The 143,731-nt window shown below is 48.1% G+C and overlaps 2 protein-coding genes across 4 annotated transcripts; both read left to right on the top strand.

Annotated features, from left to right (window-relative positions):
* Window positions 1–101,426: 101,426 nt before the first annotated feature.
* On the top strand, window positions 101,427–105,295 carry SRSF6 (serine and arginine rich splicing factor 6). The gene is made up of 6 exons (XM_008158538.3): window positions 101,427–101,670; window positions 101,889–102,037; window positions 103,340–103,464; window positions 103,606–103,814; window positions 104,060–104,143; window positions 104,242–105,295. The coding sequence occupies exons 1-6, from the start codon at window positions 101,564–101,566 to the stop codon at window positions 104,600–104,602; spliced, it is 1,035 nt and encodes a 344-aa protein (XP_008156760.1). The 5' UTR covers window positions 101,427–101,563; the 3' UTR covers window positions 104,603–105,295.
* Window positions 105,296–122,282: 16,987 nt separating this feature from the next.
* On the top strand, window positions 122,283–140,706 carry L3MBTL1 (L3MBTL histone methyl-lysine binding protein 1). Of its 3 annotated transcripts, XM_054723960.1 has the most exons (20): window positions 122,283–122,418; window positions 122,589–122,827; window positions 123,167–123,308; window positions 123,576–123,726; window positions 123,864–123,993; window positions 124,676–124,760; window positions 125,235–125,323; window positions 125,839–125,943; window positions 126,888–127,023; window positions 127,349–127,440; window positions 128,788–128,939; window positions 129,662–129,738; window positions 130,283–130,368; window positions 130,562–130,672; window positions 131,164–131,278; window positions 132,101–132,200; window positions 132,365–132,562; window positions 132,653–132,702; window positions 135,698–135,855; window positions 140,555–140,706. In XM_054723960.1, the coding sequence occupies exons 1-20, from the start codon at window positions 122,283–122,285 to the stop codon at window positions 140,687–140,689; spliced, it is 2,487 nt and encodes an 828-aa protein (XP_054579935.1). In that variant the 3' UTR covers window positions 140,690–140,706. The 3 variants fall into 3 exon arrangements, with proteins under 3 accessions (XP_054579935.1, XP_054579937.1, XP_054579936.1); XM_054723962.1 differs by lacking the exons at window positions 122,283–122,418; window positions 122,589–122,827 and adding an exon at window positions 136,274–136,336 and having other exon boundaries at window positions 123,182–123,308; XM_054723961.1 differs by lacking the exons at window positions 122,283–122,418; window positions 122,589–122,827 and adding an exon at window positions 136,274–136,336 and having other exon boundaries at window positions 123,182–123,308; window positions 132,338–132,562.
* The last annotated feature ends 3,025 nt before the right edge of the window (window positions 140,707–143,731 follow it).

The following is a 143,731-nucleotide window of genomic DNA, read 5'->3' as shown; positions in this document are numbered from 1 at the left end:
ACGGAGGCTCTAAGAGCCGAGGTTCATGTAGCAGTTGTCTCATGCCAAATTCAGGGCTCCTTCCCTCGTGGCACCCGGCAGCTAGTCCCGGTTCAGGCCTTAGCTCTTTGTGGAACTCAGGGGAAGTCACTCCCCTCTCTGGGCCTCAGTTTTCCCATGTGCAGAATGAGAACTCTGTCCTGGATGGTGACATGGGGCACTTTGAGGCAAGTCCTACTGCTGCCTGCAGCCCAAATGCATCGTCCATAGTGACCTCATACAGAGCCACCATCACAGTCCTTGGGTCACTGAGTAGTTAGTTACAAAAGAGGGTCAAAACTTTTTTCCCCCAAAAGAGTCATTCCAGTTGCTTATATCATCCTCTACATTTAGAATGTCTTTACAGTAACCATGGCGACCACAGCATATGTGCAGTTCAAACTTTGTTCTAAATCTGCTGATGAGGATTTTTAAAAATGGCTCCTGGTGTGGACCTTGGAGGGCCTGGCGCGGTCCTGTTCCCTCCTCTGTGGGGTCGGCTTGGCTGATGGCCAAGAAGAGCCAAGAGCAGAAAGGGAAGGGCTTCCCTGACAGAGGGGACCAATAGCTGAGCTGAATTTTGCCAGATTAACTAGGGTTTTCCAGGCATAGGAGAGAGAGGGAACTCTTGGTGGGAGACAGAGCATGTGCAAAAAAGGGGGTGAAATAGCTTGCTGTGCCCAGGAAACAAGAAGATGGGCATTTCTAGGAGAAAGTGTGGGAGGGGGGACAGTGTCAGGTGAGGAGGCTGGGGAGGGAGAGCAGAGGTAACTGAGGTGAGTGTAAGAGAGGCGCCACGTACAAAGAGGAGCAGGGTGGAGGAAATAGTGCTCCAGACCTGAAACAGTGGCACCCCTCCCACCACGGCCTGGGGAAGGAAGCTGTGGCAGAATCCCAGAGCTGGGGAGAGCCCCGCCTTCAGGAAGGACGCAGCCAACAACCAGTGACTTGGGGGAGTAAATACCCCAGCTGCATCTTTCGCATGCACTCCCTCCGGTCTCCAGCCAGGCCCCCACGGGCCCAGACCAACCTGAAGGCAGAAAACAGAAAGGCCATGGGATGGAGTCTGCAGTGATCAGCCTCCAGGGTGCAGAGAAGGGTGCAGGAAGGGAGCGTATGGATCTGGAGAGGTGAACAGAAGGTGTCCAGCACACCTGCTGGGCACTGGCTCCACCTTGTAAGACGGGGAGATGTAAGTCTGTGTGATTATTTAAAGTCTGTCTGTCCCGCCCAGCCCTGTGGCTTAGTGTTCAAGGATCGACCTATGAACCAGGAGGTCACAGTTCAATTCCCGATCAGGGCACATGCCTTGGTTGCAGGCTCAGTCCCCAGGAGGGAGTGTGCAGGAGGCAGCTGATCAATGATTCTCTCTCATCATTGATGTTTCTATCTCTCTCTCCCTCTCCCTTCCTCTCTAAAATCAATAAACAAACAAACAAACAAATAAATAAATAAATAAAGCTTGTCTGTCCCATTCCACCTTGAACTCCATGAGGGCAGGGACTGGGTTGCCACTTTATTCTTAGCAGCTAGCATAGCACTTGCACATAGAAGGCACCCACTAAATATTTATGTGAATAAATGAATGAATGAATGGAATGAATAAACGAATAAAATGGTTGAATAAATTAACATACTCTCAGTATTGAAGAGCAGACACTCACAGAGGGAAGGCTTCAGGATTCCTCAGGACTAGCCATTCCTCTTCCAGACCCAGAAAGCGGAGGAATGGTCATTATTGAGCATCAGCCATGACCTTCAGCCCCTTGTCATATAGCCCTGTCCAGGGCAGGAATGGATGCCCTGACATACTCTATCTCCCCTCATTGACTCATAGCTGGACCCCACTGCCCATACCCCCTGACTCAGTGTGGGACCACAGGGAACCCCAGCTCTGCTGTCCACCAAATCCTCCAGGAGGTCTGGCCCAACCCTCACCACATCTAAGCCCTGCATGTGAACACCAGCCTGATTGCCCTGGGGTCACAGTGCCTCCTCCACTAGTGTGGTTAGGATCATGAACTGCCCACCACTCAGTCCTGTGGGCAGATTACACCCCATCCCACGTGGCCTCACCTAGCCCAGTCCCACTGCCTTCCCTCTCAGCTACTGGCAAAGTGCCAGCATTCCCGCTAGCAACATCCAACCCATCAAGGGGACTGGGGGATATCCAGGATGTGTAGGCTTTGATCCTGAGACAAGCTTCAGGCTCTGCTTTCCTGTCACCTCGCCTCATGGTGAAGGATACCAAGTCTGCTGTGTATGGCTGTAAAAGCTGCTCACTGCACAGAGGTGCCTGCTGAGTCACACAGTGAGGGTTGAAATACAGCCCATATTGTACTGGCCAAGCTGTGCACCTGGCATGAGCTGGGGCTTCCCAAAGGAAGGGGTGGCTTTTTCTAATGTGAACAAAGATGCCTATGGGCTAGGAGGCTATGCTGGTGTCATCCTACACACAATCTGGGCAAAAGAGCTATAGCCCACACAACTGGGGCCTGGAATATCCTATGTCTGAATTTCAGGAAATCAGATGGCTTCAAGGCCAGTCCTTCCTGTGGAAACTCATTACACACCAAAGAAGGACCTTCTGGAGCAACAAAAGATATCACTGCAATTACATTTATCAAAAAAGCATGGCAATCAATGTCTCATGCACAGACTGCATTTCAAATGCTCTTAATCAATGGCTGTGCTAATTACACATTTATTGCAATTAATTTCATTTCAATTATGCCTTAATTACTAACCTTGAGTGAGCTTGGGCAGCTCAGAGAATTCATGTCACCACACAGCTAGGACCCAGAGATAAGTTGCTGTCCTTCGATTGAAAGATGCTGCTCCATTAAAAGTTGGTTTATTGGCTCAAGGCCTTTTTGGAGAGGAGGGGGTTGGCTTCTCCAGGGAGGCCATTCATAATGTGAGTCTGAAATTGAATGCAGGAAGGCAGGCAGCTGTGCTTACTGATTAACTGGAGCTGGTGTTTCATTTACTCCTTATTGACGCCGATTCCTCGCTGCTTCATTAGCTGTGGTCAGAGTCTAAATGCCTTCAGAGTTCCTGCTTTTGGGATGTCCTCAGCCTCTGGCTCAGTCCCACTGGTTCCTTATCTTCCCTGGAACGAGGGCTTTTTCTTAGCCCCTCCTCACGTCCCAACGTGTCCGCTTTGCGTTCCTCCGGCAGGGCCTGGGCCCCTTGGCATCCATGGCCTGCCCATCGAGACTCCCCAGGGGACTGCCATTTCAACAGCCCAGATGGGGGTCGGGAAAGAAACTGCCCGGTGCCAGAGCAAGAGCAGCGTGTACAGCAGACAGAACTCAGGCTCTGGAACCCCTCAGTCCTGGACTCAAGTCCCAGGTCTGACACTTCCTCGCAGCGTGGTCTTGGGGGAAGCCATTTAATCTTCCCGAGTCCGGTAAGAGAAAAGCAGAAGTGCCCAACTCTGGTAGGAGCTTAAAACAGCATCAAGGGCTTTCCACAATAAACCCTTCTCTCTGGCTTACAGCAAGTCTGCCTCCGGGAGGCTTCCTTATTTATAGGAGAGCAGATCTTAATGCAAAACAGTTTTTTAACTGGCTCAGGAGAAAGCGACTGTAGAAATCTGCCACTCCAGGCCTTTGTCTTAAAGATGGGGAAACTGAGGCCAAGAACGGGGAAGCCTGAAGTCACATCATGAGTTGGTGCCAGAATTAGACTAGAACTGAGTCGCCTGAGTCCCAACTCTTTCCTGCCACATCACAAGGCAGCCTTTTAGAAAGCCATTTGTCAATATCTGGTAAAGACTGAAGGCATAGAAATATCCCGCGTATGTGCACAAGGAGAGAAGTACATTTACTGCAGAACTATTAGTCATCAGAAGAAAGGTATTAACAACCTAAGTATCCCTCACTAGACAGACACAGAGGCAAACTCTGATGGATTTATAGGCCGGAATACTATACAGCAGTTAAAATGGATGCCCTTGATCAATATTATCAGCCTGGATAAATTTCTGAACTTCACTGTTTGAATTTCAAAAAGCAAGCTGCTGAATATTCACAGCATGATATCACTTATGTTAATTTCTTAAATTCACATAGGCAAAGAGAGATTATAAATACAGCCATATGTATATGAGGTATTAAAACATGGGCAGGAAGAATATATCAATTGAGTGACTACTTGGAGGAAGGGAGAATAGGATTGAGGAGGTGCACAAAGAGTCACAGTAGTAAGTGTAGCATTTTACTTATTTTTTCAAGAAATTTTTAAAGCAAATATGATTAAATATTTATGTGTTTGTTTTGGGTGTTAGATACTTGGCTTTCTTACTTTCCAAATTCCTTGTTCTGTTTAAAATGTTTCATCATTACAATGAAAGAGCACAACAGTTAAGCCTGATCATCACCATTGACTAAGAACAGGGACATTAACGTTGAGATCATTCCAAGTTAACACTCAGTGCCACCAGAGAGAGGGTGACCACACACCCCAGCTTACCAGACCTAAAGCAGAGCTTGTAGGACATTAGAATATACTCAGTAAATATTTATTCAATGAGTTGATTAAAGAATTAAAATATAGGGGATATTCAATAAATGCATTTTCTCTCCTTTGCATATATTCACAGGAACATCAATGAAATGGGGCAGAGTGAGATGCAGAGACCAATGACGAGCCCGTTGTAGTTGTCAAGGTCCTAGACTCTGGGAGATGGTGGCTGGGACTAGGGTGATGGTAGTGGAAGTGGAGAGAAATGGACATTATTTCAAATACAATTAGGAGATGAAATTGGTAAGCTGTGCTGATTTGGAGACTGAGGAAGAAGATCAGGCTAAGATCCTGGCGTCCCTGTTCTCTGGGAGAAGACCAGGCTGGAGGAGAGTCTTGAGCTCCATCTTGGACACAAGGCATTTAAGGTGCAGCACAACCTTCAAAGGGGAACAAGCACCTTTCAGTGCCCCCTCCGGTGCCAATAACACCTCCTCCTGGGGCTCTGTGTGGTGGGCTCGGCCCTCCAACCAGGACAGTGGGCCCCGGAGGGCTCCAGCTTCCATTCCCAGGGTTTTCAGTAATTCCGATGTTAGTTTGAAGGCTGTCAAGTGGGTGTTGGAGCAGTAGTTTGGGCTGCGCCCAGCAAGACAGCCTTTCCCTCTCACCTTTACATTGTCAAATTTCTGATGATTAAAATGATCCAGGTAAGGAGAAACCAAGATGGCAGCATAGGTAAACACCTAAACTGCTGCCTCACACAACAATTTCAAAACTACAACTAAAAGACAAAATGTCTATCACCCAGAACCATGGGAAAGCTGGCTGAGTGGAAGTTCTACAACTAGAAGGAAAGAGAAAAGAGCATTGAGACGTGCACAAGCGCTGAAAAGCTGAGGTACGGAGGTGCGCGAATCAGGCTGGTGGCGGGCGATTGGATGTGCTGCTTTTTTTCAACCCGAAGGGAGACAAGCTCCCGATTACTCTGAAATCCAGTTTCTGGGGAGACGCTAGACTGTCGGCCATCGGGTCGGAAAGTGAGGGTGACTTTCTTGCAGAGATGCGCCCAGCAATCATTGTTTACTGCGGTGCGGGACGCGGGGACTTGGAAACACAGAAATGCAGAGAAGGCTGACTGGCAGCCATCACTGTTTGCCATGCCCTAGCCTAGTGACGCCCTGAGACCCCGCCCCGCACAATCTACAAACATACCCAAGCTTCACGCAGTGACTTTTGCATATAAGTGGCCTGCCCTATCGCAGATTAACCAAACCAAACAAACTGCAACTCCAGTCAGACAGCTCCAAAACCTCCAAACCCCAAGCAAAGAGGAGAAAACTGTAGTTCCTGCTGTAGCTCCTGCTGGGTGGCCTCAGACAGTAGCTGACCTGCACCCCATTGGAGATCCAGAAGCTAGTGTATCTAGTGGTCTGTGTGAGACGACACCAGATTTCAACTACTCTCATAAGGGACACATTCAAGAGGCAGACTCAGTGAGCACCAAAGCCCCACTGAAACAAGTCCTGCCCAATAAGCATGTCTCCAGCACAGCAATTCTTCCATTATAGACATAACGGGTCCTCACAGCCAATTGGCCTGGAGGTCAATTCCTCCCAGTGACACCAACAACAATCAAGACTTAACTACAACAAGGCTGTCACACAGTTCACAAGGGGGTGCACCAAGAGTGTCCACCTCAGGTAACTGGGAGGCCGACCCACTGAGTCATATAGGACACCTAGCACACAAAGCCACCCTACCAACTCAGGGAAGCAGCGAAAATGAGGAGACAAGAAAACAGATCACAAACGAAAGAAATGGAGGAAAACAAACAACTGGATATAGAGTTCAAAACCACGGTTATAAGGTTTTTCAAGAATTTCCTAGAAAAGGCCGATAAATTTAATGAGACTCTCGAGGATATGAAAAAGGACCAACTAGAAATTAAACATACACTGACTGAAATAAAGAATATTATACAGAGACCCAACAACAGACTAGAGGAACGCAAGAATCAAGTCAAAGATCTGAAATACAAAGAAGCAACAAACACTCAACTGGAAAAGCAAAAAGAAAAAAGAATCCAAAAAGTTGAAGATAGTGTAAGAAGCCTCTGGGACAACTTCAAGCATACCAACATCAGAATTATGGGGATGCCAGAAGAAGAGAGAGAGCAAGATACTGAAAACATATTTGAAGAAATAATGACCAAAAACATCCCCCACCCGGTGAAAGAAATAGACCTACAAGCACACAGAACTCCAAACAAAAGGAATCCAAAGAGGACCACCCCAAGACACATCATAATTAAAATGCCAAGGGCAAAAGACAAGGAGAGAATATTAAAAGCAGCAAGAGAAAAACAGTTAATTACCTACAAGGGAGCACCCATACGATTGTCAGCTGATTTCTCAACAGAAACTATGCAAGCCAGATGGGAGTGGCAAGAAATATTCAAAGTGATGAATACCACTTCACTACAACCAAGACTACTCTACCCAGCAAAGTTATCATTCAGAATTGAAGGTCAGATAAAGAGCTTCACAGATAAGAAAAAGCTAAAGGAGTTCATCACCACCAAACCAGTATTATATGAAATGCTGGAAGGCATTCTTTAAGAAGAGGAAGAAGAAGAAAAAAGTAAAGATAAAAATTATGAACAACAAATACATATCTATCAACAAGTGAATCTAAAAATCAAATGAATTAAAAATCTGAGGAACAGAATAAACTGGTGAGTATAATAGAATCAGGCACATAGAATGGGAGGGGATTGATAATTCTCAGGGGGAAAGGGGTGTGGGGAGTGCAGGAAGACACTGGACAAAAATCGTACACCTATGGATGAGGACATTGGGGGGGGGGAGGTAAGGGCAGAGGGTGGAGTGGGAACCGAGTGGAGGGGAGCTATGGGGGGAAAAAGGAGAAAAAATTGTAATAATCTGAACAATAAAGATTTATTAAATTAAAAAAATTTTTTTTAAATAAAATGATCCAGGTAAGAGTATTCCCCAACCCCACAGCTATGCTTCCATCCCAACTGGATCCCGAAGGGGACCCATGCCTAGAGGCTGTCCACCACCTGGGGACAGGGCTCGGGCTAGTTACATAGAAATATGGAAAGGTTTCTGGCCCCAAGTTCCTGGGGAAATGCTTTGTTTTGATCGAGTGTTGGCATGCGTCCAACCGTCAATGTCTGCCTTCATATCCCTTAAAAGGAAACACGGAGAAAAACCATTCTGTGAGTGGAAGATTTTACAGTGCCAGTGAAAATTATGCAAAAGAAATCATGAACCTAATCAAAATCTTGGTGGGTCATGTTGGAAAGGCCTTTTCTTAAAACATTAGTCTTGCTCTTGGGTCTCGTTCATTTTTTTCTGACCTGAATAGTGTGGAAATTTTGGCTTTTTCCAGATGGACTCAGTGACTCTGGGAGGCTGCAAATGGATTTCCCAAAGGCTGTGCACAGTTGGTTTTCTTTCAGCTTTTCTTAATTTTCATTTATTTTTCTTCCATCTTCCCCCTGGCCTTGGGCCAGTGCTTTTGGGTTGAATAAATTTAAATGTCATTACTGATAATGGGAAAGCCAAGCCCAATTTTGAGCCATATCACACAATGTAACTTATGCAAACGGGGCAGGAGGGGAGGATTAAAGGCCATCAATAGCCCAATCACACTCCAAAAATCCTTCAGGCACCAGTGCATCAAGTCCCAGTTCAAGTTCAAGTTCTGGGAAACTCTAGGATACCTCCAATTATCTCAATGACTCTTGCAAACTTCTCGAAAATTTCTCAAAACAAATCAAATTTTCATTCAGTGCCCAATTAAATGTAAGTACATATTAGGCAAGACTTTGAAGCAGGACTTCTTAACTTAGGTTCTGCAAGTCCTTGGATAGAATTCAGTGATCTATTAACTTCAGCAGGAAAAAGTTACATCCTTTTTTCACTCTGACTGATATTTAGCATCTGCTTCCACTATGAATAGGGCAGCAAACTATAGTAGAATTGGCAGGGCCTTGTCTTTTACCAATAAAATCCATAGATATTTTCTTATCACCTAACAGTTGCTGTGTGTTTCACATATTTTGAAATATTTATAGTCAACACTGTTTTGAAATCATATTATTTATAAAACCCTCCACTAGGTTGATAGTGTTAACAAAGAAGTATCTTTATCCTGGAAGACAGCCTCCAAAACGCTGAAATTTCCTGATAGGAGTGAGAAATTGGAGGTGGTGTGTCATACAGCAGTAGCTGACGGATATACCTCTAGACACCAGTACTCACCCCACTTGACTGAACTTCCTGTTTTCCCATTTTCTCTAAGCCAGTTACCCCAGAACCTAGCCCATGTCAGGGGCAAACCTTGTGCCAATTCCCAACTCTCCCCCCTCCATCTTCTCGGTTCCTATTTTGCTTCTCATTAGCCCTGTAGTCTTAGAGGGTGAGGGAATATTTAACTTCTCTGGCCTTACTTCTTTAAGGTTGTTGGGAATATTGGATTTTTATAAATATTGGTGTTTATAAACTCTCTGGGATAATTCTAGGCCTATGGAAGATGTTCAGTAAATCAGCCATTCCAGACTGATACCTGAGAAACAGTACAGACATTACTCCATTGAAGTGTGAGAAAAAGAACCAAAAGCTAAGATGGATGGATGGATGGATGGATGGATGGATGGATGGATGTAAGAATTTGTGTGACTGATTAGGTGTATGGATAAAAGGATGAATGAGGATGTCTGTACCTTTGGAAGGATAGATAAATAGATGGTTGGGTCATTTATAAATAGATGAATGGAGTCCCTCATCCCTAGGGATGCCTAACTGCCTCATACTTACTTCTTTTTCTCTACCTTCTAGCGCCCACTCATTCCTCTCCTTTACAATCACCTTCTGGGTTTATTTTAAGTTCTTTTAAACAAATCACAAAACTCAAATTGGCTGGTTGAGAGTTTCTAGCATTCTAATTGTGAAGCATGCTCCTGACTGACTCGGGAGCTGATGGGATGTTGAAAAAAAGCCCAAGATGCTGAGAGAAAATGAGAAACATGACATTTTGAAAAGGAAGCCAATTTTCTTTAAAAACTATTGCCTCTGTAAACCGTATTGTAAATCCAATAAATTCACATAATATGATGGCAAGGCCCTCAAAAAAGAGAGAAGGGAGAGGCGAGGAAGAAAAAGAAAAAAGGACAAGAAAAATCTTGCAGAGACTTCTGAAATCATTCTTCCCTTTAAAAGCAACTGCTTTGACCCTTATGACAATTATTAAAAGCCAGACTACTTGGATTCAAATACAGACTCCACCACTTCCAAGTGGAGTAACACTGGGCAAATCATTTAACCTCTCCATGCCTCAATTCCTTCTCAATAAAATGAGGGTGTTAATGATACCTACTTCATTGGGTAGTTGTGAGGATTACTGAGATAGTATTGGTAAATCTCTTAAGAAATCTTCCAGGTATATGGTAAGTGCATGGTAAATGTGAGCAAGTACTATTACTATTACTCCCCCACACACTCACTAGGTGAAGAACACAGTACCAGGACCCAGATGACCTAGGGAGTGTGAACAGGTTTAGCACTGCTCTGAAGACTCTCATCATCCTCTACAGCCTCCCATATTGATATTCTCTCCCCTGATTACCCCCAAGGATGCTGGCAGTGACTGCTCACAAATTCAATCCCAAACATCATGTAACCCAGATATGGAAGTGCACCACATCGTCCAGTCTCAACACAGTGTTATACTGAAAGAAACAGTCCAGCAACCAAAAAGTAACTTGAAGTACTTCAAATATTTACTCAATCTCTCAAAGAATTTCAAAGAGAAAAGTACATTCTTAATACACAACAAACATCTTCAAAATCTCCCCTATCACTACTGCTTCCAATATCCCACACATAGCATTTACCCAAAACTCTCTCTCTCCTTCACTTACTCTCAATCTCCAAGACCATGAGGCTTTTCTATTTCTCACCCCTTATATACATTTCAACATTAGTTCTTCATTGGATAGATCAACTGAACCTTCTGAGGGTTTTAGTGCTTTTTCTCCATTTCATACTTTACCTGGATTCTGTATAAGAAAGGTGAACTTAGGAGGTGACCAAGTAGGCCAGAAATATTCCTCATAGAATCAGGGGAAAAGTTAAAAATACTCATTCACAATTGCTATACCAAGTTCTCTGATATCTCCTTGCCTTTGCTCAAGCTATTTCCTCTGCCTAGAATGCACTTCACTTCTTTTGAGCAGCTCTTGATTGCACTGGCATCTCTGTTCTAAGAGTTGGAAGTGAAGCTGGGAGGGGAAAGAAGGATAGAGGGTTAGAAATGTGAGGTCTAGTTTAGGCAGTCTGACTCACCTCCAATCTGGTTTGGAAATGTAGAATGTGTTCCCACATAAATGGATTACCTGTGGCCTAGCATGTGGTCTGGATGCCATAATGGCTAGTAAACAGTTGGATTAGCTGACCCAAAAAAACTCAGATCCTGTGGCATTTAAAACAGAAGAGTCCCATGTGGGTGAGGGAACAGACTGATGTTCATCCTCAATAGTCATAGCCACAAACTGCCACCCACTGGTCCCTATAAAGCAAAAACCACAGACTTAGAAGGCAGTACACGGTCCTCCAGACCAGCATGTCCATCGCGGCATCTCTGCATTTTTCTTCCACCTCCTAATGTGGAACCTGGAACCCCTAGACCAGACCTTTGAGAAAACACCTTAGGCATTTTATATTTTACAAAACACTTGACAGTTTTCAATGGACTTTCACCTATGTGCTCACAACCCCATGAGACCAACGGGAGCCGAATCCCAGCTCTGACCACAACTCCGTGTGACTTTGAGCATGTCACTGTCCCTTTCTGGGGCTCAGTTTTCTTAGCTACAAAATGGGAGTATATTAGTCAGGATAAACTAAGCTATACTACATACCAAGCTCCAAGTCAGTGCCCTGACACCACAAAAATATATTTCTTGCTCACAGTAAATATCCACAAAGAGCCCATGAGGGGCACTGCTCTGCAGAGTCACCACCATCGCATAGCTGCACCATCCGGAAAACAAGGCCGCCATGTTCACACGGCAAGGGGAGAACTAAGTCAGAGTTGACATACAGGACTCCCACTCGTATTTTATTGGCCAGAAGCAGTCACCTGGCCCTGCCTAACTCCAAAGGAGCCAAGAAATATAAGAAAACAAATGGAATATTTGGTGAGCAATACTGTCTCTGCCACAAGATGTGATAATAACACCTCCTATATTGGTGACTATAAGGATTAGGTGAACAATTCTATTTCAAGAAGATCTAACATTCAACCCTCATCCTACCTAATAATAGACAAATATGCAAATTGACCACACCTTCGCTACGCCCAAGCCACGCCCACCCACCAAGCCACGCCCACCAGCCAATCAGGATGAGTATGCAAATTACCCCAACAAAGATGGCGGCTAATTTGCATATCAAGACAGCTTAGAAAGAAGCCAAGAGATGCTGAAGGGAGCAAAGCTGCGGAGAAGCAAGCAAGCCGGGGGGGAGGGAGGAGCGGGCCGGGGGAGAAGGAAGGAGAGCGGGGCCGGCTGGCGGAGAATGCGGGCCAGGGGACAAGGGAGGAGAGCAGGCAGGGCGGGGTAGAGTGCAGCAGGAAACCCTATTGCAGGATTTTTCCTGCAACGGGAATGCTAGTTAAAATATAACTAAGACTTCCCTGAGTTAAAATCTGAAGGATGAACAGGTATCAAGGAAATGAGCATTAAAGAGAAGGTGGTGCAAAGAGCATTGTTGGAGAGGAAACAATATAGACAAAGGCCCAGTGGCAGGAAAACCCCAGCATATTTGAGGAGATGAGAAAAAAAGTCCAGGAGACCCAAGTAAGAGACCAAAGGGCAGCTGGGACTGAAAGGGGTCGCTGAGCTCAGCAGGGGACAAATCTTGCAGGCTGCAACAGGATTTTTTTTTTGTCCTTTATCACCAGAGCAAACCCATGTAACAGTTACTGTGGTCATCATTCCCACTTTGCAGAAGTAGAAACTCATGCTCAGAGAGGCCAGGAGACCATTTAGAGTTCCACAGACAGCAGATGAGCTAGGATCCTGATTCAAGCCCTCACGGCTATGTAGTCACCCTCAAAAGCCTCAGAGCAATTCAGGACTAAAAAAAATATCCATCTTCATGAGAAGAACCATTCCCTTCCTGGAAGAACCATGCCACCTCCCAGCCCATGATGGGTGCAGAAAGTGTAGGCTTTCTCTGAGCGGGGCCAATCCCATGGGTTAGAGCTAGCACAGACTGTAGCAAAAGAGCTCAGGAAAGAGATTAGAGACCCCAAGCACTTCCTTCCCATCTCAGCTGAGCCATTGTTTTAGCATGTGACTTTGGGCTAGCAATGTCCCCTTTCAGCTCTCATTTTCCCCATCCCTGAAATGAAGGCTTGAACCAGATGGTCTCTGGGGTCCCTTTCAGCGACAGGAGTCCTAGGTGTGTTTTCCAGCTGAGTAATGAGGGGGAAAGGGAGTAGACGCCAAACCAGTCTTTATCTGGAGAACCGCAATTTGCCAAACGAGAAAATCAAAGGGAAATTGCAAAGATGATGAGGGATGGACCTTTTTTAGGAACAACAATCTAATCACAAGTCACTGCTAGAGAAGAAATGTCACAAAAACCTTGATTTGCAGCTTTAGGGAGAAACATGCCATGGGCAACAGGCAATTAACAATGTGAGGAGCTTCACGGAGGCACAGATGAATCATGGAAGGCAGCATCTACAGGCTGGAAAGGAGGCCAGACAGCACGTGATCAAAATCCTAGTCTGATTCATGAAGTCCTTGTGGAGCTGCCCCACCAAGAATTCAGTCTTCCTCTTGCTGGCCCCCACTTGTGATGGGGAGCTTCGTACCTGTTCCCATTTTGAATGGCCAGCACAGCATGGCACATAGCAAGAGCTTGACCCATATTTTTTAATGAATGAATGAATGCATGCATGCATGCATGAATGGCTCTGGTGCTGCTCCAAGAATTCTCCTGATACTTTCACCATGGGTCCTAATGTCTGAAGCACTCTTGGTGTTGACTGCCTATCTTAGGAAGGGATTCCCAAAACCCTGATCCCAAGACGGTGATCTGGGAGGTGCTTTTAGGAACCCTTAGTTAGGGAATCAGAAACTGAGACAGGGAAAGGAAGGAAGCTAATGCGGGGGTGGGAGAAGAGGCATTAATAAGCATGCTACCACTGTGAGCAATTGTAGCTTAATCCCTCTGGGGACATCTAAGATGATATAGAACTGTGCTGGCCAATACAGCTGTCACTAGCCACCAGGGGCTATTAAGTACTTGAAGCTTTGGCTAATTCAAATTGAGAAGTAGAGTAAAGCAAAATACATTCCAGATTCTGAAGATTGTATTTTTTTTAAAAAGTAAACTTTTTCGTTAATGATTTTTATATTGATTATGTATTAAAATGACAATATTTTTATATATTGAGTTAAAATACAGTATTAAAATTGATTTCACCTGTTTCTTTTTAACATTAATGTAAAAGTACATATGTGACTCATAGTTATGGCCCACATTATATTTCTATTGTTCAGTGCTGTTCCAGAACATCCTTGGGTTATCCCACCCAAGGGGTGAGGAGGCTGAGGTTCCACCCACCCATTTCCATAGAGCATTGGTTGAGTGTTGCTCCCTGGGGTATAAATTCCCCAGTATTCCAATCTGCCCATGCTACAGTGAGCTCCTGCCCTCAGGGCAGCCAGAGAAGACCCTGGGGCAGAGTTGCAGGACTTGTCATTGGAAGCCAGCAGTGCGCTCAAGAATCTCACATGTAGGGTATGTGGGCAGAGTACCAACAGCACCTGATACTCTCTCTGCCCTACAGAAATCTGATGACCACATTTGTGTGCTACCATGACACTCCAACCTCTCACCTCCAAACTAAACAGCCCAATGTCCCTCTACATGTCCTTCTCATAAATTGTGTTTCCTGTCCCCTCAGCTTCAGAGTTGCCTTCTCTAAACATATACCAGTTGGTCACTGTCCTTTTTCATAGGGTGTTGACTAAGATTGTCTATCTTCAGAAGCCTCTTAGCCTTCCTTCATCAAGAACCCCTTTGAGATGCTGGTAACTGTATGGAATGTCTTCCCTGGAGGACGTGCACCACACTCACATTTTTTTGCGCTGCACTTCCAAGGAGTTCACAACCCCAATGTCCAGACATAGATCCTGCAAATATTCATGGGCCCAAGGTTGAAAATCCTAGCTCTAATGCTTGCCTGTCCAACTCCTCTTTTCCTCCACTGCATATACTCAGATCTAAGTCCTTTCCATTTTTTCACCTGAAGAGGAAGGGAATTCCTAAAGCTGTGGGTGGAGGTAGGCACTCCCAGAGGATATGCTGTCCCCAGTGATTTTCTGGTTCCTAGTAAACAGCCAATTTTGTGAAGAGTGGCACTGCAGGCAACTAAGGTATCAAGACAAGAGCCCCCTACCCTCAGGGCACAGAATGTTAAGGCCAAGGACATCAGTGCATCTTCTGCATGCCAACAATACAGAGTTTTCATGCCTTCTCATTTTAATCCTCAGGACAACTCACTGAGGTAAACAGGGCTGCAGATGGAAAAGGCGAAGCTCAGAGTGGAAAGGTTCCTGCCCAAGAGCACACAACTAGCAAGGTGGAGGGGGCTGGGGGAGCCAGGACTTGAACCAGTATCTTCTGACTCCCATCCCTGTGTCCTTCATCTAGATCAAGTTGCTCCTTGGCTGGCTGTCCACCCAAGTCCATTCTCCCTTTGTCCCATTGTTGTGACTGGGACATGGCCATCCGACTAGGGTCTGCATTTCCCAGCTTCCCTGGAGGCTCAGCATGGCCATGTGCCCATTCCAGTGATGGAATACAAGTGAACATGACATGTGCCATTTCTGTCTCACTTGTTTACAAAGAATTTATGGCCCTGATGGCCCAGATTGCACATGTTTTCCCCTCCTACTGCCTGGATGGCAATAACCAAGGTGACCTTGGAAGTCACAATCAGCCAGGGTTCCTGACTAGCTGTGTGGAGCAGAGCTACCTACTGACCTAGAATGTCACCTCTGACTATTGAATGGGAGATAGACAACTTCTTTGTTCTTTAAGCCATGTTATTTGGAGTCTGTTGTTATAGCAGCTGTGCCTTTTATTTTCACTAATATACAATGCCAGGGAACATCAAGCCAAATTCCCTTATTATACAGAGTCAAGTCTCCCTCTTGCTCATTCATTCATTCATTTAGAACAGGCTTCCACAAACTATGGCCCGCGGGCCACATGCGGGTGTTTTTGCCGTTTTGTTTTTTTACTTCAAAATAAGATATGTGCAGTGTGCATAGGAATTTGTTCATAGTTTTTTTTAAACTATAGTCCGGCCCCCCAATGGTCTGAGGGACAGTGAACTGGCCCCCTGTTTAAAAAGTTTGAGGATCCCTGATATAGAAAGAAGGCATCTGAACTCTGAGAAAGTTGACACACCAAGACAGCCATGTGGTGCCTCCAAGGAGAAAAGAGGAGCAGGACTTGTGAGTTGCCACCAATGCTCACAGGGGCTGGACCTGGTACCTTAGATGGCCAAGTACACAATACTTGACACTGGAAAGATACAACTGGCAGCACTTTGTTGTTGATCATATACACTCACAGCCCAGGTGCAAAGGGTTCTGCAGGTCATGCCAGGCCACTTGGGCATTATACTCCAGAACTAAGTGAAAAACCAGGGGCTGTGGGAGACAGGCCTTGTAGTATCTGGAGGGCAGGGTGTCCCCTGGTTCCCATGAGAGGATGTGATTGGCTTATTTGAATAATGCCGCAATCTGGCAGGGATCTGAAACCTGCTCCTCAGTGATAACTAGGAGCTGCACCTGGTCCCCTTGATAAGGAGGTTGTGTGATGAGGGACCCAGCTGCGGGAGCAGAGTGGAGAGGGGAGCTGGAAGTTGGGTCTATTCAAGGCCTCTCCGTTTCACCCGCTATCAAGGCAGTGCATCAAACTGCGCCTCCATGTTAAGCCTAACACTGCAGAATGCTCCCCAGGGGTCCCATCAGCAACAGCAGCTCAGAGAGTCTCAACATGGGCAGCATCTCAGCCCAGAAAGTCCAGAGTCTCAGAACCCGGTGCATTAATACTCACTGCTGCCCAAAGTGGGCTCAGAGCTGAGCTGCAGTCCAAGAGGGACAAGGAGTAGAGACACTCCGTTCCCCACACCTTCCTGACCCTCCCTGTAAATCACCCTGCCTCAGCGAGGTCAAAAATCCCCACCCCAGCTGGGTGGATCCTGGCTTTCCTTCACAACTCCTACATTTGAAACAAACAGACATTAACACATGTGACCTTTGCTCCGGGAAGAAAATGGGCTTCGTAACCAAGACAACTAGCTTGAGCCCTTAGCACTGAAAACAGAGGGCAGCTAGCTGTCAGTGACAGGGTCCGCCCTGGGACCCTCGCTTCCAGACCCCACCTCCTGTCCTTTGTCTCGTCTGCTCCTGGTGACCTAGCTCAGCCAATCAGCGGGCTACATTCGCTTTCGGCACTGGCCTTTCTCAACTTGTATCATCAATTCCTGGCTTGAGACACCATCTAGGCTGAACCCAGAAAGGGATGAACTCTGTTCTGCTTTTACTGTAGCTCAGGCATCCAGCTAATAACGAGCTTCAGAACCCCACACCCTGCAGACATGACCCCCATGAAGGCACATGAGACCCTGTGGCCACTCTATAGAGTGGGAACTTCAAGCTGCCAGGACTGAGAGTACTTGGGGTTAGGACTTCAACATATACATTTGGGGTAGCCATATTCAGCTGATAACAGACCCACTCCCTTTCAGAGAGGGTCAGAGGGCTTGCGCCTCTGGGACAGAGCTTTCTTTTCTTAGGAGCTTTCTTTTCTTAGGTCACCTCCTTAGGTGACCAGCCCCACCACAGGAGCAAAGAGTCAGAAGAAGAGCTCCATAGGAGATGGCCTAAAGCAGTGGTCGGCAAACTCATTAGTCAACAGAGCCAAATATCAACAGTACAACAATTGACATTTCTTTTGAGAGCCAAATTTTTTAAACTTAAACTTCTTCTAATGCCACTTCTTCAAAATAGACTCGCCCAGGCCGTGGTATTTTGTGGAAGAGCCACACTCAAGGGGCCAAAGAGCCGCATGTGGCTCGCGAGCCGTGGTTTGCCGACCACTGTCCTAAAGGAAGGAGGGGCAGCACCCGGAAGGAGATGGGGGGACAGAAAGAGGAGGGGCATTGGGAAGGAGATCTGGTCACCAGACTGAACAGGGGTGTGAATAAATTCATTGTGCCTAGGGAGGGTGGACGGGCTGTGAAAAAGCTTACACGATAATGGGGACATCTCGTTTTAAGAAGAAGGGACAGTTTCTCTGTCTTCGCCTCCCTACAGAAGGGTAACCAGTGCGCCCCAGAGGAAAAAACCAAGACCTGTGGGTATAAACCTAAGACAGGCACGTCTCAAGTGCAGGAAAAGGAAAGCATTCCAGGCGTTGAAATCTTCACCCTTGGGGTTATGACAAGTACAGCAGTGAGCTCCCTTCACTGGGAGTACTGGACAGGACGGAAGATCATCAGGTGCTCAGAGGAGTTTGCCTGCAGTTCTCAGATTCTGTGATGTATCCAATAAAAGAGTTGGACTAAATAATTGAGCCTGAAGCCTGCCCTTGTAGTCCCTTAGTCCTCTATATACTCACCACTTCTCTCCTTCCAGGCTAGATAAATTGTAGGGAGAGTAGCTAACGACACGGAATTCTACATGGAACTCATGGCATCCTACCAACTGTCCAAGCTACTCTTATTTATAGTAGCTACTACTACAAGTCAACAGATCTTCCTAAACACACACACACACACACACACACACACACACACACACACACTAGCAGAAAGACAGCTTATCTAAAAAGTGTTGAAGAACGTTTGGACCTGGTCAATAAATTAAGTCTTTTAGAAGAATTTGGCTCCGTATATAGTGAGCTGGGAATTCAACATCATTCTAGAAGTGTGCCAAAGACAGATTAATGCTCCCCCTGCCCCTAAATGATGTCCACACCCTAATCCCCAGCACCTGTGTGTAATGGTTTTTTTATTGAGGTAAAACTCACATAACATTTAACTATTTTAAAGTGTACACTTGGTGTATTTAGTAGCATTTACTGCACTCACGATCTTGTGTAACTACCTCCTCTATCCAGTTCCAAAACCATTTCAGCACCCCAAAAGGAAGCCCCGTGCCCATTAACCTTTTGCACTCGGATGTCGAGTGTGACTCGACATGGTTAGCATTGAGATTAAAATTACTCTTTGAATGTATCAATAATTTGAAATATAAAAAAATCCAAATAAATAAGTTTGTATGAAAAGAAACTCCAGTTTTTTATTCTACTGCCGTGCTTTGTAAAATCTGGGGTATTTAAAAAATTAAATCCCGAGTAGAATAAAGGAATCGAGAAAAAAGCAAGCGAGTGCAAAGGGTTAAGCAGCCATTCTCCCTTCCTCCCGTCCCCAGCCCATGGCAACCACTAATCTACTTTCTGTCTCTATGCATTTACCTATTCTGGATATTTTATATAATGGAGCCATACAATATGTGACCTTTTGTGTCTGGCCTCTTTCACTCAGCGTGTTTTTGAGGCTCATCCGTGTTGTAACATGGATGAAGACAGCTGAATAATATTCCATTGTGCTTAGATGTTAAATAAGACGCTCCTCGTTTTCTCGTTGCACTGGGCTCTGAATCCCTGAAGCTGGTCTAGGCTGGCTCTGATGGGCTGTGGGGGCTGGTCACACAGACTGCTGCCTGCCTCTCCTCCCTCCACGCACCTCCGCCATGCAGCCAAAATGACTTCCCCCGGCCACCTCCCTGCGTAAAATCCTCCTGTGACGAGCACTCATCCACCCCCCGCCCCGCCCCCACCCGTGTCTCTGTCCCGTGGCTCTGGGCTCCAGCTCCCGCACGGTCAGGCCCTGGTTCTCCCCAGGCTCTTTCCCAGCCAGAAAGGCCCTCTCGCCGCTGCTCTCTCAAACTGATTCAAATACCGGAACTCTACGAGTCTGAGGTCCAAGTGCTCAAAAACGAGGCGGAAGTGGTGGAAGGGCTGTGAGATCGGTGGTGACAAAGATGCAATTTGCTTCAAGACTGACCTTCCGGGGAGATGGGCTGAGAAACTGATGAGTCCATTTAAGCTTTCACACTGACACATTTGGAAGTCATAGAGCTTACTTACCAGGGAACTTATGTAGCCAATGAGATATAAATAAGCACGTTAACGTATTCCTGCTCCAGGCCAGCTTAATGGCCAGGAAACCAATTGTCAGAAATTGGAAAGGATCTGAAATAAATATGGCTGGAGCGGCACTTGAAACCACGTAAGGGGCCTGGCCAGAGGAGTCGGAATAAACACAGGGACACTGCACAGAGGCTTCCAGACATCCCGTGCGTGGTTTTTCGTTCTGGTCATTACATTTTCCACTTTCTCACATCAACCATCACTCCATAGTAGACAGCACCAACTCAATTCAACTGTGCTCCAGGAGTGAGGAGGGTGAGTTGACGGAGACACACCGGAAACCCTGGGGTCCCGAGGTGGCCCATCTGGCTTGTCCCGATCTGGCCAATGGCTTTATGGTCAGGGGCCTCTACATCTGGACAAAAGGCCCCTGCCTTGGCTCTGCCTCTCTCCTAAACCACTGTCTCCTCTCACTCCTCTACCACCACCCAACGTCCACACCTGCTGTCTGCCCTTCCTCGCCTCCCCGGTCTCCCAGCCTCCAGCAGAAAGACATCACATGTCCCTCCCCGACAGAAAGATCTTTCTGAAGCATAATGGAACCCAACATTCACCCTTCCTAAACCTTCCAGTAGCTTTTTAACCCCAAGAAGAGGCCACGTCTTAAGCTGGGCATTCAAGGACCACCTGACCTGCCCCCTCATCTCCCATCCATCACACACCCTCCAGAACCTCCTCCCACCCATCCCAGGCTCCAGGCCTGCTCACCCTCCCCAAGATGTCTCTCTCTCTCTCTCTCTCTCTCTCTCTCATTCATAAACCCCTCCCCTCTTTCCTGCCTTCCACCTCTCTGAGCCTCAGTTTCTCCATCTATAAAGGGGTATATTGGGCCAGCTAAGTCCTGAGGCTCCTCCCTCCTGGTTCTAAAAGAAACATGCAGCATATATCCCACCTACCCTTTCTTCTGAGCATCCACGTGCTTTCCATGGGAAACTCAGGAACCGCCAGTGAGGATCCCAGCGGAAGCAGCGGGCGTGTTCTCTCTCGTGCCTTTTTTTTTTTTTCTCTTGCTGCCTTCAATGTGTCTCAGCATCCCATGAACAAAAATAGCCAGGTTTGATTCCCTAAGGAAAAACAGAAAGGAAGCTGAGAGTCACATCAGTGTCCACTCTCAGAAAATCAAAAGTAAAAGCAAAGGGGGCAGGTGAGGGGGGAACATGGCGACATCAGACTCAGATGGGCCAGATAACTTATCCCCTCGCAGCCGGGATCCACTTGGGGCCAGAGAGACCGACGAAGCTGGAGCAAGAAGGAAGGTCTGCCCACGGGTCCCCGTCAGACTCCTGCGCACCGGTATCAAGAACCACGTGTTTTTCGGAGCAACACCGACACATGTCAGTTCGGACATACAGCCATTCCCTTCTTCCTGGTTTCTCAGCTAAGAGGAGCTCCCCTGCAAGGGGGTGGCAGCCCCTCGGGTTCGCGAAGCAGCACTGCTGTGAGCCGGGCCTTCTTGGGAGGAAGGCGAGGGGTGGGGAAGCGAGGTCAGGGACCCAGCTGTTACCTTTAGGTAGTGTCCAGGGTTCCGCGGTGAGAAAGGGGACTTTCCCTTTTGGCACACTGTAATTTTTTATTCTTTTTCAACGGTGGTTGGCTTGGGTGTTTTGTTTTGGTTTGGTTGTTTTAACATGCACAGAAGTGACAGAAGAAGTTTTATTCCCCAGGTCGTTCAAGGAAACAAATCAACCCTGGAGGCCGAATTACCTTGTTGGTCTCCTCAGCTTGTTAAAGGAGCACCTATAACGTGGTCTGCACACTATGCCATGCAAGCCAAGGAGAGCCCACCATTTATTTTTGTAAGGCCCACAAGTTTGGAATGTTTTTTATATTTTGCAATGATTTTTTAATCAAAAGAAGACTATATAGGAAATGATATAAAATTCAAATGTCAGTGTTCATAAAGTTTTATTGGAACACAGCCATGCACAATTATTGGCATATTGCCTATGGCTGCTCTCGCATTAAAGGGCCCAGCAAGCCAAAAAGAATCTCTCTCTGGCCCTTTACAGGGTCTGTCAACCCCAGCTCTAAACCGCCACTACCTGCTGTCTCCAGTGTTAAAGAGCTAAGAATATATTTAAAAGTTACATTTTAGCCCTAGCCAATTTGCTCAGCTGTTAGAGCATTGGCCTACAGACCGAAGGGTCCCAGGTTCAATTCTAATCAAGGGCATGTACCTCAGTTGCAGGCTCAATCCCTGGCCCTGGTTGGGGCATGTGCAGGAGGCAACCCATCGATGTGTCTCTCTCACATCGATGTTTCTCTCTCTGTGTCTCTCCCCTTCCCTTCCACTCTCTCTAAAAATCAATGGAAAAATATGCTAGGGTGAGGATTAATACAAAAGAAGTTACATTTTAATCAAACATCTGTGGAACCTTGAGTATATTCTTGAGGAACACTATTTTAAAAATACTCAGGGACTTTGTAGAACAATGTGGGCTTTTTCTTTTTCTTTTTGAAATTTTCATTACAGAAAATTGTAAAACATATTCAATAGTACACACGACAGTATAATGAGCCCCCACGTACCCACCACCCAGCTTCAACAACCATCTATTTATGGTCGATCTGATTTCAAATATACCCCACCCACTCCCCCTCCTGTGTTATCTGGAGGCAAATCCCAGAGCATGTCAGCTCATCGGTAAGTACTTCGTAGCATACACTGTTTTAAAACAAAATTTTACAACTGGGGGAGACTGACAAGCTGTGTGTAAGAAAGAGTTTGCTGCTCAAGAGTCATAAGCCTGGCGGGTAAGACACCTTATCACCGACGGAGGAATGCCTCCCCTCCAAGCAAAACTCCAGGCTGGGGGACAGGCACCAGCCCCCGGAAAGGGCAGCCCCTCCCTCCCCACCTACTGTGGTCAAGGAAAAGGCACTGGACAGAGCAAGGGACAAGGAAGGGGGCTCAACTTAATTCAAGACAGGAAGGAAGCAGATATACTTTCAGCTGAACACGTTTCTGAAAGCCACGTAAGTGCTGCCACAAGATCCCAGTGTTCCTGGCGGAGGGCGGGGTCTGGGTTTTCTTTCTCTTGAACAGCCCGGGTCAGTGGGAAGAAAGAGAAGCAAGCTGTCTTCGTGTGTCCAGACCCCTGTGGTCTTTCTCCCTCTGCCACCCCCAGTACCGCAAAGACACCCCACTCACCTGCCTTCAGGAGAAATAAACGAGGCAGAAAATAGCCACATCAGAGGTCAGGGATGTCAGAGGTCAGGGATATCAGAGGTCAGGGATGTCAGAGGTCAGGGATGGAGAGGCAGGGCGGCCTGGAGGAGAGGCGGACATGTGAGAGGAGGAGGGCAGCTTCCCGGAGGCAGGCCCAGCTGGCCAGTGCAGCCCTGAGCTCCAGTGGCCGGCTCTCTGTGTCAGCTTGGCCTGGCCACAGACCAGTTTCCTCATGGAACACGGAGCTGGGTGTGCGGCGCAGGTGTGCTGCGGGTGTGGGGACCGTCTCCATCAGCTGGCTCCGAGTGAAGGAGACGCTCCTCCGTGATGTGAGTGGCCCCAGCCAAGCAGCGGGAAGGGCTGAGAGCAACGAGGAGGTTTCCCTGAGGAAAAGAAATTCTGCCTCAAGGCTGCAGCATCAGCTCTGCCGGAGACGCTCCGACTGCCAGCCCATCTACAGGTTTCAGACTTGCCAGCCCCCACAATCTCCTGAGCCAATTCCTAGAAATAAACATGAGGAAGACAGGAGAGACATATAGATATGGATATAGATATGGATATCCATAGAGACATAGATACAGATGTAGAAATAGATATAATTATATACGTAGATTATTATAAATATAGATGCAATAGATATCAACATAGATAGATGTAGCTATAGATAGAGATAGATATAGATGATAAGAGATACAGATTACAAACAGAGATAGAGACAGAGAGAGATCCTACTGGTTCTGTTTCTCTAGAGAGCCCTGCCTGATACACATGCTGAGGATTTCTCTCCCCCAACTCTATAAATTTGTGATGATAATCTATATATATAAAAGCCTAAGCGACCGAACGACCTGTCGCTATGACGTGCACTGACCATCAGGGGGCAAGACGCTCAACACAGGAGCTGCCCCCTGGTGGTCAGTGCACTCCCACAGCCAACCTCCCATGCTGGCCAACCTCCTGCGGTCCCTCCTCCCCCCCCACATCCCCTGCCGGCCCCGATCCCGGCCAGGCCAAGGGCCCCACCCATGCATGAATTCATGCACCGGGCCTCTAGCAATTAATAATCATGCCTAACATTTACTGAGTGCTTGCTACATGCCAGGCATTGTTTTAAGTGCTTTACCTACAGTAACTCACTAAATCCTCACAACAGCCCCATGGGGGTAGGTCTAATTACTGTCCCCATTTTACAGATGAGGAAACTGAGGCACAGAGAGACTGGGTTGCTGTGAGCCTGCAGCAAAGAGCTGAGGGAGCCTGGGAGGAAAGCGTTTGTTCCCTCATGTAGGCTGACCTGAGACAGAGTCCAGTTCGCTCCATCGGAGGCAGGAAGACAGCTGTTTGGAAAGAGCGGGGACGAAGAAAAACGCTGAAAGCCAAAACAGGTGGCACTCAGTCTTTCTGATCCTACTGTCACAGCATCTACAAAGCACAAAGTGTCTCAGTAAATTATCCCATCACATCTCTGTGACACCACAGTGAACATTTTAATATAGTAAATCTCCCTATCTTCTCATTCACACTTTCCCTCTGATGCTATCTCATTTATGTTGTGCTTGAGGAGTTACTAACCCAATCAAAGATGCCTGAATCGAGCCCTGCTGCTGCTGGGGAGAGGGAGAGAAGATGCTGAAGGCATCTGGGGAAGCAGGCAGGCATTCGAGGGTGCCAGAGGAGCCTGCTGGGGGAGCCACATCGGGTGGGGCCCTGAGAACCCATGGTCTCTCCCCAGCTCCTCACCTGGACGGCTTCTCAGCTCCGCTCCTCTCTGGACACCCAGCCACGGATGCCTGTGGATGTTTCCCAGGAAGCTCTGGTAGGGCGGGGGTGGGGTTTTTTCCCCTCTCCTCTCCCTTAAAAACATGCTTGACTGCTTGTAATTCAAACTCAAACAGCCTGGCAACTGTGCAGAAGTGCCCTGCAGTGCAGGGAGAAGAGGCACAGAGAGACACAGAGCGGGGAGTCTCACGGGTCTCTGCATACCAGCAGGGAAGAGGTCACAGGTCTCTGCATGCCAGGGACTGTCTGCTGGAGAACCGGGGTTGTTACCCTGAAAGTAATAGGGAGCCACAGCAAAGTGTAGAGCAGAGGAGAGACAGGATCAGATGTGTGTTTATAAAACACTAGAGGCCCGGTGCACGAAATTCATGCACTGTGGGGGAGGGGGTCCCTCAGCTCAGCCTGTGCCCTCTCGCAGTCCAGGTTCCCTCGGGGGATGTCCGCCTGCTGGCTTAGGCCCGCTCCCTGTAGGAAGCAGGCCTAAGCCGGCAGGCGGACATCCCTCTCGCAGTCCAGGATCCCTTGTTCCTTTACCGCCCACCTGCTTGCTGCTCCCTACCACTCAGCTCTCTGCTCCTTAGTGCTGCCGCAGAGGCTCCTGCCACCACTGCTGTGCTCTCCAGCCTTGAGCCCGGCTTCTGGCTGAGCAGCGCTCCCCCTATGGGAGTGCACTGACCACCAGGGGGCAGCTCCTACATTGAGCATCTGCCCCCTGGTGATCAGTTCATAGCGACCAGTGATTCCACTGTTCAGTCAATTTGCATATTAGGGTTTTATTATATAGGATGATGCTGGTGGCTGGACAGAGCAGGCAGCGGGTGAGGTCAGAGGAAAAGCAGAAAAGCAAGTCCGGAGCTGCTGCAGGAGTCCAGGGAGGCAGGGGAGTCTGGGTTACAGTGAAGGTTCTGAAGATGGACAGAAAGGATGGACTGAGAGACATCCGGGAGGCAGGCTCCCCTGGAGACAAAGCTAACTCCATGAGTTCTCTGGGTAGGATACCACAGCCTGGGTGGTTCCAACAACAGAAATTCATCGTCTCACGGTGCTTGAGACTGGAAGCCTGAAATTGAGGAGGGGGCGGGGTGGTGCCTTCTGAGGCTGTGAGGAAAGGCGCTGTCCAGGCCGCCCTCCTTTGCTTGAACATGGCTGTCCTCGTGTTCACGTGGCTTTCTTTCTCCCGGTATGCATATCTGCCTCAAAATGTCCCCTTTTCATAAGGACACGAGTCCTGTTGAACTAGGGCCCACCCTCAAGACCTCATGCTAACTGGATGGCATCGGTAAAAACTATCTTCCAATGAGGTCCCCTTCTGAGGTCCTGGGGCTGAGGACTCAGCATGAACTTTGGGAGGACACAATTCAGCCCATAACACTGACTAAGAAACGTTCGATGGGACGTAAAGGGGAGATATAACGGCCTCTTGTGTTTTTAAAGAGACTCGGTTAAAGCAACTCTCCTGTGTCTCTTTCAACCGACTAGACTGTTTGAGTGTTTATTTGTTTGCTTGGTTGAGGCCAGGCCTTACAGAGAGCGCCATTCTGCTCTGAGATTCCCAGTTTCCAGCATTAAAACCCAGCCCCACAGACCTTCCTGCTGGGCACGTTAGCCGGGGGAGGAACCAAGGCTGGGCTGGCGATAGAACAGAAAGCGGGGAAACCTAAGTAGGGCCCTGGGGGACGCTGAGAAGGGAGCGCAGGAGGTTGTTTTCCTGGCACTTTCCAGAAATGTCTGGAGCTTTATCTCCAGTATGACTGTCTCCTCTCAGAGGTCCTGGATCGGACACAGTCACCTGGGGACCTTGTCAAACACAGACTCCCAGGTCCCCCCCCCCCCCCCTTGGAGATCTGCAGTGAGAGCCAGACCCGTGTTTTCATCGTGTCCCGGGTGACTCCGGTCCCGGTGGCGTCTGGAAGCTGCTCCAGGGACCCAGTCTTCTGCGGGCCCTGAAGATAAGCATGTGCTCAGGGCCCCGCGGAGCCCAGCGGTTTTGATCTGTGGGGAACTGGCACAATTCCTAGCCCTTGATTATCCCACCAAATTGTCTCCAGGCAGATTCTAATTTCCATTTCTATTCCTGCCTCTCGACTCTGATTACTTCAGCAAGTGCATTCCAATTGCCCCATTCTTTTCTTTCTTAAAGAACAGCCTCTAACTTCAATTTTTTAAAAATATATATCAGCTATTTCCTAGGTTCTGAAAGCTTTGTGCTGCCAACCTCAGGGAGCGGATAAGGAAAAGATTTTACTTCTCCTACGTTTGATTCCTTTAAGTCGACAGAGATAGCCTGACATGACATTTCGACCAAGCCTTTTTCATGTGGGTAGAGACGGCCACTGGTGGGTCCCTCAGGTATCAATTCGGACTGGCCCCATGGCTGGTGCTGGCCCCAAAGGCCGCCGTGGCTATGGGCACAGGCACGGCCAGTGTGCGGGGCAAACCCCCAGAAGCACCAAGCAACTGACAGACGGGGAATTGGCGATGAATGCTCTGTCCTCTTAGTTATCCATTGGGATAACGCCAAGGCATGCTCTGAGCTCCAGGTGCCCACAGTGGTGTCCTGCTTGCTAACACATCCTTACTGGCCTCCTTCCTGTCCCTGTCTCATTGCCTCCATTCCTTAACAGGCGTTTCCTGGGATCACCTCCCAAGGAGATGGCCTGTACTCAAGTCCCTGTCTCAGTGCCTCAGCAGGAGCTCCAGGCAAGACAGGCACTGTTCTAAGCTGTTCTGTGCTAGGTCACAGCTCCTACTCAAAAGCTCAAATCCAAGACGGCATTTTAAACTTGATTACGGGATATTTAGGGCACAACATCGTAGGCTATGGAAGGTCTTTTCTGGCCATGCTAAATCCAGTCCTCTCATTCAATCTGAGTGTTCCGCTGAGACTCTGAACCAAACGGGGCTTGAAGCTCAAATGAATTGTCAGCATCTGCAAACCCATGTCAAGCAACATCAACCATACACGAGTTTCTGGAGGTGGGATTGTGAAAGGCGCAGCCACTTTGGAAAATAACCTGACTGTTCCTCTGCGTGTTAAATAGAGTCATCACGTGACCCAGCAGTCCCATTCCTAGGTAAATACCTCGGAGAACTGAGAGTGGATGTCCCCACAAAACCTCCCACCTGAACATTCACAGCAGCGGCATTCCATTATTGAGACTGCTGAACAGATGAAATGTGGTATAGCCATACAATGGGATATTATCTGTCCATAAAAGGAATGAAATACTAATACAGATACGACATGAATGAACCTTGAAAACATTATGCTAAGTGAAAGAAGCCAGTCACAAAGGGCTACACATTGTATGATTCCATTTATATAAACGTGCAGTACAGGCAGACTCACAGAGACAGAGAGGAATCAGCAGTGGCCAGAGATGTCTGAGGAGTGACTGCTAACAGGTATGGGGTTTCTTTGGGAGGTAATGAAAATGTTCTAAAATTCTATAGTGCTGACAGTTGCAGGACAGCTCTGTGAATGTACTAAAAATCACTACATTGGACTATTTTACAAGGTAAATTTTATTTGTGTGTGAATTATCTCTCAATGAAGCTGTTATTTGAGAGGGTATGTGTATGTTTCCAAAGTCCCCTATACACCCATACCTGTAAATTTTTTACAACTTTCTAATTTTCCTGAAGTATCTTTTCAAAGCCATATTCCAACCCCAGAAGAAAGTGAAACTAAAAGTCTGGCTGTGGTTCTTGGGAATTCCAACTGGAGTGTGGGGCTGAGTGGGCACAGCAGGAAGGACACTAGGGTACCTGCTCCGGATCCCATGGCAGCCACCAGCAGGCTCTGGCACCTCAGCAGGTGGCACCCACATACGGGGTTTTGAAAACATTAAATGAGATACATCTACATGAATATCTGTCTCAGCCAGGCAGAAGTAAGTCTTCTTTAAGCAACACTTGAGAGACATTGTTCACCCACTTGCTTATTTGAGGCACCTGAGTCTTGACCGCAATGGACCAGGGGTTCAGATGTGCCTCTGTAACAAAGCTCGAGGGGCTCTTTAACCAGGAAACTCTGAAGGTCACAAAATTCATCCAGAAGGACTGAAGTCATTACCTGGGTGAGGGCAGAACACAGTTCAGCATGCAATTAATTTCAACTTCATAAAGTTTAATCACCTACAAAAGTCTTGAACAAAGTCTCTGAAATCATCCCCATTTTACAGAAGAGAAATAGACTCTCAGAGAAATCAAACAGGTGACTTCAGGTCACATAAGTAGAAACTGGAACTTCTGGGGCTTGAACCCACATCTCCAGCCATACGCCATACTCATAGGCAGAAGTCAGGCAGGCCAGGGCTTGGGCAGGACCAGGCTAAGGAATTCAAGGGAACAAGGATGAAGACAGAGCCAGAGCCGCTTCCTACACCAGGGAGACAGCGTGCGTGGCCATCTGAGATGACCCTTGGAGGGAAGCCTAGAATGACCAGCCATTCAGACTGGCACCAAAGAGGTAGATGGTTTCTCAGAGAAACCACACAATAGCCCTGTTCCATGGAGATCATACGGTAAGTGGGTGCAGACGGGGAAACGAGACGTGGAAAGCTGATGTGACTCACCCAACCGTAGAGCTGGTACAGTCTAACTCAGGCCTGCCTGTATGACTCCAAGTCCTGTGTTCTTTGCCCCTTGGTACCCAGAATAAAAAGTTTTGTTCACCATGGGCAGATGGCTCAGTTGGTTGGAATGTCATCCCATACACCAAAAAAATTGTGGGTTCGATCCCCAATCAGGGAGGGTACAGGTGGTAACATATAGATGTTTCTTTCTCACATTGATGCTTCTCTCTCTCCCTTCCTCTCTCTCTAAAATCAATAAACATATTATGGGGTGAGAATTTAAAAAAAAAAAAGTTTTGTTCAATTTACTTAGTTGTGGGTGGGTGAGAAGGACTGGAACATGACTCCCAAAGTAGTTGTTTCTTAACTTGCAACTGATTCATTTTTAGCTATAAAATGGAAATAAAACCTATGCCACTGGGCTGCTGTGAGGAGTAATGAGTTGACTGAAATAAAGCACCGAGGGAATGCGGGGCGCACAGTGGGTGGCTTAATATTAACTCCTTTCCCTCAACAAGAAGGCTGATGTTCCAGGTCTCCAGCCTGCTCCTTCGTGCAAACTAAAAGACAGTAGTAGTGCGCCGAACTGTAAGATGGGGTGGGCAAGGCCTGGAGGAACATCTAAACCTATCCAGTGGATGAAAGCTTGAGAAACTGGGGTTCAGAAAGAAGCAGCAACTTGCTCAGGGCCACCCACCAAGATGGATTGGTCACTCAAAGAAAGAGCCATTCCACTTTCCCAAGGTTTTCCCCTCAACACTGAGGAGCAAAAACGATTTCTCCTCCGGCAATCCTTGGCAACTCTTAATAAAGACACTTCTCTGGCATAAATGCTAAAATTGCCTAACTGTGGCTAACTCTTGGATAATGCTGGTTAATCCCTGCTAATGTTTGATTCTCTAAAGCATCTTTTCCCATCAATAAACTTTTTTTGTGTGTGAGAAACGCTCATTTGCCTTGTGTTTCTTATGGAAATGTGATTTGTACATACATCCTCCCCGCATAAATATTTAGCTCATCACAGTGCTGCACAAATTCTCTGCAAATTAGGTGGAAATCAGCCTCAGCTGACACAAGCATCTATCCTCATCCCGGGAAAAAAATCATTATTATTTAGGACTTATTAAGCCCCAACAGTAAGTACTAGATGGGCCTGGGAACATCAATAAATACTGAATGCAAATGTAAGCCAAACACTTGAGCTAAAATTGCTCTTGTAATTTCTACCTGCCAGGCAGCAGCAAAAGGTTGAAGAAAGAAAAGGGGTTGCAACTTGGCTCTGCCCATTGCAAACTGTTGCAACAAGAGCAAATTACTGAGTCCCTCCTCATCTAGAAAATGGGTCTAATAATACCTCTCCCATAGGGTTTTCTATTACAAAGATTAAATGAGATAATATGTGTAAAGTACCCAGTATGGGGCTCAAGAAACCACTGAGCCAAGCAAGACCACCACCATCTCTTGCCTGGACCATCCCAACTGTTGGCCCACCTCCACCTTGGCTTCCCACAATCCTCTCTCCAAACCACAGTCAGAGGAACTGTTCTTTTGAACTGCAAATAATAACAGCAACAATTAACACTTAGTGGGTGCTTCCTTTGTGCTAGGCACTGCTCTAATCCTATGACTCCCAACTTGAAATCTTCCACTTCCTGTGGCCCTGAGCATAAAGGCCCCAAGTCCTTGCTTGAGCCTGCAAGGCCCCTACGAGCTGGCTCCGCCTTTTCTCCACGGCTCCTTTTCTCACTATTTCCCCTGCTGGACCGAATCCCAAAAAGTCTCCTTTTGAGTAATGGTATGAAGCAGTTTTCCCCTTTTGTTTTTCATGGAGAACTAATGTCAGAGATAAACACAGATGGACATCAGTTAAAGCAGTGAAGACATTTTATTCTGTTACCACTGACAGGAGGGGAAAGCGATAAACTCTGAATTGTGCAGGGTGAGTGGAGGAGGAGGGAAGGGGAATGGCAAGGCCTTGGACACAGTCAGGGAGGTGAAAAATTACAAAAAGCGGGAAGGGGATGTTGGTCCATGTGAAACCCGTCTGGGTTTGCTCACACCTATTGGAGTTAAGCACCTACACTACCAGAGAGGCAGGGAGATAGGCTCTATCCTCAGATGTTGGCTGGAACAAACAGTGAATCCTTTGGCCATCTTGAGTTTTTTCAGGCAGGCACTGGAAGGGGGTCTAGGGCCATCCTAGGGATGTGGCCTTGAGCTGTAAGAGGCTATGTTAGTGTTTGCTCAAGTCTTTACAGGCCAAGGTTGAAGCCCAGCCAAAAAGAGGCTCAGCAGCCCAGATAGTTTGGTCACGGAGAGAATCTTTGTCACTGACGTTCAGTGTCAGTGCCAATTCATCTCCACCCCAATCCCACCCATTTTGTTCCTGGGGCTGTCACTGAGGCACTGGGACGAATATGAGATTTAGAGCTATTCTGTTTATTCCCTCTAACCATCCATCGGTTCTTTAGAGCAAAAACTCTCCCCCCAACCTTTACAAGGCCTGACACAGGATCCAGCACACAGTAGGTGCTCAATGAATATTTGTTGAGTTAATTAATGAAGCCATCCGGTCTCACTCACAAAGGTTTGGGATGCTTCCTTCATAACCGCCTTCCCCCGGGATCTGTGGTTGATTGGACAATTACTCCAGCGCTGGAACAAATCACCCTCAGGCGCTCAATAAAACTATTCAATGAACGCTGCTGACAAAGGAACTGATTGCACGGCTTTGACCCTGAAAGTAATTATATGCACCAGCATCCATCTGCCTGTGGGGTGGCCTGGAAGGGGGTCCTCACCTCGATGCAGCTCTGTCTTCTAAATAAACTCAAAAGAGCATATGTTGTCCCTTCCCCCCAGGACTATTGTCACTCGTTAGAAATCAAACAGAGGGCAAGTAAGATGTGTAATCTGCATGTCCAAGCACCTCCCCAGGCTCCAGTATTGTTCCCTTAATCATCTCCATCTCAGATACCAAACACCAGCAGCCCCTGCTCCCTATGAAGTCAGCAGGACAGCCCGGGATCAAATGATTGTGCCGCTGCCCTCAGCCGTGACTATCTCATCCACACATCAGCCACCACTGGCCCATTATCTTCTTTCTCCCACCCTGAAAAGCTAAAAGTCGTCCTAGATGCTTCTGTCTCTTCCTCCACTCATTCATTCGTTCCACAAGCACTGACTAAGCTCCTATTAGAAGAACGTAGACACAGTGCTGGGTTTATACTAATGAACGAGATGGGCATGATCCCTGCCCTCACGGAGCTCATTGTTTAGAGAGGGAAATGAAGATTACCCGAGTAGACGTACAAATATTAATTTTCAAACAACATACCCATTGTTAGCTGGTTTTTTTGCCAGTTCCTGTAGGGAGGGATATAGCATAGAATCATTGACCAACATGACCTTAACGTTCCTCTCATCTTGACCAAACTTCAGACAGTTTCTTCCTGACTATAGACTCTTGAACTTTCTTTTTTTCTTAGAGTATTTACTTTTAAAAACTTGTAAGTTCTTTCCCTGCCCCTTTGAGATGTAAATCTTCTCCCAGCCTCTTGCCAGTTTTATAACCCAGAAAAGTCTTTCTCAAGGACCTGGGAGCCATCCCCTAGAAATGTAAGCCTCAAGAAAGATAGTGCCCCTGACTCCAGTCTCTGTGGGAGGGTAGGAGCCTAACTTTGATAAGCACCAATTAGCAAATACAAATGGCCTGCTCATGTAGGCAGATGTCCTCCACTAGCTTTCCATTGGCTCACCCCAGAGCTTAAAAGCCCTCCTGACTTTTGTGAAGTTGAGTTCAATCTCCCCCCCTACTGTAATAGCCTTAAATAAAGTCTTCCTTCCCTGTTTAATTCTGTCCAGTGCAATTTTTCTTTAACATCATACAGAAATGAATAAAACATGAATCCTGGCCCCCAAAGAGTTTAAGGTCTGACAGGAAGACAAATTAAAACATTCAAAATTGTAGGAAATGCTATGATAGAAAACCAGAAGCAGCCATGAGAGGGTAACAAGGGAAACAAATTTAGATGAGAATAAGATCAAGGAAGAGCTCTCTGAGAAGTGATATTTAAGCTTGAAGAAATGTTTTAGGCAGAGGACCAGGCCTTTAATTCAAACACTCAGTTTGGGATATATTATGTCTCTGTCCCACATCGTGTCCTGTTATATTTTCACATGTGTCTCTTTTACTTATCAAAGCACAGCTCTGACTGTGTGCTTCCTCAGCTCAATAATCTTCCATGAACCCCAGGTACCCCCAGAATGAAGCCCATAACCCTTAACTTCCTCAGCCTTAGGTCAGGATTGTGTTTAATCTGGGACCTTTTACCTCTCCAACCATATGGAGAGAAAGTGTCCCAGTGAAACACAAGTCTTCAGGGTTGGGACAGAGGGACCTTCTTGCAGAGGCAACTAGAAGACAACCTAGGGAGTATGAATGCAAGGCACACAAATGATTGAGTTAATTCATATAATCAAAGTACTAACAGGAGGAAAAACACCTGTTATTTCCTAGTGGGCCAAGAATCCAGTTATTTTGCTTTATTCTGTGACACAGGACCTTAAGCCAACAGGAAACGCAAGATCAGTCTTTGGTTAGTTTACTTCCCAAATGAAAGACATGGCTGTCCCCTGGGACCTCACTAGCCCTGAGCCTCTCTCCCCACAGCTCCATTCCCACAGCTCCACAGCTCCTCCCTGTCTTCTGCAGGGCAGGAGCATCGAGGTCACCCTTAGGTTGGGATAGAAGTGGGGTCCTGATGCCATTACGCTTGGACACCCAGGAATGCCTGAACCCTGCCTCCCTGTAGGACTCCTCGGGGAGCCCTCCTCAGAGAAGGAGCAGTATGTTCTGCTGCCACAAGCTGGGCACAGGCCCAGTCCACACCCCACAGAGCGCCTAGGACCCAAGGCTGGAGCACAGCTGATGGAGCCTCTGCTTCCCACAACACAGCTGGCAGGGAGGGCATGCTGGCCTGAGACACCTCCTCGGGACAAAAGGGATGATTTACACCCACTGTCCACTGCAGCCTTGCCCACAGCTCCCTGCGACCCAAACACTGTCCTGGCCTATGACCTTTCAGACAGTAACTTCGCCTCCTCCTGGGAGGAGCGAGAGCACCTGCCCAGCCCCTCTGAGCTGTCTTTCCCAGTTCTCTGGACCTGCTGGCCCTGAGCACAGGGTTGATCAGACCTTCTTCCTGGGTCATGCTCTCCATCCTAGAGCCAAACCTTTGTCTTTTCATTCCCAAACACCCTTGGGCCTGGGGCCTGCTTATGCCTCTGAGCTCTGGCAGGGGCTCACACACTCAACTCCTTCCCTCTCAAGGTCTGGAGCTCCCGAAAGCCAGGACTGCAGCCCAGCCACCCTCTTGGCCTTGACTCTTGCTTCTGTGATGAGCTCTATTTGCATCCCGTCAAGGGCAATGAGTTTCTGTGGAGGGAGGAGCAGGACTTTTTTCCTTAATTCAATTAAGCCACATGCTGACTATGATACTTTCTCCACTATCTAAGGCAGCAGGTACCGTCGCAATTATTTCTCCTCTGCTGAGGCCGCATGTCAGCTGGGGATATCCAGAAGATAAAGATGAGATTGTGGAATCGCAAGGGCAATGTGGTGGGGAGGGGTCAGGCCAGGGAGACTGGGAGACTGACCAGGGACATTTGAGAAAAAGATCAGCCAGGAATAAGACAGCATGAGGTGGTCCAGAGCAAACCACATCTGGGAACCAGCTGAGATGCGACTTCCAGCTGTTTGCAAGGACCTTAGAAGGAAGAGGGCGTTCTTAATTTGGGTTCCCCCAAAAGCAGGTCTAGAGACAAGGATTTGGGTGCAGGCAGTCTATTTGGGAGGCAATCTGAGGAAGCACAGTGAAGGAATGGGGGAGTGATTCAGGGGAGAGAAGACAGTCAGTAAATGCTGCATTGCTGAGTAGGCAGAGTTCGATCTCACTTGGAGACACCTTAGCAGTGTCCCCAAGGGGTGAGGAAGCCAGTGGCTCATTCACTGTAAGGAGTTAATACCTATAACGTTGAATGGTGGCCCTCAAAAACATATCCACGTCCTAAACCTGGAACCTGTGAATGTGACCTTCATTGGAGAGGCAAGAAAGGGCTCTCCCCCGGAGCCTTCCAGGGAGCAAGGCCCTGCCAGCACCGGACGTCAGACATCTGGCCTCAAGAGATGTGGAGAATATGGTGAGCAGAACAATGGTCCCCTCCAAAATGCCCATGTTCTAATCCTAATCCCCAGAACCTGTGACCATGTGCCCTTACATGGCAAGAGGGGCTTCCCATATGTGATTAAGTTAAGGGTTGTGAGATGGGAGAAGTGCCTTGGACTGTCCAGGTGGGTCCTTGTCAGTAAAATATGGAGACAGGGCGGTTGGGGTCAGAATGAGAGACAGAGACGAACAGGCCAGCCCTCTGCCTCTGAAGATGGAGGGAGTGGCCAGGAGCTAAGGAATGCAGGCAGGCTCTAGAGTCTAGAAGCTGGAAAGGGCAGAGAAGAAATTCTCCCCAGAACCTCCAAAAGGAACACGGCCCTGCCTACTCCTGGGTTTTAGCCCTGTGAGACCCTTTTCAGACTCCGGCCTCCAGAAGAGTAAGAGAATAAACTTGCATGGTTTGAAGTCAGTAAGTTTGTGGTCATAGGACACTAAGGAGCTTTATAGACTTGAAAACGATTGAGATTGGCCCGGGAGCTGCGAGGCATGAATGGGATGGGCGCTATTATGAGAAGTTTCTCTGGCTCCGCGGGAGAGCGTATCTGAGATGTTCACTGATGTGCTACTAATACTGGAACTCCTTCCTTTCTTTGGGGGAAGTCATTCCTTCTTCAAAAAGTGAAAATAGTTCGCATGTATTGTCTGCCGTTGCTCTAAGCGCGGTACATGTATTAACTCCTTTAGTTCTCAGTACAAGAGAATATTGAGATCATATGTTACTCCCGCTTCACAGACAAGAACGCTGATGCGCGCAGAGGCCTAGACAGTATCTGTGGAAGCACTTGGTACGCTGTCGGTGCGGTAAAATATTCGCAGCCTTGGCAGTCATAGTAGGGAAGATTTCATGTATTTGGGCAGGGCCGTGGGCCAGAAATACCAGAGAGAAAAGGCAGAGTAGATGTTTATGAGACTGTTAACAACCTGGACCCAAAGAGCACAGCCAAGTTCAACAGCGCCAGCGCTCTGTTACTCCAATGGAGCCTGTGAAGACAGCCCCACGGTGCGACCACGTTCCCGATGCCAAGCAGCCAGCCGCCAGAGAAGGGTTTCGGCTCACAATCACAGAAAATGTGTGCTTTCAGAGAAATGGCCTCGGGGTCCTCCCGTCCCCTGGAAACCCAGCAGCCCGGGCCCCCAGCCCCACCCAGCCCAGAGCCAGGCTACACAGGACTGCCGGCCCTGTGGCATATTCAGAGGAGAGAACTGCGAGAGGCAAGTGACCACACGGCTGCCCCCGGAGATGCCCCCTGTGACCCCTGGGCCAAGAATGAGGTGCTCTAGGAAATCCATGAACCCCTCCACAGAGGCAGATAAATGGGGAGAATAAAGCTGGTCCTTACAAAAGCACATTTGAGGACACACAGGATTTGGCTGGACACTCCCATTTTTCCCTTGTTCTTTCATTTACTTAATGCAAGGCCCTAGAGCCGCTCTTTTCTGCCCACTGGGGAGAACTGTGTAGTCAGACAGTTACTTCGCTGGAATGGGGCGCAGCGAGGGGTTGTCCCACACGGGACCAGAGCTAGAGGCCCCAGGCCACCCACAGCTGACCCTGGGAGTAGCTTGACAGTCCTAGAAGGGACCCATCCTGGAGGGTCACGCAGACCAGGCTCCCGTGCAGCCCCAGAATGGGCTTGTGGGCTCTGCTGTCTGCTCCCAAGGACAGGGCACTCGCTGCTGCTTCTAACAGCTGGTGGCCGTCTCCGGCGGTGAGAAAAGGCACTGTTGCCCGGGCACGCCGTGCCGCCCCTGTCGCCGTATGCAAGCCTCACCTGGGGCGGCGAAGGTCTTCCAAAGACCGTCCTCAGTGAAGCATCATGCCACCGACCGTGACCCATCCCGCCCCCCAATCCAAACACCCACATCCCCTCTGCCATGATGCCCCGCCCGTGTTTACAGCACACACTGCCTGTCTGTCTCAGCCTGTTTTACAGCTGTCTTCCCCATGTCACTGTGAGCTCCCTGAAGGCACAAACTGAGTTTCCGCCTTGATACCTGACCCACATAGATGCTGAAAATTCCTTTTGTTGAAAATGCAATTCTTGCCCTGGCTGGGTGGCTCAGTTGGTTGGAGCGTCGTCCCATACACCAAAAGGTGGTGGGTTCAATGCCTGGTCGGGGTGCCTACAGAGGCAACCAATCAATGTTTCTTTCCCACATCAATGTTTCTCTTCCCCCCCCCCCCCCCGCCCCCCAAAAAATCAACTAAAAAACAAACAAACAGTCTTGGGTGAGGATTAAAAAAGAAAACAATTCTTTAACAACATTCACCAAGCTCTCTTGGCTTTGTCTGTCTGTCTGTCTCTCTGTCTCTCTCTCTCTCTCTCTCTCTCTCTCTCTCTCTCTCTCCCTCCCTCCCTCCCATATGTAGAAACCAGAAAGAAAGACCTCACTTCTATGCTAGCACACACCCCACGGAGCATTCGCTGCCTCTCCCTTCCCATACCCTGATCCGGAATACAATTCGCAGCTTCACTCCCCCCGGGGACCTCGGTTCCCATGGATCTCAAACGTGATCAGGCATCACAACCCTCTGGAGGGCTTGTTCTAAGACACGGGGCTTCCATTCAGCGGGTCTGTGGTGGGACTGAGGGTTTGAATGTCTAACAAGTTCCCAGGAGGTGCTGCTGCAGCTGGTCCAGGAACCTCACTTTGAGAACTGAGGAGGCACAGTCCTTCACTGAGGGCAGTCCCTGAAGGACATTCCCAGCCACAGGAATGGCTGGCATATGGGGCAGGGGAGACATGGAGGGCTTGGGCAATATCCTGCCTTTTCTCACCATCCAGGACGCCCTCAAGCTGTCCCAGGCAGCACCGAGCACCTCGGAGGCATGCAAGCAGAGGGTATAGACCATTTCACACATGCATAGCTTCTCCACTCATGCTTATCTAACCTCTGCTTGCATGCCTCCAGCAACAAGAGGTTTACTACTTGCAAGTTAGACTATCCTATCTTCAGTTACTTCTTACATTGGGTGACTTGAACCCTCCTACCTAGGGTTGCCAAATAAAATAAGGGACACCTAGTTAAATTTAAATTTCTGATAAACAATGAATAACTTCTTTAAGTATGTCCCATGCAAATATGGTTATTTGCTAAATCTGGCAACCCTACACTCCTACCCATCAGATCTTTGAGCCACATTCCCGCCAACCCTGAAGCAGCCAGGTGAACTCAATCTCAGGTGCAGCTACTTCCTCCAGTTCACCAGAGCCATGCAAGTCACTGCCAAGAGCAAACAGTGTCAGCCTCAGGAAATACACTTGCCAGAATTGCACTTGGAGCCTGGGTCGTACAGCCAGTCCAGGGCTTGGCTGCGGTCAGGAAAACGAGCCACCACCTGGGCTCCCCAGGTGTGAGCTTCCTTGCCTGGAAGCAGATAGACCTGGAAGCTGGAGCCCTAGCAGACTGTCAACACCTGTTCGTCATTACTTACACCATAAGTAAATGTTAGAGGCTAGATTAAAACCTGCTTCTTCTGATTCCCATGCCATAGCCCTTACACTCATCAAAAACCATTCACTAACAGGTAACCCTAGGATCTCACGCAGGGGCTATGTGGTAGAGGAACCTTCCCACGCAAGACTTGCCATTGCAAAACTCCAAATGCTAAGAGTTGGAAGCATCCTGCCTGGTGTGTGATGTCTCCCAGCCCAACCACCTCATCGAAGACCAGGAGGGAAGGGACTTGCCCAAGCTCAAATTCAAGTTGACAGCAGCGCTGAATAAGAATCAAAGTCTACTGACCTCGGCTTGGACCTCGGCCCACTCAGCCAGGGCCTCTTCCAACCGAAAGGCAACTACTGGCAAATGAAAACCGCAGAGGCATACCATGTGTCTGCCATGGAATTTGCAACAATAAACAACTCTAACAATATCAAGCATTGAAGAGGCTGTGGATAAAACCGTACTCTCCTATACTGCTGTTGAAAATGTAAATCACTAGAGTGAATTTGGAGAGCAATTGGCAATTCCTAGTAAAATTGAAAGTGCACGCACGTACTGTACAACCCTGACATGCCCCCACAGAAACACTCCCGCATGAGATTCAGGGCAAGGATGCTTATTACAGCACTGTTTGTTATGGTGAAAAATTGGAAACAATCTCAATATGCAACTAGACGGAAATGAGAAACAAAACATGGTTTATCGACATGACAGAATACCTTGCAGTAGTTACAACGAATGGATTAGAGCTAAATTTATCAACAAGAATAGAGGTCAAACGTGGCCTTTTGTGAAAAAGCAAGGTGGAAAGGGACCCAGAGCAAGTTTATGTAACTATTTAAATATTATATACGTTTACATAAATATTGAAACGTTTTCAGGATACCATGTTAGCTATTATTTATCACATATTATATATGTATATAAAAAGACAAAGATTTCAAAACATTTTCTTGTTTAAATTCTCGCCCAGAAGGAAAACACCGCTATTCATGAAAGTCATGATTGCAGTTGGTTCTGGGAAAAGGGTAAGGTTTAAAATTTGAGGCTGTCGATCCAGGGTGCTTCAACTTTGTAACGTTTTATCTTTTATTAAAAATCTACTTGAGGTAAATATAACAAGATGTTCACAGTTATTATCCCAGTGGCGGGCATGCCAATTCATTACTTTATGTTTTTCTTTTGTTCTAACTTCTCAAAGAAAAATAAATAGGCTATTCAGAGGCACTGCTCTCTGGGGCCCCCTCAAGGGCTACTTAACTGACCAAATACACATCTCTCAGATTTCAATAATTCATCCACTGAGCAGAGGCAGGGGCGCAGGAAAGACTCATCCTTCAGGGAGTTTGAAAGAATGCATCCAGTCCGGGCTAAAACCTCCCTCCCTCCACCCTGACTAGAGATGACCTTGGGTTTGAATGCAAAGGGAGAGGGCTTAATGCACTGGATGCTTCTCCCAACCTACTTTAGAGAGGTGGAAGGGAACTCTCACCTGGCTCAATAATTTATCAGAACCCACACATGACTAGATGGAGAACCTTCCATAGGCATGGGCGGCCTGTGAGTCCAGCAACTCCTCTCCATGACAACTCTCTGGTGGGTTTGAGGTGAGGGGCTCATCCTAGTTCAAGGAACACATCCTAGTTCGGGAGGGAGGTCATCTCTACGGAGGCTGTCCGGAAGAGCAAGGGGTACTAGCCCCACACCAGACGCCCTGGTCAGCCCAGGGTCCCAGAGCTGGGAAAGGAAGTCCCTACAGGCAGTAAGAACTACAGGCTATAAAAGCCCGTGCAGATTGGGGTTCAGTGGCACAGAGGCTGCTGGAGACCCAGCTATTCCTTTTAAAAGGCCGGCACCACACACTGAACTTACAAGGTCTCACTTCCTCTGAGCTCCAGCGCCAGGGCGAGGCTCTGGGGAACAGACACATATGAGGAGGAACTAGATTGTCAGGCATCAGGGCAGGAACTTGGGGGCAGTTTTCTCCCAGACGGAGGTGCTTGCAGAGATCATTATTCCTATGCTGGGACCTCCCTGGTCACGGGGCTCACTGACAGCCATTTCTGTTTGCTCTGCCCAGTGATTCCCTAAGACCCCATTTTATCCAATTTACAACCCCACCCAAGGTGTGGGCAACAGCTTTTGCATATGAATACCCTGTCCTTGCTCAGGCTAAAAACCTATCAAACAAGCTGCAGCTGGGTCAGGGAGCCCCAAACCTATCAATAAAAAGCCCAAGATCCGGCACCAGCACCAGCCTGCCTTGCTTCATAGCTGGGCCTTATCTGGGCCCTTCCAAACAAAATACAAAGAGGAGGACTCTGCAGATCTCTCTGTAGCTCCTGCTGGGTGGCCTAAGGCAGTGGCTGACTATGCATCTTCCTGGAGACCCAAGAACCAGTGTACCCAGTGGTCAGTGTCAGACCATACCAGATTACAACTCTACACATCCATAAGCAACACACACAAGGGGCAGACTCAGTGAGCACCAAAGCCCCACTGAAGCAAGTCCTGCTCCATAGGGGTGTCTCCTGCACAGCAGCTCTCCCACTGTAGTCACAGCTGGTCCCCACAGCCAATTGGCCTGGAGGTCAATTTCTCCCAGTGACACCAACAGCAATCAAGTCTCAACTACTACAAGACTGAGCTCACAGCCCACAAAGGGGTGCACCTAGAGCTTCCAGCTCAGGTGACTGGGGAGGCTGAGCCACTGGGCCCTATAGAACACCTACCACACAAGGCCACTCTACCAACTCAAGGAGACATAGCAGCTCTATCCAATATACAGAAACAAACACAGGGAAACAGCCAAAATGTGGAGACAAAGAAACATGTCACAAATGGAAGAAAGCAAACTACTGGATGTAGAGTTCAAAACCACAGCTATAAGGTTACTCAAGAATCTTCTAGAAACCTCCAAATAAATGGAAAAGGACCAGTCAGAAATTAAGCATACACTGACTGAAATAAAGGCTAATATACAGGGATTTAACAGTAGAGTAGAGGATTCTGAGAATCAAATCAATGATTGGAAATATGAGGAAGCAAAAAACACCCAACCAGAAGAGCAAAAAGAAATAAGAATCCAAAAATATGAAGATAGTGTAAGGAGCCTCTAGGACAACTTCAAGCATACCAGCATCCAAATTACAGGAGTGCCAGAAGAAGAGAGAGAACATGATATTGAAAACCTATTTGAAAAATAATGACAGAAAACTTCCCCTACCTGGTGAAAGAAATAGACTTACAAGTCCAGGAAGCACAGAGAGTCCCAAACAAGAGGAACCCAAAGATGACAACATCAAGACACATCACAATTAAAATGTCAAGGGCTAAAGACAAAGAGAGAATCTTAAAAGCAGCAAGAGAAAAGCAGTCAGTTACCTACAAGGGAATGCCCATATGACTGTCAGCTGATTTCTCAACAGAAACTATGCAAAGCAGAAGGGAGTGGCAAGAAATATTCAAAGTGATGAATAGTGAGGGCCTACAGCCAAGATTACTCTACCCAGCAAAGCTATCATTTAGAATTGAAGGTCAGATAAAGAGCTTCACAGACAAGAAAAAGTTAAAGGAGTTCATCACCGCCAAACCAGTATTATATGAAATGTTGAAGGGTATTCTTTAAGAAAAGGAAGAAGAAAAAGATAAAAAATATGAACAACAGCCCTAGCCGGTTTGGCTCAGTGGATAGAGTGTCAGCCTGTGGACTGAAGGGTCCCAGGTTCAATTCTGGTCAAGGGCATGTGCCTAGGTTGTGGGCTTGATCCCCAGTAGGGGGTGTGCAGGAGGTGACCGATCAATAATTCTCTCTCATCATTGATGTTTCTATCTCTCTTTCCCTCTCCCTTCCTCTCTGAAATCAATTATATATATACTAGAGGCCCGGTGCATGAAAATTCATGCACTGGAGGGGGGCGTCCCTTAGCCTGGCCTGCCCCCTCTCACAGTCTGGGAGCCCTCAGGGGTGGGAGGTGACCCAGCAATCAGGGGAAGGCGACTCCCCATCACACCTCTGCTGCTGCCACTGCCGGCAGCACAAGCCTCGGCAGGCCCTGGTTACCTGAGCCTCGGGCAGCCCTGGGCGGCTGGGCAGCCACCATCTGAGGCTTGCCTGCGCCTCGGGCCGGCCCTGGGTGGCTGGGGGGCTGAGGGCGGGCCCAGCCGCACTGCGTACCTGCCACCCCCTCAGCAGGGCTGAAAGGACTGAGGGACTCCAGCGGGGCTGAGGGGACTGGGCACCACCATCTTGTGGCTATGGGCGCCGTCATCTTTGTGACAGTGTGTCAGTCAATTTGCATATTCCCTCTTTATTAGCTAGGATGGAGAATTTTACTGTGCATGTATGTATTTAAAAGCAAGTTCTCCCATTGCTTTATATGCTTTTACTAGAGACCAAGTGCACGGAATTTGTGCATGCCCCCCAAATTCTGCACCCTCTCGCAATCCAGAAACCCTCAGGGGATGTCCAACTACCAGTTTAGGCCCAATCCTGCAGGGATCCCTGTGGGATGGGACCTAAACTGGCAGTCAGACATCCCTCTCGCAATCTGGGACCGCTGGCTCCTTAACTCCTTAACCCCTGCCTGACTGCCTGATCACCCCTAACCACTCTGCCTGCCTGTCTCATCACCCCTAACCACTCACCTGCCAGCCTCATCACCCTTAACTGCCTCTGCCTGCCTGCCTGATCACCCCTAACCACTCTGCCTGCCTGCCTGATCGCCCCTAAATGCTCGCCTGCCTGCCTGATCACCCCTAACTGCCTCTGCCTCGGCCCCCGCCGCCACGGCTTTGTCCAAAAGGATGTCCAAAATGACGTCCGGAAGGTAATTCAGCTGTCCGGTCTAATTAGCATATTTTGCAATATATATGAATGGCAACAAATACATACCTATCAACAATTGAATCAAAAAATCAAAATAAATTAATAAGAAATCTAATGAACAGAATAAACTGGTGAATAAAATAGAATCAGAGGCATGGAAATAGAACAGACTGACGATTCTCAGAGGGAAGAGGGGTAGGGGGTGGGAAGAAATTGAACAAAGATCTTATATGCATAGTAGAGGCCCGATGCACAAAACTCGTGCAAGGGGCTCGGCCCTCGCAGCCCTGGCTGCCTCGGCCCTCACAGCCCCGCCTTCGTCCAGAAGTTCATCCGGACGGTCCTTCTGCTGTTCAGTCTAATTAGCATATTAGCTCTTTATTATATAGGAGGATATGCATTACCTATGGACATAGACAGTAGGGTGGTGAAGGCCTGGGGTGGGGCAGGAACCAGGTGGAGGGGGGCAATGGGGTGAAAAAAGAGGGACATCTGTAATAAACTCAACAATAAAGATTTTTTTAAAAAGAAAAAAAAAAGCTCACTGCCATCTTAAGTAAAAAAAAAAAAAAAAAAAATTTAAAAGCATGAACGTTTGATGGTATTGGGGTCAGGAAAACCAGGGACATCTAAATCTACCTGTCAGTCCCTGGGGAGATGGCAGCCAAGGACCTGGTTAGAGCCCATGGGTTCTGTGAAGCAGACAGGGAGGCAGGAAACTACAAGCTTGTCTGTGGTGACCAACATCCGGTTTGCCTGGGACACGTGATTTTCAGTGCTAAAACCAGAAAGTCCCAGGCAAACAGAAGCATGCTGGTCACCCTACCAAAACCCAGCTTGGAAGACTAATTCATGGTGATAGATATGAGAGGGTGGTTTTCTCCAGGATGGGGAAGAGGGGACTGGCTGGGAAAGAAAGCAGGGGCCCTCTCTGGGTTGATAGAACATTTTATACAGTGGTACACAATGGTCAAAACTCATCGGACTTAAGGTCTGTGTATTTTCATGTATGTAAATTATATCCCAATTAACATATCTAGCCCTAGCTGGTTTGGCTCAGTGGATAGAGTGTCAGCCTATGGACTGAAGGGTCCTGGGTTCGATTTTGGTCAAGGGCACTTGCCTGGGTTGTGGGCTCAATCCCCAATGGGGGGCGTGCAGGAGACAGCCAATCAATGATTCTCTGTTATCATTGATGTTTCTATCTCTCTCTCTCCCTCTCCCTTCCTCTCTGAAATCTATAAAAATATATATTTAAATATATCCTATATAATAAAAGGCTAATATGCAAATAGACCGAACAGCAGAACAACCGAACAACTGAACAACCAGTTGCTATGATGTACGCTGACCACCAGGGGGTACATGTGGAACATGGTGAGTGTCGGCAACAGGCAGCAGAGCGCAGAACATGGTGGGCATTGGCTGCGGTGGGATGGTGGAGCAGGTGAGCGGGGGCGCCAGATCAAGGCGGGGTGCCGGTCGCTGTCATCAGGGCGAGCCTCTGGTGGTTACTGAAAATTCTTTGCTCCCGCACGATCGCTTGGCGCCTTCAGCAGGTGAGAGCAGTGGCTGCCAGCCCCAATTGCCCCTCGGGGCTTCTCCACCTCCCCCTGCTCCTGAGGGGCGATCAGGGCAGCAGCTGCTGATGGCGCCGGCCCCAATCGCTCCATGCCTTCAGTGGGTGTGAGTGGGGCCAGCGCCATCAGTGCATGGGAGCGGTGGTGGCAGGAGTGGGGCTGCCGGCAGACAGGGGACCGGGGGCCCTGGTGGGATGGTCTGGGCGGGGGCATGGAGGATGGGCCCAGACCTGCCCCTGTGCCCACTGCAGCCTTGCAGCCCACAGTTCCTTTCAAGGTGCACGAATTCGTGCACTGGGCCGTTAGTATGTATGTATATGTGTGTGTGTATATATATATATAAATATATATATATATATATATATATATATATATAACAAAACAAAAGCAGCCACTCTCCCTAAACCCTTATCTAAATCTTGGCACCTTGCCTCCCACTAGCTGGCCCAGAAGAGACAGCCCTGGTGACCCACCCAAGTGCAGGGAGGAAGACGTTGCATCTGAAGCTGGTCCTGGATACACACCCTTTTCACAGTCAGCAGCCCCCTATCCCTATGCAAGACCATGTCCCCTCCATGGGATATTGAATGTGTCCCACTTAAGAACCCTTCTTTGCAGGAAGAATCTAGAAATGAGGTGGGCAGAGATACACACAGAGAGGTGAGGTTTTTCTTCTGCCCCCACAGAGGTCATCTAAAAAGGTCAGTGTAGCCCTAACCAGTTTGGCTCAGTGGATAGAGCGTTGGACTGCGGACTGAAAGGTCCCAGGTTCGATTCTGGTCAAGGGCATGCACCTTGGTTGTGGGCACATCCCCAGTAGGAGGTGTGCAGGAGGCAGATGATCGATGTTTCTCTCTCATGGATGTTTCTAACTCTCTATCCCTCTCCCCTCCTCTCTGTAAAAAATCAATAAACTATATATATTTTTTAAAAGGTCAGTGTAGCCACTGAGAAGCTGTGTGGCCTAGGGAAGGGGCAGGAACCAGGTGGAGGGGGGCCAAAGTCTGTCCTTGTTAATGTCCCCTTCCTGCCTTTCCACGGCCCCTGCCCGAGCTTAGCCCCAGTCTCTACCCGCTCTGGGCATCATCCAACTCAAATCCTAGTTAACTGATATGGGCTGTCTCGCCCCAGCTCTGCTTCCCCTCTGGGCCCCTTTCCCAGCCTTCCCCAAGCAGTAGACCAGCTGCTTGCAAACCTCAGCACAAGGCCCTAAAGAACTCGTTAAAAGAGATGGTGGGGCTCCACCCCCAGGGTTTCTGCTTCTGTAGGTCCAAGGGCCTGAGAATCTGCATTTCTAACAAATCCTCAGGTAATGCGGATGCTAATGCTGTGCCTTGAGAACTAGCACACCAGACTTTCAGCTCACATTTGCCAACCAGCTAAATAACCAGCATTAAAAGACTCACCCTAGGCCTTGCTTCCGCTGGAGGCAAAGACCAACAAGTAGTTAACATATAAATATGAGAAGTTGTCAGAAGGCTGATGGACTTTGATATTCAGCAAGGGCTGAGAATCAGCATAATATTACCTGCTGCTGGCTGAATGGCTGAAGGCAATCCCCTAACCTGATAATCTTTTATTGTTTACCAAACCTTACCATTGAAATGACTGTGTGCTTTGCTAAAAGGCAAATGTGTATTCTAGTAAATAAAAAGCTATGGGTCTGGAAATTCAGGGAGCCACTCCACTAGAGAGCAGGCCTTCGCCTGGTTCCCCCATGCCTTCTAAATTTATATTTCTTGTCTAGTGTATCCATTTGTGCACGGCCCCTTCTCCAGATCCTGAATCCTCGCTGCAAAGGGTTGCGGCAGCTTCCTGCTTCTGCAGCTCTCTCGGTGGGAGACACATCTTAGGCAAATATTTCTTCCTTTCAAAGACTCAGCTTACCCATTTGTGAAATAGGGGTAATAATACTGGCTTCATAGGGTCATGGTGTGGATCCAATGACTTAATGCGAGCCTTCCTGAGAACCCCATTGAAATCTACCTCTGCCCGGAAGCCCTCCTTGACTCCCCCAAATCCACACAGTTTTAGTTTTCTCTGGACTCCTCCAGCCATAGCCACTCATGGGACACTTAGAGCAAACTGCCTATGTGGAGGGGATGTGCATTCCCGGAAACCATTTCTGTGTCCACACCTTGTGCAACATCTTAGGGCTACAGAGATGGGGAGACGGTTGCTCCCAGGCTGGTGAGAGACAGATGTAGAAAGATGCATTTAACAAACCCAGGGTCAGTACAGGGACAGAGCAAAGTGCAAGGCCTGGCCAAAGCTTGGTGTGCAGGGCCACCATCTCTGCTGGAGAAGAGTCCAGCCAGGCTTACTGTTGGAGATGATGCATGAGCCAAGGACTGCAGGATGAGCAGAAGTCTGTCCACCCCTCGCTTCCTCAAGTGGCTCATAAGCAGCTCAGCTTAGGGGCTTGTCTGGGCTCTCCGAGCATAGATCTGTGCACACAGCAGGTGCTCAAAAGCGTACTGTCATTGGACTAAGAGACCTGGCTCTTGCAATGCCTCCTGCGAACAATTTCTCAGGCCATGGGTCAGACAAGGCTGTCTAACGCATGGCCTGAAAAATCAAAAAGACCAGCAGACTGCCTTCCTTTGAATGCAGGCAAATGGTGAATTCTCCAGTTAAAACAAAATTAAAGAGAAAAAGGCTCCCCTGTTCACATCAATGCTTTGCCTCTAGCTCAGCCACCATCTGGCCACCACCTGCCCCATTCTGGTCACCCCTGGGCCTTTGGGTCCCAAACAGCACTTATATTACTCCTGACTTAAAAAAAATAAAAATAAAAAATAAGCCCTGACTGGGGCTGAAGGGTCCCAGGTTTGATTCCATTCAAGGGCATGTACCTTGGTTGTGGGCACATCCCCAGTAGGAGGTGTGCAAGAGGCAGCTGATCGATGTTTCTCTCTCATCAATGTTTCTAACTCTCTATCCCTCTCCCTTCCTCTCTGTAAAAAATCAATAAAATATATTTAAAAACAAAAACAAAAAAATTCCTAGCCCCTTCTCAGCACCCAGTTCCTAAAGGAAGCCTGGGATATTTGAGAGAAAGAGAATCTTTCCTGGAATAGGGTAGACCATGTGACCAAGGCCACTCAGTTCACCCATTGGGTCTCAGCTTCTTCATCTGTGAAATGGGGGTAAAAGTGTGCGGAGTGTGGCGAAGATTAAAGGAGATAATCTGAGTAAGAAGCCTGGCTCCTAAGTGGACACAGCACAGAGTCACTGCCGCCCGACCCCCCACCCTGCAGGGTTCAGGGACCCAGAGGGAACCATGTGAGAGAAACATTTGTTCAGCAGGACTCTCCCGCCGCTGCCATCTCCACACTTGCACTGCCCTTTGGCGGAGTTTCTGGAAGTTGAAGTGTGAAGGCCCCAGTCCTCTCAGCTGTTCTCTTTGTGACTCAGCCCTGGGCAGCGAGTGTGGAAATATCACAGGCAGAGCCTGTTCCGGCGACATTTCAAATCCAGAGCGTCTTCCACGGCCCCCTCCCCAGCTGTGTGGTCAACACCCATTGCTCAGAAACTCCACGAGCACTTCTGACTCTTTTCCCAGGTCCTTCTTTACTCCACTTCACTTGGTTTATGGGCCACTGGCAATGCCTCGTCTTACTCAGTCCTCCCAGCAACACTGCCAAGGAGGAAACTAATGCTCAAAAAGGCCGAATCAGTGGCCCAAGATTCCCCAGCTGGTTTGTGGCAGAGTCGGGATTGGAACCCAGGACCGCCTGGCTCATAAGCCTTGTCTTTTATACAAACTCAAACAGGAACGAGGTAAATCCACGGTTCGTCTTGCTCTTCAGAACTGTCCTTAGCACCGAATAGGAGCTGGACCAGCCCTAACCGGTTTGGCTCAGTGGAAAGAGCATCGGCCTGCAGACTGAAGGGTCCCGGGTTTGATTCCGGTCAAGGGCATGTACCAGTGGGGTTGTGCAGGAGGCAGCTGATCGATGTTTCTCTCTCATCAATGTTTCTAACCCTCTATCCCTCTCCCTTCCTCTCTGTTAAAAAATCAATAAATATTATTTTTTTTTTTAAAAAAAAAAAAGAGCTGGACCAGACACTGGACAAGGACCTGGAACTCCCAGCACCCACTCACCTGCCCACAGACATGCAGTCCAGCCAGGGAGACCAGAGGCCCAGAGCATCCCACCCAGATCTCCTCCCAGGCAGGGCAGCTGGAACCTCCCGATACAAGCTCTCTATAGAGCCTGGCATCAGCTCCTCAGGTGCCCACAGTACTGACCCTCTGGTCCCTGTCCCCTCTGATACCTTCTTCCCACCAGACTCAGACTCGGTTTAATTAACATTCAGCCTGGATTTATATCCCAGCCCGACCTCCAGCATGAAACATCCTGCTAGCTAAAGGAACCAAGAATTTAATTGACCACACCTGTCCCTCCTCCAGGTTCACCCCACAATGCTCCTGGCTTTCTCTAGCCCAATCCACCTTCCATCACACCCCTCCCTCCCAGACCTTCTCCCTGTGCCCTCAGGAACACCTCTGTTAGGTAAACAAAAACCCCCATGCATAACCACTTCACCAAGTGCTCAGCAACTGCACCTTCTGTCTCCACTGAAGCTCTGTCCCCCAGAACCCACCTTCCCTGCAGCCCCCCTCCCTCCCTCATGTCCAAGCAACTTAAGGTTCCAATTTGTGGGAAGCATCCTCATTGCTCCTCACTGCCTCTCCCTGGCCATGGCTTTCCTGGAAAGCTATCTCTTTGAGCTCCCTCCTCCCCTCCTCACAGCCATCCTTCCTCCTCCACTACCTCGGGCCCAGTCTCTTCTCCACCCTAAAGTCTGGCACCTTCTGGAACAGGGTTTCGCAGCCTCAGCACTATTGACATTTTGAGCCGGACCATTCTTTCTCTCGGGGCTGTCCTGTGCATTGTAGGATGTTCAGCAGCATCCCCGGTCTCTACCCACTAGATGCCAGTAGCACATCCTCGCAAGTCGTGATAACCAAATGTCCCCAGAGATTGTCCAATGTCCTCCAGGGGGACAAAACCAGCCCTCAGGAAGAACCGCTGGTCTAGAGAATGGTCAGCACCTGGACTCCAGGTCCAGTGCCCCTGACCACTTCAGCCCCCGCGACAGTCACTTCACTCTGCATCTCCCCTCTCCTGGGGCAGCCACCTGTCCCTCCACTGCCCAGGCCCCCTAGGAAGCAGGTGGAAGTGTGAGGACTGAATCCACACAGACCAACTCCAGGGTCCAAGTTTCATCCTCCAGGCTTCCTGCTTCAGAGCGCTTCCCTAGACCTGTAATTGAATTGTTATTGGTTAACTAGAGGCCCGGTGCACAAAATTTGTGCACGGGTAGGGTCCCTGGGCCTGGCCGGCAATCAGGGCTGATCTGTGGGACGACTGGTGGGGTGATGGGGGGGGGGGCCTCCCTCTGGCACCCACCTTGGCTGGCCTGGCACCGCCTGCTCATTGGCCCCACCAACCGGCAGGGCGATTAGGGGGTGGTGTCAGCCCACTCGCCGGCCAGCCCCACCCCCTACCGCCACCACCGGTCTCCTCCCTCTGCGGGGCAACCGGCGGGGTCAAGGGGGGAGTCCCCCGCTGGCACTGCCTTGGCTGGCCTGGGGCCTGTCGGCTGGGGGCAGCTCCTGCATTGAACGTCTGCCCCCCTGGTGGTCAATGCACATCATAGCGACCGGTTGTTCCACCAGTCATTCTGCCATTTGGTCGATTTGCATATTAGGCTTTTATTACATAGGACAGCTCTTCCCTCTACCTCTTGTCCTTTCTGCCTCCTCCACCAGGACACAAACGGCTTGAGAGCAGGACCTTAACTATTTTCTTCACTGGCAGAGTACCCAGCACAGGGAACGTTCATGGGAGGAGGGAAGAGCAGGAGAGAAGAAAGGGGGAAAAGAGGGGAGGAAAAACTGGGGGAAGGAAGGAGAGAACGCTGCAGAAGAAGGGAGGAACTGATCAGATGAAACAACAAGAGTCAAACATATTGTGCTTTGAAATAATCTGTAAATAAAAGAAATAATGTATCTCTATATTTACTGACATAGAAATATCGCTTATAAAGCTGACTATTATACACCCATCTCGTGTATTTATGCCCAAAGAAATATCCAAAAGAATGCTCACCAAAAGGTTGAAGATTTTTATCTCTGAGTAGTGAGATTTTAGAGGGAATGGTGCTTTCTCTTTTACTTCAATTTCCCATAATAAGAATGTATTATCCTTTCCAAGCAGAAAATTGTATAAGTCATGTTCTCCAAGCATGTTTTGTAAAATGGGAAAAGTCTCATGATAAAGGTTAGGTGGAAAGTACGATATACAAAGAAGATGCTTACTACACACAGCCTATAGGCCAATTAAAACAACTTTTTAAATTTCATCTGGAAAGGTACTAGAAAAAAAGATCAGGAGGAAATCCACCACATTTCAACCGCAGTGATTCTGAGGGGTGGGAGGAAGGAGTAAGACCTCTTTATCATTTTCTCCTTTGAGAGAGGACCCGAATTTTTTATTTGATTTTATTCATTGAAATTGAAATAGCCTCGGCTGCCTGGTGGCTACTGTATTTGAGAGCAGAGCTCTAGTGTGGACAAATATTTTTTTATACTTAGAAAAAGAACCCTCAATGTGATCTTTAAATTAATAAATAAAAACTCAGAACAGCCTATCCAAATGCTGCCCAGTGTCTGGCCCAGTTCCAGCCGAAGGCGGCGTTCCGCACCCATGTAGTGTAAGATCTGAATGCCCCATCCAAACTTTCCTGGCAGCTGTGCCATTTTCTTTACTCTTTTTTAAAAACTAGAGGATGATTCCTTCATCTCTCATTCCGTTTTTGGAAGTGAAGCGGAGTCAATGAACTCACACATATTCCGGAAGCTGACTTCCTCAGACCTTAGCAGAAGGTGCTTAAGTGCCCAGATGTTCGCCGGTTTTAAAAGGAGGCCTTGCTGCGCAGGAAGAAAACATTCCCCCTGATTTTTTTTTTTTTTGCTCAATTTGTTTTAAGTTGGTAATGAAATCTGCGAATCTGCGCTCCCTTTCTTCGGGAAAAATGGGATTTTGATCTCTTTTAAAAATCAGAACGCAAGGGGATAATGGAGAAATCAGCCTCAATGGCGCATTTCATGTCCGCTTCAGAGCTGTGATGTAAACACGGAGCTGCTGCTAGGCTTGGGGGTCTTTGAGGGTTTTGCCACGAGCACAGCCGCTCAGGTGGAGGACTGCCTAATGAGTGCTTCTCTGGTAGACTTTTGCCAGCAAATTGCACGTCTGCTTGTTTGAAATAAAATCATGAAGTTGTTAACGTCTTTGCACAAAAACCGCTCCTTTCTGCTTGCCCCAGGGAAGAAGACTTTGTACTAATCACCCCATTCTCTTCTGGAGTAAAAGAGCATCAGAAGGAACAAAAAGCCCACATGGATTACTATGAGCCAACCAGTCACACCCACAGGAGGTCTGAAGACGCGGCTCCTCAGGGGCCACAGTACAGAACAGAGGAGGCACTGCTTGGCCTCTGGGTCCACAAAATAATAATAAAACACTGGCAATTTGTGTCTTATTCACCACCTGAATGCATGCACTTTGTGGATTCAGCATTCAAAAATTCAGAACAGGCTAATGGCGGGGGGGGTGGAGTTTCCCCAAATCTCACCACCTAGAGACGATTACCATCCCCTCTCGGAGAGCATTTTTCCACGTCTCTCTCTATCCAGTGGCCCACTGATGGCAATGCTGTCCCCCAGGGGACATTTAGCGATGTCTACAGTCATATTTGGGTGTCACACTGGGAGGGGGTGCCACTGGCAGCTGGTGGGTGCGAGAAGCCGGCGATGCTACTAAACTTCCTGCAATGCACAGGACAGCCCCCACACATACACAATGAATTATCCAGCCCAGGTATGAATAGTGCCAAGGCCGAGGAACCCTGCTGTCCCCACGGGGACGTGAGCATTACGTCACTGAGTTCACACTGTGCCGGTGGTGTGTCATCCTGCAAGACCACGTGTATTGCTCACGGTCAAGCGCTGCCCATTTCCGAGAAAGGGCCTCATTTAATTTTTAACAGAACTCCGTAAGAGGAGGAAAATATTACAGATTTTATCGCTGGAGAGATGGAGGCTCAGAGAGGTGAGGTGTTTTGCCCAAGGCTGCACAGCATTTAGTCGTGGTGCTAACTCTGAAGTCTAGGTCTGTGGGATTCCAAACCCCACCTTTCCCATCACTTGCAGATGCTCCTTTCACCCCAGGGCATAGTTTACAAAGAGCAATTATGGACCTGGGAGTAAGGCCCTTGACTCCAGAGAGCTCCCTTACCCCTGCCACCAGGTAAGGATACACAAGAAGTTGGAAGTCTGCGCCAGAGGGGCCTGTACCAGAACCCGACCATGCTGCACCCTGCTCTTGGACTTCCGGCCCCCAGAACTGTGAGAAATAAATTCCTACTGCTTACAAGCTACCCAATAGGTGGCATTTTGTTATGCCACACACACTAAGATACTTACTTTCTCATTTTTCCTACCTTCTGCTAACTTGTTAAACAGAATGTTTTTAGTTCAACTGATGATTATTTTTATATTTTTAAATAACATGCTCTAACTTACATGTCTAAAGTTATCAAATTCAGAAATTAAAAAGTAGCAGTTGAGCCCTGGACGGGTAGCTAAGATGGTAATAAGCCAAAGTTTGGGGTTTGATCACTAGTCAGGTCACATGTGGGAATCAATCAATGAATGTATACAGAAGTGGAATAATAAATCAACAACAAATCAATGTTTCTCTCTCTTCCTTACTCTCTCTCCAAAATTAATTTTAAAAAAAATTTTAAATAGCAGTTTACTTCCTTATACCTCCTCACCCTCCTATCCCAGCTTCTGGTTTTCATTGGTATGCCCTGGGAATTTTTGTCAGTCTTTTACAGGAAATTACAGGTTTATTTTGCTAAATATATACATACACACACACACACACACACACACACACACACGTGTGTGTGTATACATATATGTATGTGTACATATATATATATATATATATATATATATATATATATACACACACATATATATATATATTTAATTGTTACTACAACATTCTGTTTTATAATTTTTCTGTGGTTAATTAAATTTAATTTTAGATATAAATCGTTTCAAAGCATGCCACCTACAACTTTCCTTTCCAGGAATGCTAGATGTTTTTCTCGCGAGTTCTTTGTTGACAAGCACATTCTCAAGTACTTCCTCCCACGCTATCCCCCCAAGAAGGACATATGAATGATATACTTCGTACATCCCTGCATATTTGAGTCACGTGTAAATATCAACTTCGGGCATAAAATTCTTGATCCCATCCTTTCTCCTTCAATTTCCTTCATTGCTTCATTTTCTTCTGGAATCTAATGTCAGAGTTGAAAAGCCAAGGCTATCTGATTTTTCTTATCTTTGAAAAAAGAAAACCCCACTTCTTCAGCCTCAATTTTCATCAGTCTTCCTTCATATTTGAAATGTAACAGTTTCATCGGTCTATGTCTTACTATTAGGTTAGTTTTTTAGTATATTTTTGTTGATTTCAGAGAAGAAGGAGAGAGAGAGATAGAAACATCAAAGATGAGAGAGAATCATTAATCAGCTGTTTCCTACACGCCCCACACTGGGGATCAAGCCATGACTGGGGCCTGTGCTGTGACCGGGAATCCAACCATGACTTCCTGGTTCATGGGTCAATCCTCAACCACTGAGCCATGCCAGCTGGGCTAGTTTTTTGTTTTTTACTTTTATTCCCACTAAATTTACTTGTTAACCCTTTTAGAGCTGAAAATGCCTACCTACCTCCACTTTGGGAATATTTTCTTCTATTTCCTCTTTGAATATTGTTTCTGTTATATTTGCTCCATTTCTTATATCTAAGAACACAAATTATCCATCCATCAGCTCTGGGTTTCCCCTTTGCCATACCTCAGTGTATAAGTCCAGATCTGTTCGGGAGGCAAAATCACCCCAGTTATTTTAAAAGAAATAATTTAAAGTAAATAATTGTTAACTGGGTATAAAAGTGTTAAGTAGCTACTGAAAGGGCAAAAAGAGAACATTAACACTAGAGGAATAGCAACTTCAAGGAGTAGCTACCACCTTGAAAGCCAGGAAAACAAAGAAAAGAAGTTGGTAGTTTTAAAGGAAGTTTAGAAGCTTGGAAAAAGGGTTTTACAAAGCTGAAAATGAGACCTCAGGGCTATGCTGATATCTCTGAGCTCAGAGGTGGGGCCCCTGGAGGCCCACAATTATAAGAATAAGATGTTACATTTCCTGTGCTCTCCCTGCTAAAGCCTGGAACCACTTCTAGGCCAGTGGTTCCCAACCTTGGCTATACATTGGAATCACCCTGAGAATATTAAAAAGTACGGATGCACAAAAATAAACTAAAAATGAATACAGGACTTAAACATAAGACGGGAAACCATAAAAATACTAGAGCAATCCACAGGCAGCAAAATCTCAGACATATGCCAAAAGAAATTCTTCACTGACACTGCCCCTAGGGCAATGGAAGCTAAAGAGAAAATTAACAAATGGGACTACATCAAACTAAAAAGCTTTTTCACAGCAAAAGAAACCATCAACAAAACAACAAGAAGGCCCACTGCATGGGAGAACATATTTGCAAATGGCATCACTGATAAAGGTTTAATCTCCAACATCTACAGGCAGCTTATACAACTTAATAAAAGGAAGATAAATGATCCAATAAAAAAATGGGCAACAGACCTAAGTAGAATCTTTTCAAAAGAAGACAGAAGGAAGGCCAAGAGACACATGAAAACATGCTCAATGTCACTAATTATCCGAGAGATGCAAATCAAAACAACAATGCGGTACCATCTCACACCTTTCAGAATGGCTATCATCAACAAATCAACAAACGACAAGTGTTGGCGAGGATGCGGAGAAAAAGGAACCCTTGTGCACTGCTGGTGGGAATGAAGACTAGTGCAGCCACTGTGGAGAACAGTATGGAGTTTCCTCAAAAAACTGAAAATGGAACTCCCATTTGACCCAGTAATCCCACTCCTGGAATATATCCGAAGAAACTAGAAACACCATTCAGAAAGGATATATGCACCCCTATGTTCATAGCAGCACAATTCACCATAGCTAAGATTTGGAAACAGCCTAGGTGCCCGTCAGCAAATGACTGGATCAGAAAACTGTGGTACATCTACACGATGGAATACTATGCTGCCATAAAAAAGAGGGAATTCTCATCATTTGCAGCAACCTGGATGGAATTGGAGAACATTATGCTGAGTGAAATAAACCAGTCAATGAAAGAAAAATACCACATGATCTCACTCATTTATGGACAATAAAGAACATTATAAACTTGAACAAAAAGATAGATACAGAGACAGTAAAGCATCAAACAGACTGTCAAATTACAGCGGGAAGGTTAGGGAGAGGTGGGGAGATAAGAGATCAATCAAAGGACTTGTATGCATGCATATAAGCATAACCAATGGATGCAAAACTCTGGGGGGTGAGGGCATATATGGGAGTGGGGTGGGGGGTGGCAATGGTAAGATATGTACACATATAATTCCTTAATAAAAAAAAATTGGAAAAAAAAAGTACGGATGCCTGGATCCCATCTCTTGAGATGCTAAAATAATTGGTCCAGGGTGCTGCCTGAGCACTGAGAGTTTTACTCCCCAGATGATTCTAATGTGTAGCCAAGGCTGAGGACACTGGCCTAGAATTATCTCTGCATGGGACCTGTTACCACCTCTGAGAATAATGAAAAGATCAGTGTTTACAGTCCTGGTTGTCTAATCTATATATATAAAACCCTAATATGCAAATAGACTGAACGGTGGAACAACCCAACAACCAGTCACTATGATGTGCACTGATCACCAGGGGATGTGTGCGGAACATGGCGGGCATCGGCAGCAGGTGGCAGAGTGCAGAATATGGCAGGCATCAGCAGCAGGTGGCAGAGCACAGAACATGGAGGGCATCAGCCATGGCGGGATGGCAGAGCAGGTGAGCGGGGGCACCAGACCAAGGCAGGGAGCTGGTCGCTGTCATTGGGACAAGCCTCTGGTGGTTACTGAAAATTTTTTTGCTCCCACGTGCCACAGTCCCGCCCGACGCTCGCACCTGCTGCTGGCGCTGGCCCTACTCACACCCATTGCTGATGCCCAGCGCAGGTCCCAATCGCTCAGCGCTGTCAGCAGGTGCGAGCAGGGCCAGCACCATCAGCATGTGGGAGCGGCAGCAGTGGGAGCGGGGCTGCCAGCAGACAGGGGACTATGGGCCGCAGCAGGAGAGGCTGGGTGGGGGCGCAGAGGATGAGCCAAGACCCGCCCCTGTGCCCACTGCAGCCTCATGGCCCACTGTTCCTTTCAAGGTGCATGAATTCGTGCACTGGGCCCCTAGTATCATTATAATTACCTAAGAAAGCTATTTGAAACTGGTGATGCACCTCCCTGCTCACCAGAGGTCCTGATTTAATTCATTTGAGTTGGGGTAGACATTGGGGTTTTTATTTTATTATTTTTTTAAATATGTTTTTAGGAAGAGAACCAAGATGGTGGCATAGGTAAACACCTGAACTTGCTGCTGCGCACAACCATATCAAAACTACAACTAAAAGACAAAACGAATATCATCCAGAACCACAGGAAAGCTGGCTGAGTGGAAATGCTACAACTAGAAGGAAAGAGAAAAGCGCATTGAGTCCGATAGGAGGTGCAGAGGCGTGGAGGTGCAGAGGAGTGCGCGAAAGGGGCTGGCAACTGGGTATGCTGTTGTCTTTTTCAATCGGGAGGGAGATACAAGCTCCTGACTGCTCTGAACTCCAGTTCCAGGCGAGACTCTGGGAACCCAGACTCATACGGAGAGAAACTGGACTGTCTGGCATCGGGCCAGAACGCAAGGGCAGCTTTCTCTCAGAGGTGCTTGCAGCGATCATTCTTCCTGCACAGTGCCGCGAGACACAGAGACCCGGGGACCTCTTCGGGGCAGGGCTGACGGGCAGCCATTGCTGTTTGCTCCGCCCTGGTGATTCCCTGAGACTCCACCCCACCCAATTTACAACCCCACCCAAGCTGTGCACAGAGGCTTTTGCATATGAATGGCCTGGCCTTTTGCAATCTAAAACCTAACAAACTGCAGCTGAGTCAGAGAGCCCCAGAGCTTCCAAAAGAAGGCCCAAGGCTCCACAGCAGCTTGCATTGCTTCACAGCTGGGCCTCATCTGGGCACCTCCAAAACCCAAACAAAGAAGAGGAATCTGAAGATCTCTCTGTAGCTCCTGCTGGGTGGCCTCAGGCAGTGGCTGACTCTGACTTTGCACCTCCTTGGAGATCCAAGAGCCAGTATACCCAGTGGTCATAGTGAGACCATCCAGATTACAACTCTTCACATCCATAAGAGACACACTCAGGGGGAAGACTCAGTGAGCACCAAAGCCCCACTGAAGCAAGTGCTGCCCCATAAGGGTGTCTTCAGCACAGAAGTTCTCCCATTGCAGGCACAACTGGTCCTCACAGCCAATTGGCCTAGAGGTCAATTCCTCTCAGTGATACCAACAGCAATCAAGGCTTAACTACAACAAGACTGTGCACACAGCCCACAAACGGGTGCACCAAGAGTGACAACCTCAGGTAATTAGGGAGGCTGAGCCACTGGGCCCTATAGGACACCTAGCACACAAAGCCACTCTATCAACACAGGGAAGCAGCCAAAATGCGGAGACAAAGAAACAGGTCACAAATGAAAGAAATGGAGGAAAGCAAACTACTGGATATAGAGTTCAAAACCACGGTTATAAGGTTACTCAAGAATCTTCTAGAAACCTCTGAGAAATATACTGAGACCCTCAAGGACATGAAAAAGGACCAATTAGAAATTAAGCATACACTGACTGAAATAAAGAATAATAAACAGAGACCCAACAGCAGACTAGAGGATCCCAAGAATCAAGTCAAAGATTTTAAATACAAAGAAGCAAAAAACACCCAACCGGAAAAGAAAAAAGAATCCAAAAATATGAGGATAGTGTAAGGAACCTCTGGGACAACTTCAAGCGTACCAACATTCGAATTATAGGGGTGCCAGAAGAAGAGAGAGAGCAAGATGTTGAAAACATATTTGAAGAAATAATGACAGAAAACTTCCCCTACCTGGTGAAAGAAATAGACCTACAAGTCCAGGAAGCACAGAGAACCCCAAACAAAAGGAATCCAAAGAGGACCACACCAAGACACATCATAATTAAAATGCCAAGGGCAAAAGACAAAGAGAGAATATTAAAAGCAGCAAGAGAAAAACAGTTAGTTACCTACAAGGGAGTACCCATATGACTGTCAGCTGATTTCTCAACAGAAACTAGGTAGGCCAGAAGGGAGTGGCAAGAAATATTCAAAGTGATGAATAGCAAGAACCTACAACCAAGATTAGTCTACCCAGCAAAGCTATCACTTAGAATTGAAGGTCAGATAAAGAGCTTCACAGATAAGAAAAAGCTAAAGGAGTTCATCACCGCCAAACCAGTATTATATGAAATGTTGAAGGGTATTCTTTAACAAGAGGAAGAAGAAGAAAAAGGTAAAGATAAAAATTATGAACAACAAAGTGACAACAAATACATATCTATCAACAAGTGAATCTAAAAAGCAAGTGAATAAAAAATCTGACGAACAGAATAAACTGGTGAATATAATAGAATCACGGGCATAGAAAGGGAGTGGACTGACAATTCTCGGGGGGAAGGGGATGGGGGGGTGCGGGAAGAGACTAGACAAAAATCGTACACCTATGGACGAGGACAGTGGGAGGGGGGGTAAGGGCAGAGGGTGGGTGGGAACCGGTTGGAGGTGAGCTATGGAGGAGGGAGAGGAACAACTGTAATCATTTGAACAATAAAGATTTATTTTTAAAAATATGTTTTTATTAATTTGAAAGAGAGAGGAAGGGAGTGGGATAGAGATATAGAAACATCAATGAAAGAGAAATAGCAAACAGCTGCCTCCTGCACACCCCCTACTGGGGATTGAGCCTGCATCCCAGGCATGTGCCCTGACCAGGAATCAAACCAGTGACCTCCTGGTGCATGGGTCAACACTCAACCACTGAGCAACACTGGCTGAGCAGATATTGGGATTTTTAAAAATATATTTTTTAATTGATTTCAGAGAGAAAGGGAGAGGGAGAGAGAAATAGAAACATCAATGATGAGAGAGAGTCATTGATCGGCTGCCTCCTGCATGCCCCACTGTGGGGATCAAGCCTGAAACCCAAGCATGTGCCCTGACCAGGAATTGAACTGTGACCTCCTGGTTCATAGGTCAACGCTCAACCACTGAGCCATGCTGGTTGGGCAGCATTGGGATTTTTAAATCCCAGGGAGTTCTAATGTTCAGCCAAGATTTAGGGAGAAACAAGGCCCACAATGCATATTTCTCCTATCAGGAAGACTTGAGTAGATGCCAGACATCAAAAGGCAGCAAAGATTTCTAACATTTGTCAGCATCAAGATACTGGGTTGGTGGGAAAGTCTGGCAATTAGATCATTTTAATAGGGAGCCCCTTCAATATCAGATGTCAAAAATTAAGACCAATTCAGAAGCCCACACTAATGTCCTTTCCTTTGTTCCACAGGGGAGAAAATTATGAAAATTATGAACATGAGTGGAAAAGATGAGTTTCCATTTCCTTTAATATAACTGCAAGTTAGCTTTGGGTCTCATTGCCCTGGGGCAGTGGTCCTGGACCAGCATCCATCAGCATGTTGGCATCACCTGGTATCAGTGAGCCCCTCGGCAAACATACCGAATCAGAAACTCTGGAGGGAGGACCCCATCCATCCCTGTTTTAACAAGTCTTCTAGGTCTGATGCACACTCAAAGTCTTCCAGGTCTGATCCACTTCCCCAACCAGTGACCTCTGGAAAAGTCACACCAGAAAGAAAAAAAAACCCACAACATTAAAAGGCCAGTGTCCCTCTCTGTCCCAGGAATCCCTTCCGTAGACTACGGCAGAGAGTAGCTCCCCTCCCTCTGGTAGACCATTGGCATCACCATAGCAACACGGATGCTCTTGGTGGGTCTCAGACATTCACTAGAACATCTTTTCTTAATAAACGGAAAAATCTGCATGCAAAATCAGACTCCTGTGCCCTTTGTCTCTTTGCCTGCCTGTGACAACTCGTTCTGTCTCTTTGCCTTTCCCTTCGGCATGCTGAGAACTTATTTTTGTCTAACCCACTTTATCCTCTCAAATCGGTGCAAAGTCCTCCACATTTTGACAACGGATCACCTTGATGGTCCTAGCCGCTGCCTACTGTTGTGACTCTTGTCCTAATGCTTTCATTAACGCCTCTGATGCCCTCGCTTTTGGGAGGGTCACGTCAAACTGTTGACACTAATTGAGCTCAGAATAAACTAAAGCCCCTGGTTTCTTTTCCATAAGTGGTGCTGAGCCACATGGTCTCCATCCTGCATCCACTGGACCCAGGTACACAGTATCATAACATCCTGTGAGCGGTGGCAAGCCATTGTGTCTTGATCAACTGCGCCCAGGTAGCATGTTTTGTTCATGCTAGGGTGCCAACTGTTTTAGTTTGCCAGGGGCTAAGGGGTTTCCCGGGAAACAGAACTTTCAGGACTAAAACCAGAAAAGCCCCCATAGAAGCAGCTTTCAACCAGTAAAAATGGGATCTAGACAAATCAGCAACCTAGTTCCTTCATGGGTGTGCTAGGCACCCAATGGTCCCACCTCTTGCTATTCATGCTCTTGTGTGACCTCCTGCCCTTGATGGTGGGCTGGACCTAATGGCTCAATTTTAACCCAGTAAAGGGGTGGGATATCACTTCTGAGATTAGGTTACGAGAACATTGCAACTTCTAATTTGCTGGCTTTCTCTCTCACGTCTCCCTTGCTGGCTCTGAGGGAAGCCAGTTGCCATGTTGAGAGGTGCCCTACATACAGGTCCACATGCCAAGGAACTTAACGTCTCCAGAAAACTGTTATGGGTTGAATTGTGTCCCCAAAGAAGATGTTAGAGTCCTAACCGCCTGTACCAACCCAGCTGCCCTCTTTTCTGGGAACCTTCCCCGCCATTCCCAAGGTTACTGCGTAAACTGCCATTTCCTATACGGTGACGTCACTCCCCTGGCCACAGCTGGTGGGCCTGGAGTGGGTGCTGGACCTAAGTTGAACCTTTCCTTGGGAGTTGGGATTGGGACAAACTGAGAATTAAACCTGTCCCTCTTTAGGGGTTGAAACTGCAACATTACAAATTCTGGAGCGATTGGCCTCCATGTTGTGCTATTTCTACTATTACCAGCACGTAAGTCTTTTTCACTTAAAACCAAAGAGACCTAACTCAAACAAGGCTCAAATAAGAACGAGAAAAGTCCCTATCACCACCATAACCAACCCAGAAGTGAAAGCAACATTTTCCATAACATTCAGGAGATGAGGGGGAATGTACGACTGCCACCCTCACCCGTAACTCAGACTGGTTCTGAGAAGTTCCCTCCAATCTCCTCTGGGCCTGTGGCCTCTGAAGGTAATTATTATCTTCCCTGAAAAACAAGAGCCACATCAGACCCCCTGGCCTCAAAAGTTATCCTTGGATCTCCCTCTGGTGCCCAGCAACAATACCTCAAACTGGCAGCAAAACTTTACATGGGAAGGAGAAAAGGAAAATATTATGAAAGAAAGGGATTGCAGATTACTAAAGGATGGAGATTGGTTCAATATGTGAGGAAACGCAGGAGTTCTGGAGAAATCAGAGGAGAAATATTTACTGGAACAGCTGTGACTCCAGACCCTCCCTGCCTAAATGGGGGTCCAAATTCACCCCCACAACATTCACCTTTGTATAGCCAACAACAAAAACAGCCTGAGGTAGTCATGACATCAATGCTTTATGGATGGATGGATGGATGGATGGATGGATGGATGGATGGATGGACGGACGGATGGATGAACAAATGCCCAATGAGAACACGGTAGTTCTCTACAGGCAGAAGTAGGAGCACCTAGCTGAGTTGGGAGGGGAGGGCTTTGGTTGACTCTGTCAACACTGTTTGGCTGACAGGCCTCTTAGGTGAGTGGGACAAGTGGTTGTGAGGGGTGTAGGAGACAAAAGCCTGCTTTTCCACTGACCTGCTGTGTGACGCTGGGCCACTCCCTTTGCCTCTCTGAGCCGGTTTCCCCACCTACACAAATAGAGGGCTGTCCTTCCTCTCCCTCTCTCTGGCCCCTTCCATCTTCCATATCTGAGGAAACCTTATGGGGCTGGGGTATTCCCAAACTGTTCAAGCAGAGCCATGCTCCGGGTCCTCTGCAGAGCGGGTCTCACCGCCCATCTGCCAGTTCTGTTTACAGAATGACACTAGGATGGGCGGGCAGTTGGGAGGTCTCCAACTTCTCTGAGAACATCTCTGCAGATGCTTCTGAAAAGGGTGAGACGTGGGCCTTACAGCGAGCGAGAAGTTTGGAATGCTGCCACTCAGTCATGCCTGGCCCCCCACTCACCAGGCAGGCACCATCCCCCAAATGCAGAGCACTGATAACTCCCCAGGGGGCTCTGCGTCCTTCCTTGAGATGACAGGGGCTCTATCAGAGGTGCCCTCCCCTGCCCTGCCCTGGTACCAAAGGAAAAACTCCCAGACCACTGGGATGATGGCAATGATGCAACTCTCTAGCCGAGAACATTCAGGGCCACGTTTGGCCCACTCTCTGCACCTCAAAGGGCACTGCTGAGTCTCTTTTTCAAAGATGTTCCTCCGCCTCCAGGTAATTGGTTAATGTCAATGTATACCAGCGAGGGGCTCTCAATTCTACAGACTCAAGCTTTCCTTAAACCCAGCCAGGACCTCTCGGTGCATATCACTAACACAGAACGCCCTACAATTAGCACTCACTGCGTCCTGGGGGCTGTTTTAGGCTTCTTTTATTTAATCCTCAATATGACTATGTGCAGGAAGTAATAGATCCCCAGTGTAATACTGATGAGTAAACTGAGGCTCAGAGAGGCTATTAACTTGCCCAAGGCCACCAAGTGACCCAGTCAGTAGCAGAACTGAGATGGAAATGTGGACCAGTCCATAAGCAGAGCCTGTGCCCTAACCACAGGACCGCACTGCTTCCCAGCACAGCCCAGATCTTCAACCCAAAGACTCTGCCAGCCTGGACCAACTGGCCCACGCTTGCTTGCAGTGTGGCCGCAGCCTCACTATACAACTGCAGCTCCCAGTCTGGCCAGTCTGGCCACACCTCTGCTCGTTCTACTTGCTCACCCCGCAACGCTCCAGGCGCTGCGCCTGGGTCCCCTCCTCCATGAAGACTCTCTGACCCTTCCAGACCCCCAAGGTAGAATGAACCCATCTCTCCTGCATGCCCTCGTCGACTCTGTACCTGGAGGTATATCTACTCCAGGAAACATGTCCACCGTAGTTTATATGTGGATCTCAGCCTTCTGGCTTCTAGGCTTGGGGAAAATCCAGTTCATGCCTTATCCGCTTCTGTTTGCCCAAGGTCTAGCACAGTGCTAGGAACACAGAGGCTCTCGGTAAATTGTGGATGAAGAACCGAGTGAACTGAAACCTCAAAAATCCAATTGCAAGCACCCAGGACAGTGAGGCCATGGGGCAGGGATGCCTGGCACACAGCACATGTTTGCTCCATAAAAACTTATTTCACGAATGAATGATGAACACGGCTGAGCATTTACACCCTTATTTCTATTCACTCTCCAGGTGACCTAGAGAGCTGGTTCCAGATGTAATCTTAGGGTTTAGAAATGGAAACATCAGGTACTTTCTAGCTCGAAGGTACCTGTTACGGACTGAACGTTTGTGTCCCTAAAAACTCATATGTGGAACCCCTAATCCCAATGTGATGTGATTTGGGGGTGGGGCCTTCGGGAGGTAACTAGGTCATAAGAGTGGAGCCCTCCTGAATGGGATGAGTGCCCTTTAAAGAGGAGGCCAGATTGCTAGCCAAGCTCTCTCTCCACCAGGTGAGGATACAATGAGAAGTCCAGCTGTCGGCAACCCAGGAGAGAGCCCTCACCCTGACCTCAGAATCCCAGCCCCCTGACTCTGGAAAATAAATCTGTCCTTTATAAGCCACTCAGTAGAAGGCACTTGGTTGTAGCAGCTCAAACTGACTGAACAGCCTCAAAATAACTTTATAAACCTAAAACCATCCTTCTGAGGCAACAGGCCTTCACAGTCCAGTCAGAAAAGCAGCCCTCGATTCAAATCCTGACAACACAGCGGTATTAGTCACTTGGCCTAATTCTGGAGAGCCAATGAGATCCTCAGTATAAATGTATAAATATAGAAAGCCTTTTTAGAGCTGGGTTTTCCCGGAACCAGACCTGAGTGCAAGTCACTTAGTTGGGAGGCAAACCCAGGAAATGCCAGCAGGGGAGGAAGGAGGAGAGGCAGAAGGAAGGAGAGCCAATTAACAGCGTGTTTTCGGTTCAGTTAGCACTGTGGGCAGCTAGAGCTCAATCCTACCTGGGACTCGGGGAGACATCTCTGAACTGACCCACCTAAGGGGGCAGGGAGCTGGGCCCTTCTTCTCCAGCTCCCATCTGCCAGGCCTGCTGAGCACCCAGGGCTGAGAGAAAGCCCTGGCGGGGGGAGTGGCAGGGCCACAGCAGGACACCTCAGCCTATTCAGGATGTCATCACCAAGGCCGAAGGGAAAACCTCGTGTGACAAGAGCATTTACCTCCAACTAACAGGTATCAGAACCTAATGTAAACGAAGCAAGAAGTGGGGGTCTGGGCAGCGGAGAAGCTAGAACCTTCCATCTGCCTCCCCTCTCGTTCCTGTGGAGTGTGTATGTCTGCCTTTTGCCTTCCCTCCCTCCCCAGCCTGGGATCTATTTTCCCCTCCGTCTGAGTCTCTCCCTCTCCCCTGCAGGACTTCCAACCACCCCTCTTAGCCCTATCTCCTGCCTCTGAAGAGCCCAGAACACAAAAGTGAAGGAGCTTACTTGATCTTACTTACATTGGTTGACTTAGGAACAGGGAGTTTTATGTACACTGATCTTAATTAAAGTCTCGGGGAGTTTCTGTTTGTGGATGGAGAGCCATTCTGCCCGAGCAGGGGGCCCCTGCAGTCTTGGCACCTTCTTCCCAATGCACCCCCACCCAGCACCTGGAAGGAACCCGGGGTTCATCCTTTCACTGGGGGCCCGGGAAGCTGTCTGTTCCTGTTCTCAGCAGCACCAATTATTAGCGATTTCACTCTGGGAGGGAAGTGGGTTTCCTTCCCCACGTGCGGGCGTGGCGCCTCGGGAGTGCGCCTGTGGCTTCCTCTGGGTGGGCGGCCCGATTGTGTCAGGCAGGGTGTCTGCACTTGGTTTGCACCCCAACCACAGTCTACAGTACTCGCTCTCCCCTGCCATTGTGGGGGGCCCGCTAAACAACTGTTAGAAAAAGGAAGTCTTCTCACTGCCTTCCAGACCCTCCCTCCCTTTCCAATTCATTCTCCACACGGCTTCCTCAAGACCACTCAATGCCACCTCCTCTGAGAAGCTTTCCCTGGCTCCCTCAAGCTGGCAGGCGCCCTCTCCTCTGTGCTCCTGGACCTTGGGGCCACCTGCTTGTATGGCATCCCCCCGACCCTTGTGTTGTCAGCTCGCCAGTCTGTGGATCCATAGAGGACTGAGTCCCCACGCTGGTTAACTTATCTCACTGCGGGTTCAGCACAGAGTACAAGCTTGGTAAATGTTGAATGAATGAATGAATGAATGAATGAATGCCAGGACTTACTAGAGCTTCAGACCAACTTGTAAGAGCTCTTGGGCTGACAGCCAGTGAGAAATGTAAAAAATCCAGAGGTCAGGAAGCCCAGTGCTTTCGCCCCGGGGTGGTTGTGGGTACCAGAGGAGGCCCACATGACGGAACTTCCCCCATGTAGAACCTGGATGCTCCACTCTTGTTGATTTTATATGTTGTGTTTCTAGAATGGAGTCCCACTTATTTAAAAAGTTAGAAAGCCACTGTTCTATAGTTCCAACCAGGGAGCATAACTTACTCAAGGGAGGCTTGTCTGGGACGTAGGTTTACTGACTCTTGGTCCAGTGCTCACTCAGCTCAATCCACAGCCACGCAGGCCCAGAGATACGATCTTCCTCCAAATGAGGGCCTTGAACCTGGAGGCCCAACCAAAATGGGAGTCTGGGGTGGGGAGTTGGGGAACCGCAGCAGCACGATATGGGGCAGCGAGGCTGATAACCCTGACCTGAAGCAGGAGCTTGACCTCCAGGTGTGCGGGGAGGTCACAGGAGATAGGATGGAGCTTAGGAGCCCAGACTGGTTCAGCGAAGAAGGGCTCAAGGCCAAGACAAGGCCCCTCCCCCAGCCCAGGCAGATGGACCAGGGGTGGCCAAAGCCCTGGAGGATAAAGGTCAGGAGCAGCCTGGAACACGCATTTGAAAGGGCAAATGCCTTCTGGACCCAGGTCCTCCCAAATCATACCCTATCCTGCAGAGAAGAGCAAGAAACCCCAGGGGCCTCGGAGAAGCTGGGGATGCTGCGGAGCTTCCTAGGAGCTCACAGCCCTCTGAGCAGCAGCCAGCAGAGAGGCGGCGGCGCCACCTCCTGGCGCCTTTGGGAAGTGCAGCTCATGCTCAGCCAGCCTCAGGGCTCAGGCCTCCAGGCCTCAGGCAATACAGGATAAGGGGGGTGTGGTGAGGAGCTGGGCCCAGAAGAGCAGATCAGCTGTTGATTACTTTTCCTTTTTCTACGTCAACATGGAAAACTTTAAACATACAAAAGTAGCTTGAGTTGTAGTCATGAACTCCCAGGTACCCATCACTCACCAGTTACTACTAGTTCACGGCTAATTTTGCTCCCTCCCCCCCACACTTAGCCCTCCAAATGACTTCAAAGTACATCCCAGGCATCACATTATTGTACTCCTAAACTAGAGGCCAAGTGCACGTGTGCACTCGGGGGAGGGGGTCCCTCAGCCCAGCCTGCACCCTCTCACAGTCCGGGAGCCCTCAGGGGATGTCTGACTAAGCTGCAGTCTGGCCTCCCTCTGCAGGAGGCAACCCAAGGGGCGCAGGCAACGGGTCTGCTTCAGCGAGTGGCCGGCCCCACCCACCCCCAACCCCATCGCCCACAGCTGGCTGCTGCCATCCCCGATTGCCGTCCCCTCCCTCCCCGCTGGCACCCGCCTTGGCTGGCCTGCACCCCCTGCCCCCACTCCCCACCCACCCCCCAGGGGTTGTTCTGCTGTTCGGTCGATTTGCATATTAGGCTTTTATTATATAGGATGTTTCCTTTGTATCTCTAAAATCAATATTTTTACAATGTAACTGCAATAACATTATCTCAGCAAAAAAAAAAAAAAATCCTTAATATCAAATATCCAATTGTCTCATGAGTTCATAAATGCTTTTCTATGGTTTGTTCATCAGAATCCTAATAGTGTCTACATGTTGCAACTGATTCAATGCCTTTTGAATCATTTTTAATCTATAAGTTTCCCCTCCTTTTTCTTTCTTTCTTTTTTTTTCTTGTTTGTTGTTTTTACTTGCAATTCATTTGTTAAGAGAACCTGTCGTTTGTCGGGATTTTACTGGTTTTATCCCTGTGGTATCGTTTAACATGCTCCTCGGATTTTCTGAGTGTGGGTTCTGTGCAGTGGAGGAAACGAGAGGTCTATTCCGATTCGGGTTTGCTCTTTGTCACATGGACTTCAGAGGGGCTGTTGTGCTCTCTCAGCTGATGTCTACTGGCCTCTCTTCTGGTGATGTCAGCAGCCACCCCCGGTCACTACCGAGATCCATTATTTCACGAGGACTGCACTACGCTGAGAGTCTAATTCCATCGTCAGCTATTTACTTAGAAACCCAAGATTCACTATCGATTCAGAATTACTTCCCACAACAAAGATGGCGCCATGGGAGAAAATCCTCTTCTGGGCCTGGGACAAGCCTCCCTTTCCGGGAACGGTGTTGTCCAATAGGTGGCCACCACCCACATGGGACTATTGCATATCGAAAAGCAGCTCGTCCGAATCTGAGATGCGCTATAAAGGAAGAATACATTTCCGATTTCAAAGACTTAATATGAAAAAGTAACGTTAACTAGCTCATTAATAATGTTTCTACCATTTGCATGCTGAAATATTTGTAATAGATGGGGTTAAATGAAATATATTATTAACCATTTAATTTTGCCTATTCCTTTTTACTTTTTGAATGTAGCTACTAGAAATGTGAAATGTTATGTATCGATGCTGCTCACATGTGTGACTCACTTCCTGTTCCTGTTGACAGCTCTGGTGTAGGACTGGTCTCAGTGAGTTCATTGACGCCTCCATGAGCTCTGCCTACGTGTCCGGCACTGTTCAGAGAATATGGCCAGAAACAAAACAGACCAACCGCCTGCCCTCCTGGGGCTAGAGACACACAAATAGCAAACCACGCGTACATCCAGAGGTGATAAAGTGTGGGGAGGAGGGTCAGGGAAGACCCCTCTGATAAGGAGACCTTAGATCTGGAATTTGAAAGAGGTAATCAGTGAGGTTAGGGCATAGCTTGGTGAAGGATATGACTGTATGCAATAAAATCAACAAAAGGTACCTGACAAATTCTCTTATGTCTGGAAACTAAATAATACTCTACTAAATAGTCCACAGATTAATAAAGAAATGATAAAAACTAAGTACTACAGTACCTGGAAGAAAATGTATAGTTTTAAAAGTATCACAAAACCTGAAAAAATGTAATACACACAAGCTAAATGTTCAACTTAAGAAGTTGGAAAAGAACAAGAGAGATGACAACTTGAACTATAATAGGGAAAGATTTGGGATTTTTTTTTTTTTAAGATTGAGTCGATTGGATGAATGGTGTGTCTGGAACTCGGTGGGAAGGTCATAACTAGAGATATAAACCTTGAAGTCATCTGCATATAAGTTGTATTTAAAGCCATAGCCAGCACAGAAAGCAAGTGCAGACAGAGAAGATTACACCACTTAGGTAAGCCACCAGCGCCTGAATTCTGAGTCTAAACTGGTTAAATCTTGTTGGGGGTCCCAGGGTGTGTTAGGTGCAGAGATGCTGCCTCAGACCAATGAAGCTCACCAGAGTCTGGTGTAGGAACCAGAACATGCAATAAGGAAGTTATCTGTCAGGCAGACCAGATATCATCATCGTCATCACCATCACCATCACCATCACCATCACCATCACCATCACCATCATTGCCACCATCCATCCATCCATTTAGCCGATATCTCACACAGATAGTGTTATTACCCCAGTTATATGAAAGGAGAACTTGAGGTTCAGCAAGCTTTAGTGACTTTATCCACAACAGCGGTGATTCTATCCCAGACCCGGAGCCCTGCATTGCTAGTACAGGATGCTCCCTGCCACGTTGTTTATAACAGCAAAAAGCTGGGCACAGCCCAAATTGCTGTCATCCAGGGAGTGTTCACACAACTCTAGGTGTGAGTGATAGACGGACACATTTAAGGTCTAACCTAAAATTCAGGGATAGGAGCAGCAGCAGGAGCACTGCACGTGGAGTCCACCACGGAGCCTCAAGTTCTGCTCCACCACCTGTGGCAAGTCACGTCGCCTCCCTGAGCCTCAGTTTCCCCATCTGTTCAGTGGGGAGTGAGACTCCCCTTCCTAGAACCACACGGGCCTGCGGTAAGAGCCATAGAAGTCGATGTGACAGCCGTTCATTTCAATGGCTGCAGCTTCCAGAACTGCAAACCGGCCGGGCTCCACTCAGGTCATTCCTGGAACTCTGGGAGGCCCAGCCCTGCCAGCAGCATGGCAGGGTCAGACTCTGAGGCCCCCCTGCCTCCCTACCCGGGCACAGACACCAAGAGAATCACCCTTAGACGCCAGCCTCGTGCCATACTTTAGAGGGCCCTTCTCTGCCCTTCCAGTGGCCAGTGCCCCTCCCCAGACAGCAAGGGGTCTGAATGACCAAAGGATGTGCCCATCTTGGCCCTTAACCCCCTAGACCACGCTGCAGTCCCTCAGGGTCCCTGCCTAAATGCCTGCTTCCAAGACCTACACTAATCTCCCCTTGGGTCCTTCCTCCCAAGTGTGGGCCGTCCCCAGTGTGTGCAGCCTCCAAGGGCCAAAAGCAGGTTATCTGCAGGGGGTGAAGGAGGGGCAGAGGGCTGGGGGACGCAGAGTAGAATGACCCTGTGCGTGAAGGGCGACCCCTCGTGCTGCAGGACAAAGCTCGGGGCTGGGAAGAGAAAGGAGGGGCTCCAGACCAGAGCCTCCCTGTGTATACTTGCCCCAGACCTCCCAAATACTGGGGTTATGCCCAGACATCATAACACTGAGCACACCCCCTCCCTTGCCCTGTGAGGCTGGTGAGAAAACACAGGGAGCAAAACAATCATTGCTGGAGGCCTAATTATGGCGAGCAGCCTGGCAGTGCTGGATATAGACTCTGCTTTGGGGGAAATGTGCTGATTTATGCAGTTCCCAACATTTAGAGGTGGAGACCAGACTGTGGCTGAATCAGATCGGATCGCTCTCTGGGACAAACTGTAATCCTGAGCTGCCGAGCAAAAATGTGTGAAGAATTGTCTATCCCTTCCCCCCCATTCCCCCCCCCCCCCCCCCACCCACCACCTGCTACTCGCTTCGCCTCGGGTTCTCTGGCCATTCCTCTGTGCCAAAGGCTCGAGCTGGCCCCGGGGACACTGAGGAGAAGTCAGTGATGACTGAGCACCTGCTCTGTTCCAGGCTCGGGGGAAAACGGTGACATCTCAAGCGAAGGCCTCTGGAGGCTCACAGCGTAGGGAGCTCAACAGACCCTCTTGGCGTGAAGGCTGTCCAGCTGTGGAAGACTGCAAAAACGGCACCAAATCCCTCCAACCCCCATTTCGGCAGCCCCTTGCTATGTTGCTTTGAATGTCCTGCTCTGATGCTGGGTTCAGTCAGGTGACTTGTTTTGGCCAACAAGATGCTGGCAACCACGATGCCAGCAAAGGTTTGAAAAGCTCTTGGGCAGCGGGGCTTGTCCGCTTTGGCAGCTCTTGGAACGCACCACGTGAAGAAATCGGGGCCAGCGTGCTGGAGGAGGGGAGGCCACCCGGAGCCATGTGGAGCGAGATCCCTGCCCATCGTCTCAGACATCCCAGATGAGGCCATCATAAGCCAGCCAGCCCATCACCCCGCCAATGCATGGCAGACCCGTGACCGAGCCCCGCCTGGTGCAGAACCACTCAGCTGAGCCCAGCCCAAGGTGCCAAATGACAGAATCGTGAGTTCAATAGATAGTTGCTTTCAGCCCTCCATGGCAATGAGTAGTATTTACCAGGTACTCAAGCGAAGAGAGGAAAACCAGGCAAAGGGAACAGCATAAGCAAAGGCATGTGACCATGGGGGCCCTGCCTTCAGAGAGTTACACGCCACCAGGAGGACTCGGTCACAGGGCCCCCTGGGAGAGAAGAGGCCAAGGCCTTGCCCCAGGGCACCTCGGTGCCAAGTGTGGGACTTACCCAGAAAGCAGTGAGGAGGCACTGGAGGAATCTGAGCAGGTCAGGGCCAGGGTGAGGTGCGTAGTTTGCAAAGGTCACTTTGGCAGCAGTGAAGGGGACCAGGTGCCCACCCTCCACCTCCAGCAAGCGGCCAGAGCCATCCGCCTCCAAAGGATGTCAGGCAGCAGCCCTTCCTGCCACCCCCTTACCCCGACCTCAGACAGGAGACACTGCTATGATCCCAAAACAAATGCACTTAAAAAGAACCCAAATGTTTCCAATGTTGCTTTTCAGAAACCAGTTTCCGTACCTGAGACAACAGCAGCGCTGTACCAAGGGCAGAAGCGGGCATGGTGGAGCCTCAGAGTCCGCGACGAGGAGGAACCAGTGTAGACAATGAGAAGACAGCTTCACAAAATCGTTCCTGTTCAGAGTTGGATGGGGCCCCCAGGGCCAGTCGGTCCAGCCCCCGCTGACGGAGGTGTCTACCACGCACCCTTCCTTACATACCTTCAGGGGCGGGTGCTCAGCGCTTCCCCTGCCCAAAGTTCACCGCAGGCTTATGATCGGTCCACATCTGCCCCCGTCCTCAGCAGCCTTCAGAGGTGACAACTGAAACCCCTGGCGTGCCTCGTCCCAGCCTGAACGTAGTTCTGAAGTAATGTGACTTGCGCAGAATGGGAGGGCTTGGCACTTAACTTCACTCCCAAAACCAAGTGTACAGCAATGTCGCCCAAATACCCTTCACGGCGACTACATCAGCCCCACCCCATATCACCTTCAGGATCCCTTCTCTGGACGAGATGAAGTTTTGTACACCCTGCTGTTATAGCTGAACTGCAAAATTTTTTCCTACGTGACCAGATTATTCCAAAACAAGCCCTGGGGCAAATTCATCTTTGTCCTTTCCCTACCCCAGCCCAGCACGAGGTCTGGCATAAAGTAGCAGCTCGTGAAACGTCTGTTGAATGAATCTCTTTCCTAAAAGAGTAATGGTTGGTCTTTGGATGGGACATACAGAGCAAAACAGCCTACTACCAAGTTCCAGACTCAGGAGCTGGATTACTTGGGTTCAAGGCCCTCTTTTCACTAGCCTCTCCCCGTAGGCCCACATTCCCACTGGCCACTGTAGCAGAAATGCACGGGGGTACCCCGGGTTATCATAAATATGCAAGATAAACATGGCGATACCTGTTGGTACCACAAACTACAGCTCGTGGTAATCACACTTTTAACACTAATTTGGGCTACATTCCTTCCGATGACATCACATTTTTGCAAAGCTGGGTGTTCAGTGGTTACAGTGATAGAAAGCAAAAAGCATGTAAAATCAGTGAAGAACACGAAATGAGATGGCAATGTCTCATCTGACTCTCTGTTTTGAGAAGCTGTGCAGTGCTCAGTAGGACGCACACATCCCAGTATCATGTAATTCTGGTTATTTAAGGTGGAATAATTTTTTTCTTTTAATGTATGTGCGTTATTTTTTCAAATGACTACTAAGTTAGGACATAAATACTTATAAGTTGTTTGGACTAACTACCTAACAAACGGAACTACTAAGTATTTCTTTAGGCCTTCAGGCATTATGAAAAAAAAATGCTGAGCTATTAGTGGTGCTGGGACCAGAGAAATTGTGGGAATCTCTGTTTTAGGCATTTTGCTTCAGCTCTCTGGGCCTGTGTCCCTAAGGATAAATTGGAAATGACAATATATCATAAGGTTGTTGATAGGATTCATTGAGTGAGGCTACGTGCAGTATTTAGGATTGTATACATGTTGTTATTACATAGAGAGGTCGAATCAGAAGATGGCAACATTATAGGGAAATAGACATGTCTAAAACTCAGCAGAGAACAATTTTCTAACATTTTCTCCTTTTATTAACACTGTAACTACTACCATATACCTGGTGGTTTGTGAAGAGCACTGGACTGGGAGTAATGAGGTGTTCTAGCCACGGCTCAGCTTTGAAACCTTGAGCAAGGCACCCACTCCCCAATCCCATCTCTCTAAGCCTCAGTTTCCACATCTGTATGATACACATTCAGTTGTGACTGTGGAGTTGGGAGGGAGAGAATTAAGACTTTTCAGATGTGCACACACCAACAGGGATGTAACCACAGTTAGGAGAGTGCCTCCTAACCCAGGAACAGCACAAACAACAGGAAGCGGGTGATTAATATTGTGCAATTGATATGCTAATTACAAACCATCTTTATCAGCTTGTGGCTGCAAGTTCTCCAGGCTCCGGAGGCCACAATCTGAAAGAATGAGTCTCTGGGCATAGTCTGTGTTGAAGGTAATTAAGCACGTCAGAGTTACAAAACCACATGCTTCAAACTGATTCAGACCTTTCACTAAATTAGAACATCTCAGAATGTGTCGGAATAGTGAGGTTTTGCCAGCTGTATAATCAGTTCCGTATTCAATTGCTTAAATAGAGATTTGTTGATAACCAACCTACTGTTTTTAAAATGTAGTTTTGTCTTGGAAAAGAAAATAATAAATCTTTCCCAAAAAGATCTCAGTTTTCATCAAATCAAATTTCCTTTGCCTTTTGCCTCTAGGGTTCCCAGGGACTCTGATTTTTTTTTTTTAATGCTGAGTTATTCCTTTATTAGATAGTCATTGAAATCGACCTCATTCCCATAGAGGGGTGATTATGGGCACAGAAAATGCATTCATTCCTTTTACAAGGCCGATGGCTGACAGAAGTGATTCTGCTGGTAGCTTCAACAGAAATGTGGCATTTTATACAATGAACACTGAGTTGTTATAAAGCCGATTTTGGCATGTTTTCCTAAATGTAAAAAAAAAAAAGAAGAAGAAGAAGAAAAAGGAAAATGGAAAAATGGTGTCTCTCAGATTAAGGACTCTATCAGTAGAGATAGGACTCCCTGATCTAAATGCCCTCCCCACCCTGCCCAGCCAGTGTGGCTCAGTGGTTGAGCATCAACCTTGAACCTGGAGGTCAGGGCTCAATTCTGGGTCAGTGCACATGTTGTGGGCTTGATCCTCAGTGTGGGGCCTGCAGGAGGCAGCCAATCAATGATCCTTTCTCATCATTGATGTTTCTCTATCTCTCTCCCTCTCCCTTCCTCTCTGAAATCAATAAAAAAATATATTTTAAAATATAAATAAATTGCCCCACCATTGTGGCTCAGTGATTGAGCATTGACCCTAGTCACTAGTTCAATTCCCAGTCAGGGCACATGCCTGGGTTGCAGGCTTGATCCCCAGTAGATGGTGTACAGGAGGCAGCCTATGGATGATGTTTCTCTCTCATCGATGTTTCTATCTCCCTTCCTCTCACTTCCTCTCTCTCTAAAGATCAATTGTTTAAAAATTAAATATAAATAAATAAAGGCTCCCCCTCCCCACCTTACCAACTAAAGAAAGAAGATGGATGTCACTCTCTGACCTCATCCCAGGTCCGTCTGTGAGTCTGCAGCAGAAAACAGACCTACCAACCCATGGTGCCCAGATCCTCCCTGTGGGCACATGGCATTTAGACACTGTGACTTAAGAATGTTTAGGCTGAACAAAACATTATCCTTTTGGCTTTTGAAAAGTACCTTACCCCACCCTTTAGATTGACCACCATGACCGCACAGATACCTCTGGTAGAAGGGAACCCCTCCCACAGTTAGAGAGGGGTGGAGTCAGGACCGAGAGCATCCTTCCCACAAAGCTGCTAGAGCCATATGGTCCACCTTCAAATCCTGGCCCTAACACTGACGAGTTATGTGACTCTGAGCAAGTCACTTAAACTTTCTGTACTTTGCTCTTCTCATCTGCAAAGTAACAAGTGAGAATCAGCTGCTGACTTAATATTTGTAAAGTGCTTGGAACAGGGGCTGAGCATATTATTTGATGAGAGCAAGCTGCTGGGGTTTTGTCTTGTGTCCGCCGACGGACGGTCCACCTTTACTCCAGCACTGTCTGCATGCCTGCAGCTCAGGATGTCTACTGCCCCCTGAGCTCCTTCTCACTTTCTAAGTTTTGGGCGCGCCTGCCTTTTGCTCCAGACAAAAGTCTGCCAGGTCTTATACTGCTCAACAACCCTCTGATTTGTCCCAGTTTGTCTGTCCTCCTGCCTTCTCCAGGGAGACTGTTTGAGACCTGCCTCTCCCACCAAACCCCTGATCCCCACTCTCAACCCATCTCTCCTTCTTAACAATGAAAATAACGCCAACAGAACCCCCTCGACCTCCTTCCACATCCCTCATTCTGCCCTACTCCCAGCCACACACCCTCACTGCCCCCTCCTCCTTCCTGCCAGGGTGGAGAAGGTGCCACCCCTTTGCCACCGGAGGCTGGCTCTCATCCCTGGAGGGGCCTGCCAGTGCAGTTGGGCATGCTGTGCACTGCACACGGGCCCCTAGCCAAGGTGTCAGTGGGAACAGAAATCCAATCCATCTTTGTTTTCCAAGTCCTACATCCAGACGTGAGATACCCAGACAGGCGTGCCTTTTCTAATTCAGCCACCCAGAGTGGCCCATTTTTCAAATTTGAACAAAAGTATCTTCTAGACAAGTGGGACCCATGACCCCTGAGCACAAAACCTCAGACACTCCTGCTCTTTTAGAGCCCTTTCTCCCTCCGTCACCTCTTGCTTAGCCTCTCCTTCTCTACCAGGTGCCACCATCTCTACTGATGTCCCACAGCGAGCATGGGCAGAGGACCGCATGAAGGAAAACTGGCCAACAATTGACAATGGGGCAAAAAAAAAGGACTGTTGCTCCTTCAGTGTTGGGTGTTGCCAAGCACCCATGATCTGATTCTCTAGGAACTACAGGGTCCACGCCAGTAGCCAGTAGCCTCATGTGGCTACTGTGCACTTGAACTGAGATGAGCTGTAAGTGTAAAATACATATGCATTTTAGGGACCTAGTCAGAAAGTAAGAGCGTCAAATATCTCATCAATACAACATTAGACGTTGCATTAGGATCCTAGCGCTGCCATACCAAAGTGCCACAAATTGGGGGCCTTAAAACAATAGAAATGTGTTGTCTCACAGTCCTAGAGGCTAGACGTGCAGAATCAAGGTGTCAGCAGAGCATGCTCCTTCGGAAACCGGAAGGGGAGAGCCCTTCCTTGACTGTTGCCAGCTGATGGTGGTGGCTGCCAATCCTTAGCATTCCTTGGTTCCAGGCTCTGCCTCTGTTGTGACATGGCACCCTCCTCTCTTATAAGGTCACCAGCCATATTTACTTAAGGGCCTGCTCCACTTCATTATGCCCTCATCTTAACTAATTACATCTACAAGGAACCCATTTCCACATAAGGTCACATACTGAAGTACTCATGGGTTAGAACTTCAACATGTCTTTTGGGGGGACACAATTCAACCCATAACCCATGTTTAAATGATACTGTTTCAAATAGATTGAGGTAAAGTAAACAAAATAAATCACTGCATATGTGGCTTACTTTGGGGGCTCACAGGGTATTTCTATGACGCTGGGTACGCACTGCATTTACTACAGATTGAGTTACTTTACAACTCCGCAAGCACAGGCATTAACCTTAGAAAACCAACAGTGAACAATGAATTTTATCCTGTAGGGATGTAAATGAAAATATTATAACACAAAGCTTATAGATTTCTTTTATATGTTCTTTAGCAATATTATCGCAACATCCATCTTTTAAGTGCCTATAAATATTTCTGTCTTTCTGAAACTTTTTTGAACTCTCCGTACCATCTTGCTGGCTTCCTCATTAAGGAGTTAATTAAATCTTTGACACATGCTCACTTTATGGAAAGTTAAGTTTTGAACGTTCTGGAAATAATACATTGTCCTGGGATTCTGAAAACAATGGAGCCTGAACGGACTCCCCTTTTCTTCCTATCCACATTTCAAACTATTGCCTTTTCTAAGCAAGAGCTGGTTCCCAAAGAAATCACCGCTGTGGTGCTCCCTTATTCCTGGACAATTAACTAGTGAGCAGTGCAGAGGTGAGAGCCAAAAGTAGCCATTCCCAGAAAAGCTGGGCTTTTGAAGACCCTGCACGAGCTGCTGAGCCTTTCTGACCTTTTTCTTAAAGGCCAGGAAGTTGTTGACAGGGGCTAAGTTACCTAACTCAAGGATGGGAGAGTTCAGAGAGCCCAAGGAGCAGAGAAGCCTCCTTTGGGTGCCTAAGCAGGGGGCTGACAGCCTCCCATGAACCACAGGTACTCAGGGCCAGAGACCCTGCTCCTCTGCCCATCTTTAAGGATACTTCTCAGCCACATCCACACCCCAAGAAGTAGACAGCAAAAGACGTCAGAGGAGGATGAGGTCAAAGGGTCAGGACACATGGTCACTTAATAGAAGTGCAGCTGGAAGAGAGCAATTAACACATGAATTTTTTAAATGAGAGCAGGCCTGGCCGGTGAGGCTCAGCGGTTGAGTGTTGAGTCATAAACCAAGAGGTCACCAATTCAATTCCCCGGTCAGGCTCAATCCCCAGTAGGTGGTGTGCAAGAGGCAGCCAGTCGATGTTTCTTTCTATCTCTCTCTCCCTTTCCTTTCCTCTCTCTCTAAAAATCAATAAAAACATATTTTTAAAATAAAATAATAAAAATAACAGCAGGCTATAAGACAAGCCAAACCCATCACAAAAAGAATATCTGAAGCTTAAAAACAAGAACTTTGAGCTTAAAAAAAGAAACAACAGTAGATGAATGAAAGGAAAAGATGACATTGTTCAGCCCTGAATCAGAAACCTGAAAGATCAAGTATAAGAAATATCTTAAAGCTTAGAGAAGAAAGACAACGAGATAAAAGTCATGAGGGAGAAGATAAAAGATTGAGAAGTAAGATCCAGGAGTCCTAACATGCACATAATAGAAGTTCCAGATGGAGACAAATAAGAGTAAGAAGAGAGGCAACAAATAGTTAAATTCATACCAGAAGAAAATTTCCCTGAACTGAGCAAAGACCTGAGCCTATTTAAGTCCACAGAGACAAAGGGACTGCCTGGCTAAGAAATTATTCATGTGATAGGATGGAAGAAAGACACACAAGGATATTGAAGAACTCAAAGGTGAGCCAGCAGACAGACAACAATGTGTCTGAGCTACAAAATGGCTGCTTCTTCACTTCTGCCCTCCAAATCTCCCGTAAGAAACTCTCTTTTGTGGCTCACTTTAACAAGAATATATCAGTAAGGGAATTTGTGGAATGCAGTTTAGCCTAGCCACGTTCATATATTGCAAAGCCACCAGACCCAGCCAAGGCTAAAAGAACTGAACAGATATAATTAGTCCCATCTTGTCTGGGTGGCTTTCAGTCAGTGAATGACTGGCAAGACAGTAGGACAAGGACTTAGCCATTTCTGCCCAACAGGGGATTCCTTGAATAGGCAATTGTTGCTCCAGAGTTCCCCTGACAAGCTGGCAGAGACATATTAACATTATATCCTCATGTGATGGATCAACCTGGCCAATCCTGCTTCCTCCCACTTCCATTCACAGGTGTTACTCCACAATAAATCTTTTGTACTACTAATTCTGTCTCAAGATCTTCATCTCAGAAATGCCAATCGACATATAATTATTTTAAAGCAGGTATTAAACCATGTTCAAGGACTTAAATGAAAATATGCTTCAAAAAATGAACAAATAGAAAAATTTAACAGATAAGTTAAAACTACAGAAATGAACATTCTAGAACTAAAAATAAAATATCTGGAATTTTATTTAAAAGTTCGCTGAGTGGATTTAACGAGAGACTATTGACAGAAGGGTCAATAAACTGAAGTTACCCAATCTGAAGAACAGAAAGAAAACGATCCCCACCCCCCCCCCAAAAAAAAAATTGTAACAAAATCTTAGTAATCTGTAGGATAATATGAAAAGGTTTAGTATATGTATAAGTGGAGTCCCAAAAGACAAGGAAAGAATGAAACAAAAAAATTTTTTAAGAAATAGTGGCCAAATTTTCTCATTTTGGTGAAAGTTATAAATTCACAATTTTAAGAAGCTCAACAAACCCATGCAGGAAAAAACACAAAGAAAACCACTTACAGATACATCATACTAAATTCCTGAAAACCAAAGATAAAGAAAATATGTGAAAGCAGCCAGAGAAAAACCACACATTGCATACTAGGGAACAATGATTTGAATGACTTCTGACATCACATCAGAAATAATGGAGGGCAAAAGACAATAGAATAACATCTTCAGAGTGATGAAAGAATAAATGTCAATGCAGAATTCTAAAATCAGTTAATACTTCAAAATTAACTATATTTGCTCCTTCCTCTTTCTGAAATGAATTTTTAAAATATTTTTTAAAAGACAGGATCATGCTCAAAGTCACTAATCATCCAAGAGATGCAAATCAAAACGACAATGTGGTACCATCTCACACCTGTCAGAATGGCTATCATCAACAAATCAACAAATGACAAGTGCTGGCAAGGATGCAGAGAAAAACCCTCGTGCACTGCTGGTGGGAATGTAGACTGGTGCAGCCACTGTGGAGAACAGTATGGCATTTCCTCAAAAAACTGAAAATGGAACTCCCATTTGACCCAGTAATCCCACTTCTAGGAATACACTGAGTGGCCAGATTATTATAATCTCTGAACACATAATAATCTGGCCACTCAGTGTGTGTGTGTGTGCGTGTGTGTGTGCATGTGTGTGTGTGTGTGTATGTATTTTAGAGGCCCGGTGCGTGAATTCGTGCATGGGTGGGGTCCAACCAGCCTGGCCAGGGGGAGGGGACATGGGCGACTGGCCGGCCTGCTTGCTGGTCAAACTCCTGGTCAAGGGGACAATTTCAATATTAGCCTTTCATTATATAGGATATACACTGAGTGGCCAGATTATTATGCGTTCAGAGATCATAATAATCTGGCCACTCAGTGTATATCCCAAGAAACTAGAAACACCAATCAGAAAGGATATATGCACCCCTATGTTCATAGCAGCACAATTTACCATAGCTAAGATTTGGAAACAGCCTAAGTGCCCATCAGCAGATGAGTGGATTAGAAAACTGTGGTACATCTACACAATGGAATACTATGCTACAGTAAAAAAGAAGGAATGCTTACCAATTGCAACAGTATGGATGGAACTGGAGAGCATTATGCTAAGCAAAATAAGCCAATTAGAGAAAGATAAATATCACATGATCTCACTCATTTGTGGAATATAATGAACAACATAAACTGATGAACAAAAACAGATCCAGAGACAGAGAAGCATCAATCATACGGTCAAACCTCAGAGGGAAGGTAGGGGAGGGTGGGGGTAAGGGGGAGAGATCAACCAAAGGACTTGTATGCATGCATATAAGCATAACCAATGGACACAGACACCAGGGGGAGTGAAGGCATGAATGGGGGAGTGGTGGGGCAATGGGGGGATAAGGACACATATGTAATACCTTAATCAATTAAGAGAGGAAAAAAATTAAAAAAGATAGGATCATGGACCTAAACATAGAAGCTTAAACTATAAAACTTCTAGAAGAAAATGTAGGTGACTTTCTTCTCAATTTAGGGAGTAAGCTTCTTTGGCAGGTTTCTTAGGCAATAACCATTTAAAAATCATAATAATCATACAAGTAATAATCATTTACAAATTTATAAATTAGACTTTCCAAAATTTAAAACTTCTGCTCATCAAAAGAAACCTTTAGGAAAATAATATTCATTTCTCAGACTGGGAAAAATGCACAAAATATATATTTGACAAATAACCAGTATTCAGTGTGTATATATATATCCCATAAAATAAATAGGTAATATGCAAATTGACCATCACTCCAACACACAAGATGGCCGCCCCCATGTGGTCAAAGATGGCCACCCCCATGTGGACACAAGATGGTTGCCACAAGATGGCCGGCAGGGGAGGGCAGCTAGGGGCAACCAGGCCAGCAGGGGAGAGCAGTTAGGGGCGACCAGGCTGGCAGGGGAGGGAAGTTAGGGGCAACAAGGCCTGCAGGGGAGGGCAGTTGGGGGGAACTAGGCTGGCAGGGGAGGGCAGTTAGGGGTGACTGGGCCAGCAGGGGAGGACAGTTAGGGGCAACCAGGCCTGCAGGGAGGGCAGTTAGGGGCGACCAGGCTGTCAGGGGAGGGCAGTTAGGGGCAATCGGGCCGGCAGGGGAGCAGTTAGGCGTCGATCAGGCTGGCAGGAGAGTGGTTAGGGGGTGATCAGGCTGGCAGGAGAGTGGTTAGGGGGTGATCAGGCTGGCAGGCAGAAGTGGTTAGGGGCAATCAGGCAGGCAGGCAGGCGAGTGGTTGGGAGCTAGCAGTCCTGGATTGTGAGAGGGATGTCCGACTGCCCGTTTCAGACATCCCTCGAGGGGTCCCAGATTGGAGAGGGTGCAGCCTGGGCTGAGGGACACACACACACCCTGTGCACGAATTTCATGCACTGGGCCTCTAGTGTATATATATTTTTAAATCTTACAATTCACCCTGGCCAGCATTGCTCACTGGTTAGAGTGTAGGCCATGTACACCGAAGGGTCTCAGGTTCAATTCCCAGTCAAGGGCACGAGTTGATATTTCTCTCTTTCTCTCTCTCTCTCTCTCTCTCTCTCTCTCTCTGTCTCTCCCTCTCCTCCCTCCCTCCCTCCGCGCTCCCTTCTACTCTCTCTAAAAATCAATGGAAAAATATCCTCAGATGAGGATTAACAAAAAGCATACAACTCAATAATTTTTTAAAAGCAGATTAAACATGGTGAAAGATTTTAAGAAACACTTCACAAGAGAAAATATATGAGTGTCCCATATGCACATGAAAAGAAGTGCTCATCATCATCAGTCATCAGGGAAAAGTAGATTAAAATCACAATGAGAAACCTTTACATATTCACCTAAATGGCTACACTTAAAGACTAACACCAACTGTTGTTAACAATGTTAGTGTGACCGGAACTCACACCTTTTTTGAGAGGAGTGTGAGATGGTACAATCACTTTAGGAAAAGACCTGGCCAATAAAGCTAAACATACTAGTACATCCACCCTATGACCAGCAATCCCACTCCTAGGTATCTACCCAAGAGAAAGGAAAGCACATGCCTACAGAAACACGTGTACACAAGAGTTCATAGCAGCTTTTTCATAATAGTCCAATGTAATAATCCCAAGCAGTCTGTTAACTCCTCTTTCTATCCACTGCCTCCCACTCATTCCCCATAGAAGCACATTATCTGACCACATCATGTACATAGTTAAAACTCCTCGAGGGTTTCCCCATTGCTCGTAAGACCAAGATCAAACTTTTAATCTGGACTTATGGGTGGAAGGATATGCTCAGCCTCCCCTAACACATCACCTCCACCCCTTGCCTCTGCAGGAATTGCTGTGGGCCAGGCCCAAGGTCTAGGGCACTCAGCTGGTATGTGCCACACATTGAGGAGCTGGGACACGTAGCAGAGTTGGTGGCTTTCCTGCATCAGAGAACCACTTTCCAGGTGGCTGAAGAAGATGGGGGAGGCAAAAGGAAAGGGGCGAGGCTGCTCCCCTAGGGTGACAGCCTGCGCTCATCACTCATCCCTCTGACTGTCACTCTCAAGAGGTCAGGGATTGGGCTGGTTGGAGGCTACTGACCACAGAGGGGGAAAGCCTGGCATGGAGATGAAGCTCACTTTTCTTTAGCTTTAGGGAGGTTTGGCTCTGGCCTTAGAGTCCCCCATTTTAATTCCTGACTCCTCAATAGCAGAGCTTGGGACCAAGCCAAGGGTTCCTTTGCTAGTGATTGTCCTCTACACATACATCACAGCATGGCGCTGGGTACAAATAGCTGTTCTATTTCATCTTCTTAATGGGGTATGCAATATACATCTCCCCTCACCACCGAGCTCCCAAGCCAGATGCTGCGCCTGAATAGGCTGAAAAAAAAACTTAAGGAGAAGGGAGAGTGTAAGGCTGCTGGTGTGAGGGGCCACCTCCCCTCAGAGGAGCCCCATAACGTGGCCGCACTCTGCATTTGGACCCACCTTTGGCTTTACGTGCTGGCCCTGCATGTCACTCCGTGTGACCCTGGCGTCAGTCTCCTCATGGGTGAAGACAAGGCGACATACCCAGAGCCTGGCCGAGGGGCGATGGGGATGCCGGTGTGAGCACTCCGGGCTCTGCACACTGCTGCTTTGCAGAGGGGTCCCAAATGGATTGCTTCCTAGAGAACACTCCGACTCAACTGGGTAACTTCCACATTTACATATAAATTGCTACCTAATGGCTCTGCCCTCCTTTATCTGAGCTCCAGGTTCTAATGAGCTGGGGAAATGGTCCTGTGTGAGGAAAGATGAAGCTTCCAGGCCGAGGAAGGGAGACAGCGTGGTTCTTCCCTCACTGTGCCCTGGGGAAGGGGAGGGGACACGAAGCCCCCTCCCCACGGGACACCTGTCTCAATGTCCCAAAGAAAGGGGGGGAAAACATTTTTGTAACAGTTTGAAATAGAAGGAAAATCAAGCATGAAAGTATGTGAAATGCACTACACAGTTTGTGAGAAGTGACTCATAATTCTATTTGTTCTGCCCAGCATACACATGGCAAATTTTTCATCCAGACAGAAACTAAAAATAAAGATGAACCAGGAGCGCCATCTGGGGTGAGAACTGTCACTACCTCTGCCGCTCAAATTCAGAGATCTCTGCAGACAGCTGGAGGTATGGGATGCATGATATCAAGACACACGCGCACACACACACACATGTGTACACATACACACACATGCACATGCACGCGACTGGCTGCCAGGCCCCTCTTCAAGCATTTTACATCCTTCTATTCAATTTTCACAACCGGTGATGTTCTGATTCCCATTTGGGAGTTGAGGAAATTAAGACTTGCCAGCTAAGCAATTGGAAGGCTTGGGATTGAAGCTTAGGTCTCATGCTAAGGCCCAGGTGCATTTACACTGTCCTAGACTCTCGATTCCAATAATTGCAGGCTGTTGTTGTTCCTGGTAATTAAGCCCCTAAACCACTGAATATGGCCACAATAGCAGCACTTCTTCACTGAAGCCTGTGGATAGAATTCAGGAGGGTTGTGAATAGGGGGGAAATGCGTCTTTATTTTCTCCTAACTTCTTTTTTTTTTTTTTTAATAAATCTTTATTGTTCAGATTATTACAATTGTTTCTCCTTTTTCCCTCCATAGCTCCCCTCCACCCGGTTCCCACTCCACCTTCTGCCCTTACCTCCCCACTGTCCTCATCCATAGGTGTACGATTTTTGTCCAGTGTCTTCCTGCACCCCCCACACTCCTTTCCCCCTGAGAATTATCAATCCCCTCCCCATTCTATGCGCCTGATTCTATTATTCTATACCAGTTTATTCTGTTCATCAGATTTTTAATTCACTTGATTTTTAGATTCACTTGTTGATAGATATGTATTTGTTGTTCATAATTTTTATCTTTATCTTTTTCTTCTTCTTCCTCTTCTTAAAGAATACCTTTCAGCATTTCAAATAATACTGGTTTGGTGGTGATGAACTCCTTTAACTTTTTCTTATCTGTGAAGCTCTTTATCTGACCTTCAATTCTGAATGATAGCTTTGCTGGGTAGAGTAATCTTGGTTGTAGGTTCTTGCTATTCATCACTTTGAGTATTTCTTGCCACTCCCATCTGGCCTGCATAGTTTCTGTTGAGAAATCAGCTGACAGTCTTATGGGTGCTCCCTTGTAGGTAACTAACTGTTTTTCTCTTGCTGCTTTTAATATCTCTCTTTGTCTTTTGCTCTTGGCATTTTAATTATGATGTGTCTTGGTGTGGTCCTCTTTGGATTCCTTTTGTTTGGGGTTCTCTGCGCTTCCTGGACTTGTAGTCTATTTCTTTCACCAGGTGGGGGAAGTTTTCTGTCATTATTTCTTCAAATAGGTTTTCAGTATCTTGCTCTCTCTCTTCTTCTGGCACCCCCATAATTCGGATGTTGGTACGCTTGAAGTTGTCCCAGAGACTCCTTACACTATCTTCATATTTTTGGGTTCTTTTTTCTTTTTGCTTTTCCGGTTGCGTGTTTTTTGCTTCTTCATATTTCAAATCTTTGACTTGATTCTTGGGATCCTCTAGTCTGCTGTTTGATCTCTATATATTATTTTTTATTTCAGTCAGTGTATGCTTCATTTCTAGTTGGTCCTTTTTCATATCCTCAAAGGTCTCACTAAATTTATCGGCCTTTTCTAGAAAATTCCTGAAAAATCTTATAACCGTGGTTTTGAACTCTATATCCAGTAGTTTGCTTTCCTCCATTTCTTTCATTTGTGACCTGTTTCTTTGTCTCCACATTCTGGCTGCTTCCCTGAGTTGATAGAGTGGCTTTGTGTGCTAGGTGTCCTATAGGGCCCAGTGGCTCAGCCTCCCCAGTTACCAGAGGTGGACACTCTTGGTGCACCCCTTTGTGGGCTGTGTGCACAGTCTTGTTGTAGTTAAGCCTTGATTGTTGTTGGTAACACTGGGGGGAATTGACCTCCAGGCCAATTGGCTGTGAGGATCAGCTGTGTCTACGCTGGGAGAACTTCTGTGCTGGAGATACCCTTATGAGGCAAGACTTGCTTCAGTGGGGCTTTGGTGCTCACTGAGTCTGCCCCCTGAGTGTGTCCCTTATGGATCTGAGGAGTTGTAATCTGGATGGTCCTACTCTGACCCCTGGGTACACTGGCTCTTGGATCTCCAAGGAGGTGCTAATTTAGCCTCTGCCTGAGGCCACCCAGCAGAAGCTATGGAGAGATCTGCAGATTCCTCTTCTTTGTTTGGGTTTTGGAGGTGTCCAGATGAGGCCCAGCTGTGAAGCAATGCAAGCTGCTGCAGGGCCTTGGGCCTTCTTTTGGATGTTCTGGGTCTCACTGACTCAGCTGCAGCTTGTTAGGTAAGTTTAGGTTTCAAAGGACCAGGCCATTCATATGCAAAAGCCTCTGTGCACAGCTTGGATGGGGCAGAGTCTCAGGGCAGAGCAAACAGCAATGACTTCCCGTCAGCCCTGCCCTAAGAGGCCCAGGTCTCAGTGTCCCATGGTAATCGCTGCAAACACCTCTGAGAGAAAGCCACCCTCGAGTTTCGCCCGCTGCCAGACAGTCCAGTTTCTCCCTGTCTGAGTCTGGGTCCCCAGAGTCTCACCTGGAACTGGAGTTCAGAGCAGTTGGGAGCTTTTGTCTCCCTCCCGCTTGAAAAATATAGCCGGGTCCTCAGCTGCCAGCCCTCTCCGTGCACACACCTCCATGCCTCTGTCTTCCGCAGCTCCTCTGAGTCTCAGTGTGCTTTTTTCTTCCCTTCTAGTTGTAGAATTTCCACTTAGCCAGCCTTCCTGTGGTTCTGGGTGATGTCCTTTTTGTCTTTTAATTGTAGTTTTGAAATTGTTGTGCGAGGCAGCAATTTCAGGTGTTTACCTATGCTGCCATCTTGGTTTCTCCTTCTCCTAACTTCTAACTGAAATTTAGCATTTCCTTTCAATCTGACTGTGAGCAACAAACCAGTACCTGGGAATTTATCAGTAATAGAAGTCACTGATATTTTCATATCCTATTACAGTTGTTGCTGATATCTCAAAATGTCATTTATGTTCATCACTATTTCAACATGTCAGTAGCTATTAGAGCCACCATAAGATATTGTCATTTGATGTGTTAATAAAGAAGCACTATGGCAGCCAGGTAGCTCCCCGAGAAGAAAGCTCTGCTATGCAGCATTTGCTGATTCCCATGGTGTAAATGCTACCATTGCCAATTTCAAGGATGGCTATGTTTAACAACTAGTTTTCAGATTTCCTGAAAACTTAACAACCAGTGCTTGGAAGCAGGGACAAGATGACTCCAGCACACACACCATTAGCACAAGAGCAGTTTCCAGGGTCTGCCTGCCCCTGTGTTCACCTCTCTTTCCTGAAACTCTCTGTGGCCTTCAGTATAATTATGTTAAACAAAACAAAAATAGATTTTAAATATAGGTAGATTAAATCCTTAATGTGCCAAGCACATTAATAATACTTAACATGCCAAAACCGGTTTGGCTCAGTGGATAGAGCGTCGGCCTGCGGACTCAAGGGTCCCAGGTTCGATTCCGGTCAAGGGCATGTACCTTGGTTGTGGGCACATCTCCAGTAGGGGGTGTGCAAGAGGCAGCTGATTGATGTTTCTCTCTCATCGATGTTTCTAACTCTCTATCCCTCTCTCTTCCTCTCTGTAAAAAATCAATAAAATATATATAAAAAAATAAAAATAATAATACTTAACATGACCTGTATCATTTCATCTACCAGTGATGCTAATATAAGGCAGAAATTATCGGAATGGCTCTCACTGGGGAGCCGAGGGGAATGGGATTTCACCCTGTGGACATTTGGCATTGTCTGGAGACATTCTTGACTGCGTAATTGGGCTTGCTACAGGCATCTCATGAGTAGATGCTGCTAACCACCCTACAATGCACAGGACACCCACACCATCCAACAAAGAATTATCTGCCCCCAAATATCAATAATGCTGAGGTTGAGAAATCCTGTATTACTATTAGACCATTTCAGAGATGGGAAACTTCCACCCAAAGAGGTTATTCTGCCACGTTCACAGAGCTGTGGTGCAGTAAGTTCTCAGGGAAGACTAGTTCCTGCTCCCTGATTTCCCCTCACCAGACAGAAGAGCTTACGAGAAGAAAAGCAGCCTGCTGGGTGAGTGTTGGCAATGTGAGTCTCACGGAGGTTGAGGCATCAGATGTTGGAGGATCCAACCCCAGCTGCTTCTAAAGAGGGGACATGGCCCCAGAAATGATTCTCAAGGTGGTCATCCAGATGAGCCATTGGGCTGCCTACAAAATTCATTTAAGATAATAAAATGGAAGGGGGGTGAGGATCACTCTTCCACAGATATTTATTAAACACCTACTCTGTGCCAGTACGCCTCCAGATGATGGGGATAGTGTAGGAAACAAAACAAAATGCCTCTTGCCCTCATGACGTGTACAATCTGGTGGAGGAGACCAAAAAAAAAAAGCAAATTTTAAAATGGGTTAAAATAATTAAAATAGGTGATGTGAAGGAAGCAAGTGAGGTGCTGTGATAAATACTTTTAGGGGGACTTTCTTTAGACACTGTGGTCAGGGGAGACTTCCCTGAAGTCATGCCATGGGGGCCTGAAGGGGGAGATGCCAGACATGGGAAGGCAGGAGAGAAGGAACAATGACACAGAGATGGGCAGGTGACAGGGCTCTGCGGAGGGAAAGAGAATGACCTGTCCTGTCATCAAAAGCAGGTCATTGTGCCCGATCTGTGTGGCTCAGTGGTTGAGTATCAACCTATGAACTAGAAGGTCATGGTTCGATTCCTGGTCAGGTCACATGCCCAGGTTGTGGGCTTGATCCCCAGTGTGTGTGTATGTGGAGGGGGGGGCAGGGTGCTGGAGGCAGCCAATCAGTGATTCACTCTCATCATTGATGTTTCTATCTTTCTTTCCCTCTCCCTCTCCCTTCCTCTCTGATATCAATAAAATATATATATTTAGAAAAAAAAAAGCAGGTCATTGTCACTGGAGCACAGAGGACAGAGGGGAGGGGAAATTCAGAACCTAAGAGTAAAGAGGTCAGCTGGGGCCACTCCACACTGGGCTTTGTAGGACTGTCCCACAAGCCGGTGTTCTCAACTCAGAACAGGTGTGACACAAAGGCGATAAGGCTAGACAACGAAACCTTGGGCGGGGGACTATAGTTACCAAGACGGATTTCTGGCCTCTCTTTTGCTCCCCCACCCACCTCCCTTAACCCAACACCTCTGCTGACCCAAGATTCCCAGATGCCACCAAAACACACGTGAGAGTGTGTGAGTATAATGATGATGATCACATAATCAAATGGTATTGGGGAAACCTTCAGCCCCAAGGTCAATCACCGCACTGGGGAACCAACTCGCCCAGCTCTTCCGCTCTTCGCTGAGAATGTTGCATTAATAATTAGTCATCGGTGGCTGCAGCCCACGTATGCCTAATCACTGCACTGTTCAACAGCAGCAGGAAGGGCTAGTGCTCCAGAGCTGGAGTAGCTTTGCTGAGCAGCTTAACAAATTCCGTACCAAGCGCTGCTTACAGAAGCCCAGAATTCTGAAACAGGGGGCTCAGCTCAGAGGGCAGAGGATGGCAGGAGGCTGAGGAAGCAGGAAGGTAGAGATGGAGGGCGGGTACACAGACACCACGTGGCACTCAGTCTGAGCCTGCTGCTATGTGAAGCTTCACATATACCCATTATCTTGTTTGATCCTTCCAACAGCCCATGTGAGGGGTACTATTTTCCCCATTTTCCGCTCAGGGACTTTAGACCCAACAGGCCCAGGATTGGAATCCAGATCTCCCCTTTCCTCCCTGAAATGCCCACCCAAATACACCAGTAATTCACAGGGCTTCTTTATCCACTCAGAACTTAAATAAGTGAGCAGAGGAGCCATCCATGTACCCCAGACAAATACAGCTGATGTGGAGAGAGAATGCTAACCAGGAGAACTTGCTGGAACTCTCCAGAAAGAGTGGGTGCCCAGGAGGTGAGCAAAGGGATTGGGAACTTGTGGACCCATCTAATTGTATAAAAGGGAGAATGTGTTTGAAACTATCAAATGGGCCCATCTGTTCTGCATCCCCATGAATCACGGTACTGTGTCCCTTCACCTCACCATCCCCTCCCTCCCCGTTGAATCCAGGACATTTGCTGCCGTAAGAGGAGTTCAGACACCACCTGCAGAGAGAGGCTAGAGTCTGGTTCTGAGTCTTAAGACCTGGCCTTGGGAGGAAAGAAAAAAAAAAAGCGAGTTTCTTAATTCCAGAACCTGCCAAATCAGGTTCAGGCTGGCACAGCTGAGAGGACACGTACACTCTACACAAGAGGGGGGAAGACGGGCGAGGGGAGAGAAGGGCCAGGACTAGGGTGAGACACGTGAGGTACAAAACACGTGTGTGTCAAGAAAGTCAGTATTCAAGATAAAGATTTTAATGCAAGAATATTTTTAAAAATAAAAATGAATGCCAAAAACATCTACGGTGAACAAGATCAGTGTTACTGATTTTTCCTTTTGCGTCATGACGGCTTCAGTCAGGCTTGGCTCACTCTTACTAGTACTGATCCTGTCCTGATTTAAAATTCCACTATTTTATTCATCATGGACCTTTTGCATGCACTTGTGTTTTTCAAATATTACATTAAGATGTTACTGGACTGCGGTGGGTTTCAGTGCCCCATTAAATGCTGCGCCGGGCAGTAGGGCTTCACTCCCCTCTCCCCAGCCCCAGTGCTGAGGAGGAGGTGTGAGGAGAGGAGGTTCACTAAAATTCAGCCTTGGGATCTATCTCTGGCTTCAACAGTGTGAGGACGGAACAGGCCCAGGGACGCCCCTTCTTCCAGCCTCCGGCCTCTCTCCTGTGTCTCATCCTGTCACCACCTTCAGAACCACCTTCAGGACCAGCCAACACACCGGGGTTTTTTTCTACCTTAACTCCTTATCGCCGAACAACCATGAGCTCCCAAATTCATCAGAATTATTCCACGGAAGTGGAGGCTGCGGTCACCGCCTGGCCAGCCTGCATCTGCCGGCCGCCTGCACCTACCTCTCTCTGGGCTTCTGTTTCCACCCTGACGATGTGGCTCTCCAGGGCGGGGGCCACTTCTTCTGCGAGTTGGGGGAGAAGGCGAGGGCGCTGAGCGTCTCTTAAAGCTGCAAAACCAGCGCGGTGGCCGCATTCTCTTCCAGGTCGAGCTGAAGCCTCCCCAGATGAGTGGGCAAAACTCAGGACCATGGCAGCCGCCTGGCCTTGGAGAGGAACCTGAACCAGGCCCTTTTGGAGCTGCAGGCCCTAGGTCCCCCCCCCCCCCCCCCCAGCAGCCTCTCATTCTATGGCTCCTGCAGAACCACTTCCGGGTGAGGAGGTGAAACTCATCAAGAAGATGGGCGACACCTGTCTCACCTCCGCAGGCTACCGGCCCCAGGCAGGGCTGGGCCAGTATCTCTTCCAAAGGCTCACCCTCAAGCACGACTAGGAGCCTTTGGAGCCCAGAGGCCTTTGAGAGGCCCCTCTGCATCCCCCTGGTGTCTGGCTTTTACCTGAGCCTCTCCCCAAAACTACTAGCCATTCTTTTAACCACCCTGAGGCCCTCTTCCATGCATTGGACCAAATGAAACAATAAAGCTTTTTGCAGCAAAAAATATATATACATATTTTAATTAAATAAAATAATTTAAGCCTTGGGTATACGCAGAGGTTAAATGAGATTGCAGATATTAAGTGTCTGAACCAGAGTAGGCCTTCAGTGCATGTTGTAGTGGACTCTGAGGAGGCCTGGCTCGAATCCCCCAGCCGACTATTTCAGGGCCTGCCAGCCACCACGACCTGTATTTCTTGCCTGAGGACAATCTTGGCCACCAAGCTACAGCGGCTGGACCTGCTGGATAATTAATACCCCGAGAGCAGGAAGAAAAAATAATACCCCCAGAGCGGCCCTCAACCAATGATCCACAGGAGCCAGTGTTTAACTACCCCAGCTTCCTTACCCTCCGATGGGGTAATTTTGAGGTGCATGTGTTACCCCATTCCCAGAGCCCCAGGTGAGGTTAAGCTCCCCCGCCCACACTGTCACTGGCTTGACAGTACACCTCTAAGCTCCAACCCTTCCTCATCTCACCTCCTTACCCTCCCACTGGCGTTTCCCAGGATCACCTTCCAAATACACTCCATGTACTCAAATTCTTGTCTCAGGCCTGCTTCCGGGGCAACCAAAGCAAGATACACGTGTGTCCTTTCTCCCCTCATTCTCGCCTCTGCGGATACCCGGAATGTTCCACACACACACTTGGAAGTCTGAGCATGCTGCGCAAGGAGAGACCCCTGACTCCAGCACTCTCTGGGGAGGGAAGTCGATGGCAGGTAAATTGACAGCCATTGCTGGGAGGCCTGGGTCTGAACTGTGCTTGGCTGTTTCTGTAATGTCTGCACCTTTCGCTGAGAAATCATTGGCAGACACCTTTCCTGGCCATTAATTCTTTACAGCTGACACGGAGCCCTTGGGGCAAAAACTGATTATTACTGCCAGTCTGGCCCTGAATTCAGAACAGCAAGCATGACTCTCCCCTCTCCCTCTCTACTCCTCTTCTGGCTGCCCCTCACCCAACCCAGAGCCCAAGGGGCCAGGGAAGGCTGTGTGTGCCGAGTGGAGGAGAGGAGAAATGGCCCTCGTTCCAGAGGGACTAAGCATTGAAGGCCATGGGGTTAAAAATTAGGGAAGGTGGAGTTTTTTCATGCTTTCTCTTTAGAAAATGCTTTTCCGCACCCACACTTTTCCCCATGAGCTCCAGGAACACCTGCAAGAGCCTTATGCAGCAGGCACATGACCATGATGCCCATTTCACAGGCGAAAGGCACTAAGAAACGTGAAGTGTCTTAGCTGAGGAGGCAGAGTCTCTCCTTGACCAAACGGCAGTCAGGCTCCTCGGAACTCTCTTCCCAACCAGGCCCTGACTCTGGGGCTTCTGTGTTCGTCTCTGCTAATATACACCATTTTAGCAAGCATCCCGCTAAGTTGGTTTAGCCAGAAAACCCCACCCTTGATATCTGATCACCCTCAAATATCTGATTTGGTTCTTCATCCTTCACCGTCTCCCCGGTAATGTCTAAGTTTCCACCCACTGACTCCTCCCCCACCCTGCTTTTTAGCTATAAATTACCACTTTTCCTTGTTGTATTTGAAGCTGAGCTCACTCTCTCCCTCCTACTGCAAAACCCCATTACAGTGGTCCCTACACATATCGCAGCAGTCCCCTGAACAAAGGCTGCCTGACCGTTTTTTTAAAAAGCAATGTGAGTAATTTTTAACACGGGTCACCTACAGAGTAAGTGGATTTGGACCCAGCTCTGTTTGACTCCAAAGGCCATTATCTTCCCTATGTTCTCTTCCTTCATATGTTCTCTTCCTCCATATGTTCTCTTCCTCCAGTAAACTTTTCCTGAGCACCTGCTATGAGCCAGCCCTGTGCTGAGATCAGAGGAGGGCGAGTAAGAAACATTTCTTCCCCCTAAGAGGGAGAAATAAAATCCTTCCGTTCTGCTCATTCTCTACACCAGGGGTCGGCACCTATTGTTATAACAATTGTGTACAGGCTCTGGGGGTTCCAGCGGCAGAACTGAAGAGGTGCGACAGAGACCATCGAGCCATAAAGCCAAGGTACTCCCTGCCTGGCCCTTTACAGAAAAAGTTTGCCGGTGCCATGCCAGGCACCAAAGATGCACCACCTTAGCGACTTCCTAACTTTATGAGGCTCGATCATTTTACAGATGAGGAATGAGGCTCGGGCACGAGATGACTTGGCACACTGCTGGAAATGTGGAAAGGCAGGAAATTCCAAAGCCCTCTATACTCAAGACCCACTTGTGGGAAACACACAGTGACTTGAACAGCCTTAGGGGTACTACCAGGACCAGTGGGTAGACAATTCAAAGTTGTAATGTTTTACTTTCTATAAAGAATTTACTCACAGAGAGACGTCCAAGAATGGACTCGGTCGTCTGGTTAGGCAGTGAAGTCTCTCCCTCAGGGGAGGTGTTCAAGTAAGGGAAAGATAACCTTTGGGTGAAGCAGAGCCTGGCAACTCCAAGATTTGGATTGGGGACCTTCAAAGATCATCTGTCTCTGAGCTTCATTGATGCAGGGATGAGGAAGCCAGAGGAAATTTATCTACCGCTGTAATCACACCAATAGCCACCAGGTGGCACAACAGAGCCACACCTTAGGCAACAAGAAGCAATTTTTAGCCTACAGAAACTTAATTGGGAAACAACAAAATTAGCAACTTATTGATTGGAACAAATTAGCATTCATAGGCAAAGACTATGAATCAAGTCCTCCATAGAGCTTTAGTCCCCAGCACGACCCCGAGGGATCAGGATCAAGTAAGTTACACCTTTTTGAAAGATGTGTTAACCTTTGAAATACTTTTTCTATCAAAATACAACATACTGGTACATACAGCAAAGTGGACAAATCACAAATGTACAGCTCAGTGAATTTTCAGAGAGAGCACATCTGTGAAACCAGCATAGCTCAAGAAACAAAATATGACCCTATTGTCATTCCCCCTTACCCCTGACTTCTCACACTATAGATTTGTTTTGCTTGTTTTTCAGTTTTACATACATGGAATCATACAGTACGATGATTCCTTTGGGGCTTGCTTAAATAGTTACATTGGTGAAATCCATGATTTTCCTGTGGATTGTTGTTCATTCTCATTGCTGTGGCAGTGCGTGGTGTGAATAAACCAGTTGATTTGTTCATTCTCCTGTGGCAGGCATGGGGGTTTCCAGTTTGGGGGCTATTACACATAATGCTGTATGAATTTCTAGTACATTCCTTATGGAGAGGGTATATACATTTCTGTTAGATGTGGAATTGCCGGGTCATAGGGGTAGACACTTGTAGCTGCTTCTTCAGTAGACAAATTTGCATTCCCACTGCTGATGTATGAGAATTCCTGTGGCTCCATAGCCACACCAAAATTCTCCGTCTAGGTAAGTTTTGGTGAAGGAAATGTGGGATCTGCAGTGTGCACTCCTGTATCCCTCTGAGCCCTCCAAGGAGGGGGGTGGAGTGGATGGACAGGAGTGGGTGGGCACGAACCAGGAGGAGGAAGATTCCATCCCACCAGTACACCCTGATGAGCCAGCCCTTCAGCACACTGATACCTTCCAGCACACTGGAAATGTGGAAAGGCAGGAAATTCCAAAGCCCTCTATACTCAAGACCCACTTGTGGGAAACACACAGTGACTTTAACAGCCTTAGGGGTACTACCAGGACCAGTGGGTAGACAACTCAAGGTTGTAATGTTTTACTTTCTATAAAGAATTTACTCACAGAGAGATGTCCAAGAATGGACTCTTCACATGCTCTGAACAGTTACCAGAATGGTGCAGCTCTCACTGAGCACTGACTGTGTGCCAGACCCTTTCCCAAGTGCTAAGCATATAACAGTGAAGAGCCAGACATCCCTGATCTAATGAAGGCTAGGTCTGAGTGGGGCTGGGGGAAGACAGTAAATAAATATGTCAGGTGACAAACATTCTATAAAGAAAATTAAAGCAGGGTAAGAAGATAAGAGTGCAGAGAGGATGCTATTTTAAAATTGGTGGTTATAATATCACCACACACCTGTTAGAAAGGCTATTATCAAAAAGACAAGACACACCCATCAGGGTGTGGCTCAGCGGTTGAACATAGACCTATGAACCAGGAGGTCACGGTTCGATTCCTGGTCAGGTCACATGCCCGGGTTGCGGACTTGATCCCCAGAGAGGGGTGTGCAGGAGGCAGCTGATCAATGATTCTCTCTCATCACTGATGTTTCTCTCTCTTCTCTCTCTCTCTCTCTCTCTCCCTGTCCCTTCCTCTCTGAAATCAATAAAATATATATATATTTTTTAAAAGCAAAACTAATAGAAACAGAGTTGAATGGTGGCTGCCAGGAGCTCAGGGGTTAGAGAAATTGGGAAATGTTGGTCAAAGGATACAAACTTTAAGGTATCAGTAAGTTCTGGGGAATCTAATGAACAGCATGGTGACTATAATTAACAATACTGGCCCTAGCTGATCAGTGAATAGAGTGTTGGCCTGCGGACTGAAGGGTCCCGGGTTCGATTCCGGTCAAGGGCACATGCCTGTTTGTGGGCTCGATCCCCAGTGGTGGGTGTGCAGGAGGCAGCCGATCAATGATTCTCTCTCATCATTGATGCTCCTATCTCTCACTCCCCTCTCCCTTCCCTCTCTGAAATCAATAAAAATATATAGTATATATTTAAAACAATACTGAATTATGTACTTGAAAGTTGTTGAGAATAAATGTTAAATGTTATCACCACACACACAAAAATGGTTATTATGTGAGAGGTATTGACTAACCTTATGGTGGTAATCATTTTGCAACATATACATACAACAAATCATTACATTGCACACCTTAAACTTACATATGTTGATATAAATATCTCAAGAAAGCTGGGGGGAAATAAAGTGAGTGGTTAGAGGCGTGATAGGTGCCTGAGCAGAAAGCAGAAGTGAAGGAACAAACCATAGGAAAAGATCTCCAGACACAGGGAGCCAGCCTCAAGACCCAGCAGTAGTGCGTTCCATTGCTGAAACAGCACCTAGGGCCCAGTTTTACAAATCGGTCCTCTTGTTTGTCAAATAGATTAATAGGAGTAAGGTGGCTGGTCATGACTTTATCAACTTTTTGCTTGTCAGCTGACCACTACCTACTTGAAACCCTTTCCTCTCCTGGCTTCTGTGACACCATGCTCGTTTCTTTCCCTACCTTTTTTTTATTATCATTATTGATTTCAGAGAGAGGAAGAGAGGAGAAACATCAATAAGAATCATTCATCAGCTGCCTTCTGCGCACCCCACACTAGGGATCGAGCCCACAGCCTGGGCATGTGCCCTGACCAGGAATCAACCATGACCTCCTGGTTCATAGGTCGACACTCAACCACTGAGCCACACTGGCTTGGCATGTTATCCTCCCACTTCTGGTTGAGAACTCTGGTTAATCCTTGAACACTCAGAACACAAGGGAAGCCCATTCTCAGAATCACTGTCAGAATCAACACATCAGGGAGTGATTCTGCACCTCGGAGGACATGTGTCAACAACACCTGAAGACATTTTTGACTGTCACAACGGGGGGAAGGGGAACAACTACTGGCATCTAGCAGGTAGATGTCAGCCAGGGATGCCACTAAAGATCCTACAATGCCCAGGACAGCCCCCAGCAACAAGGGATTATCTGGCCCCAAATGTCAATAGTGCTGAGGCTAAGAAACCCTGTCTAGACGAATCCTATACAGGGGTTTTTCAACAAGGGTTTGGATTAGCTTGGCAACATTTAATCCAATATTCCAGCTGGAATGTACTTTCAGTTTGATCACCTCTGAGGATTCTTATAATCATTTAATTCACATTTCTTTCAAACTCTCACTGAAGAATTTCCAAATTCTGTTTCTGGAGTGACACCTACTATCATCACTCCACTCTATCAACATACTTGAGTTGCCATGTTCTCCCAAAACCCATTCACGATGAGACAGCCTCTGGAATGCTATATTTTTCAGACTTAAGACAGCAAAACCTATCTGAATCCAGCTTTCACTCACTCCAAATCACATGGTGCTTGGGAAATTCTTTTGGTTTCCAGCTAACATATGTATGAATATCCATTGGACTGAAAAACGACAATTGTAGGCTCCAGACTGTCCTTTACAATCTGGATAACTATGGATTCGAAGTTAACTCTCTTCTGGATCAGACTGAATTGACTCACCTGCTCTTGCTGTTAGACTCCTGTAGTTACCTCCACAATTTTATTTTTTTAAATGGTTGGTGAATGACATTCTTTTTTTTAAAAAAAAAAGTATTTTTATTGATTTCAGAGAGAAAGGGAGAGGGAGAGAGATAGAAACATCAATAATTAGAGAGAATCATTGATGGGCTGCCTCCTACATGTGCCCCACAGGGGGTTGAGCCCACAACTAGGCCATGTGCCCTGATCTGGAATCCAACCGAGACCTCCCCGTTCACAGGCACTCCACAATATTAGAACGAGCTGTGGAGTGATCTTCATCTGCCACAATTGTTTCTAAAGAAATGAGCTCCCATGCTGTCCCTCCATCATTTCTCCTTGAAGTTTTTCTACTAAAATATAGAGGTAAGTTAGATCACCAGCAAAGCTCCACAGAATGCTGATGGCCTAACACGCCCTTCAGTGATACCTGAGACTGTTTCCTCTAATGTAGCCAGTGCTATTCAAATTGTGTGTTTTTTACTTAAATTTATTGGGGTGACATTGATTAATAAGTTTCATGTGTAAAATTCTATAATACATCATCTGTATAATGCATGGTGAGTTCACCACCTAAAATCTAGTTTCTGTCACCTCCTCGGGTTTTTTGTTAAGAGTAGCCACTGGGCTCTGGGAAAAGAGGTGCGAGGAAGTGAGGACAATGTCAGCTGCATCTTCCTCTGAACAAATGAAACGCAAAAGAGGAGGCGGGGACACCCCACCCTACATATGCACCCTTTAATAGTCCTACCCCGTCACCTTCCCGGGAAGGACCTTCAGTCCCACCAACACTATGTGAGTGCCATTTTCTGGATCACCTCTAGCCAATAATGAACTTGAAAATTTTGAACTACTGACAATTTCATGAGTGAAAATAAATGTTATCACACTGTTGAATTCTCCTTCCCTATTATATTCCACTAATGTTTTAAAAAGACATACCACCTATGCAGTTTCTCTAATTTTAGACGGACAGCATATAGTCTCTACCACTAGATGTCAGTATTGACACTTGCCGTAGCTCAGTGGTGACAACCTACAAGCCTCCAGACTTTGTAAAATGTCCCAGGGGAGGCAGGGGGGATCCCCGTTCAACCAGAAGTTGGAGAATATCCAGATCGCCCTGCTCTAGAAGAGCTAGACTCTACGGAAATACCTAACCAGCGGTCTTCTTTCCTCTCCTAACCTCTGTGACACCATGCTCTCAGGGTTCCCCCCCATCCCTCCAGTTTTCTTTCCTGCACTGAAGTTTCAGAGTACTCAGGGTCTTCGCCCCTCCACTCACACTTACTCCGCTGGGGTTTCCATCTACTACTGCAGCTTTACATGGCATCGCTAGTGGGTAAGGTGCCTTCCAAACAAATGGGGGAAGGAATGGCACTGGGGCAACGGACCCTCCCTATGGGGGAGGGAAAGTGCGCGCCTCTGTGGGAGGGCTGCCAGGTCTCGCTCAAGTTTCTTGGGCCCAAGGCCTTGACCGTGTTCCCTTTGTGAACACCTACGGCGAGCGTTGGATTGCCACGTACATAGCCATGTACAGGTGACTCCAGCTGCCAGTGCTAAAACAAAACAAAAAAAACAAACCCAAAGAGGAATAGAGGAACCTGCAGGGAGGGGGTGAAGGCTGGTAATGGCAGTGAACGAAACTGGGAGAAATAGAAGACCGGAGCGACGATAGCTCGGATCGCGATCCCGGCCGACTCCCAACCTGGGATTCTGTTAAATAAGCTCGTTTCCCCGCCCCCCGCGCTTACTCCCACTCCCACCCGAGCGGGAACCAATCCTCGGTTCTAATACGCAGCCTCGTTTTAAAGAACCAATCCCCAGACCAGAGACCTATTATGACAACGACGAGAACCAATGAAAAGCGGGGATTCTCTAGCCTGCCTCCCAAGCGCCAGTCCCGAAAAAGTCACTCCGAGGAAGGTTTTCGGAAGGTGCAAAGTGGAAGACAGGTTCGCGTCTAGACGACGGGATACTACGTTTACAAAGATGGGTGGAGGGAATTCTGTGAGCGCGTAAAAGAGCACTTCCTCGAGACTCGCAGGCGGCGGCCCGACAAGGCACCCCCGAGCCCTGGGCTCCAGCGAGGAAAGGGGCGGGAGGGTACGTGCTGCGTGCTGACGTAACACGCCGGGCCCCGCCCCGCCCGCCCGCCCTTATAGCGTAACACTGGCGCGCGCGCACACCATTGTGTGGCTGGATTTGGCCACCGCTGCCGTGGAAGGCGTGCGTCTGGGGTTTTGCCATCCCCGCACCCGTACCGCGGCTCCTGCCTTGCGGTTCGCCGTCCGACAGTCAGCCTTCGGGCCCCTCGCCCGCCACGGACATGCCGCGCGTCTACATAGGGCGCCTTAGCTACCACGTCCGGGAGAAGGACATTCAGCGCTTTTTCAGTGGCTATGGCCGCCTCCTTGAAATAGACCTCAAAAATGGGTGAGTTTGACCTGGGCGCCTGCGTCATCCCATAACGCTTCGAGCCTTGCGGCGGCGGAGCACCCCAAAACGAAAAAGGCGGTCAAGGCCGCGGCGCCGCGTCGCACAGCCTCCAAAATGGCGGCGGCGCGGCGCGGAGGGGGCGGGGGCCTCGTGCGCGTGCGCGTCCCCGCCCTAACGTTGTCCCGCCGGCCCCCGGCCCTCGCGCCGCCCCCTAGGTACGGCTTCGTGGAGTTCGAGGACTCCCGCGACGCCGACGACGCCGTTTACGAGCTGAACGGCAAGGACCTCTGCGGCGAGCGCGTGATCGTGGAACACGCCCGGGGCCCGCGCCGGGATCGCGACGGCTACAGCTACGGAAGCCGCAGTGAGTCCCACCCCCGCGCGCTCCGCGCCCTTGGGACCGGGGGGCGGGCGCAGGCCTAGAGGGGGCGGGGTGGGGCCTCCCAACCCGGGCGGGCGCGGTAGGCGGGGTCGTTTGACTCGGGTGGCCCAGGGACCCGCTGCCTTCGCGCCAGCCTGGAGTACCCCGGGACGCCGGAGCGCGGAGATTGGGTCGTGGGGCTTGCCTAGTCACAGTTTGGGTGCTTGGGGTTTCTTTGCTAGGTTGGGAGTGGGTGGCTTGTTCTGGGCCCCTGTCAGCACTGTCGTGGGCTCTGCCCACCGAGGAAGTGAGGGGTGGCTGTATTTGTTGTATCCCCCTTGCTTACCTGTCAGTGCATTAGCTAGAAATGTGAATGTCTTAGCCTAGAAGTTTGGAGCAGGCTGGGGCTGGGGCGGAGGTGGGGTGGGGTGGGGACGGGGAATGGGGAGGGGTTTTAAGTTTAGGTCTTATAGTTATTAAAATTGGCAGGGGCCAAAGAAAATACTATATCGAACTAATGTGGTATATACCACAAGTAGCGCTAAATAAGCTTTACGGCAGTGCTGTATTTGAACTAATGGGGGCATGTTATTGGGAGGAGGTGGGGGGTGGTTATGTTAAATGTTTGATGTTGAAATTGTTGCATGTTGAATTCAAACTTTTTAACAAGTCCTTGATGTTTCAATTTAAAAGTGACCAATGGGGCTGAGGCTGTGTCCACTGAGGCTAAGATGACTGCCTTTCCTGATTGGCCTTGGCTTTTCCATACATTGTGTGACCCTTGCCCTATGACCCTTTGGCTGACCTTACCGGAAGCCATGACGACAGCAGCCTTTTGCCATTAGACGCAGGGTGATGGTGAGGATTCCAAGGGTTAGACAAAACTGGTTAATCTGAACTAGGTGACTGTTACCTTGCGTGTTTTGTGGCCAAACCACCACCAAAAACCTCACACTGTGATGTAAGTACTTAGTGTAACTAGTAAACATTTTTGTAAAATGTAGAAATGCATGTAATCAGTTAAGTTTTATATTTTACAATGTTCTGTAAAATAAAACTTAGCGAGGTAAATTGAATAAAGGAGCAGTCACTCTCTAACAGATTGTAGGAGAAGTTTAGTTGGATTTAGTCTATTTGGCTTGCCCTTAATTTAATTTGTGGCAAATCACAACTGTATCAAAGGTTTAGCAATATAATAGCAAAGTCCTACTCCAGTAAATAAAAGTTGATATGTTTGTACTAACTTTCAGAAACTTGTGTCCCTATCATTACAAAGCATCTAATCGTTTTCTTCGTGTGATAAAGGTGGTGGAGGTGGATACAGCAGTCGGAGAACTTCTGGCAGAGACAAATATGGACCACCTGTTCGTACAGAATTCAGGCTTATTGTAGAAAATCTTTCTAGTCGCTGCAGTTGGCAAGATTTAAAGGTATGTGCTATAATTAGAAATAAAAGTGATAGGGATGTTTAAAGGATAGGTAGGCTCTTGTTTAACTTTATTCCTGAAAGTCAGATATAGTATGTAGATCTTTAGATTTCTGGGTCTGACCTGTCTTGTTGCTTTTTATAGGATTTCATGAGACAAGCAGGTGAAGTAACCTATGCGGATGCTCACAAAGAACGCACAAATGAAGGAGTTATTGAGTTTCGCTCCTACTCTGACATGAAACGTGCGTTGGATAAACTAGATGGTACAGAAATAAATGGCAGAAATATTAGGCTCATTGAAGATAAAGCACGAACGAGCCATAGGCGGTCTTACTCTGGAAGCAGATCAAGGTAACTTGAAGAATAATGAAGAGGGGAGGATATAATATTTCCCAAGAACAAAGAAAAATTCAAATGAGAGTATCTTAATTGATACTTAATTGAAATTAGGTCAGTTTTTGGCTGCATCGTTGGGTTCTTTTCCAGATATTTTGACAGTGGATTTGAATTTTGTGTTGGTCTGTTTATTGTTCTTTGTAAGTGGCACAAACCTGTTGAGATGTATTGAGATTAAGTTTTTGTTGTGGTTCTTACAGGTCACGGTCTAGAAGGAGGTCACGAAGTAGGAGTCGCAGGAGCAGCCGCAGTAGATCTCGAAGTATCTCAAAAAGCCGCTCCCGGTAAATAATGTTGGGTCTTGATGACACTGTATTTGTTTATGGAGTATTTGTGTGTTCTGGCAAGGTACTGAAAGAAAAATCTGGCTTTTCTTGTTCAGATCCAGGTCTCGGAGCAAAGGTCGATCACGTTCCCGGTCCAAAGGCAGGAAATCTAGATCAAAGAGCAAATCAAAGCCCAAGTCTGATCGAGGCTCCCGTTCACGCTCTCGAAGCAGGTCTAAGGAGTATGGGAAATCTCGAAGCAGGTCTCGTTCTCGATCTCGTTCCCCCAAAGAAAATGGAAAAGGTGATATAAAGTCAAAGTCTAGATCGAGGAGCCAGTCTCGTTCCAAATCTCCCCTACCTGCTCCTCCCTCAAAGGCTCATTCTGTGTCCCCTCCACCAAAAAGAGCTTCAAGATCTCGTTCTAGATCTCACTCAAAGTCAAGGTCACGGTCCAGATCAAGTTCCAGAGATTAACCCAGAACTCTATGTTCTTTGCACACTATTATGGAACACTTTCCTACTTGCTTAGGCAGTTACTCTTCCATGTTTGTACTTGGCCTCTTTTGTAAGAGGAATCTCCTGAAAACAAGGGCACACAGAAATTTGATTTGTGGCCAAATTTGATGAAAAAGATGGGGTTCTAAAATGGTGGCATGAAGACCTCCTCCCTTCTTTGTAGAATTAAGATAACTTTGATTTTATAGCTTTTGAGCTAAAATAACTTTTGTAAAGATTAAGCTCATTTAGATTTTTTTTTTTTTTAAGTATTTCAGCAGGATCTGCTGCAGGGTTTTGTTGTTTTGTTTGCAGACTTTTAAATTTAAACAGTTTCAAGCTTTGGATACTTAAGGCTTTAGAGGGAGAACCCATTTTTCAATTATGTTGGCTTTTTATAAAGCCTGAGTTATGTAAGATTTCAATAAAAGTTTGCTACCAAGATGATTGCCTTATTGAATAGGTCGCTATTAATTCCTTTTAATATTGATATTCTACTGTTTGTGGAAACAATGTAAATTCTACTCAAATGTAAAACAAGGCAAGCCTCAGACCAGCAATAAATTATTCAATTTCGATAAAAATTTTTTTGTTCTGTTAATCAAATTTGCCAAAGTTATTGCATCTGCCCATTTAACAAGTTAGGTTAAAAATAAAATATTTTATAGTCAACCTGTTATGCAATTTTGCCTAAATTAATGAGTTTTAAATAATGAAACTTTACTTTCTTTGATACTTTTTAATTTAGATGTTTATAAGGAATGGTTGGGTTGTTTTTTTCCAATATATACTGCAGAATTTCAGAGAAGAAACTGGTGCCTGTAATTATAGTTCATTATTTTGCTGATTTGGAAGAACAAAAGTTAATGACTTTTGAAGAGGCAAGCCTCCACTGCTTTTCAGAATTTGGTGTGTAAGGACAAGTTAAAGACTTGGCTTTGACCAAAGTTCTCTTGTTTTGGGGGAAAGAAATACTTTTAGAAGGAGAGGGTGGGGGGTGCTACAAGGTGAAATTTGACTCTAAAAGTATGCGACATCCTCATGTTAATGTTATATCACATGGTATAATAGGCAGCTTTGTCCACATTGTTAGCTGGCCCACAGTGGATATAGGTAAATTCCTGCATTCGTAAATTTTTATAGTAATGGCAAAGACCAGCTTATTAAAAATCTAGTCTTATTCCATACCTATGGACCTCCATCATTAGATAGCTGCACCACCATAGCATTGGTCCACTTGAGAACAGAGTTGACTGATAAAATGATTAGTTTCTTGCCAACTTGTGAGTTGAGTCCAACAGTCTACAACATGCCATATAGTGATCTGGCTAGATGGTATATTAAGCTGTTAGTGAGAGAAGTGGGCAACATCTTGATTCCCCTTTATTTTACCAGACTGTTTATTGACACACCATAGTGCCTTTATGGCCAGTTTGAGTCCTACCTGCTCCTATGTTACCATCTTTCATCTTTGGTATCTTTCTCCCACTTTGTTAACCTATTTTATGCTTAATCTCCTCAATAAAATGCTTACCAAGGGAAAGGCTTGTTTTGGCTTTATTGTGTATTCCCACTTAGTGCCAAATTCTTAGTGTCAACTCTAGAATTAGAGTTGCTATTTCTGACTTGACCATGAGAGAAAGGATCTAGTTTTCAGTTCCCCAGAAATGTGGGGATCAGGATCTGAGTCATTGGCCCATTTTGTGCGTTGTGTCATCCATGAAGTGGTAAGGATAAACCATTTGTTAGCTATTAGGAAGGATTAAAAGTACTAAATCTTATTTTTACAATTTTACCCATTTTTATCTTGTAGCAGAACATTTTCCATGACAGTTTAGATATATAAAAGCCTAAGCCACCAACCAGTAGCTATGACACACAATGACCACCAGGGGGCAGACGCTCAACACAGGAGCTGCCAAGCTGCGATTCAGAACCAGAGAGGAGGGAGCCCGATTCTGAGAATGCCCTTGCAATCTGGGATCCCTTGGGGGATGTCGGCTTGTCTCAGCCTGGTCCCTAAAGGCCAGGCCCAGGGACCCCACTGGTAACACAAATCCATGCACCAGGCCTCTGGTTTCTTACATAAACTAGGAAGCATTAATCCTCTTTTCCCAAGTCCTTGATTTAGATTTGGAGTGCTTTAACCCTTTGCACTTGCTTGCTTTTTTCTCGATTCCTGCTACCGATGCTAACTGTGTCAAGTCACACTCGACATCCGAGTGCAAAAGGTTAAACTTTTGGCAATTTATGCTTAGGAACCCCGTCACATTTTTGTTCACCTTTCTTTCAGAAAGCAGTTTTCTGGCTTCATCCAGTTTTAGTCCTTTGGCAGTGGAGTGTCATAAGTTCTGATTTAATTAATTACAAAAGTAATATGTACCTGGACTATAAAGTATCTCTCCTTTAGGACCCACTTACACTCACTAAGGTAGTTGCTGCTGATAGTATCCATATCTGCCCAGACTTCTCTGGTCATAATGCCTATGTCCAATAAGCTGTTCATACCATGAGTAGTGTTCTAGAAGCATTGATTTTTACAGATTGGGAGGGAGAGAGATTGGTTGCCTAGGGATTGAGCCTGCAACTGAGGTACATGCCCTTAACTGGAATTGAACCCCGAGACCCTTTAGTCCTCGGCCAATGTTCTATCCACAGAGCCAAACTGGCCAGGCCAGATTGCCTGGCTATTTTATAGCAACCCCACCGATAGGCCACCAGTATAGTACTTAAGTGATTAACTTCAAACTTGAATACAAAGGAACCATGGTTCAAAACTCAGGAAATACCAAAGAGCCACAGTAAAATCTACCTTTGACTCAGAGAAAACCAGGACTAATGATTCATGCATTCTTTTGGTGATGTAAATCTAAAAAGATTTATATTCCAGATCCATTGTGGCTTGTTTGAATTTTATAAAAGACAAGTTATACTGAATATTATAGCTTATAATAGGATGCTGCTATTTTGTAATTAAATTTATATTATTCACTTAACATTCACATACCCACTTTTTTTTTGCTTTTTATACCCACTTTTAAAGTCATTTCTAAGGAAGTATTAGATGAAGTTTTATAAGCAGAGGACTTATAAATAAATCATTAAAGCAATAAAAACTGCCTGTTTCAAAACAATTCCTCTAAGTGAAAACACTCAAAAAATCAGGATAAAGAGGCTCAGAAAGTATAAACAGACTTTTTGAACTTTAAAAACCTTAAATAGTATTTAAAAATTATATCTTTTTTCCATTCATCAATTATGTATTGTTTCATTTACACATGGTTGTGGGTTCTTTTTTATATGTGGTGGTTTTTCCTGCGCCATCTGAAAGAAATCTTGCTGTTTTTTCTCAAAATTTATTTCCTAGGACAATCAGTGGCAGCAGCAGAGGTGTGATGGTGATGTCACCTTCCCCTGATCACCGGGTCACCTCCTGCCCCTGAGGGCTCCCAGACTGTGAGAGGGGGCAGGCCGAGCTGAGGGACCTCCCCCAAACCAGTGCATGAAATTTCGTGCACCGGGCCTCTAGTAGTAAATTAAATACTCAGGTCCTTACCAAACTAACCCACAATTAACATTTTTTATGGATTGGGGAACCTTTTTCTGCCAAGGGCCATTTGGATATTTATAACATTCAGGGGCCTACAAAATTAGCCTGTTAATATTTGGTCAAACATTTAATTAACTCACCCCTAATCCTCAGCAGGGCCAGAACAAATTATTTTGAGGGCTTTATATGGCCCGTGGGCCAGATGTTCCCCACGTCTGTCCTAGGAACAGGGACATTTTCTTGCAGCTATTCATTGAAACCAGGAAATTAACATTGATGATATACTGATGTATAACATAGTCCATATTTACATTTTACCAGTTGTCCTATAATGTTCTTTATATTTTTCCAGTGTTCCTGGATTATTTGCTGAATTTGTTTTCATGACTCTTTAGTCTTTAATCTGAACAAATTGTCAACCTTTTTCATGACCATGTCATTTTTGAAGAGTAAAGGACAGTTATTTTGTAGAATTTCCCCAATTTGAATTTTTTCTGAATATCTCATGATTGCATTTTTGGCAGGAATATCAAGAATGAGACTGTCCTCAGTGCATCATATATAGTGGCACATTGTAATAACCTGAATCACAAAGTCACTTTTTCCTTTTTTAATCAGTCATTTGATAGGCAATAACTATTCTATCTAATAAAGAGGGAATATGCTAATTGACTGCCACACCCTCAAAGATGGTGGTGCCCACAGTCACAAGATGGCGGCTCCCAGTCCCCTCAGCCCCGCCTGGGCAAGCGCACGGCACAGCTGGGCCCACCCCCAGGCGGGTCCAGCTGCTCCACGTGCCTGCCTCCAGAGTCCCCCAGCCGCCCAGGGCCGGCCTGAGGCTCAGATAACCAGGGCCAGCTGAGGCTTGCACTGCCGGCAGTGGCAGCAGCAGAGGTGTGATGGGGATGTCACCTTCCCCTGATCACCGGGTCACCTCCTGCCCCTGAGGGCTCCCAGACTGTGAGAGGGGGCAGGCCGAGCTGAGGGACCTCCCCCAACCAGTGCATGAAATTTCGTGCACCGGGCCTCTAGTAGTAAATTAAATACTCAGGTCCTTACCAAACCCACAATTAACATTTTTTATTTTCGAAGTTACGGTCTGTAAGAAAGTGCTTTTTGTAGGGGATAGACTTTTAAAGGTATGGTCAAAAAAGGGGGATTTTGTTTATAGGAGAAGGAACCAGCCATTCTAGAGTTTGAGAAAGAGCTGCATAAGGGGGAGCTTTGATGACAGACATAGATTGTATCCCATTAATGCGGAAAGCAGGAGAGTGATTTCCCTAGCATAGGGCCAAAAAGAGAGCTGGAAGCAGCTTTTACTTAGATGCGAGGAATATGCAATAGAAAATAAGCTGTGTCCTCAGTCTGTAAAACAGTACCTTCTAATATTGTGGAGTGAGGGCTATTATCAAAGGGCTTGGCACAGCCACTGGTTAATTAGTAGCTGCCTTTATTAAAATACAGAATAGTCAAATGCTAATATTCTAGCCCATTGAGAAAAAGATAGGCAAAGCAGTTGAGTATGGTGCCCAGGTCTTAATATCCATACTACAGTGGAACCTCACTTCTCCGACTTAATTCATTCTGGAAGGCTTTTTGAAAACCGAAGCATTTTTTTCCCATTAGAAATAATGTAAATTGAATTAACCCATTCTAGACCCCTAAATGATGCCGTTTTAACCTTTCTTATATACAGTAAATATCTAATGTATTGTTTAGTCTGTAAATACACTACAACAAAAAGGACATGAAGTATAAATGAAAATTTAACTAAAAAGGAAGTGAAATGTCCAGTAAAAAGTGAAAATTTAATAATAAGCAGCAAAAAGCATAAAAAAATATTCACACACAATAACTTGAGATGGTAACAGCTGCAAACAGACTCGTACTCACGCATTCTCACCTTTGTAGCCTGAGAGATATGTGACTGACCATACAGGTATCAGCATGAAAGGTTTGTCCAGTTGAAAAGTGAATTGTTTGAGATAGGAGATGTTCAAGAAATGAGGTTTGACTGTACTTTAGTCATTCATGAACAGCCTTGAGTGTACTATTTAATACATTGTTGTTACTACTAACAACAAATTTCAAACACCAGCTAGAGAATAGTACGAACCTCCCATATACTCAACCAGCTTTAACTATCTACATGCCTGCCCACTTCGCCAGATAACTTTGAAAAAAATCCTAGGCATTACAGCTGAAGATAGTTCATTAGGTACCTATAAGAGACATCTTAAACCTCCTTAATTTATAGGGTTTCTATTTAGGTGTCTGGTTTTGTCAAAGTGGCAGCCATTGATCTTTGTCTACATCCATTAAACTGTTTAGCCATAATTTTTCAATCCATTGCAGTTCTTTATTTTTTTTTTAATATATTTTATTGATTTTTTACAGAGAGGAAGAGAGAGGGATAGAGCGTTAGAAACATCGATGAGAGAGAAACACGGATCAGCTGCCTCCTGCAACCCCCCACTGGGGATGTGCCCGAAACCAAGGTATATGCCCTTGACCGGAATCGAACCCGGGACCCATCAGTCCACAGGCTGACACTCCACCACTGAGCCAAATCGGTTTCAGCCCCCATTGCAGTTCTTATTGATCTTACCTTGTTGCATCTTTGGTCAGTGGGAGTCAACTCAAGTTGCCTCCTGAGTTCTTCTGAAACAGCCCTAATAATGGTTGCAGCTTCCTTGATTCCTTCTATGGTAAGATTTCCAGGCTCATCGTTTTATTGTTTTTGTTGTTTGTTTGTTTGTTTGTTATTTAGAGTTTACAGTGAAAGAGTTTATTAATGCAGTCCAGGCTCATCTTTTTGGTCCCATACCTGGAATTAGCCATTTCTCTAAGGAGCCCTGCTGACTTTCTTTTGGAAATGGCATTTAGCAACCACAATCTGGGTCCTTGGGGTGTTCATTGCTACTAGTTTGGTCATAGGCCTTTTCAGGGGACAGAGCCAGGGAAATCATTGCCTGAATCTTCAGGCGGCAGAGATCATGTTACTTACTGCTCTTGTGAAGGTCCTCTTCAGGCTAACCATCCTTTTGACCCTGTCTCAGAGCAGCAGTTTTGAATCCGTTGTCCTGTACTCTGATTTGTGAGTATCCCTCTGATTTGTGAGTATCCCTCTTACCGAGTGGGGCCCACTAGTAGACACAGCACGCTCCCAGTTTGCACTAACCTGCTCAGAGCAGAGTGGTAGTATATGGCCTCCCTGCCCTAATAGATGTTTCCTCACTTGAATTCTGGGCCAGTTCTGGCAAAAGGGTGAGGAAACTATTTCTTTAATATTCCTGCAGAATCTCTTCTGTACCTACAGAAGGTTTAAAGCAGATAGTGTGCCATCTTGCTCTGGATAATAGGAGTAGAGAAGGAAGGAAAATTCAGAGCCTAAATTTAAATGTGATGACAGCATTATAATTGGAATAAGCAAATAACATCTTAAATTATAGCTTTCATCCACCTTTGCTAAGATGACTTTGCCCTTGCAGACCTAGCAGGAACTGAAGCCCAGATAGCTGCAGCTGTGATTGTAATAAGATGATTGATGCTCATAGGTCTGTTCGGGAAGCCCTCAAAGAGTGTATCACCTTGAATCACCAGAGTCAAAAGTCACATTCCATAAACACTTATTAAAGGCTTCACTGAGTGTGATCTGCCAGAAATTTCATATATATATATTTTTTAATATTTTTTCTACATATCCCCATTTCTCCTCCATAAGCAGAGTACTTCCCATGCCTTGATTTTGACCATGTAATTTTAGTAGGCATGACATACTTGGTAGATGAAATATCTAATCCTTGAAACCTGATAATGTTACCTTACATGGTAAAAGGGACATTGCAGATGGGATTAAAGTCTGGGAGTGAGATTATTCTGGTGGGCCCAGTGTAATCACAAGGGTCTTTATAAACTGAGAGGCTGGGAGGTCAAAAATCAGAAAAGGTGTGAATTCAGAAACAGAGAAATTGGAAGATGGCTTTGAAGATTGGAAATTGGAAAGGGCCACAAGGCAAGAAAACAGTCCTCTCCTAGAGCCTCTGGAGCGAGCACGGCGCTGTCTACACCTTTGTCTTGTCCCAGTGAAACCCATTTTGGATTCGGATCTCCAGATAAATTTATCTTAAGCCTCCAAATTTGCAGTAATTTGTTACTACAGCTAGCTACAGGAAACATGACATGACTAAAGGCTTTAAGATGCACAATTGGGCTCAGTCTTTTGCATCTCTGCCACCAGCTCTTTATAAGAGGATCAGTTACTTGACCAATTTTACTATTAGTTTTTGTGGTAGGCAGAATGATGGTCCCCAAAGATGTCCCTATCATAATTCCTGGAACCTGTGAATATGTTATGTTGTATGGCAAGGGGGAATTAAGGTTGCAAATAGAATTACATTTGCTGATCGGCTGACCTTGAAATAGGGAGATTATCCTGGATTATTTGGGTGGGCCGGATGTAATCACAAGGGCCCTTAAAAGATGGAAAAAGAAGGCAAAAGTCAGCCACAGTGATGTGACATGAAAAAAGCTGTTACTGTCCATTTCTGGTTTTGATGACAGAGGAAGGAGCCATCAATCAAGGAAGGTAGAAAGCCTATAGAAATTGGAAAAAGACAAGAAAACAAATTCTAGAGCCTCCAGAAAGCAAGGCTCTTCTGCTGATACCTTGAGGAGACCTAGTGAGACCCATTTTGGACTTCTGGCCTCCATAACTACAAGATAATAAAGTGATATTGTTTTAAGCCAGTAACCTTGTGGTGATGTGTATTCAGAAGCAATAAAAACTAATACTTTTTGTTGTTGTTAATCCTTACCCGAAGACATTTTTCTATTGATTTTTTTTTAGAGAGTGGAAAGGAGGAGGAGAGACAGAGAAACATTGATGTGAGAGAGACACATCTATTGGCTGCCTCCCGCACGTGCCCCGGGGTCAAGCCTGCAACTGAGAGGTATGTGCGCTTGACCAGAATCATGTTTCAACCCTTCAGTCTGTGGGCCGACCCTCTATCCACTGAGCCACACTGGCTAGGCAAAACTAATGCAATTTTATCGATGGATTCTTTTTCATTGTGTGCCTCAGCATCATCGTAAAATATGAAATCTAACAATACGTTGAGGAAAAGGTTCAGATATTTAGCACAGTGGGGGTAAGGGAAATAGCTGGGGCTCTGGCCCTCACTGAGACAAATTTTTCTAGTGGTTACAAATATAGGTATCAATTCCCAAATCCAAATAGAAATTTTGTCAGTCTCTGATGTGCTGGATAACATACACCCACGCCCAGGGGTAAGTGGTACCTTAAGCTAGCCATGTTTGATGGAAATGTGGCCCTCCCCTGCCTTCCCCACCATGGCTCACAAGTATATAGTCTGGGGGTGGGGGGTGTCCAGTCTTTATACAGGGGATTCGGTTCCAACTCCCATTATCACATGACCCAAGATTCCATCGTCTGTCATGTGTGTGATCAAACACCTCCCTAGCAGCTGGCTCTTGCCTCTATCCAATAGCTACCTCCAGGACAAGGGAGACATCAGGCCGCCTCGCTCTGTTCGCCTCTGTTTCTGGCTCCTGCTGATTTTCCCTTCTTACAAGTTCAGCAATGAATTTACTTTGCTCCTTTATTGGCTTGCTGGCTTGCTCCCTTTCTTGTAATATTTTATCCAGGATTTGGGGGTGTTTGTGTTAGAAAGGGCTCCCTATTAGCAAAGTCTGCCATGTTGCTGAAACCAGGAGTGTTTTCACACTTACATAAAAGGCACATCCTGATGATTTTCCAGAAACACATGGATTGCCTCAATGGTGAATTAAAATCTGTAGGAACAGAAAGGTGTTACAAATAAGTTTTCTCAGTGTTTCTAATAATCAATATATGTATTTTCCATTGATTTTTAGAGAGAGTGGAAGGGAGAGAGGAGGTGGAGAGAGGAAGAAACATCAATTGGTTGCCTCCTGCTCATGCCCCAACTGGGGCTGCAACTGAGGTATGTGCCCTTGACCGGGAATCAAACCCATGACCCTTCAGTCCACAGGCTGGTGCTCTAACCACTGAACTAAACTGACCAGGGTTCTAATCATCAGTGTTTTAAATGTTGGGGGTCCATTCTTGGTTAGGGGTTAACTTAGAGAAGACACTGGGGCCAAAGGGTTGGACTTGTTCACTTGCTCCCTGAGGGCACACTGGACCAGCCGAGCAAATTCTGGCTATAGAAGATAGAACCTTCCCCAAATCACATCAGCTTGGGAAGGGCTCTCCATCCCTGAAGGTGTTCAAGCAAGCCCACCGAAGGTATGAAAACCAACGTACTGTTAATGAACAGAAAAATAGTATCTCAGCAACTCAAATCCATGTTCATTCCAGGGTCCCCCAGCTCATACTGGTCTGTCTGAATCACTACCTCACGGATGCATGTTGTTGAGAAGCCATATGTTTGTGTAGCTCCACCACTTTTTTTTTTTTTAAATCTGAAAACCTAAAATAAACCCTTTGGAATCTAGAACAAGCACAGTCTGCATAGAGATGAAAGAAAAATAAGCGGATGGCTGTGTGTGTATTGATGTGTAAAAAGAAACCTATTGTTATGGCAACCAGCATCCTCAACTGATGCAACCCTGTTCCCAATAATATATGATTAAAAATTGACATTGCAGTGAGGAAGAACACATGCAGTGCATTGGCATAGCAACCAGAATAGTTAAATGCTGCATACATTAAACCTGATGACCACAACAATTTGGGGAATTTTGCCTACAATTAATAAGGAACAATTTCCTCATCTGGACTTGAAGTCAGGAACCTGTAGGTCCAACCTGTGGCCACCACCTTAATAGATTCGGTTAAATCATTGGTGTAGGAGAGGGGGCTGGGGCTCTAGAATGTACCAAGAAGTGCTGTGTTTTCATCTGCATGCGCACACCATTTAGTCAACAGATATTTATCGAGCACTCACTCAGCACCCAGCTCTGTGCTGGGTGCTAGGGATACAGAAAGGAATGTTTCCTTCCTTTCTTCTTGGAGCTCGCAGTTTCTTAACCTCTTGCATTACACAAATCTATGTAAATGCCACAGGAACCAGTCAAGGGAGAATTGACTAGTTAGATCTGTGGAAGCAGAGCGATAGAGCAGCCAAGGAAATTGAAGCACAGAGGAGGGGTGACTTGCTCAAGGCAACACCACAACAGGAACGATTACTGAGAACAACCATATGCCAGGAAGCGGGTGACACTTTACAAATGGAGGACTGGGAGGATACAGTGTGGTGCCCCAGGCCACACTCTCAGCCAAAGGCAGTGGAGTCACCCAAACGCAGGAGCGGCTTTATGCCGCCTTTCACCCAGGCAGGGCCGGGTCAGAACCCACGCCGCGCGCGGCCTCCTTCCCTTAGATCGCACAGTCCTTCGCCTCTCCTGGGGCCTTCACGGGTGCTCCTTGGCTCCCCTTCTGCAGGTGGGGGGCAGGAGCGGTGGAAAGGCGTCGGACAGCGCAGCGACCGGCCGGGGTGCTTGCTGGAGTGCAGCCTCGGCTTCTTTCGCCCCCCTCTCAGCCTGGGGGCTCTCTCTTCCAGCTCGGTGGTGCGTGCGCCCCCCGGGCGCTGCAGGCTGTGGGTGACAGAAAGACTCTCCAGCCGCCTCGCCCGCGCAGCAGTCCGGCGCCAGAGGGGAAGGGACTTGGGGCCCACGCGGCCTGGCCGCGCAGGAAGGCAAGCAGAGGGCGCGGGCGCTGCCGAACGCGCGGGCCCCACGCCCCCCAAACCTGCGCCGCGCGCGGTCCGCACCCCGCGTCCTGCAGGGAGGCGGGCCCGTCCCCCCGTGCGCGCAGGCGCGTGCCGGGCTGGGCTCCGACCGTAGTTCGGCGCTGGGCGGCCGCTGGCTGGCCTCGCAGGTAGGGAGATCGCAGGCCAGTGGGCTCGGACCCGGGGTGCGGGACTGCCGCGCAACCCGGCCCCGCCCCGCACAGCGACCGCCCCGGTCTGCGGCCCCGCGGTGCGGCTCCTGCCCCGCTGTGCGGCTCCGCGGGCTGAGGCGGAGGCTCGGGAGGGCGGGAGCTGAAGGCGGTCTGGGCAGAGAGCGGCGGGCCCTGCGGGGCGGGGCTGGGGGGGTCCGCCGTGCTGCTGCGGGCCACGACCTGCAGGTCGGGAGAGAGGAGGCTTCGTTTCTAGAGAAACACAGTGAATTAAGAGTTTTTCATTAATGGAAGGCTGTAGTAGAGGGCGGGGTTTGGGTTTTCTTGGGAAATGGGTCATCTGGCAAACTTTTTCTTCCCTTCCGTTCATTTCCGATTTTTATAACGGAAAAATTGGGTAATTATAGTTTTCTGCCGTAGAGGGAAAGAATAAAAAGAATTCCGCCATTTTGGCGTTTTAAAAAGTAATCGTTCTGCGAGGCTCACGGATCAGTGACCGCCCGGCCCGCCGCCGGCTCTACTAATCCCGGGAGGACTGGATGGAAGGCGGGCGACGGCTCCCACCCTGGAACCCGCTCCCATCCCTTCCCTTCCCTCCCCCTCCCCGGCGTCCGGCCGCGTGTGTGTGTGTGTGTGTGTGTGTGTGTGTGTGTGTGTGTGTTGGGGGGGGGGGGGAGTTATATCTGTCTAGGCCCTAGCTCCCAACCCCCAACACCTAGAGCGAGGGCATTTATTGAGCGTCTGTTGTATACGAGGAGGCCTTGAGAGGCAAAATGTGGGGGAACCTTGGCCGACAGAGAGACCAAGAAAAAAATACACACAGCACATTTATTCAGTAAGTATTTCTTGAGCATCTGCTATGTGCCAGACACAGCTCTGCGCTGGGGATCCAACGATTGTTTTAGGTCAGGTTCCCTGGAAACAGACTCTGAGAGGGAGGCTTGAATGTAGGTTTATTGGGGTGCCCTTGGAAATATCACCCCTCCAGGAGGGTGATTGGGCAAAGTTGAACTGCCTGTGTAGACTCCACAGAGGCTCAGCCTGTCCCAAGGGAAGCTCTGGAGCGGAGATGGCCTTGCAAAGGTGTTCCAAATGAGTCAAGAGTGCCGGGCCTTTATAACTGATACCAACTATCTACTGGATAGGCGCTCCCAGGAGAGGGCCCTTGGCGGGGCAGCTCCCCTGGCTGAGGGCAATTCCCAGAGAAGCTGACAGCTGAGGGCTATCAGTGACAGCTTTCACGGAGCTGGGACCTCCCACTTTATCCCCTCCTCCCCCAGCCTCTGAGCAGCACAGAAGGAGGAAATAGTGTTCTAGTCCCTAAGGCGAGAATGGCTAAGCCATTTATGTATTTCAGTACCATTTGTTTCTTATGTTATTGACCAGCCTTTACTCCCACCTCTGTGATTCCGTCACTCAGTGACTGCTTGTGGAGTGCAATCTCTGGGTCAAGTTCTCTGCACACCAGGTGCTTTGTTCTGTGTCTGGGGGAGACGGAGAAGTTAATGCATAGACTGTGGTGGAGTGGAACACAGGAGAGAGAGTGATTAACTTTGTTTTGGGGGTGGATTCTGGGAGTCACTCAAGCTGCATCTTGAAGGATGATTAGGAATTTTCCGGAAAGATGGGAAAGGTTCCAAGCGGAAGGAACAGCAGGTGCAGAAGCCACAGAAGTGAGGTTCTGAACGTGTGACCCAACTGCAGGGGTGGGAGTGGACGGATTCCTTGCACCTGGCTCAGGCCTGGGAGCCACATCAGACCAGTTGTGCTGCTGTGTGGATCTAGTGGGGTGTTGCTTATGAAAATGTTGTGTAAGCTTCCAGTAGAGGGGTGGTAGCGGTAAAGGAGGGGTGAATTCAAGTAATAGAGAAGGCAGTTCCAGGCTTCAGAAAAGCCAATTGTCTAGTTAGGGAGAAAGACCATAGAAATAGTAGGTGCTGCTAGCCAAGAGCCCACAACCACATGCAATGGGTCCCAACACACAGGTGCACAGGGTGATCCTCTCCCTCCTGCACATGCAAGGGCTTGTCTTCTAGAATTATTCTTTTTCTCCTACACGGTCCATTTCTTCTTCTCGGTAGGTTCATTTTCATCAGCTACAAACATGCTGTAACATTTCCTGTTTTTAAAAGCAAAACAAACAAACTCTTCCTTGAGACCACATCACTCTCCAAATACCATTTCCATGCTCTCCTTCACATTCCAACCCCTTGAAAGAGTTGTTAGACCCATTGTCTCTATTTTCATACAGGACCAATCCTTATTGTCAGTTTCCCCACTAGAATGTAGACTCTGTGGCAGAGGTGTCTGTTTTGTTCACTGGTAAATCTGCATTGTCTAGAAGAGTGTCTGGCACATAGTAGATGCTCAATAAATATTGAACTGATCAACAATTTCTTGTTTTGTTGTATTTTTTTTTTCATAAAAAAATTTCTCAAAAAAAAAATTTCCCTTTAAAACCCACTCCGATCAGGTTTTTGTGTCCACAGCTCTTCTGAAGTGGTTCTTGAGGTTTCTGATGACCTCCTTATTGCTAACATGGCCAGCTCTTTGCCCGCATCTGACTTGATCTGTCAGTGGCATCCAACACCACTGAGCAGTTCCACCTTCCTGAAAGATTGCCTCACGTGTCCTCCAGAAGCCCAGACTCTTCTGCATCCCTTCTCACCACATTGCAGATTCCTTCTAAGTCTCTTTTGCTAGAGCATCCACTTCCCATCCTATAAATTTTGGCGTGCTCCAAGGCTCGCACCTTTTTCTTTATTCTCTGTCCTAAGGTTTTCAAGGCCATCTCTTCATGATGAATTTCAAATTTTATCCCCAGCCTCAATGTTATCCCTTATTTCTAGAATATAAGCTTCATGAGAGCAGTTAGTCTTATTGGAGATTGTGTTCCCAGAGCACAGAATGGTGCTGACACCTAGCTGGCCCTGCAGCGTGCGTTGGAGAAAAGGCTGCAAGCCTGAACAGAAGGGCAGTCCTCTCAGTCCCTCCCCTGGGTAGACCTGAAGCATGTGATAGGTTGGAAACAGAATGGAATTCTTTCAAGAGTAACCACAGTCACTCTGAATGACTGACAATGTTTTACATAAACAGATTGACTCTACTGAAAAGAACTTAAATGGTACAAATAGTATGTCATCTGTGCAAAGCAAAATAATTGGAATTGAAATTCAGGGAATTCTATTTTATAAATATAAAAGGGGAAACAGACCTTGGTTTGAATGTTGCCTTACTTAATCAGGTTACATATCTTGCCTTTGCCTACCTGAGTATACACTCTATAATGTGGAGGATGGACTCTGTTTTAGGAAGGAAATGCTGGAAAATAAATTCAAAAGAACATCAGGAGGGAGGGTGGGAGAGATAGCAACCATTGTAAGCTGATTTTGCAAGCAAGCAGCTTCCGTGTTATTAGCCAGAAGCTACCAAGTTCCCTGGAATTTCTGTTAAAAGGAAGTGGATTGGTATTTGTTGAAGGCCTTCTGCTATCAAGATTTCACAGATTTTTTTTCCCCATTTAATCTTAATCAAAGCCCTTTAGGTAGATACTCTTACCAGGTTCATTTTACACATGAGGAAACTGAGCTTAGAGAGGGTAAGCTACTTACTCAGAGTAATAGGTATTACGTAGTAGAACTGAGATTCAAACTGTCTTAACTCTGTCTTAAGACTAGGCTCAGCCCTAGCCGGTTTGGCTCAGTGGATAAAGCATGGGCCTGTGGACTGATTCCGGTCCTGGGTTCGATTTCGGTCAAGGGCATGTACCTCGGTTGCAGGCTCCTCCCTGGCCCTGGCCCTGGCCCTGGTCAGGGCTCATGCAGGAGGCAACCAATCGATGTGTCTCTCTCACATCAATATTTCTCTCTGTCTTTCCTTCTCTCTTCCACTCTCTCTAAAAATCAATGAAAAAATATCTTCGGGTGAGGATTAAAAAATAAATAAATAAAAATAAAGTAGTTGTACCATTTTTAAAAAATAAATAAGTGCTACATTACTTGAAAAAAAAAAAAAAAGATTTGGCTCACATTCTTTCCTTTAATTTGTATGCAGAAGCCACTGTCAAGTACTGCTAACACCTTAAAGCAACCAAGTATCAACACAGTGTTATTTGTTTTTTAGTCCTCACCCAAGGATATTTTTTCCATTGATTTTTAAGAGAGTGGAAGGGAGAGATAGAGACAGAGAGAAACACCAATGTGAGAGAGATAAATCGATTGGTTTCCTCCCTCACATGCCCCAACCACGGCTGGGGATGGAGCCTGAAACCGAGGTATGCGCCCTTGAACGGAATGGAATCTGCGATCTTTCAGTCCGCAGGTGGATGGATGCTCTAACCACTGCGCAACCGGCCAGAGCTCCACACCGTACTTTTTTACTAACAAGTTGAAATTACCGAAATCCAACACACATACTTGTTGAGTACCTAAAGTGTGCCAGGCACCATTCCAAGTGCCAGGGAAGCAGAAGTGAACAAGACAGAGAACATCTTTGCCCTCATGGAGCTTACATTTATGTGGAGATGACCGATCAAACATAAAGAAGTAAATGAAGATCATTACTGATGATAATGAAGGGAATAAACACAGTCATGAGATAAGCAGTAAAAAAGGGTGAGGGGTGGGCTGCTACTTTGAGAGGTTGGGAAAGACCTCTTCCGATGAGGTGACCCCTGAACTGAGGCCTGGAGGGTGGGAAGAAGGCAGCCACGCAGACATCTCTGGGAAGAGCATTCCAGGTGGAGGGAACAGCCAAGGCAAAGGCTCGAAAGTGGTATGTCAAGCAATAGAAGGAAGCCAGATCCTGTCCAGGGTGGAGACCTGGGGAAGAGGGTGGAGGATGAAGGTGGAGAGGAAGACGGGTTAGATTCTATAGGGTAAAGCATTTTGATTCGATTTTAAGGGCAATGAAGAGCCATTGAAGAATTTTGGATAATAAATAATGTGATCTACACTTTAAAAGCTCTCACTTACTGGAGAATAGACTACAGGGGGACAGGAGAGAAAGACCAGGAAATGGATTAGGAGGCAGTTTCTAAAACCAAGGAGAGCTGGTGGTGGGTGGGACTAGCATGGTGGCAATGGACATGGAGAAAAGTGGTCAGACTTTGAGATGTGGTTTGAAGACAGAGCCAACAGGCAATTAAAATATGTATAAAGTTGTGCTTTTCAATACAATAACTATGGCCACTTATTTAAATTTAAATGAAGTAAGATTAAAAATTCTATTTCTCAAGTCACACCAGCCACTTTTCAGTGCTTAGTAACCACATGTAACTAGTGCCTACTGTGTTGGACATTCCCATCATCACAGAAAATTCTACTGGACAGAGTTGGTAAGACATCTAGGACAGTGGCTAACACATTTTAGGAGTTAAGTAATGATTGATATTAAGTATATTTATGTCACTAGGTCTTTTGTTCCCCTATATTTACCTGTTCAACCACCTCTTTATGTTTTTTAAACATATTTTTATTGATTCCAGAGAGGAAGGGAGAGAGAGAGAGAGATGGAAACATCAATGATGAGAGACAACCATCGGTCGACTACCTCCTGCGTGCCCCCCACTGGGGATCAAGCCCACAACTGGGGCATGTGCCCCGATGGGAAATCAACAGAAAACCTTTTTTGGTACATGGGATGACACCCAACCAACTGAGCCTTACTGGCCAGGGCTATGCAACAAATGTTTGAGTGCCCACTGTGCTTGGGGAGGGCGTGGTGGACAGGTGGCATAAAAGAACATGATCAGGAAAGACCACCGCCTGGGGAAATGGACCTGTACAAATGAGGGAGAACCTGGTGCTTGAGGGCTCCAAGGTCCCAGATGGAGAAGGGAGTGATTCTGTTGGGGATGGAGGTGGGGGTTGAGAAAGATGGAGTTTGGACTTGGCCTGGGCTCTGTCATGAAGACAGAACCTTGGCCTGAGACATACTCCCCAGAGTCAGTTCTGTATGTCACAGTTTACAAAGCACCGTCACACATGCCCATCTTACGACATGAGGGGAAGTGCAGGGCCTGGCCAGAGCCCTCACCTGGGTGACCTGGTTACAGCCAGGTGTCAGACGTAATGTTATGTTCCTAAAACACCCTGCTCCCCTCGGGGCTCCCCCTTTTCTCTGAGGCTGGGCCTCCTCCTCAAAGAAGCCCTCTCCCTCCCTGATCACCCTGGGGGCTGTGTTCTGGTTGTAGGCCTACCAGGATGGAGGGGCATGCTGAAATGGAGATGCTGAGAACTCTGAAGGGGCCCTCTCCAGGGGAGGTCAGCGTGCACCTGGTGGCCAGGGGCAGCCCAGGTTCTGGCCCTCACCTGCCCACTACTGCCTTCATCATTCCAGGTGGGCCAAGCCAGGGGTCTTGGGAGGAGGAGCATCCCCATGCCTGCCCAAGCAGGTGTGGATCCTGGGGAGGAGATGGTACTTTTCACCTGCCTACACATGCATGGCGATCTTGGGGGTAGAGCCACCAGGCTCACCTGCGTGGCGTCTGATTGGGTATCTGTTCACAGCCAGCTCTGCCACCCTTGGCCTGCCCAGCAGCTCCCTGGATGTGTCCTGCTTCCCCCGGGAGCCGATCCATGTGGGCGCCCCGCAGCGAGTGCCCGGCAGCGTGCCTGTCATGGCCACCGTTCTGCCGCAGTTGAGCGCAGGGCCGGCGGCCAGCTCCAGCGCCAGCACAGTGCGGCTGCTGGGGTGGACCGAGGCCGAGGCCCCGGCCCCGCCTCCGCCTCCTGGGGGCGGCCTGCGGGTCAGTGTCTCTGGGGATTGGCGGGGTCCAGCCTCAGCTGCGGATGGGGCTTGCGGGGACCCGAGGTGGAAAGTGGGGGGAGCTGGCAGGGATGTAGGACTCAGTGGGTGGGGCTTTGAGGGAGGGACTGGGGACTTGGCTTGGAGTCACCCGGGGTTCTAGAGACGTGGGGAGTGGGGAGTGGGCTCTGGGGGCGTGGCTTGGGTGGGGCGGGGCCCAGCGGGATGCTGGGGGCGTGGCTTGGGTGAGACGGTGGGAGAGGGACCGTGAGGCTGGAGGTGGGTCCAAAGCTGGGACCGAATCACCGAGTCACCGTCCTGAGACCCTACCGCGCTCCAGTGCCGGCTCAGGGAGTACGCGCCACGGAACATGGTGGGAGCCGAGCAGCCCCCGAGCCCCGAGCTGCGTCGGGAAGGTGTGGCCGAGTACGAAGCTGGCCAGGCGCCGGCGGGAGGCGGCGATGCGGGCACCCAACAGCCGGGTAGGAGCCCAGGCCTGAGCGGGGGGCCCCTGCGCGGGTGGAGCCACGGTCGGGGGGGCGAGGCCGGGTTCCTGCAGGTGCGCCCAGGGGCTGGTCGTAGGTGGGGAAGGCTTGAGGGGGGTGCGGGGCGGTGGCCAGGAGAGGAGCCGGAGGAGGGAGGACCCCAAGGGGAAGGCCAGGGCCTGGGGGACGTGGGCTCCGAAGTGGGAGGAGCCTGGGTGTGGCTGGGATGGGGTGGAGGGCCTGAGGCCCCTTTGGCCCCCACAGCGGACCTCCCCCAGGACCCTCCAGGAGATCCCCCGCGAGACCCCCCAGAGAACGGTGCCACCTGTCAGTGCCAGGCGTGTGAGCCTCAGCAAGGCTCCCGTCCAGATCCTGGCTCCTCCAGGGATGGCTGCCCGCCGCTGTTCCAGGAGCGGTAAGGCACCGGGCTTACCCCTCCACTTGCTCCGCTTTGGGGCCCCCTAAGTACCATTTCTGCTTATGGCTTCGGAGAGGGGCTGGGTGGTGCCCGCTGGGCCCGTGGTTCTTTCCTTCAGGCCGCCCCTCCCGCAGGTCAGTCATAGTGGAGAACTCCTCGGGGCAGAAATACTACACCAGCACTTCTGAGCTCCTCAAACCCGTGAAGAAGAGGAAGTACAGGGAGTACCACAGCCCATCAGAGGAGTCGGAGCCAGATGCCCTGGTAGGAAGAGGACAGTGGGAGGGAACGGGGAGGCCAGAGGCTATCCCTCAATCCCACTATCCTCTCCATCAAGCCAGGTCATGGGACCGGGCCAGAGAAGACACTTAATGACTCACTCATCATATTTTAGGGTCTCAGCCTGAGTCAGGTCCTGTACCTGGCTGGAGGGGAATGAATAAATCGCTCTGCTGCTTTTCTGGAGCTCCCACCTCGGTCTAGTGCCTGGGCTAAAACACACTCCCATGCACCGGCACCCAGGAGAGCTGAGTGGATAGGTGGAGAGCTCCGTCACGGGAGCCCAGTCCCTAGGCCAGAGGCCAGGGAGCACAGGGCTCTAGTTGCAGAGAATCTGGAAGAAACAGCATGAGAGTCCCAGTGGGCAGTCAGAATCCGCACAGGCAGGCGTTTGTGCCCTGTTCCCCTCCCTGGGCATGAGGTGAATTACAGTCCGGTTGTGGAGCTGGTGGTGGTGGTGGTGAGGGGGGTGTTCATGGGGTTCTGTGTCCAAGGGGTAGGAGGTTGTCTGCTGGAGCTGCATTCCTTCTGGTGGCCTAGGAGCAATTCCACCTGTTTGGGGCAAAACACCATGTGGCCAGAGAGCCAGGAGGGGCCGGGAATAGCGACTGGGGCTTCTGTCAAATTCATGAGGACAGGAAGCTGGGATCAGGCTTGCCTTCCACAGGAGAAGCGAGAAGAAAGAAAGGATCCAGAGGGACAGCTCCCTGCCAGCATTCCAGAAAGTGAGGAGTGGAACGGCAGCCAGCCTGGTATGTGGCCTGTGGATATATAGTCAGGTGTTGTGTGGACGCGCATTTGGAGGCGTGAGGCTGGGAGTGTAGGTTACAGTTGTGATGGGCTGTTGTACATATATAGGTAAGCATCAGTTAGTGTGTGTGAGAGGGTATGAGAAAAAAAACGATGTTTATGGTTTGTGAATTAGTATGTGTGTGTTCTCTGTTGGGGTTATCTCATCTGTTTGTTTAGCCTCTATCCCGTTGTGAGTAGGCCTCACTGCCAGGCTCAGTGGCCAAAGACTTGAGTATCACATGGCATTGCTTTCCTTCGGTGGTATGAGCAAGTCTGTACCCGTCACTGGTCTGACCTTGCTGTTTTGGCCCCCATTCTGACCCTCTGGTTCTAAGAAAAATGGAACAAAGTTCGTTCATAGCCAGCTCTGGCCCTCAGGCCTTCTCCATGACCATCCCCACTGTCCCATGTCAGCCTGTGTCTCCTGTGCACAGCGTCAGGGGAGAAGAAGGAAGGCTGGTGCTGGGAGTCTTACCTTGAGGAGCAGAAGGCCATCACTGCCCCGGTCAGCCTCTTCCAGGACGTGAGTGGGACAACTTCCGCCTAGGAAATGCTTGTATTCCCAGTCGAGGACTCACCACCCAACTCAGGCCTTCTGGTGTTTTCTGTGTCTGACAACTCTTAAAGGGATGTCAGAATGGAAAGGGGAGAGGCTGGTTGGGAACCCAGAGTAGAGAAGAGCCCACAATAAGGGATGTCCAGGGTGGGAAGAAATTGGGAGGTGGAACCAGGCTCACCCGTCACTGGGCCTGCAGCCTTTTGAATTCTGGTGCCTTCTACTCAATTCTCTACATTGATAATTAAATGACTTGGAAGAGAGAGAACCCTTAAGTCCAGCCCTGACTCAACACACATTTTTCAAGGGACCTGGGCGCTATTCTGTCCCCCTCTGAATCCCTGCACTAAAGACCCCCAAATAAGTTATCCCTTTGGTAGTACCGGCGGGTGGGGCCTAAAGGCAGCTCCTTCACCCCAAGCCCACTAGGCAAGGATAAGGCTGGATGGAAGCTGGGTCCTCTCCAATCTGTGCGTTGACAGTACCAGGCGGTCACTCATAACAAGAATGGCTTCAGATTGGGCATGAAGTTGGAAGGCATCGACCCTCAGCACCCATCCATGTACTTCATCCTCACCGTGGCCGAGGTGAGCCGAGGCTCGCACCACCGTTCTGATGGTGTCTCTCAGGATAGACTGGTGGAGCCTGCCAGGGGCATCCAGGGCTCGGGCTCAGATGAGGGAGACACTCTCCTGCCCCCAGAAAACACACAGCCTAGTGGGGGATTAAGGTGGCACACATAGAAAGACGAAAAATGAACAAAAACCAGATGAAGTGTGAGGGTGCTGATGGTACTAAGTGGGTGTATACGTCAGTGCTGGGCGAACTGGAGGAGATCCCAAGGGCAGGGGCGCTGGCATGACTCCAACAAGGTGCTTGTCGTCTAGGAGCCCACAGTGGTGTGGGAATCAGCCAGGTAAACATATCAGTGACACCCCTCAGGTGTGGGACCGGCGTGAGCAGAGAGGCCCCGAGGGGGCAGGAGAAGCTTCACCGAGGAAGGGGCTCCTCTGCTGAGCCGTGAGAGACGAGCTGTGAATGGTTAGGGTGTCCCGGGCAAAAGGAACGAAGTGAGCAAGGGCTCTGGGGTATGAAACAGGCCGTGTGTTCAAGGAGCTGAAACAGGCCGTGTGTTCAAGGAGCTGCCATTCGCTCAGTGAGGCCAGAGCAGAGTGTGCGACTGGGGAGCAGTGAGAGAAGAAGCAGAAAGAAAGGCCAGGGGGGCCCTGAGCAAGCCTGAGCCCTGGTAGGTGCCCATGGGGTCTGTCTAGGTCTTAAAGGGCAGGAGGATGCCACCGGATGTGCCTATCTTGTACCCAGAATTCAGAGCTCACAAGTACATGAACTTTCCTCACTGCAGGAGGGTATGGCACAAGGTTCAGGATAGGCGGAAACCTGGGAGTGAAGGGAGGTGGGGAGCCTGCTAGCATTAGAGCCCCCGAGGTGACCAGGCTGGGCAGGAGAGGTGACGGCAAGGGAGTGGGTGTCTGCTTGGCCTTAGGGTCCCTGTGATTCCCCCTCATGGGGCCAGGTGTGTGGCTATCGTCTCCGACTGCATTTTGATGGGTATTCTGAGTGCCATGACTTCTGGATCAATGCCAACTCCCCTGACATCCACCCTGCTGGCTGGTTTGAGAAGACTGGGCACAAGCTGCAGCCCCCCAAAGGTAAGGCCCAGCTAGGTTGGTCACACTGAGGCAGTGGCCCTCAGGCCCATCCCTTCTCCCCTGTGGGCTCCCTTCCCTCCCCCATTGCACAGCCAGCCTCTCTCCACCACCTCCTGCTCTGACGTGGCCCCAGGGTTCTGCTGTGCCCGTGCCCTTTGAGTGTCCACCCGAAGGTATCCTGCTTCAGCCGTGGGTCCCTGGGCAGGTTCTTGAGGGCTGTGGGGTCCTCAGGCCTGCCCGATTCTGCTGCTTCAGTGTGGGGTGCCCTGGCCGCGGCCCAGCCTCTGTCTGCACGGCGCTCTGTTCGTCCCCACGCGGGGCCTAGGTTACAAGGAGGAGGAGTTCAGCTGGAGTCAGTACCTGCGCAGCACAAGAGCTCAGGCTGCCCCCAAGCACCTGTTTGTGAGCCAAAGCCACGTGAGTGCCCCTGAGCCAGAGTGGACACCTGCCCCGGGGACAGCGTCACGGCAGCTGACCCAGGGTATCTGACTGACCCGAGGAGAGCTCACCTTCCAGTGCTCTCAGCTCTGTTCTGGTCTCTCCCACCAAGCGGGAGGGGCACGCCAGGCAGGCCAAGGCCAGAGGGAGAAGCTGGGCATAGGTTCTCCCCAGTTCCCTCTACAGAAAGCCTCTTCTCCGTACGTCCCCTCGGAGGCCCCCGCACACTGCCTCTGGCTGGGCTCTGAGATGTCACTGTGCATGTCTCTCTCTCTCTCTCTCTCTCTCTCTCTCTCTCTCTCTCTCTCTCCCTCTCTCTCTCTCTCTCTCTCTTTCAAACATATTTTTATTTATTTCAGAGAGGAAGGGAAAGGGAGAGAAAGATAGAAACATCAATGATGAGAGAGAATCATTGATTGGCTGTGATTGGCTACACATCCCCCAGTGAGGATCGAGCCCACCACCCAGGCATGTGCCCTGACAGGGAATCGAACCGTGACCTCCTGGTTCATGGGTCGATGTTCAACCACTGAGCCACACGGGCCAGGCACCGTGCTTGTTTCTTGCTTTGGTTTGCTCTGTAGTTTTTGGTGTGCGGTCCGAGCCTCCGTCCTGGGAGCTGCCTTTCCCAGCCTTTTGCCATACATCAAGGCTCTCCTATTTAGTCTCAACAACTCGACCTTGTCTTTTTCTCTGTTCAAGGCAGCTGGCAGCTTTACCCAGCAGTTCACGTATCTCCTAATCCCAAGCAAATGGTCTGAGAGATATAGGGGACCCCCATTAAAAATATCACTATATCAAAAGCCCAGGACCCTGCCATGCCATTCAGGCAGTTACCCCGCACCTCCAGTCCAGCCCAGGGACCATACCTGCAGGTGCCCAAGTGACTGGTGGGGTTCTACCCGCTCTTGTGAGAGGGGATGCAGACTTGTAAGTCAAACTTTTTCCATCCTGGCCCCACCATTGATTGGCACTGTGGTCCTGGGCAGGTTATCTGACTTATCAAAGGTGGGTGATGACAGCTGTCTCGTTGGGTAGGGCAGGCTGCGCTCCACCTGGTACGCTTTGGGTGAACGTGTACCTTCCTGCCAGTCACCATCTTCTGCCAGTCACCATCTTCTGCCATTATGCGGCTTCCTCTGAATGCACCTTGGGGGCCAGAAGTTCCTGAGTGACTCTGGGCTGGGGATTACGATTCTGCCTGTTTATCCCACCCCCTAACCCCAGCATGGCTCTTAGGGAGCCCACTCCTTCCCTTGCCAGTGGCCTCCAGGCTAGCACTAGCCTGCCTGGCCTGGCCGTGGCAGCCCCTCTTCTTGCCCCCAGAGTTCCCCACCCCTGGGCTTCCAGGTGGGCATGAAGCTGGAGGCTGTGGACCGTATGAACCCATCCCTCGTCTGTGTGGCCAGTGTGACCGACGTGGTGGACAGCCGCTTCCTCGTGCACTTTGACAACTGGGACGATACTTACGACTACTGGTAGTGGGAGGGCCCAGACCTGGCCAGGGGTGGTGAGGGGATGGCAGCGGGTGGGAGGCAAGACTTTGAAAACTTAGACACCATGTAGCCCCTGCTCAGCCCTAGCATTCCTATTCATTTAGGGGGATAATTGGTTGTCCTGTGGATTTGATCTGTGTATATCATAAGAAACACATGCAATATATATATTTTTAATCCTCATTCGAAGATATGGTCTTTTGTTGTTAAGACTTTAGAAAATATTAAGTGCATGTTTCATAAAGTTGCTCTCTTCTAAGAATGCTAGAATGCCTCTTAGATATGCTTTTTTATTAACTTTTTAGAGAGAGAGGAAGGAAGAGGAAGAGAGGGAGAAACATTGATCAGTTGCCTCCTGTATGTGCCCTGACTGGGAACTGAACCCATGACCCTTCGGTGCATGGGATGGTGCTATAATCACTGAGCCACACTGGCCATAGCCATAGGCAATATGAGATGTATCATCTAGAAATACCAAGGTTAAGATGAGTAGACCCCTGTGATTCATGATTTGCTCTTAGATAAGATGGCGGGGTTAGAGCTTTCAGTTAATGCTACAGTTTTCTGACTTGCTCACCAGCCATCTGTCTCACTCTCACTAAGAAGTACAATTAGGGTGCACCCTGACGCCATGCTGTTGTGGGCAGCAGGCTCAGGGCCTCCAAGTTTCACTTGGGACAGTGAAATATATTCTTGGGTTTCAGGTGTGATCCCAGCAGCCCCTACATCCACCCGGTTGGCTGGTGCCAGAAGCAAGGAAAGCCCCTCACACCTCCACAAGGTGACCGTGCAGCCTGAGCACACCCTAGCCTGGGCCTGGCCCCACACCCCTCTCCCCAGGTCCTATACCAGTACCCCCAGGAGCCTCAGCTTCTATGCCTGTAGAGAACCCTTTAATTTTAGGAAAGTCCTGTCAAACCCCGACTGTATGAAGGTTTAAGGGAAGAAAGTTAAGTGACACTCCTTCCCCGACAACAAGGGTGCAGGATTCCAGACTGAAGAAAGTGTTCCCTTCCCTTTCAGAGAATTGCATGGGCCCACATACAACAGAGGTTCAGAGGGGGCTGGGCTGGGGCCGGAGCCGCAGGGCAGTGGAGAGGAATGGGAGCCAGGGTTCCCAGACAGCCCTGTAAACGGGGAGGGGGTGATGTGCTTGCTAGCACCCCTCTGCCTCCGGAGCTCCCGCAAGGAGCTGGCCGTGGTGATGCGGGGGTAGATTGTCCTCCATGGGCCTCTGTCTCTTTCATGCTCCTGGTTCTCCTTGGGGGCAGAGAGCTCTCCCAGTACGCCTGGGGGCCTAGACGTTGCTGTCTTCCTCTCTCCAGACTACCCAGACCCTGATAGCTTCTGTTGGGAGAAATATCTGGAGGAAACTGGGACCTCTGCTGTGCCCACCTGGGCCTTCAAGGTGGTGAGTTGGCTCTCCTGCCCCCAGAGCTGAGCTCAGGCAGTCGTGGAGCCCTTGGGCAGCTAGGATGTGCCTCTGCACCACCACCGCCCCGCCCCCCCCGCCCATTTTCCAGGCACAGCTCTTGGACTCCCTTCTTGGGGATCTCAGCACTGCTGTCCTGGGCCTCGGCCTGAAGGCTGCTGTCCCCTTGCAGCGACCCCCACACGGCTTCCTTGTTAACATGAAGCTGGAGGCCGTGGACCGCAGGAACCCATCCCTGATCCGTGTGGCCAGTGTGGAGGATGTGGAGGACCATCGGATAAAGGTGGCTCTGGGACCCTTGGGCTGGGGAAGTGAACAGGCCGATTGGGCAGGAATTCTGTAGATTCATTCGAGGTCAAGGGCATGGCATGAGCCAGGCATAAGGGAGGCTGCACGTTGTGGAGAAGAGAGCTCTAAATTTGAGGCTGAAGATCTTGGGTCTCATTCTAGCCTCACCTGTGACTTACTTTTGTGTGCCTGAGCAAGTCATTTCCCCTCTCTGAGCCTTAGCACTCTCGTCTATAAAATGGGCCTAATAATCCTTAGATCTATGTAAGGATTGATGGGAGATGCCCATAATTTAATGATGAAGCCCTTGGGACACGTGACGGCCAAGACCGGTTATTGTGGGGTTGGCCCCTTGGTTCTTCCCATCGAGGATCTTGCTTCTGACAGGCTCCGGGGACGGGGAGAGCCTCCTGGAGCCTGCAGGACCTCCCGGCTGAGCGGGGCTCCGCGAGGAATGCCTGACTTCCCAGGGCCTTTCCTCCCCAGCTCCACTTCGATGGCTGGAGTCATGCCTTTGACTTCTGGATTGATGCCGACCACCCGGACATCCACCCCGCCGGCTGGTGCTCCAAGACAGGGCATCCCCTGCAGCCTCCTCTCCGTGTGTACCCCTAGGGCACGCTGGTCCTTTCCTACTGATGTCCAGCCCCACCCCGAGCTCCTACACCCCCCGCTTTGGTAGCATGCCCAGGTCTGACACACAGGACTCTGGAGGCCTCTGTGAGCTCTGAGACCTCGCACCCTCCCTGCCCCAGGGCTTTCTGCTATACTAAGCAGTCCTCTGGCTTCCCCCGTTGTTGGGTTTGGGGTATTGAGGTGTGAAGGGAAACTCACTTGGAGATGTGCTTAGGGGCCACACAGAGCATGCATGGCGTTTGCTAAGGAAATGCTGGCTCTGTTAAATAAAATCTGGGCCCTTACAGGCAGGGTTAGAGGTCAGATCATTGGACTGCTCAGTTCTCACCCTCAGGATCCCCCCGCCCCACCCCCCCAGCCCTATTTCCCTGCTGCCGCCACATCTGTCTCACATGGGGTGTTGATCCTTCTCGATTGCTCTCCAAGCATGGGCAGAGCCTAAAAAAAGTTACCCAAGTCTAGGGGATGAAACAGGGAAACAGAGAATAATGTCAGTCTGCCTGACATGGCTCTTAAGTACAGCTGTGCCCACCCAGCTCTGCGTTGGATACTCCCCCCGAGGAGGCAGAGGGCATGGCCTGCAGGTTTCACCAAAGTATATGAGAGCCAAACCCCTCATTCCCTACAGAGAGGTAGATATCCAGTAGCAGGAAGTGGTGTCACAGCCTGGCTCGGGGCCCTTCTACCTGGGGAACTAGTTCCCAGGGCTGACTTCCCTGCTCTCCGTTCATCCCACCCCCACCCCCACCCCAGGACCTTATGCTGACTCTTCTTCCTGCCCCTCCAGATCCCAGAGAGCTCGGCTCTGCCTCCCCTGAGAGCTGTCCCCCTCTCAGCTACCGGGGCCTGCCGCACGCGAGGACCTCTAAGTACAGCTTCCACCACCGGTGAGGGCAGGGCTCCTGCTGAGAGACCCTCAGACACCGCTCAGAGAGGGTCTGTGAGTGGCCAGTCAGCGCTCACTAAAGACCCTCTCTGAATGGGGCCAGGCTTGGAAAGGGCTCATGGGAACAAGCAGGTTCAGCCTAACTTACGCCTTCTTCTTCCCCAGGAAGTGCCCCACGCCTGGTTGTGACGGGTCCGGCCACATCACAGGCAAGTTCACAGCTCACCATTGCCTCTCGGGGTGCCCCCTGGCTGAGAGAAACCAGAACCGGCTGAAAGTGGAGCTGTCCGACTCAGAGGCCTCGGCCCGTAAGAGGAACCTCTCGGGCTTCTCCCTAAGGAAGAAGCCTCGCCATCATGGCCGGTGCGGAGGGCAAGGGTGCAGGGCCTCTTGTCCTCTTGGGCAAGGCCAGGCACTGATTCCCTGCCATGGACCTGGTCCCTCTCTCTCCAGGACTGGGCGCCCTCCAAAGTATCAGAAGATCACACAAGAAGATTTCGCGAGTAAGTCCAGGGTCATTTACCCCCACGTCCTCCACAGAGTGTTTGCAATTGGTGGGATGTTTACAGAGAAGGAGAAGCTGGTCTGGCCGGTGTGGCTAAGTGGTTGAGCATCGACCCATGAACCAGGAGGTCATGGTTCGATTCCAGGTCAAGGCATATGCCTGGGTTGCAGGCTTGATCCCCACTAGGGGGTGTGTAGGAGGCAGCCAATCAATGATTCTCTCTCATCATTGATGTTTCTATCTCTCTCCCTCTCCATCTCCCTCTCTCTGAAATCAATAAAAACATACTTAAAAAAATAAAAAATAATAAATAGTCCTTTATAAAAAAGAGAGAGAGAGAGAAGGAGAAGCTGGAAAGGTGGTTGTATCTCTTCGTTTGAGATACTTGGGGAGCATGGAGCAGTGGCAAGAGTACAGGATGGGGCCTCGAATGACCACAGGTTCCAGGCCCATTTCACCCACAGCTTTGCTGGGAATCTGTGGGAAAGGCACAGAACCTCTCTTGGAGGGAAGCCATGGCTTGTCACTGTCTAGCTGTGTGACCTTGAACAAGTCACTGAACATCTCTGAGCCACAGTTTCCTCATTTGAAAACATGAATATAACTGCCCTGGCAGGGTATCGCAGTTGGTTAGAGCATCGTCCCGATACGCCAAGGTTGTGGGTTCGATCCTCAGTCAGGGCACACACAAGAAGCAACCAATGAATGCATGTTTGGAACAACAAATCCATCTCTCTCTCTCTCTAAAAATAAATAAATGTTTAAAAGAAAAGAAAAAAAAACAAAACATGAAAACTGCCTTTCACATGTCAGCTACCTGCAATAATAGTGGTTACTGTTAGGGTTTACTGAACACTCTTAGGCTGAGCACTGTTTCAGGTGCTTTCCATATACTGTGGTCGCTGACTCTCACAAGCGTCCTGTGCTGTGGATAGGATTCTCTCCTTCTGAGAGAAGAGAAATGAGAGGCTCAGAGAGAGAAGTCGTTTGCCTGAGGTCATTTGCCTTGTCAGGAGCAGAGCTGGGATTCAAACTCGGGTCTGAGTTCTGCTATGTGCTGCTGATGTAATAGACACAAAGCACCTAACCTAAACGTTAGTCCCCTTCCCAACCCCTTTGCCTTAGCTTGGCTGTCATAACCAAGCACCACAGAGGGGGTGGCTTAAACAACGGAAATTTATTTTCTCACACTTCTGGAGGCTAAAAGTCCAAGATCAAAGAGTGGAGGGTTTGGTTTCTTCGGAGGCCTCTCCTTGCCTTGAAGATGTCTGCCTTCTCGCTGTGTCCTCACATGGTCTTTCCTCTGTGCCTGTATCCTCCCCATCCCCCCCCCCCCCCGCCATCTTTCTGTGTGTCCAAATTTCTTTTTCTTATAAGAGCACTACTCAGATTGGATTAGAGTCCACCCTACCTAATCACCTCTTTAAAGGCCCTTTCTCCAATTACAGCCACATTCTGAGGTACTGGGGGCTAGAGTTTTAACATATGAATTTGGGGAGACGCAGTTCAGCCCATAGCACGCTCCAAGGGGAGGCACAAAGGGACTGCACCCTCCGTTGTGTGATGAATTCGTGTCACATCTTTGACCAGTAGCAAGGGCTGATACACAACAGGGACACTGGGGATCTTGCCTCAGTTGAGTTGCACATGGTTTTACGTCAAGAGGAGACCATGAACAATCACCTGGTTCATCACACAATGTCTGGGCAGGACCCAACCTATTCGAGTGCTTCAGGAACAGTCTCTGAACCTGGGCAGTACTGACGTCAGACTGCCTTTCACCTGCTGCGAAACCCTGAACAGGTGATGCCACCTCTCTGAACCGCAGTTGCCTCGTCTGTAAAATGCTGATGATAACAGTGCCAATCTCAAAAGGTGGTGGGAGACTTAAACGAGATGGTCGCATAACCTGCTGGAATTCTTGTGTGTCCTGATCTCTTGCCTGATTCCCTCCTGGTGTTGTTCCCTACTGTTTCCTCTGGGTGAAGACCGAAGGCGATTCCTGCAGCCTCAGGCCTGAGTGAGGAGGGTCTCAGAGTGAGGACTTTTGGGGGTGGGACTGCAGAGGTACCTCTTCCACCTTCAGTGGTAAACCTGGTCGGCTTCCATTGCAGGGCCACGTTCTGACCACCAGAGGGCGAGTGCCTACGTTCTTTCCAGAAGTGTCCTGAGGACTAGGGAAGTTCAGTCTTCCCAGAGCCTGAGGCTATAGCCCTCCAGGGACAGAACCGAGGACAGGGCGCAGGCCTCGGACCTCTGTGCAGGGCTCCCTTGTCCTACCAGCTGGCTCTCTCACAGACGGGACACGGGTCGGTCACTCTGGATTTCGTTCCGGAGGCTTCTCACACATCCACGGGTAGACCTCTTCAGTGTGGGCTCCAGGGTTCTCTGGCAAACAGCTCCGAGGTGAAGGCTGCCTGCCAAGGACAGGGCTCAGCTGTGCTCTCCCTGCTGGTAGGGCCCTCCCAGCCCCCTGAGTGTCAGTGTTTGAGAGAACAAGAGGAAACCACCGAGATTTCCTTGCCCAACCTGTTCATTTACAGGCTGGGAAACTGAGGCCCATGTTATGTGACTTGCCCAGGATTCAAGAGCAAGTTAGTGAGGGCCCAAAAGGACTTAGGGAAGGGAGGACAAACAGAACGAGATTCTTGCTGGGATGTCCACCCCTTGGATGCAAGGGATCTCTAGAAGGGGACCAGGATGCTGCAGCAGCTCTGAGAAAGCCTCCTTGCAGGGCCCCAGGGTGCAGCCTCAGAGGGGTGGGGGTTGGGGAGGAGGTCGTTCCAAACAGCTGACCTGAGAGTCTGTTTAGCAAGGAACCCACTTTCCCGGAAGGAGGGAGCCCAGATGAGTCAGATCTGGACCACCCTCTTGGCTCTGCAAGGCTATATCAGAAGGGGCATGGTCCTCTTGAGTGGCGTGGGTACAGGCCGGCTCCTGGGGCCAGGTTAGTCCTCAGCGTCGGCCTGCCAGCCTCTGCCTCTGCTTTCCAGCACTAACGACCGATGTCATCCACCAGTCCTTCTTCATGTCATCCCTGTCGGCCCACCCTGACCGGCCCCTCTCAGTGTGCTGGGAGCAGCACTGCAAGCTCCTGCCGGGAGTGGCGGGCATCTCGGCCTCGACAGTGGCCAAGTGGACCATCGATGAGGTGAGGAGCTCGGCCCCTCCTCCCCTCCCCTACTCTGCCCTCTCACCCGGACACCCTCGTTCGGGAGGCCTTCCCGGGCAGAGCTGGAAGCTGCCCCTGACACTATCTCCTGCTCATCCCTCAAGTCCACAGACCCTCCTAGCTGCCCAGCGGGGACTGACGGAGAGACTGTTTCATGGCCCATCCTGGTGGATGGGGAGAGGGGCCGGCTACTAGCCCACCTGGAAATCTAGTGGGAGAGGCAGGCTGAGCCTCACATGCCCAGTAGCACAGAGATGCAAGGATCCTCTTAGGTGGATAAGAAAAAGCAACACAGTCACAGCCCAGAAGGTGCCAAGGCCATATAAGCCACCTCCCTGCTGTCTCCCAAGCCCCTGTATCCTTGACAACAGGCAACATGTCTTCTTTGATTTCCAAGGTCTTCGGCTTCGTTCAGACCCTGACAGGTTGTGAGGACCAAGCACGACTCTTCAAAGATGAGGTAAGTAAGGTGCAAGTGCAGAGTGGGGACAGAGAAAGAGCACCCACTGAGAGGCAGGAAGCAGGTGTCCCCACTAGTGCTGCCCCCAGATAAGGAAGGTCCTCTGTTGTCACACCTGCGGGAGAGTAGTCATAGCCACACCTCTGGGAAAAATCTGGTATGGACCGTGGCCCAGCATGGGAACCCTCTGTATCCAGACAATCCCAGGAAGGAAGGAGGATCCTGGAGACCAGGTTCCATCCACCCCTCTGCCCTCTGCCCCATCTTTTGTTCTCCAAACGCATCTTTAGCTGGTTAATTCAAGTGCATTTTAATACCTGACGGCACAGGTATTGCCATTTACTGCAGGGATCCTAACATACACTTAAAACCAAGACCCCAAAGCTCCCCAGAGGTAAGAAGCAGCAAGTTGTAGATAAAAGAATGCTAGCTTTGCAGACAGTTGGGTTTGAATCCCAGTTCTGCCAATTTGAGCTTTTCACTGTCCCTGAACCTGCATCTTCTTCTGTGTAAAATTGAGATAAAAATAGATATAATGATGTCTACCTTTCAAGGCCACTGTGAGCATTGGAAATGATGAGTGGATCGTTGTATCAGAATGTCTAGTATAGTTATACCCTAGTATATATGCTATTATATTATTGTAAGAGTCATATATATTAATATTATATATAATATTATAGAGTAATATGTAAATCATATCACTCTACAAGAATAACTGATACAGTGGGGCTTCAGTCAATGGTTGTTCTGACTTTGAATGTGCAGTCATCCTTAAATGAAGAACTTTATCATGTCTCTCCAATCTGTAGAGTTTGAAACTGGCAGGGGCCTTTGAGTTTGTTTAGGTCTTCCTTCCAAAGAATGCACACATCCCCTTCACCCAGGAAGTGTGGTCTCTGCTCCCCTAGTGCCTCCTCCAGGTGAGGCCCAGGAGAGAGAAGTCTGCCCCCTCTCCCAGGAGAATCTCCATCCAGCCCACCAGCCAGGTTCTTCCTCAGACCCTAGTTTGGTGGGGCTCCCTCGCTCCTCCCCATTCTGGGTCCTTTCCTTCTGGGTTGTGATCTTCTTGTCGTAATGGGTGTGTCCAGGGCTGCACCTGTGTTTCAGACGCTCTCTGAACAACACCACACCTGGGCTGCTCCTCCAGATGGCTTCGGTTTCTGTTTTTAAAAAGACGTTCTTACTTTAGAGCAGTTTCAGGTTCACAACAAAATTGAGAAGACAGTGCAGAGATTACCCATGTGCCCCCTGCCCACGTGCACAGCCTCCCGCTTCATCGGCATCGCTCAGCAGAGCGGGGCATTTGTCACAGTTGATGAGCTGACATGTAGATGTGTGTACACGGAGATCAACTATACACCGAGAGAAAGGCACCCATCGTAAAAGTGCACACCCACAGCTTTGTGAAATGTGTACACTCTGAACCCCATACTTCAGACCAGAGATGAAGCATTCCCGTCACACCAGACAGTTCTTTCTCGGCCCCTTTCATCAGTCCCCAACCTCACGGCAACCTCCCACCCAGCACCACAGGTTAGCTTTGCCTGCCCTTGAACGCCATATAAATGGAATCGTACAGCACATACTCTTTTTTGTCTGTCCCTTTTCACTCAGTGTGATGCTTTTGAGGTTCGTTCATGGTCTTGTGCAGGCCCTTAGTTTGTTCATTTTTATTGCCACGCAGTGCTCCATTTTATGAATATCCCACAGTTAACGGACATCTTCTCTCCCCCTTGATTTGAACCCTATATTTTTGTGAGCAAAACTTAAGATTGCACTAGCTTTATTATAGCCACATCACACCAGTTTTGAGTTCATGAAAGTCCCCAAGTGCTTTTATATCAATTATCCATTATAATCAAACCAAAGTTTCCAGTGTGTTACCTGTACCACTGGCTTTTTTTAAATTAATCTAATGAAAGACTTCACATTTCTCCCTATTAAATGTTATCATATTGGTTTCATGATCTCACTGTTTTAAATCTTAACTCTGTCATCTCTGATATTAATAAGCCTTTCCAGCCTCATACAACTTGTACATTTTTAAAATATGTGTGTAATGATTTGAGAGAGAGAGGGAGCAAGATAGAAACATCAATGAGAGAGAAACATCAACATCCATTGGCTGCCTCCTGTACGCCCCTGACTGGGGATTGAACCGGCAACCTCCTGGTGCATGGGTTGACGCTCAATTAATGAGTCACCCCAGCTGGGCTGCAACTTGTACATTTGATAACTAAGCCTTCTGTGTTAATTGAAGCCAAGTCTTCACCACACGTGTTGATAAAACAGAGCAGAACCATGTGGCGTCCATTAGAGATCTTCCATTAGGTGACAACCGGTCATAAACGAACACTCTCTGAGTACAGTTGTTCAGCCAGCTGCTGAGCCACCCAAGAATTTTATCCTCTAGCTCATGCTGGGCTTCGCATTGTCCCCTTGTTGGAAGAAGGGTTATCTGTCTGGGAACATCTGCTGCGTGTCTCGGTTCAGCATGTTCTGTGATACAAAACAGCAATGGCCAGAGCAGGGAGGGGTGCTGGTGGACCGACAGTACCCAATACAGTCTCAGTGTAGACCTTGGTGGGGGCTGAGGATTGCCTTCTCCAAGGTCCGGTCCACGGCATCAGTCTTCCCAGGGAGTGGGTTTTCTCTGGCCGAACGGATGCAGCCAGGACACTCAGGGACACCGGTCAAGATGAATGGTAAACTGCTGCTTCTGGTAGTCTGTGGTTAGGACTCCGAGGGAGGTGTGTGCCAGGTGTAATGGGTGCTCAGAGGAGGGGGCAGGACAGAGAGGGGTCAACAGACTCTGCTGACTGTGCAGCTGGATAAACACGGGCAACTTCCTGCTCCCTGAGCGTCCCTCTTTCTTGGGTTCCTGGGGACCATGCCTCTCCGTTGTGATAGCATAGAAGTCTCCTCATCAGCTGATTAGATTTTAGCTTGGCCTCTGTTGAACATCCCATGTGTGGCTCTCTAAGGATCTTTCCAGGTTACCCCAACCTGGGGAAATTCCCTGGTCCTATCCACAGCCCTCGGGCTATTGCTTAGGGTGGATCATTGCATTTGGCTCATTTTATTCATTTTCCTGTTGAATTCCTCTATCTTCAAGGTCAAATATGACCATTTCCGAGATTATGGCTGAAAACTCTCCATGTACATCAGCACACATACAACATCTTGTATGTTCTTGAGTAACTCCGTTGTCCCCTGACATAGTCCCAAACTACTAGTCAACAAGCTCCAGCCTTTGCTGTGAAGAACCTAGAGTCAACCTCAGCAGTTACAGTCGTGAGAAATCTCCAAGCGAGGCACAGGAACCCCCGGAAAAAGTCTTGCAGACGGTGCCCTGGGTTGTCTCATTGCTTCCTTACAGTGTCATTCAACTTGTTGCAACATCCCGTGTATTTCCTATAAACTGGAAGTTAGAAACAAAGGCTTGGTGAGATTTAGATGAAATCTCAAGCTCTCTCTCTCTCTCTCAGAGCTCATGGGTAATACTGTGATGCATTGATCGGAATGCCCGCATGTCTGTTAGCTGCACTGAGACTGACCAGTGGGTTAATGTGGGGACAGCAATAGCAGGTTTTGTAGTTGTTGTTGTTTTAATTTCTACCTGAGGATATTCTTCCATTGATTTTCAGAGAGAGTGGAAGAGAGAAGGAAAGACAGAGAGAAATATCGATGTGAGAGAAACACATCGATTGGTTGCCTCCTGCAGGGCCTGGGCTGGGGAGGAGCCTGCAACCGAGGCACATGCCCTTGACTGGAATCGAACCCAGGACCCTTTGGTCTGCAGGCCTGCGCTTTAACCACTGAACCAAACCGACTAGGGCAGCAATAGCAGTTTTTTGAAGCCACTGTCACTGAAGACTCAGAAAACATTATGCAAATACACACTGAAGTCCAGATCTGTCAGCAGAAAGAGTGTGTGAGTGTGAGTGTGTGTGTGAACATGGAACACCAGCGGATGTCTTTCTTTCCTTCTCTGTCCCCATTGCTATCTTCCTTTTTTCCTTTCTCCCTCCCTTGTCCTTTCTCCTTTTCCTTCTTCTTTCCCTCTCCCTCCTCCTTTCCTTCCCCCCATATATCCTTTACGCCAATTTTCCTTCTCCCCTTCCCCCTCACCATGCATATGCCCACCTTCCTTCACTCCTTCCCCATGACCCTCTCCACCTTCTCCGATTTCCACTTCCCTCCCCCAACCCTCAGATGATTGATGGCGAGGCCTTCCTTTTGCTGACACAGGCGGACATTGTGAAGATCATGAGCGTCAAGCTGGGTCCAGCCTTGAAGATCTATAACGCCATTCTCATGTTCAAAAACGCCGATGACACCTTAAAGTGACTGGCTCAGGGCTGGGCCCTCCTCCAACCCCAGCCGGGCCTCCCTCTGCACCTGATGCTTCCTTCCTAACCTGATTTCCTCATACCCCACCTGTGCCCCCACTACGCTCTGTATCTGACCAGGGGTGGTTGCTCTTCTCTCCAGGGCTGCTTCCTTCAAGGTACATGGGAGCAGAGGAGCCCCGGGCAGGATGGAGTCCTGGAACTCATCTGCCACCAGGCATAGCAGTGAGGGTGTGACATGGCTGGGGGAGCATTACTGATGGAGTGGGTCAGGGGGTACCCTGCTTGTGGCAGCCCACATCTCTAGCCAACTTGTTTTATCACCAAAGCTTCTTTTTGTTTGCAATTTAGAACAGTCTGGGAGAGCCAGAGGCCCTTTTCGGCATCTCTGTGCTTTTCTTTCCTTGTCTCCTTTCCTCCTACCAAGTGACCCTGCCACAAACATATTTACTCAGAAGGCACCACCCCCCTCTGTCTTTTGGTTTTGCCGCCCTCATTCTGCTGCCCAGTTTTCTGGTCAGTGCCCCCACTTGGCACAGCCAGACCCCATTGGCTCCTCCCTTTAAGTGGGTGCGCCTCAGACACATGTTTTCATAGGATCCAATGGGAGTCTGGGCTGCCTTTCTCCACTTTACCCAGAAGTGAGGGATTCTGAGCCCAAATGCCTTCTTAAACGTGTCCAGCTCTGGACCACTTGGCATTGTTAGTGTTCCACGCCTAGTCCTGTTTCCAGCAGAGCGGGTGGTCAGAGCATTTCACCTCTGCAGCAGGGTTAAGGTTCCATGGGTGTTCCCCAGTGTGTCAGGTATGGGAGGAGGCAACCTGAATGGCTAGGTAGCCAAGGCCAGCCCAAGAGTACGTCAGACAGTCTCGGTCAATCTTAGGTCAGATGGGCAGCTCCACCAGGCATAGTGGCTCCCAAAGCTGGCAGCCATGGGTCTCAGCTAAGGTGTTGCCCATGGCGGGAGTCAGGGGAGCATGCATGCCAGGCCTCCTGGCATGGGCATGTAGCACTCTGTCTAGTTCTAGTACACACACACACACACACACACACACACACACACACCCTGTAACATCACCTCAACCTGTCCCTCACATGCCCTGCTCTTGAGTTTTACAAAGAGGACTTGAAGTTGGGAGTTGGGAAAGTGAATTCTATCTTTGAGCTCTCTGAGTCCTTTAAGCCTTTCTTGCCCCTCTCCATCAGTGTTGCAGTGGGGGGCCTGCTGGGACTCTGGGACTTTGATCTTTCTGTACAAGTGGGGGCCTAGCCGCCACTGAGCCACTGCCAAACCTGAAGCCTGGGAGCAGGCCCCACACGGAGGTGGGGAGCAGGGGCTGAGCTGGGCCTTCCCCAGACTGCTCTGCCAGCCATGGGAGGTGCGTGTGTGCGTGCGTGTGGTGTGTGTGTGTGTGTGTGTGTGTGTGTGGCGCACTCAGAAGTGTTTGACAGGGAGATGTGAGGCTCAGTGTTGGGAAAATGTCAAGGGCTATTCCTGTTACAATATGAAGCTTTATCGTTCCCATATAAGAGAGAAACCCAAAGTTCAGTTGATTTCCTGTCCCTGCCCAGTAGGGGACCCTCTCTCACAAGGGACCAGACAGCTTTGCTCGGGCAGCCATTCAGCCCCCAGCTGAGCTCCCACAGGACTACATGCTCCTTCCCTTCCAGCCCTAAGAGGCAGCTCTAAGCACCACCTCCCAGGGAGGAACGCGGACGGGCCTGAGGGTTGGGTTTACAGAGGTCGCATTCGTGTCCCCATTGGCCAAGAGCCTCTCTATCTTGGTTGCTTAAGTGGTGGCAAAACTCACCCGTTCTTTGGCAGAGATGCTCACTGGCTTTGTGGTGTGAGGAGAAGGCAGCAAGTCCACACAGTTGAGCGGGGCTGGGATGGCTTTGCCATGTGGATTTACTAACCACACTCTTAATACCTGCCTACCAGAAAGGCAGGCTGGACCAAGGGCCTCGAGGAAAAGGGCCCCCAGGCCTCCGAACTTTGAGGCCTCAGCACTTTGTGCACCAATGTCAAAATCTTTGGAAAGAAACCAAATCATAAAAAAGGAGAAAGAAATCTGCCTCCTGTCCACCCTACTACCTCCCTTTCACCCCCATCCTGTCCCCAAATGAGATCATTGCACCTTGACCTGGGAGGGCATTGAAGGGAGGGAGTTGGCGCCGGTGCCCAGTGCCATGTGACCTCTGCCCAGCTCTCCAGCAGAGGTACCACTTACACTTTGGCCTGGCAGCCTCGCCCAGCTCTGGCCTAGGCAAGGGAGGACCTTTCTGTTTGGCTTCTGAAACAGAAAGAATGATCCCAGAGCTTGAAAATGAAACTTGTTTGCACTTTCATTCACATGCACTTTGGTGGAGTTAGGTTTTTGTATTTGCTGTGTGTGTGTGTGTGCGTGTGTGCGCGCGCGCGCACGCGTGCGCCCGTGCACCCGTGTGTGCACATGTACGTGTTTGTGTGCATGTGTGCACACACGTGTGTGTTCTTTAAGAGAATCTTCTGGCTTAAGATAAAGTGACTCTTGACTCATGAGGGAGAAAAAGTTACAAACAAAATGTGGTGTGCTTCATCCATCTATTGAAACAAATAAACTTGAACAACTGAATGATATGCACTCAGAATTTGTTCTATTTTCATGGTGAAATACCCAGAAAACAGAAAGGGAATATCAATAATACCCTGTCATTACTGCAGAGAATAAAGCATTCTCTCTGCTGGTAGGGGTCCTAACTAATCTGGTTTTTATTCCCTTTTAAAGATAAGAAACAAAGAATAAAGATAAATGGGTATACTGTCTACATGGAGAAATATAAACAATGGGACCCTCGGAGAACAATGTGAAAAGGCCTGATCCTTGACAGCTTGTGAATGGTAAGGGCAGAAAATTCAATAAAGACTTCAGTTTAAAAAACAACAACAACATGAAACTTTCAGGTGGGGAAATATCAAGCTGAACAGTTAGAATTTGTTTAGGTTCCCAGAGACTGTGTGAGCAGATAAGAACGTAGCAGAAATGCCACGTTCAATCA

The sequence above is a fragment of the Eptesicus fuscus genome, chromosome 12 (genome assembly GCF_027574615.1).
Source record: "Eptesicus fuscus isolate TK198812 chromosome 12, DD_ASM_mEF_20220401, whole genome shotgun sequence".
In the NCBI taxonomy this organism is placed as follows: domain Eukaryota; kingdom Metazoa; phylum Chordata; class Mammalia; order Chiroptera; family Vespertilionidae; genus Eptesicus; species Eptesicus fuscus.
This window is presented reverse-complemented; position numbering and strand designations above follow the sequence as displayed.

Coding starts and splice junctions, on each gene's coding strand:
- SRSF6 (XM_008158538.3), top strand. CDS start 101,564: ATGCCGCGCGTCTACATAGGGCGCCTTAGCTACCACGTCCGGGAGAAG. Junction 102,038..103,339: donor CTACAGCTACGGAAGCCGCA/GTGAGTCCCACC, acceptor CGTGTGATAAAG/GTGGTGGAGGTGGATACAGC. Junction 103,815..104,059: donor TACTCTGGAAGCAGATCAAG/GTAACTTGAAGA, acceptor TGGTTCTTACAG/GTCACGGTCTAGAAGGAGGT.
- L3MBTL1 (XM_054723960.1), top strand. CDS start 122,283: ATGGAGGGGCATGCTGAAATGGAGATGCTGAGAACTCTGAAGGGGCCC. Junction 127,024..127,348: donor CAAGCTGCAGCCCCCCAAAG/GTAAGGCCCAGC, acceptor CGCGGGGCCTAG/GTTACAAGGAGGAGGAGTTC. Junction 128,940..129,661: donor GACGATACTTACGACTACTG/GTAGTGGGAGGG, acceptor CTTGGGTTTCAG/GTGTGATCCCAGCAGCCCCT.